Here is a 144,179-nt window from a genome sequence, read left to right on the forward strand (position 1 = left end):
TTTAAAATGTGCAGAAATGGTTTCTGTGCACATTGGTAAAATCGGTTTATCAATCGGAGTCACGATGAATTTTATATTAATTTCTGAACATGCGGGCTTTGCTTGTCGGGCCTCAACTTATGACTAATGGGCCCTAAGGTGTTAGTGGCCTGCATTATAAATAAGTTATTGCAGTACAGAAATCACACACAGTTGGTCATAATTTTGAGAGACAGTTTTCGAAAAAAAAACCCTAGCTCTCTCTAGAAATTCGGCCGCCCCTCCCTATCTCTGTCAGAGATTTTTCGGTCTGTGATTTTGAATTGCAGACAGGATTAGCGAATCAAATTCGTTATTCTCTTCGCAGAAAACTTCTGATAGATTTTCTAGTGCAATCTATCAGAGGGATTAAACCTCCATTCGTGGACCTGATTGAAGGAAAGCTTGTTCATCAGTTCCAGGGAGATACAAGAAGCGCAGAGAAATCTGTGTGGTGTCCAATAATCTCGCTTCGAGATTGACGGTAAAATTTAATAATAGTTATTTAATTTTACACACACAAATAATTTAATCGTATGGTTGATACCCACACTATGGAATTGTTCCATACTAAAAATTTTAAACTTCCGCTGCACCGGGTATCAATCGTGATTGATCTGAACGCCAGTTAACCAACATGGTTTTGGCAGGAGGAAAATATTTTGCAAAAAATTTTTTTCTGACATCCCCTCCTAAGTAGTGATGCTTCCAAGCGGCAGTGATTGCAACCAACTTCTGGCTTGATCCCTGAGAGAAAACGGAAACAAGCGTAAGCGTATAATATCCTCAGACACACCATTAGTTTTTATAGTATCGGTTATCTCCAAAAAGGTGCGTAGGTGTAGATAAGGATCGGCAGTGGCGCTCCCATTAAATTGGTTTTGTTGAACCATTTTGATCAATGCAGGCTTCAGCTCAAAATTGTTTGCATTGATAGTTCCTCGAGCGATTCCAGAGTAGTGAGCCTGGATCGTCGGTCTGAAGTGATCTCTAATAGGCACTAGGGGAGCTTGATTTGCTTCTTGTTCAGCCATTCTTTCAATTTCTTCTCTTCTAGCTCGTCTTAAAGCACGTGCAGTGCGCTCGATCTCCGGATCAAACAGTAGAGAATTAGCACTTTGAGATCGTCGCATAGACTGCAATTAAAAATAAGAAACAATTAATTAGTAACAAAAAAAAAACAAAATAAAAAACTCTAAATTAAAATCTAGACTAATTGGTAACAAGACTAAAAAAAATAATCAAAATTTACTCCCCGGCAACGGCGCCAAAAACTTGTTATGAAATTTCCTCGCAAGTGTACGAGTATCAAGTTTTAATATAGTGATTAATTCAGATATCGATCCCACAGGGAGTAAAATGAAAATATTTAGTACTTGTAATTAGAATAGTCCAAACTTTATCTAGAAAATCAAACTTTGAGAACTTTGCAATAAAATAAATAATCAGATGATTTAAAAGCACGCACACAACTTTCAGATTAAAAATCAATCAGAGAAAAATGGTCTAGAGGTATAGACTTCACCTGGTTTCAACAACAATCAATCCTAATTAATTAATCTACATGAATTCCAATCGATTAATAGCCAAGAACACTTACGTATATTATTTCCCTCTCCCGAGCAACAAATAATGTTTATCAACTACAATTAAATTCCAATATTCCTATTAAGAATTTATCGCAGTGATCTATCACAAAACAATGTTCTTTTTAAAAGCTCTGTTAAAATCATACACTCTCCCGAGCTGTATAAATAATTAGCAGTGTAGTTTCTAATATCCTATTCAAAATCCCCTCTCCCGAGCAATGATTTCAAATAAATATAACAAATCAATTATTGATCAGATAATTGAAAAGACAATCAATTCTAGAAAAAATAATTAATCTAGAAGAAACTCAATTCAATAAAATCAAAAATTCATGAAAGCGTCTACACCAGGTTCCATCCGACCTCTAGACTATAAAAATTAGTTCATAATAAAATTCTGAAAACAATAAATAATAAATCCAAACATGTTCAGAATTAAATAAAAGATAAGAAACAAATCCGTCGTCGACGCCGTGTCCGGTCGATCAAACTCCGTCTTCGTTCTTCAAGTTAAGCTTCAGAAATCTTCTCAGCAAATCACGATCAATTCTCTGATGTGCGTGTAAAATATTGTGGCGGCTCCCCCCAAGTTGTCTGACAAAGAATCTTTTTTATATCGCTCAGCAAAAGCCCACAAAAACAAGCCCATAAAAATTACCCGAAATAATAAAACTTTCCAAACAGCTACAGGGCGGGCGCTCTAAGAACGGCGCGGGCGCGCCTTCAACTCGAATTTTCAAATCTTCAATTATGCGCGTTAGCTCTTCTTCCTCTCCTCATTAGCACTAAATTAAGTGCTGACTTTTAAAGCCCAATAAGAAACCCAACACTGTTCATTCTTTCTCTTCTTCTCTTCTGTACGTTTCTTCTATTTTCTTCTCAACTTTCTCAATTCTTTTCTCTTTAATTTATTTCTCCAAATAAATTCAATAATTATTCTTTTCTCCACAAAATTCCATAATTCACTGTAAACACAAAAACAACAAAATACCCACATAAATCTGCTCGAAACAAATATTTAACAATTAAATCATATATAAATTAAGTATATAAAATACACTTATCAACTATAATGCAAGCTCATATATCATTTACAACATCAATAAAGTCAGTATATGTAGGAACCCAACCCAGATCACATATTAACTAATCTCTGAAGCATGCAATTAAGATAACTTAAGTAACATGATAAAGCAATGGGAATTGGAAATGAGTTTACAAATTACAACCCAAACCAGTATAATACATCCGGTGACTAAAATCTAAAGCGATAAAATGTTATACAACCATATCGAATATCAGTAACATAAAACAATGAAATAAAACTCTGAAACCAGAACAACTCATTGCAACCACTGATCCTGATCTCAGCCTATCTTGATCCACTGGCCTCCTCCAACCAGAGATCTGTCCCATCGAATTGGGTGTCTAAGAAAAACAACAACAAGGACGTGAATGACTAATGCTCAGAACGCAAGTACGTGAGACATCCCGTATTTTTGGATATTTTCAATAATTATGATGCGGAAAAATGCGGAATATTTTTTTTCCCTTTATGGTAAAATATGCGTCTTGTTCGTAGGTATAAAATACCAAACCATAAAATTAAGTTCAATCAACGAATAAAAAATTTCATGACTCAAAACTTGTATAAAAATCTCATTGAACAAAATGATACTAACTCATACGGGAACACCAAAAATTCCTCAAACATGCAAAACTGAAACTTTTAAATATGAGATCACAAAATAACGTATTTAAAACATGATTTGATCTTTAAAAATAACATACTAACACGATTTCAAATAAGCATCAACCTTAACAAAATTCCCAGCTTTCGTGGACATGCTTGACTTAATGTTCTCCGACGCGTGCCATGCAAATCTTCTCGCCTTCTCGACTACTCGGCCCCATGATCAACCTTTAATAATTAAATTTTTCTTTTACATCAGTTATACAAGTATAGTGAGTCTACATTACATAGCTAATACATAATAAAAATCATCAGGCTTTGGATGTGCAATACTTAAACATAAACATCATGTATAGAAACATATATCATAAAATTCTTGATTTGGGATGATGAAATATATGTAATTGTGACAACCATTAGAGCTCTTGGGTCCCGTGATCACGGTCATTATACAACAAGCATATAATTTGGTACAACACATACAAACCTTGTATCAATATGTGTACCGTCCCATATCGACCGTCGGCGATATGCACATTAAACTTTCATTTTTTTGGAAAGGTTCTTGTAGCGACCCATACCGGATCCGCTACCTAATCAGAGAAAAAAGAATAATTAAGCATGCATTAAATAAAATCGCTGCGGAAGACAGAAATACAAGAAGACCGATAGAATACAACCGGCTAAACAAACTCGATTATACAACCCAATCGAATTACTTAAAATAAACCTACAGCTAATCTTGCTGTCTCAAGGGCTACTGGCCTCTCCAAGCTCCTGGTGCTCAATCCCGCACCTAAACCTGCCCCGTCGAATGGGGTGTCCAGATACACAGAAAAGACTGGACGTGAGCGCTAAGCTCAATACGAAATCACGGATAAACATACAAATATGATGCATGCAAATGACAGGGTATCCATATCTGGGATAACTGTATACAAACTGCTCAGACTGGCGCCTGGAATATGAGCTCATCACATCGGGGTAGCTAACCACTGTGTGCGACCACTCACTCCCGAATCTTGGACGCGGACCACGGAGTCCTCTAGGTATCAGTACCTAAGGGTACTCGATATCAAATGTCTAAACAGGGCTGAGTAACCCTAACTGGCTCATCTCAAAAGATGTACAGACGTACATGCACAAGATGATATGTATATGCCATATATCAATAACAATAACATGCAAACACATAAATGCAACATATGAGCATGCATATCTGCTGGCAATCTCAGTCAGTACTTACGTATCTTTCTACAGGCAATCCTAGCAGTCCAACTCTAGGTTCCAAGCCTATCATCAACTCTACAATGCAAATACCCATGCATCATTCATTCAGCTCTAAAAGCCTTAACTAAGCTATTGCATACTCCTAAATAATTTAAGGAGACTATAGCTATAACTGCGTCCGTCGTCAGCCCACTGATGGTGACTATCCCGCAACTAGGGGCACACCTGTCGTGAAAATTCCTCGCAAGCGTACGAGTGTCAAGTTTTAATATAGTGATTAAATCAAATATCGATCCCTCAGAGAGTAAAATGAAAATATTTAGTACTTGTAATTAGAATAGTTTAAACTTTATCTAGAAAATCAATAATCAAGAATTTTGCAATAAAAATAAAATAATTAAGAGATTTAAAATCACGCACACAACTTTCAGATTAAAAATCAATCAGAGAAAAATGGTCTAGAGGTATAGATTTCACCTGGTTTCAACAACAATCAATCCTAATTAATTTAGTTTCATGAATTCCAGTCAATTAATAGCCAAGAACACTTAAGTTTATTATTTCCCTCTCCCGAGCAACAAATAATGTTTATCAACTACAATTAAATTCCAATATTCCTATTAAGAATTTATCGCAGTGATCTATCACAAAACAATGTTCTTTTTAAAAGCTCTGTTAAAATCATACACTCTTCCGAGCTGTATAAATAATTAACAGTGTAGTTTCTAATGTCCTATTCAAAATCCCCTCTCCCGAGAAATGATTTCAAATAAATATAACAAATCAATTATTGATCAGATAATTGAAAAGACAATCAATTCTAGAAAAAACAATTAATCTAGAAGAAACTCAATTCAATAAAATCAAAAATTCATGAAAGCGTCTACACCAGGTTCCATCCGACCTCTAGACTCTAAAAATTTAGTTCATAATAAAATTCTGAATAAAACAAAACATGTTCAAAAATCCAAACATATTCAGAATAAAATAAAAGTAAGAAATCAAATCCGTCGTCGATGCCGTGTCCGGACTATCGAACTCCGTCTTCGTTCTTCAGTTAAGCTCCAGAAAAATCACCAAAGTTCACGATCAATCTCTGATATCCTCTGTTAATGTGGCGGCTCTCCTCTCCTTCTCAAGTCTGACAAAAATCCTTTTATAACGTGCACAAAAGCCCACAAAATCAAGCCCATAAAAATTTCCCGATTTAATAAAATTCCCAAAACACAGCGACGGGGCGGGCGCTCAAGTGAAGGCGCGGGCGCGCCTTGATCTTGAAATCTCAATTCTCTCAGAAACATAGCAGTAGCGTGTTAGCACATCTTGGAGCGCTAACAACAAGCGCTGAACCTTGGCCCAAATAAGAAAGACCCAACACTATTCCTTCTCTTCTTTTGTCTGATCGTTCTTTTCTTTTCATTTTTCTTCTTCCCTTTTATTCTTTTAATTCTTTTCTCTCAAATCTCATTTTTCTCATTTTTTCTCCTTTTCCACATAAATTCCATAATTTCCTACAAACACAAAAACAACAAAATACCCACATAAATCTGTTCGAAACAAGCAATTAACCATTAAAAGCATATATAAATTAAGTGTATAAAATACACTTATCAAATACCCCCAAACTTAGACTTTTGTTAGTCCCGAGCAAAACTATTAAATTCCAAAAACTCATTCTCTCAAAAACCAACAAGAATAGTCAAGAAATATTATGGAGCAATGGCCTCAGCAATGATTTCAAAAATATAAAATCCAATCTCATCCAACCTACTAACACTTGAAAGTTTCAGCCAATCACAAAATAATAACCGCATAAACTCACAATCTCCGCAACTCAAGTTCAAAACACCCTTCTCCAAATTCAATTCAAACATTCATAGATCATGAAGACTTTTCAAGGATAGCATAGGATCAAATATAAGATATTGAATCAAAAACACTCACAATTAGGTAAATTCAAAGAATAATAGTGTGTGCGTGTTTCGATCAAAATTCATAATCATTAAAAGCATCAATCAACAGTCCATAGGCTAAATTCTTGCAACCCTACTCCACTAGTATATTGGGCAACTGAGACTCGGTCAATAGGACTTATTCAGCTTATAATGTAAGGTCTGGCTCATGGCTACAAATAAAGGATAAGGATTCAAAATAAGAAGTAATTTATAAATTTATCAAACTCTAATTATGACTCCTTTTTCATTCACAATTTCACACTCTTTCTCTTCAATTCACTTCATTAATTTTTTTCTCAACTTCATCTTCTTTCACAACTCTTTTCAACTTTCATCATTTTTTTTTTCTCTACTACCTTTTTTATTTTTTTTTCAATTCATCCACCACACCATTCCATTTTTCACAAATAAAGCTAGGAGCATATAATAATTTAGCATTCAAATTACTCCCTTAAAGGTTGGAAATAGTGTATAGGCTATTTAGGTAGTCAATGTAGGATCTTGAAATAATGACGAATGGGGGGTTTAATCACACGTTTACACGCATGCCATTTGATTTTCAATAAAGCTCAAATAAGGTACTAGGGATACATATAAAATAGATAGCTTGAAAGGCTCAAACGAATTCAGAAAAATTGCCTAAATCATTCCTAATCTCAATTTTGCCCGTATTTTGCCTCGAAGAGTGTTCGAACTAGTTCTAGACAAGTCTCAATCCAAAATTAAATCATAAAAATCTCAATCAGTGCAGAAAGAATAATCATCAGCAGTTAACGATGATTTTCACAAAAATTTCAGATTTTCTCGTACCTCAATGTACTAATAAACGTGTAGCTCAAATAGGCAACTAAGGATAAATTCAATGAAAATTAGGCCCAAAAAATTTCAAAAAATGCCTCAATCATATCTATGTTTGTATGTCTCAAAAATCAGATTAAAGTATTAATCACAGAGTTTATAGGAAATTGTTCATCCAATTGGTTTCATTTTTTTTTTTTTCAAAAAATATTTGTCAGATAGGCAGACAATCATGGATTTCAGTTATAGCAGAAATTTTTTTTATCAGCCATGCATCCATTTCTTTCTTGACTTCTTTAAACTCAACTCAACTAACACAACAACTAAACTCAACAAAAAATTATATCAATGAAATTCAAAACTCAACTTTCAACCAAACAACTAAATCAAACATTCCAAACAATTAAATCAAACATTGATTCACCCCCCCCCCCCCAAACTTAATGTAATCATTGTCCCTAATGATTAAAAACAATAAAAAGAACAAGGGAATCATACCTTCGACACCGAGCATCAGGACTCGGCGTCATCATCATCATCTCCATGGAAAGAAGATGCAGCAGCAGCAGTATCATCAGAAGACCACTGCGGAGGAGGTGGATAAGGCACAACAGTGGGCGGATAATTTTGGGCGAGAGCGGCAGTGAAGTCATGCATATATGTCATATGTGCTCGCATCATCTTCCACTGCTTCTTCATCTGAGTAAGCACGGCCGTAGAATCATCACGAGTAGAATACTCAGTGGCTGGATGCGTCGGTAGTGACATAGGTCCTTCCAAATGGGAAGGTGCTGGCTCAAAGTGTGGTAGTGGCTCAGAGGGCTGCGGTGGTTCAGCTGCCTGTTCAGATGTACTGGATGCTTTCTTCTTCTTGTCCCGTCTCAGTGCACCAGTAATTCTTATAGGACCTCGAATTGGAAGAATCTGTTCCGTATCATCCCACACAATACCAGCTAACCGGCAAAGTTGAGTAATCAAAGACGAGTGGGGTAAACTGATAGTCGAGGAACCCCTAACTGCAGCAATAATAGACTCGTGAATCACCCTCCCAACATCAACAGATTTTCCAGTGACAATGCAGTACACAAGACCAGCTCTAACCTTAGTCACATCGGATGTATGTCCAGATGGCAAAATTCTGGCGGCCACAAACTCATGCCAATTATTCACTTCTCTTCTAAGAAAGATGGATGGAAATGTAACAGCTTCATCCTTTGCATTCCTCTTCCATTCCGCCCCATCATGACACAAAGTTTGAATTACAATATTCTCTAGATATGACTCATTCTTAAATACCTCATACTCATTATCTGAAATGTCCAAATTCGGCATTTCATAGAGACTTGTTAATTGTACTCTTATCAAAAGGCACCAATTTTCCTCGAACTCGAACTTTCAGATTCTCGTCTTTGACCATCAAATTTGCATAAAACTCATGAATCAAAGACATAACAGCATCTGGTGGACTCCTAAAAAATGTCTCCCAACCTCTTCTCTTAGCTTCAATTAACGCCGGCCCACTATGCTCTCTCAAACTTATTCCTCTTTCTTTGTGCATCCCTCTCTCCATTACATCAAAACAATACTCCTCTGCTGTGGCATTCCAAAATCTGTGTCTATCATATGAACCAGCAGAGGACGAAGAAATTGCACCCTTTCCTTTGGTTTTCGGTGGCATTGTAACTCAATAATTCAACTCAAATCAAATGCCTCAAACAATGCTCTAAACTTTAAACAATTCCAGCAACGTTCAAATACAACCCAAGCAATTCAACAAACACTTGGTAGGCACGAATAAAATGATATAGAAATTCACTGCGTCAAACGTACTCTACACCACAGCTCAGACAACCCAATAGCCTCAAATCACAACATTTATCACGGATCAAATGTAATAGATAAAATTTCAGCTTTTGTACCGTTCAAGAAGAAAATTTTCCAAATCCTCCAAATTCCCCTTTCTCGACAAGCGTAGATGGAGCAAGACGAATTCTGAGAATCTCTGCCTTGTAATCAAGATCAAAATCCTTGAGATGGTGATATTTTGTTGAGTGGAAGATTTACGATGATCGTGACAGTATGTGAGATTTACAGATGGACTCGAACGAGGGATCGTGATTTCTAAAGTCTGGAAGGAGCAGACTCTGGAGTGGGCTTTTAAATTTCTGAAGCATAAATTGCGCGATAGCGCCTAAGCATGCGCTATTCACTCGCGCGATAGCGCTTAGATTGGCGCTGTAAAGGATTGCGATAGCGCTTGATGGAGCGCTGTTGAGGATGCGCGATAGCGCTTGATGGAGCGCTGTTCTTGACTTAGTGAAACGAAGGGGAGGCGCGTGCGCTCGAGAGCAATGGCGCGGCCGCGCCTTTAATTCGCAAACAACTCCAATTTCGTCCAGGTAAGGCGCGGGCGCTCCGATAAATGGGGCGGGTGCGCCGTCTGCTCGACTTTGAGATTTCTAGAGCCTGAAAAATTTTGAAAATTAAGAAAAATTAAGCTCAAAAATTGAAAATAAAAAAAAACTTAAAACAATTAAATAAAATAAATAAATAAATAAATAAACTGAAAATAAAAGCAAATAAAATAAAATAAAAAAATGCTTGGGTTGCCTCCCAAGTAGCGCTTGGTTTAAAGTCGTCAGCCCGACTTTCACGGGATTAATTCTTCCCCTTCTCTTTCACTCGCCAAATAAATTCCACGAACCGCCTTTTAAATTTTGCTTTTTTTGTGGCCTTCTTTGGTGGTTTTGGCGCTCTCTCATTCGATGAATCAACCGCAATGTCGGCTTTTGAACGACCCTCCAACTTCATCACCGGCTCTATCAAGCATAATTTTTCAATAGGGGTGTTAGATGACTTCATGAATATATTAAAAATTACACTCTCACCGTCCACACCCATCGACAATGCACCTCTCTTCACCTCTATCTTGGCATCGGCAGTGGCCAAGAAAGGTCTCCCCAATATCAGGGGCATGTTTGCATCCTCCTCCATATCTAACACAACAAAATCCGCTGGAAAAATAAATTTATCTACTTTTACCAAAACATCTTCAATTATTCCAAGCGGATATGTGATAGATCGATCAGCCAACTGCAGCGCGATCATGGTGGGCTTCACCTCACCAAGTCCTAAGCTCCTGAAAACAGACAAAGGCATGAGATTAATGCTAGCTCCTAAATCGCAAAGTGCATTATTAAAATAAGAAGAGCCAATAGTGCAAGGAATAGTAAAACTCCCTGGATCCTTAAGCTTTTGTGGCGTCTTCTTTTGGAGCACCGCACTGCACTCTTCCGTTAAATTCACTATCTCTTTCTCTAGCAGCCTCCTCTTCTTGAACATCACCTCCTTGATGAACTTCGCATAATTCGGCATTTGCTCCAAAGCTTCAGCAAAGGGAATGTTGATGTGAATCTTCTTAAAAATCTCCAAGAACTTGGAAAATTGCTCGTCCAATGCTTTCTTTTTGAACCTTTGCGGGTATGGAAGTGAAGGCTTGTACATCGGTTTTGGCTCAGATTCAAGCTCCTTCTCTTTCTCCTCAACTTTTTTCTCAAGTTTCTTATCCGCAACAGTAGGAATTTGGACTCCAACATCTTTGGCACTCCGCACTTCGATGGCATTGCACTGCTCCTTGGGATTCACTTCAGTATTGCTAGGGAACTGGCCACGATTGTTGTCCTTCAGTGCGTTCGCCAACTGCCCAATACTAGTCTCCATGGATTGCAACACTGCGCCCATGTTGGCCATGTGCGTCTACAAACTGTCAAGTCGAGACTCAGTTCTCGTCATCCTCTTACCTGATTCCTGCACAAAAGTACTAACCACATCCTCCAACGACTGCTTACCCTCATCCTTGTTTGTATTGAATCCCGAAGGATTCAGCACATTTTTATTGTTACCATACGAAAAATTTTCATGATTACGCAAGCTAGGATGATAAGTATCTGGGACAGGGTTACCTCTATAGCCTCCATATCCTCGGTAGCCATTTGGATTTATATAATTGACTTGCTCTATGGCCGGTGATCCTTCAACTCCAGTTGAATCTGCAACATTAATTTTATTCAAAGAAGCTACCTGTGTAGTCAGTGCAGATAATTGAGCAGTGATGGACGTGAGAGGATCCACTGCATACACTCCAGCTGGCTTCTTGACTCCCACATGCTCAGATGGCCATTGAAAACTGTTTATCGTCATTTGTTCAAGCATATCATAGGCTTGAGCGGGGTCCTGTGCAAAAATAGTTCCTCCAGAAGCAGAATCGACATTCATCCTTGTAGGCGCATTTAGTCCGTTGTAAAACCACTCGATATGTTTCCAATCTGCAAAATTGTGGTTAGGACAATGTCTAAGTAATTCTTTGTACCTTTCCCATGCCTCGTAGAGCTGTTCAGTGTCTATCTGTCGGAACGTGCTGATCTCTATATTCAACTGGGTGGACTTGGCAGGTGGAAAATATTTCGCAAGAAACTTTTCTGCCATCCCCTCCCAAGTAGTGATGCTTCCAAGCGGCAGTGATTGCAACCAACTTATGGCTTGATCCCTGAGAGAAACGGAAACAAGCGTAAACGAATAATATCCTCAGGAACACCATTAAATTTTACCGTATCAGTAATTTCTAAAAAAGTCCTGAGATGCAAGTGAGGATCAGCTGTGGCACTCCCATTAAATTGGTTCGATTGAACCATGTTGATCAAGGCCGGCTTTAGCTCAAAATTGTTTGCATTGATAGTTCCACGAGCGATTCCAGAATAGTGAGCCTGGATCGTCGGTCTGAAGTGATCTCTAATTGACACTAGGGGAACTTGATTTGCTTCTTGTTCAGCCATTCTTTCAATTTCTTCTCTTCTAGCTTGTCTTAAAGCACATGCAGTGCGCTCAATCTCCGGATCAAACAGTAGAGAATTAGCACTTTGAGATCGTCGCATAAACTGCAATTAAAAGATAAGAAGAAATTAATTAGTAACTTAAAAAAAAATAAAAAACTCTAAATTAAAATCTAGACTAATTGGTAACAAGACTAAAAAATAATCAAAATTTACTCCCCGGCAACAGCGCCAAAAACTTGTCGTGAAAATTCCTCGCAAGCGTACGAGTGTCAAGTTTTAATATAGTGATTAAATCAGATATCGATCCCTCAGAGAGTAAAATGAAAATATTTAGTACTTGTAATTAGAATAGTCTAAACTTTATCTAGAAAATCAATAATCAAGAATTTTGCAATAAAAATAAAATAATTAAGAGATTTAAAATCACGCACACAAATTTCAGATTAAAAATCAATCAGAGAAAAATGGTCTAGAGGTATAGATTTCACCTGGTTTCAACAACAATCAATCCTAATTAATTTAGTTTCATGAATTCCAGTCAATTAATAGCCAAGAACACTTAAGTTTATTATTTCCCTCTCCCGAGCAACAAATAATGTTTATCAACTACAATTAAATTCCAATATTCCTATTAAGAATTTATCGCAGTGATCTATCACAAAACAATGTTTTTTTTAAAAGCTCTGTTAAAATCATACACTCTCCCGAGCTGTATAAATAATTAACAATGTAGTTTCTAATGTCCTATTCAAAATCCCCTCTCCCGAGCAATGATTTCAAATAAATATAACAAATCAATTATTGATCAGATAATTGAAAAGACAATCAATTCTAGAAAAAACAATTAATCTAGAAGAAACTCAATTCAATAAAATCAAAAATTCATGAAAGCGTCTACACCAGGTTCCATCCGACCTCTAGACTCTAAAAATTTAGTTCATAATAAAATTCTGAATAAAACAAAACATGTTCAAAAATCCAAACATATTCAGAATAAAATAAAAGTAAGAAATCAAATCCGTCGTCGATGCCGTGTCCGGACTATCGAACTCCGTCTTCGTTCTTCAGTTAAGCTCCAGAAAAATCACCAAAGTTCACGATCAATCTCTGATATCCTCTGTTAATGTGGCGGCTCTCCTCTCCTTCTCAAGTCTGACAAAAATCCTTTTATAACGTGCACAAAAGCCCACAAAATCAAGCCCATAAAAATTTCCCGATTTAATAAAATTCCCAAAACACAGCGACGGGGCGGGCGCTCAAGTGAAGGCGCGGGCGCGCCTTGATCTCGAAATCTCAATTCTCTCAGAAACATAGCAGTAGCGCGTTAGCACATCTTGGAGCGCTAACAACAAGCGTTGAACCTTGGCCCAAATAAGAAAGGCCCAACACTATTCCTTCTCTTCTTTTGTCTGATCATTCTTTTCTTTTCCTTTTTCTTCTTCCCTTTTATTCTTTTAATTCTTTTCTCTCAAATCTCATTTTTCTCATTTTTCCTCCTTTTCCACATAAATTCCATAATTTCCTACAAACACAAAAACAACAAAATACCCACATAAATCTGCTCGAAACAAGCAATTAACAATTAAAAGCATATATAAATTAAGTGTATAAAATACACTTATCAACACCCCTACTGCAGCTCCACAGCCTCGAGCACTGCTCTGCTACACGAGCACTGCTCCGCTACTATGTCAGACACTGTCTGACTATACTATAATATTTCTCCCTACTCCAACTCTAAAATAAGAGTACCCAAAGCCCTAAAATAGAGCCACGTGGGCGAAGGAGAGGAATTCGGAATTCGCACCAAATGAGGAGCTCGGACATCATATTTATAGAGCACGTTCGGATCGTCCAATCCTGACTTCGGATCGTCCGAACTGCTTCGGGCCGTCCGATCGCCTCATGGGATCGTCCGATCTCCGCCACGAGTCCAACCAATCGCATGCAATCATACACCTGTCCAATACACTGCTCGGGTCGTCCGAACTGGCTCTTCGGATCGTCTGAACATCTTCCCGATGACGTCACCAATGACGTATTATTTTGGGACAGCTGGCCGCATGAGTTCGGATCGTCCGAACCCACGTCGGACCGTCCGAAGTCTTCAGAGCCTCCGAAGTATGGCTCCGTCCATGTTCGGATCCTCCGAACTCAAGTTCGGAGCGCCAGAACTTGCCGAACCATACCCACCATTTTTTAGTGTCCTGGATCCATTTCTGGACTCCGTTAATCCATTTAAAATTTTCTTAATCATGTTTTACTTAATCTTAACATGATCCTACAATTAATTACTCATTAATTGTTAGTTTTGGATACGGGCTACTACATTCCCCCATCTTGAAAGATTTCGTCCTCGAAATCTAGGGTAAACCCCGAGAACGTAACATAGACCACTTGCCCAATCCACCAATAGTTCCAGTTCGAAACATCTGGTAGAATAACCTTGACAACCCCAAACTTCGCTAACCTGCAGGGTCTGTTCAATCACATCAAAACATATACTCGGTTTAGAATCCGCACTGATTCCAAATCTTAGCGATGAAACTCCTGCTAAGATCGTAACTAGTTCTCAGCTATCTCTAGACACGCACGAATTTCATCGCTGCACAACGAGAAAAACAAGATACAACACATTGTATCTTACTGGTCTAACGATAACGTCGTATCCCTTGATGTTATCGCTATTCGCTAAACAATCGATCTAGATTCAACTCTATCCATCTGAAATCCTAAGACTAATTGCTCGGGTCTATAAATAGCCTAGGATGTTAGGGAAATGTCGTTTTAAGAGGAAACCAATTCGGTTAAGTTTTGGTCGAGTTCTAGGCTATTTGTTGTTGAGGCACAAAAAAAAATTAGTGGCTTAAGTGTTGCTGCCCGAAAACTTTATTGCCAAAAATTATTGGATAAGATTTGTACCTCGAGGATGACTTCCTAGTTAAGTAAAGAGTGCATGGAAAACGTGTTTTCTAGCGGAATTCATTTTGATTAAGAATTTAGTAAGTTATAAGCTTTGCAAGTCGCTTGCTCGGGATACGTCCTTAGTGCCAAAAGTAAAGTCTAGACTCTTAGCTATGATTCGCCACCTAAATCACCATCCTTGTAAACCTTCTTTCATCATTTATTTGTGAATCCATTAATCGAGTAAATATTTTCAAAGAAAGTCATTTCCATAATATGCATGCTAAGTTCTTATATCAAGACAAGAAAGAATGAAAGAAAAAATTTTATGAACGAAGTGAGATGGTTGTGACTATTAAAAAGTATGGGTTTGGACGAGTTGGGAGACGTTCTGACTTCCCTTACCAAATTTATGGGTTTGGACGAGTTGGAAGAAATCCTGGCTTCCCTTACCAAGTATGGGCAAGACGAGTTGGGGGTTATCCTGACTTTCTTGCGGCATAGTGCACTGCAGCCATGATCATGATCGAAAGTACAGAGTCACAATTCAAGGATCTAAGTTCACAGTTACAGTTCAAAAATTATATGAATATGTTTCAGTACAGTTTATTCAGTTACATTCACTATGTTGGACTTAGTCATGCATATGTTATATTTAAGTTCTCCCTTTTGGGAAGTCTATTTTGTTTAAAGAAAGGGCACAAAGTATTATTCAGTTCAGTCTATTCAGTTCAGTTCAGTTTATTCAGTTTTAGTTATACATGAAGTTCAGATTAAGTTTAAGAAAGTTCAAAGTTTAAAAGTATGAATTATGTGTGAGTTCATTGCATGCAGTAAGTCTCATTCTCTTTTATCATTCAACTTGTCTGAGGGAGTTCCAAAGTATGATAAGTACAATATTTTAAGTATTTCCGCATGTATTTTAAACCATTGTTACTTCACCATATTCTTGTTGGGCCCCTAAGCTCACTACATCTACTTGGTGCAGGTTTAGGTTATCATTGAGATTGCGGGGTAGGACTATCGAGTGGATTGTGATGTGGGCACGGCACATCCCTCTGACCATGCCAGTCTTCCGCAAAAGTTTATTTTAACATTTTATAATCTATTATTCTGTTACTTGGATTAATGTAAACGTAAAGATTTATTGATCGTCATTGGGCATGTAAGTATCAAAGTATATGATTTATGGACGTTTGGAAGGCCGAATCTTTTACTCTGGTTCTCGTTCAGTTCTCGGTCTGGTTTATTTTGTATTGTTGGTTGCATTTTAAATTTGCTATCTGTGACAGGTGGGTCGTTATATAAATAGATAGGTCATGCCGAATTTTTTTTTAAAATCAGCATTTTTCTTTATTAATTAATTTAAAATAGTGGTAAGGGTCGTTTCAGCTAGTGTCTTATAAGTTAAGACTTTTAAACAAGTAATAGTAATATGATGTTCAGTTGATATGTAGGCTTCGAATGTCTACTCGATCTTTCTAGTAGAGATACGTAATTACCGAATGAGATATTCATCTGATTATGAATGCTTATATGTTGTATTTTATGTGTTATCCATGTTTTACTGTTTTATTCATATGTTTCAAATGCATATATCATTTTGAGTATGTATCTCCTTCGAGATAGTTATTCTAGTAGGATCGATCAACTCTAATTTTTTGATACACGATTGGACACCAGGAGCTAACGCGATGGCTGGGACCGAGGCTACGTGACCTGGATACTTGATATCCGAGATCGAGACGAGTGTGTGAGCTACCCAGCATATTTGACCCTAGATAGTACTACTCACTCATGACTCTTATTATGAGTAGGATTTGATCTAGTTGACCTAGTTTCCGGTCACATCATTTGCATACGCATGATGGTTTTTGTAGTAACCCGTATCCAGAATTAACGATTTACAAGTAATTAATAATCCGATCATGTTTATATGTAATAAAACATGATTAAGGGAGTCCCAGATGGATTAACAGAGTTCGAAAATGGATTCAGAATGCTCGATAATGGTTAGAGGGTCGTCGGGTTCGGAGGCTCCATTGGTGAGTTCGGACGGTCCAAAGTCAGGGTTCGAACGATCCGAAGAGTGGTTCGGACGCTACAAACGTGCTTCCGACAGTCATCATGGATGATGCCACTATGCTGACATAAGTAGTGACGTAATATTGGATTCGGACGATCCGAAGTCCAGTTCGGATGATCCGAACTCCGTCTATAAATAGGGGGTGCCGATTTCACATTTGAGTGCACCAATTCCTCTCTTCTCTCTCGATTCCTTAGCCTTCCAGCTCAGATCTAGGGAATTCTAGGTGTCCCTTTGGGAATCCGGAAGTGGCATAGCAGTCCAGGCGTTGTAGCGAAGCTATGGCCTAGTTTTGAGGCATTCGACAGCAAAGGGCTAACGACGGACGAAGGTATAGCTTTTGCTTTCTAAAAATATTTAGGTGTATGCTTTAGCTTATTTAAGGCTTTTAGAGCGCTATAATGATAGTAGTATCATTTGGCAGTGTAGCGCGGATTATAGGCGTGGACCTAGGGCTGATAGCACTTGCCTAGTATTTGAGGTACGAAAGTACTGTTCGAGATATCCTGACTGAGTATGCATGTATTATGTGACTGCATGATTTATATGCCATTGATTTATGATGCATTCATTTGCATATTGAGCTATCTCGTTCGAGATGTCTGTTAGTAGGGTTCTACCATATCCTGTTAGTGGTTGGACTTCCATCGATTTGGGTCCGGCATATCCACTGGTATTTTGATATGGGAGCCACCTCCTGCAGCGATAGCACAGCGTGCTACATACCAGGGCCCGGTCTGTCTCTGTTATCTGATCCTTAACCTCGAGTCTATAAGGAGTTCACTTTGCATGCATGTAAACTCATACTCTCGTGCTGAGCGTTTTGTGCTCACGTCTCGTACTCTGTGTTTCTGGACACCCTATTCCATAGGGTAGGTTTGCGATTGGACGAGGCGGGTGGATCCAAGAGGGGCTAGGCAGTGGTCGATCAGCTGGAGCTTCGTTTAGGTTTTTATTCTGTTGTTTTTGGTTTATACAGCTATTCGATTTGGTTGTATATTTTTGGATATTTACAGATTCTTTTTCTTGGGATTGTATAAATGTTATGGTTTCCGCAGTTGTATTCTGATTTCTATTTAATTAAGTTAATTGAATGTCTAAGTTCTGTTTAGTAGGTGATCCGGGTAAGGGTCACTACATTTATGGTATCAAAGCATGCATAGTATTCATGGGAATTTAGATTCTGCATAAGATAAAAGTGAGGTACTTTTGTAGATGGCGAACTACGATGACCAGAGTAGCCATGGTAGTGGAGGTGGACGCTGGGGAGATGACGATCGTGAGCATCGTCGGGACCGTCATCATCGTCGTCGTGATGAGGAACGTTTTAGCGTGCGCCGATTCTTACAGATGGCACCGAAGCCCTTGGTTGGAGGTGAGTCTCAGGAGGATGCGGAGAACTGGTTATACCGCATGGAGATGGCTTTTCAGACTTTCCATTGCACCGAGGAGCAGAAGATGGAGACCCTTGGCTATCTTCTGGATGGGCGATCTCGTAGGTGGTGGAGGTTTACTTTTGCACCCTTTGTTGCGGCGAGAGGAGTGGCCACCTGGGCCGAGTTCCGCACAGCTTTTTAGAAGCTGTATTTTCCTCCTGCACTTCGTCAGTCGATGGCGGGCGAGCTACTGAGTCTGCAACAGGGAGTCATGTCTATTGACGAGTATCAGCAGAAGTTCATTGATCTGCTATACTATTGCCCCGAGATTGCTGACAGCTCTGGGATGAAGTATAATCTGTTCCTTCAGGGTCTTAACCCTGAGATCCACGAGCGTGTGGCGGTCGGCGATGACATGTCCTACGAGGGTTTGGTGAGCCGTTGTCACCAGACAGAGGACAACATTCGGCGGAACAAGTCTTTTTCTCAGTAGAGGCCTGCTAGTTCTTTGGGTTCCCGTGCCCAATCATTCAAGAAGTCTGGATCTACTTCTTCTTCTGGTTCTGGAGGTGTTGTTCGGTTTGGGAAGAAGGACAAGAGCGACCATTGCGGGAAGAACCATCAATCAGACAAGTGTCGTAGAGCTTCTGGAGCTTGTTTTCGATGTGGAGAGGTTGGTCATATCCGGAGGGATTGTCCACTATCTGGGGGAGGCGGTTCTGGATCAGGATCAGGATCAGGTTCTCAGACCACCGTTTAGCAGAGGTCGCAGGGACAGCCTGCTGGGAGTTCTCATTTGAGGCCGCAGGCTTCTGGTCAGGTGTTTGCCTTAAGGCATGATCAGGCTGTGGAGGAGAATGAGAAAGTCATCGCAGGTACATTTCTACTTTATGGTATACATGCTATCGTACTTATTGACACTGGTGCATCTCATTCGTTCATTTTTGCACGTTTTGTTAAGAGGCATAAGTTACCATGCATTGCACTAGACGTAGTAGTTTCTGTTTCTACTCCAACGGGTCAATCTGCTTTGGCCAAGCGTCTAGTGATGGGTTGCCCTTTAGAGTTCGAAGGGAACATTTTGTTGGCGAATCTCATGGTCCATGCGATGGACGATTTTGATTGTATTCTAGGGATAGACATGCTGACTACCTATCGAGCTTCAGTGGACTGCTACCAGAGATTAGTACGCTTTCATTCGGATGGGAGTGATAGCTGGTTTTTCTATGGTGAGGGAGCGCAACCCCCGATGCCTTTGGTATCAGCTTTGAGAGCCTGTCGAGCTCTAGAGTCTGGCGGGGAAGGCTACCTTATCTATGCAGTTGATTTGTCCGCTGAGAGTATTGGGATATAGAGTATTCCTGTTGTGGATGAATTCCTAGATCTATTTCCAGATGAGATTCCAGGTTTTCCTCCTGGTAGGGAAGTCGAGTTTGGCATAGAGTTGATGCCGGGTACTTCGCCTATTTCTCGAGCACCGTATCGTCTGGCTCCATCAGAGATATGTGAGTTGAAAAATCAGTTACAAGATCTTTTGGACAAGGGGTACATTCGTCCTAGTATATCTCCTTGGGGAGCTCCTGTTCTTTTTGTAAAAAAGAAGGATGGGTCTATGCGGTTTGTGCATTGACTATCGGCAGTTGAATCGAGTTACTGTGAAGAACAAGTATCCTTTGCCTCGCATTGATGACTTGTTTGATCAGCTGCAGGGTACTTCAGTTTACTCCAAGATTGACTTGAGATCTGGGTATCATCAGTTGAGAGTCCGAGATCAGGACGTAGCCAAGACTGCATTCCGTACTCGCTATGGGCATTACGAGTTTCTAGTGATTCCATTTGGATTGACTAATGTGCCGGCTATATTTATGGATCTGATGAACCGTGTATTTAGGGAGTATTTAGACAAGTTTTTCGTGGTCTTCATTGACGACATCTTGGTGTATTCGCGTAATGCGGAAGAGCATGTTTCTCACTTACGAGTGGTACTGCAGACTCTTCGGGACGAGCAGTTGTACGCCAAACTGAGCAAGTATGAGTTCTGGATGGATCGAGTGGTCTTTCTTGGCCATATCATATCCAGGGAGGGGATTTCTGTTGATCCGAGCAAGATTAAGGCTGTGATGAATTGGTCGCACCCAACGACGGTTGCTGAGATCCGTAGTTTTTTGGGTCTAACAGGTTATTATCAACGCTTCATTCTGAACTTCTCTCAACTAGCTCGACCGTTGACGCAGCTTACCCGCAAGGGTGTTGATTTCGAGTGGTCCTCCGAGTGTGAGGAGAATTTCTGTGAGCTTCGATGGCGGTTGACTTTTGCGCCGGTGTTGGCATTACCATCAGGATCTGGAGGGTATGTGGTATACACTGATGCTTCTCTTCAGGGGTTAGGTTGTGTCCTGACTCAGAATGGGCATGTGATTGCATACGCTTCTAGACAGCTGAAGCTTCACGAGGACAACTATCCAGTCCATGATTTAGAATTGGCAGCCATTGTGTTTGCTTTAAAGATCTGACGTCATTACCTGTATGACGAGAAATTTGAGATCTTCACCGACCACAAGAGTCTCAAGTATTTGTTCACTCAGGCGGAGTTGAACATGAGGCAGAGACGTTCGATGGAATTGCTTAAGGACTATGATTGCGAGATTAAGTACCATCCGGGAGCTGCTAATCTCACCACTGATGCTTTGAGTCGCAAGGTGCGACTATCCGCACTGCAGACTTGTTCGATGTCTAGTGCGATCAGTGACTGTTGTATTTCGGGGTATACCTTCAAGCACATAAGAAAGGTATGCAGAGTATCTAGATGTTTGCAATATTATCTGAGCCAGCTTTGTATTCGAGGTTTCGGGATGCTCAAATGTCTGATTCGAAGACCCAGCGTTTAGCTCTCCTAGCTAACGAGGGTAGCTCGTCTGGATTTCACTATCAGTCAGATGTTTTTCTGTGTTTGTCTGGTAGACTTGTGATTCTGCAGGATGAAGAGTTGCGAGAGGAGATCTTGTTTCAGGCACATCGCACCAAGTTGAGTATTCACCCGGGAAGTAACAAGATGTACAAAGATCTACGTACTCGGTTTTTGGTGGAAAGGGATGAAACGCAGTGTGTATCAGTATGTCTCGAGATGTTTGGTGTGTCAGCAGGTCAAGGCAGAACACCGACGACCTGTAGGTTTGCTTCACGGTCTGCCTATTCCTGAGTGGAAATGGGAGTTTATCACGATGGATTTTGTGACCCATTTGCCGATGTCCTCGAGGAATTGTGATGCTATCTGGGTTGTGGTGGACCGACTCACCAAGTCAGCGCATTTCATCGCCTATAGTCGAGAGTACTCTGTGGATCGCATGACATGTCTGTATGTTCAGGAGATCGTTCGACTTCATGGAGTACCTGTGAGCATTGCTAGCAATCGAGACCCCAGGTTCACTTCTAGATTCTGGGGGAGTGTTCAGCGTGCGATGGATACTACTCTCAGTTTGAGTACTGCCTATCATCCAGAGACAGATGGTCAGTCAGATCGCACTATCCGTACTTTGGAGGATATGCTTCGAGCTTGCACTATGGATTTTGGTTCAGCCTGGCAGGATCATTTGCCATTGATCGAGTTTGCGTACAACAACAGCTATCATACTAGCATTGGGATGGCACCTTTTAAGGTATTGTACGGGCGACGTTGTCGTACTCCACTCTTCAGGGAAGAAGTGGGGGAGAGTCAGGCTGAGGGATCGGAGTTTATCCAGCAGGCAGTAGATATTGTTGATCAGATCAAGAAACGGATTAAGACTGCACAGGATCGTCAGGCCAGCTATGCTAACACTAAGCATAGGCCTTTGCAGTTTGATGTCGGGGAGAAAGTGTTTTTGAGAGTGTCACCTTTCCGCAGGATTCTCAGATTTGGCCTTAAGGGCAAGTTGTCTCCCAGATTTATCGGTCCGTTTGAGATCTTGGAGAGCATTGGCGATTTGGCTTATCGTTTGGCTTTGCCACCGTATCTGTCCAGTATTCACAACGTGTTCCACGTATCTCTGTTGCGACGGTATGTGGCAGATCCGTCTCATATTCTGCAGCGGTCTGAAGTTCAAGTGGATAAGAATTTGACCTATGTTGAAAGACCTATTCGTATCCTGGATCATAAGGATAAGGTCTTGCGGAACAAGGTCATTCATTTGGTTTTAGTACAGTGGCAACGCCGAGGCACTGAGGAAACTACTTGGGAGCTCGAAAGCAGGATGCGTAAGGAACATCCTGAGTTGTTTTGATTTCATTTTGAGTTGTAATCAGTTGTGAACTCTGTAATCGTTTAGTTGAATAAACAATGTTTTGGATTGTTGTTTTACATTCGGTACTTAAGATCGGATTTCGAGGACGAAATATCTTAAGTGGGGGAGAATATAGTAACCCGTATCCAGAATTAACGATTTACAAGTAATTAATAATCCAATCATGTTTAGATGTAATAAAACATGATTAAGGGAGTCCCAGATGGATTAACAGAGTTCGGAAATAGATTCAGAACGCTCGATAATGGTTAGAGGGTCGTCGGGTTCGGAGGCTCCATTGGTGAGTTCGGACGGTCTGAAGTCAGGGTTCGGACGATCCGAAGAGTGGTTCGGACGCTCCGAACGTGCTGCCAACAGTCGTCATGGATGACATCATTATGCTGACATAAGCAGTGACGTAATATTGGGTTCGGACGATCCGAAGTCCAGTTCGGACGATCCGAACGTGTTCGGAGGCTCCGAAGTCCAGTTCGGACGATCCGAACTCCGTCTATAAATAGGGGGTGCCGAGCTCACATTTGAGTGCACCAATTCCTCTCTTCTCTCTTGATTTCTTAGCCTTCCAGCTCAGATCTAGAGAATTCTAGGCGTCCCGTTGGGAATCCGGAAGTGGCATAGCAGTCCAGGCATTATAGCGAAGCTGTGGACTAGTTTTGAGGCATTCGACAGCAAAGGGCTAACGATGGACGAAGGTATAGCTTTTGCTTCCTAAAAATATTTAGGAGTATGCTTTAGCTTAGTTAAGGCTTTTAGAGCACTATAATGATAGTAGTATCATTTGGCAGTGTAGCGCGGATTATAAGCGTGGACCTAGGGCTGATAGCACTTGCCAAGTATTTGAGGTACGAAAGTACTGTTCGAGATATCCTGACTGAGTATGCATGTATTATGTGACTGCATGATTTATATGCCATTGATTTATGCTGCATTCATTTGCATATTGAGCTATCTCGTTCAAGATGTCTGTTAGTAGGGTTCTACCCTATCCTGTTAGTGGTTGGACTTCCATCGATTTGGGTCCGGCATATCAATTGGTATTTTGGTATGGGAGCCACCTCCTGCAGCGACGGCACAGCGTGCTACATACCAGGTCCCGGTCTGTCTCTGTTATCTGATCCTTGACCTCGAGTCTATAGGGAGTTCACTTTGCATGCATGTATACTTATACTCTCGTGCTGAGCGTTTTATGCTCACGTATCATACTCTGTGTTTCTGGACACCCTATTCCATGAGGCAGGTTTGCGATTGGACGAGGCAGGTGGATCCAAGAGGGGCAAGGCAGTGGTCGATCAGCTGGAGCTTCGTTTAGGTTTTTATTCTGTTGTTTTGGGTTTATACAGCTATTCGATTTGGTTGTATATTTTTGGATATTTACAGATTTCTTTTCTTGGGATTGTATAAATGTTATGGTTTCCGCAGTTGTATTCTGATTTCTGTTTAATTAAGTTAATTGCATGCCTAAGTTCTGTTTTGTAGGTGATCCGGGTAAGGGTCACTACAGTTTTTATACTCATACATTATGTACTGACCAATAGTCGCTCACGTTCTTGGTGTTATCTTGAAAACCCAATTTGACATGGTATGCATCAAGTTTGACAAGGCAGAAAACTCGAGGCAAGATTAGAGAAAGAGCCAGTGACCGCTTTTGGAGGTTATTAGTTTTTGTTTTGTTGTTTCAGGTGGGTTTCAAATACAATGATTCGATATGGTTGTGCTTAAACTGGTATTGGTTTTTTGTTGGTACGGTTGTATACTGCCAGCGGTTTGGTATTTGATTACCTTTCCTCAAGTTACTTTCTGATTAATCTTTAAGTTTTTAAGTTAAATGAATGCTAGTAGGTGATGATCCAAGTCGGGTCGCTGCAGATACATTTTCTCATTATTCTTTGCGGAATTTATATTGATGATAAAAATCGATTAAAATTAATAAGGCGATTGATAATGGCACTTCAGTCTGCACAAACAAGAAAAAAAAATTTACAAAAAAAATCTAAAATTGTTTTAACTTCAAATAATTGGGACAAACGTAATTTTCCCAAGGAAATATTAAAAAGGGAAGAATAACCACCCTATCAACCTCTTGTTATTTATTTATTTATTTAATTTTTTTTATTTTTATTTATTTATTTGATAACATGAAGACTTGATCTTTTGTCTCTTTTTTTTCGACATATTTTCTTATTGTATGTTTGCTTGTAGCCTTTTGCATACAATCATATTATGCATCTCAATATATAATTAAATAGTAAGTCTATTATGAGACGGTGTCACGTATTTTTATTCATGAGATGAGTAAACCTTATCTATATTTACAATAAAAATAATACTTTTGATATTAAAAGTAATACATTTTCATAGTTGACCCCGATAGAAGATTCGTGATATAAAAGTGAGTCATGAAAACGTCTCAAAAGAGTTTGTGTAATAATTAAAATAATGTTCTAATGCTAGCTACTTTCTAGCTGATTTGGTGAAACATTATTTAAAATTACAATTATGTTGTAATTGTATAATAACTTTATTTATAAATTACTTTTAAAAAAATATTTTTCTAAAATATTTTCTCTTTTAAAATCTTGAATCCAATCTTTATCTATATTTTTAGATTACTAATTAAATCACTCCCAAAAAAAAAAAAAGCGTTATCATTTCAATGGTATAAGACACTATAGTAATTACACGTTGAGATAATTTTAAAGAAAAGCTGGTGGATTAGCTGATGTAACACCGTGTCTAACCACCTCGTTTCAAACTATTAAAATATATGCTAAACAATTTTGTATTCCTCAATCATCAAAGTTTCCTCCCCTCTCCAATTGTTTAGTTGACTTTCTCAACTCAAAAGATTCCACTTTCATTTTCTTGTAATGAAATCCAATTCCCTCGAGCAATAATCCAATTAGGAATTAATTGAAGTTTATGGAACAAGAAAAAAGAAAATCACTATGTGATGAGTATGAAATCACAGAGATTTTGGGGAGGGGAGGATTCTCGATTGTGAAAAAAGGGATAGATAAGTCTAAAAGTGGTGAAAACAAGCATGTAGCCATCAAAACTCTGAGGAGATTTGGCCCATTCATGCCTTCAGAAACTGAGCCAAGAAACTCGAAAACCGCCATGAAACAGTCCCTAATATCGGATGCACTGCTGACAAATGAACTTGTAGTGATGAGAAGAATAGTGGAAGACGTTTCACCCCACCCGAATGTCATCCACCTATACGATGTTTGTGAAGACAATAGCGGTGTTCATCTCATTCTGGAGCTCTGCTCTGGAGGTGAGCTTTTCGATCGGATTGTGGCTAAGGCAAGCTTTTCGGAGTCAGACGCAGCAGTGGTCATTAGACAGCTTGCGCAAGGGCTAGCAGCGCTGCACCGTGCCAACGTCGTGCACAGGGATTTGAAGCCTGAGAACTGCCTATTCTTGACTAGAGATGAGCATTCTCCATTGAAGATCATGGATTTCGGACTGAGTTCCGTGGAGGATTTCACTGATCCTGTCGTGGGATTGTTCGGCTCGATCGACTATGTCTCTCCAGAGGCCTTGTCTCGCAACAAGGTTACTTCAAAAAGCGATATCTGGTCACTTGGTGTCATCCTCTATATACTCCTCTCCGGGTCAGTAAACATGATCAGAACTGAATTTTTTTTTTATATATTATCATAATCAGATCGATCATGCTTAACATATATATGATAAAATGAGTAATATATATAGTAAAGATAGTAAAGATAAAGATATATATACATAAACATCTCTGTAATTTAATTTTCAGGTACCCTCCTTTTATTGCCCAGTCAAACAGGCAGAAGCAGCAAATGATATTAAATGTAAACTTTCCAGTTCTTCCATTAAGTTGTAAATCTGAGTTCAGATTTCCAGCAATTATTAATCTCTAATGCTAATTCAACATTAATTTATGGGAACAGGGACAGTTCAGTTTCTATGAGAAAACATGGAAGAAAATCTCATCATCAGTAAAACAATTAATCAGCAGCCTTTTGAAAGTCGATCCCGACATGAGACCAAGCGCCGAAGAGGTGTCATAATCAAACAAAAGTTCGGTCATTTTACATGTCTAGTGTTATGTGATCATCTAATGCTAGAGTCCCATACAAGTACACGGAAACTTTTGTTGATGAGCGAGTGCATATATAACGATTTCTCGAATTTTGTAGATTCTTCAGCATCCATGGGTGACGGGTGACCAAGCGAAGGAAGAAGAGATGGATGCGGAAATAGTTTCACGGTTGCAGAGCTTCAACGCTAGGCGCAAGTTTCGTGCGGCTGCTATGGCTAGTGTGCTCAGCAGCAGCTTCTCCTTGAAAACTAAGAAACTCAAGAGTTTGGTGGGATCATACGATCTCAAGCCCGAGGAACTTGAAAATCTCAGGACCAACTTCAAGAACATGTAGCAATTATGCCCTGTGCCCTCTAATCTAACAGTACAGAGTACGACTACATTGTAGATGGTCTGATGATGGCTAATTAATATTAATTGCAGATGTAAGAATGATCAGGCTACGTTGCCCGAATTCGAGGAGGTGTTGAAAGCCATGGAGATGTTGTCCCTAGTCCCTCTTGCACCGCGAATCTTTGATCTGTTCGATGACAACAGGGATGGGAGCGTTGATATGAGAGAAATCGTTGGGGGATTTTCGAGTCTCAAGTATTCAAAAGGAGATGATGCGCTTCGCCTTTGCTTTCAGGTCATGAACTCCGACCCCTCTCTATTTGTTATAACTTTGGATGGATTACTCTTAAATTACAACTACATCTAAATATATATATGCATGGTCATTCAGATATTGGTATTACGAGTGTGCTTGTCTCAGCTTATATTAATTAATTAAATTATTTAAAAAGTCTTATATGATGCTTGTGGTTTTATAAAATGGTTGCTGACACTATGCTAAATGTTTAATAAAACCATCTTATAATCTGCCGTACATATAAATAAACCAATTTGAATTGCGAATTTCTTTTCCTATTCTTATTTACTACTTTATTACTCTACCATTAATTAATCATAGTGTGTGTTAATTAATATTGTTAATCAAATACCTCTTTTCTATTATGTATAAGATATAAAAAAAACATATATCTAATTATAAATTTTTCATCTGGTCTTTCCAAGTGTTTAAAAATATGGTGCTATAATACTTATTTAAAAAATAGATCATGCTAACTTTTTATTTTTTTAAAGCACGAAACAAGTTTTTAATAATTAGATCTCACAGCCAACATTTTATAATTTCAACTCATCTTTTGTCTATATTAAACTTTTATTCAAAATAATATCCAACTTGTATTAATATCACAAATTATCCCTTAAAAACATAACACCCCACTGTTTTTCTTATCTCCTTACTAGAACTCCTTTGAAGTAGCTATGTATCAAGTGTTGAATTCAAACTCATTTTTTGACTTTGCATTCAACAAACCTCAACCATGATGTCTATAAACTTAAAGTCATTCACATTACCATGGTTTCATACTTTACCTACCCTCCAAAATTTTGCCTATAAATAGACCCCAATACAATTGCTCTAAACCATCCCAAGAAAGCAAAGAAAATACATACAATATTGAGTGTTGTATAGCCTAGTCATTTAGATAAATTTTAATATGCTCCGTGGTTGCGGCACTGTCCGATCTTCCACATTAGAAAGCATTTTCTACAGGATTAGAGTTGTGTGAGTTCAACATGAAAAATGAGATTTAGTTGTCATCCAAAAATTATTATTCTTGAAGGTCTTGGTATCCAACGCTTCCGCTATACGAAAAGTAAATTAAATTTGGGATCTTTCCCAACAAGTGGTATCAGAGCCACGTCCAATGGAGGAATCCCTTGTAGGAATGTTCAAACTGAATGGGTCAAACTATTCCATATGGAAGGCAAGCATGTTGGATCTGTTATATTGCAAGGATCTGTATTTTCCATTGAGTGGTGATGAAGCCAAGCCAGAAAATCAATCAAATGAAGAATGGACTATACTGCATCGGATAACTGTCGGTTACATACGACATTTTATCGAACATAGTATCTTCCATCACTTTGCAAACGAGGATAAAGCTGATGCTTTATGGAGAAAAATTGAAGCTATGTTTGAGAGGAAGAATGCCTTGAACAAAGCTTCAATTATTAGAAGTATCGCACGACTAAGATACAAAGAAAGTGCAAATATGACGGAGCACCAAAATGCTAACCAGGGTTTAATCAACAAATCCACCACCATGAAGATTGCCCTAGATGATGAATTTATAGCCTTGTTATTATTGAGGTCTTTGCCAGATAGTTGGGATACTCTTGTTATCACTCAATAATCTTGCTCTTGATGAAAAAATGACATTACAAACAGTCAAAGATTGTCTTCTCACTGAAGAGTCTATAAGAAAAGAGCAGGAATATAACTCTGAAACAAAGGCATTGGTTACAGAAACAATTGATAATCGAGGACGAAATTACACCAGAGGGCCTCAGACAGGAAGAGACAAATCCAAGAGGAAGTCTAAGACCAGAAAAGAATTCAAGTGCCATTATTGTGGAGGTCCAAACCATTATGAAAGAGAGTGCAGGAAAAAGAAAAGAGATCAAAGGAATGATACAAAGTTAGAAGAAAAAAACACAACTGCATTTACATTTGATGGAGATATTATCATTCTTGGCGATGACGCGTGTTTCAGCCTAACATACCAACAAACTAATTGGATTATTGATTCTAGAGCTTCATATCATATCACTCCACACAGAGATATGTTTGCGTCCTACTCACATGGAAACTTTGGAAAAGTTAGAATGATAAATCAAGGTTTGACAGAAATCATTGGTATGGGGAGTGTTGTCTTGGAGACAGATATAGGATCTCATCTCACTCTCAAAGAAGTTCGCCATGTTCCAGATATTCAACTTATTATCATTTCTACTATAATGCTTGATGATGAAGGCTGCGCGAGTAACTTTGGTGAAGGAAAATGGAAACTCACCAAAGGTTCTCTCATTATTGCTAGAGGTGTAAAGCAGAACTCTCTCTATCTGATGCAGGCTAAGGTATCCAGTAGAGAGGTTAATGTATCTATGTAAAATTCCTCCATTGAATTATGACACAAGAGACTTGGACATATAAGCCAAAAGGGAATGGAAACATTGTCTAGAAAGAAACTCCTACCTGAAGTATCTGGTATGCACTTGGAAACCTGTGTTGATTTTTTAGCTGGAAAACAATACAGAGTTGCATTTCAAAAATTTTCTCCATCTATAAAATCTCAATGCTTGGATTTAGTTCACACAGACTTGTGTTACATGAAAGACAGAAATCTCGATGGTGCTCTATATTTTGTAACCTTTATCGTTGATTTCTCCCAAAAGGTCTGGTGTTTTGCGCTAAAATCTAAAGATCATGTTCTTGAGATCTTTAAGAATTTTCACACAAAATTTGAAAGAGAAACTGGAATGAAATTGAAATGTGTTTGCGCAGACAATGGTGGTGAATACAGGGGTTCATTTTAACAATATTGATCAACTCATGGTATCAGGCTTGAGAAAAGTTTTCTAAAAACACCTCAGCACAATGGTGTAGCTGAAAGAATGAACATAACAATTTGTGAGAGGATAAAATGTATGTTATCTCAGTCCAAATTGCCCAATTCCTTTTGGGGTGAAGCTATGAGAACTGTGATTGATTTGATCAACCTTTCTCCACCAGCTCCGTTAGATGGTGATGTTCCTGACAGAGTTTGGATTAGGAATGATGTCTCTTACAAACACTTGTTTGGATGCAAATCCTTTGCTCATATTCCAAAAGATGAAAGATCCAAGCTTTATGATAAATCCAAAAAGTGCATATTTTTGGGTTATGGCCATGTAGAGTTCAGATGCCGACTATGGGATCCAGTAAATCAAAAGATTTTTAGAAGTCGAAATGATGTATTTCTTGAAGTGTGATGTTGAACACAATAAAGAATCACAATAATCCAGTTCAGAAATCCCCTTCAATCTAGATCCAGTTCATTCACCCATATTTCATGATCATGGGGGAGATATGCAGACTGAACATGAAGAGTTAGTTGAGCCAGATGATACTCAAGACAACTCTTCAGATTCACCTTCCGAGACAGGGATTAGAAGGTCAACCAGACAAAGAATACCTTTTACAAGATACAGTCCACATGAATATGTGACGCTCACTAATGGCGGAGAAACAGAAAGTTTTAAATAAGTTGTATCAAGTGCCCAAAAAGATAAGTGGATCGAAGCGATGAAGGATTTAGAAGCAATCGCTTCATGACAATCTCACCTATGATTGGTAAAGCTACCAAAAGGTAAGAGAGCACTTAAAATAAATGGGTTTACAGGTTGAAGATTGAAAAACAATGGATCACGAATAAGGCACAAATCAAGGCTAGTTGTAAAAGGTTTCAAACAAAAGAAAGGTGTTTATTTTGATGAAATTTTATCACCAGTGGTGAAGATGTCTTCTATCAGAGTTGTTCTTGGACTTGACACTAGTATGGATTTGAAGATAGAACAACTCAATGTCAAGACCGCATTTCTTCATGGTGATCTAGATGAAGAAATATATATGGACCATCCAGAAGGATTCAAAGTCAAAGGCAAAGAGAACATGGTGTGTCGGTTGAACAAAAGCTTGTATGGATTGAAGCAAGCCCCAAGGCAGTGGTACAAAAAGTTTGATTCATTCACGATGAATCACAGGTATAGGAGAGAACCAGTTCCGATCACTGCGTATTTCTTAAGAAATATGATGACAATGATATCATCATACTATTGTTGTATGTTTACGACATGTTGATCATTGACCATGATTTATTCATGATAAATAAGCTTAAGGGGGAGCTTGATAAGTCTTTTGCAATGAAAAAATTAGGACCAGCAAAACAAATTCTTGGAATAAAGATCTCCAGGGATAGGTCAAATAAGAAATTATGGTTATCTCAAGAACAATACATTGAAAAAGTTCTTGAAAGATTCAAAATGGATAAGGCAAATACTGTTGGTACTCCACTTGTGGGGCATTTCAAACTAAGTTCAGTCCAATGTCCCACAAGTGATAAAGAAAAGAAAGGAATGGAAAATGTTCCTTATGCTTCATCAGTCGGCAGCTTGATGTATGCAATGGTGTGTACGAGACCTGATCTCGCTCACACAGTTGGCGTGGTAAGTCGATTTCTCTCAAATCCTGGCAAAGATAACTGATTAGCAGTAAAGTGGATATTTCGATATCTGAGAGGTACTTCTAGATTTTTCTTGAGATTTGGAACTAACCAACCTGTGTTAGAAGGCTATACTGATGCAGATATGGCTGGTGATGTTGATTCTAGAAAGTTCACATGAAATGACTCTAACCTCTAAACTTAATTAAATAATAAATAAAATGCGGATTTTAAAAAAATTTGCCATTACTTGTTTGAAAGTAAACAAACCACTCTGTCAGATGCAGCAATTCTAACATAAAGAAGTAAAAGTGATAAAAGAAATCCAAACTGCGATAATCATAAAATTCGAATATAAAAGTAACCCCACACGGTTGCAATAATAGCGATAACAAACTTCAAATCATAAAAATTCAAGCACAGGGAAAACACATCCTGGCTAATACTGAAAGCACTCATAGTAAAATTCTTTATTTCAAAACAAGTCTTATGCGGAACTTAAAATAAAAACAGCAACAGTCATAGGGCCTTGCACCGCCAGTGACCTTAACCTCAAGGATCCTACCCCTCGGTCCCTAGGTACTCCTCCTCACCTGGCAAACAAACAAGCATAGTGAGTCTAATGACCCAGCAAGTATAAACAGTGTAATAACAAGAGTTTAAAATAACTGCAGTAATACTCAAAATACTGTACATAATATACTTGAAACTTAAGCCGTAAGAATGCGCATGCTGCAAGGGAATGAGACCACATGTAAACAATGAACACACGCCAACTCACGCTATGAAACTCTAGAACTTTCCTAACTTAACTGAAACTCATGCATGACTGAAAACTGAATGCATTAAGACGAGTCAAACTGATACTGAAACTGAAACTGTAAACTTAGATTCTTGAATTGTGACCCTCTGTTTTGATCGATCAATGGCTGCAGTGCACTATGCCGGCAAGATGCCGAGATTTCTCCCGACGCGACTTACCCCTTTATCTGTCATTTGGTAGGGATCCCGAGATTTCTCCCGATCTCACACTACCCGACTATTTTGGTAGGGATCCCGAGATGTCTCCCGATCTCGATCTACCCATCTATTTGGCAAGTGAGTGAGACATCCCCCACCCATCAATATCCTATCTCGTCACAATCAAATCACTTCGTTCAAAAAAATATTTTCTTTTTTCTTCTTTGACTCGGCTCAAAATACTTAGCATGCATGAATAAAAGCGACTTCCTTTGTAACATTTCGCTCGGCTCAAAGACGAGACTCAAGCACACATGTATGCAACTATGGGAATGAAACTCAACACAAAATTGTGGGTGTTAAGTGTGAGAGTGGCTGTCCCTAGGTGCTAATACCCAACTTTAACTCTATTTTTTGCAACCAAGGCATAACCCAAGTAAGCACACTAAAAAGCCCTTAACTCGATCTTACCTTAACCGAATTCGACCCCGCTCGAACCGACACTCTCCAAACACTACAAACTAACCATAGGTCTAGTTTGTAACCTCATTTTACAGCCCATGAAATACAAGCACAAACCAACTCCGGACAGCCCCTTTTTTCTCCTAAAATTCTGCACCGATACCTCAACTTCAAAGACCCTTAACCCATTGAAAACTTAACCGAAACGAGCCCATTTTATACCGACACGGTCATCATATCATAACCTTGGCCTAGGACCAGACCTAGACACGCCCAGACCTCGCTTGATGCCTACCCCGCTCCAAAATCAGTAGCCCCTGCCCCAAGCACACATCACTTTACAACACTTCTACGTTGAGGAAACACCTCCAAGCCCCTTATCCTTACTTATACCTCCTTCCAAACCACCAAACACACTTATTGATGCCTCTTAGGACTTACCCCAACCACTTAGGAAGCCCTCACCACCTTTCAACACCACATTTCAAGAAAAACAACTTGAACATACACCAACATGCATCAAACTCATGGGAATTCAATCAAGCCCAAAGCAAAGTATCAGAATGCTTCAAACACCCTTCAATATCAGCCCTAACCCATGAAAAGTTTCGAATTATAGGGCATGTAACTTCTGAAATTTTCGAAAATGTCAATATGCATTCAAAACACCTCATGCCTCCTATCACAAATCACCATACAACACTTTAGACTCCATGCTCAATCAAATTTCAAAAATCACCAAACACCCTACTGAAATTCCAGTAAAAAACGAACCCTACATGTTGAAAATCATGTGCATTTCGAAATTTAAGAAAAGATGTAGAGCAAGTGCATAATAGCTTGCTTGAATGCCCAAGGAATTGCATATACTTGCCTTCACTCTTAACTACAAAGAAATCAAACCAAGGAAGGGGAAAGGGGCTGGAACACTTGACCAAACACGAGCTACACCTCCCTTGGTGGTCCTCCGGCGACGGCAGCGGTGGTGGAAGGCGGTGGCGGCGGCTGGAACTTTCAAGAAAGGGAACGGCCAAAGGGGAGGGGAGAAATGAGAGAGTGGGGCGGCTACTAAGGGTTTGAGTGGCTAGGGTTTGCAAATAAATTGATTTAAGTGTGTTTTAAAAGTTTGAGTGTGTAGTGTGTACATGTGTGTAAGCATAAGTGTAAGTATTTAAAAGTAGGTGTGAGTGTTGCTTTAAAAGTACAACTTTAAAGTATTACAACTTTTGTCTACTAACTTACACTAATAAAATTTATAAGTTTAAAACCCCAAATTAAAAATATTATATTGGTTTTTACTAATCCGGGTTTATGAAAATTTAAACTTTTGAAAAAGTTAAATAATAAGCTCAATATTGCAATAATAAATAAAAAAAGATTTCTGATACCCGGAAACTTCTAACTTTCAAACTCTCAGCTAATTTCCTCCTACCTCCCTATTAACTTTTAAAATAACAATCTTGGAATTTACCGCCGAAATCCACCATCGCCAAACACCGAAACCGGAAGTCACTGTCTCAAAAATTTCAATAATAAATAACTTAAAATATTTGAGCACTTCAACTTTAAAGGAAACTTAAGCAATTAATTCCAAGTAATTAAAAATCATAATTATATATTAAAAAAAAGAATTTAGGCATGGAATTTAAATTATGAAATCCTAGGTGCTACACCACATCCAGATACTTGATGACATTTGCAGAAGGAGCAGTTTTATGGCAATCAAAACTTCAAAAGTGTGTGGCATTATCTACAACAGAAGCAGAGTACATAGCCACAACCGAAGCATGCAAAAAATTTCTATGGTTGAAGAAGTTTCTAATAGAGTTAGGTCTAAGGACATACAAGTTTATGCTCCACTATGATAGTCAGAGTGCAATCCATCTGAGTAAAAACTCTAGTTTTCACTCAAGATCGAAGCATATTGATATGAGGTATCATTAGATCCGAGACACGTTAAACGTCAAGTTGTTACATCTTGAGAAGATACATACCGATGAAAATGGTTCCGATACGTTTACAAAGTCACTGCCAAAAAAAATTTGGAAAGCTGTAAAAGTGCAGCGAGTCTGATTGAAACTACAAATTGAGCTTGAGGGGGAGAATTGTTGGAATTCAAACTCATTTTTTGACTTTGCATTCAACAAACCTCAACCATGATGGCTATAAACTTAAAGCCATTCACATTGCCATGGTTTCACACTTTACCTACCACCCAAAATTTTTCATATAAATAGACCTCAATACAATTGCTCCAAACAATCCCAAGAAAGCAAAGAAAATGCATACAATATTGAGTGTTGTATAGCCTAGTCATTTAGATAAATTTTAATATGCTCTGTGGTTGCGACACTGTTCGATCTTCCACATCAGAAAGAATTTTCTACGTGATTAGAGTTGTGTGAGTTCCACTTGAAAAGTAAGATTGAGTTTTCATCCAAGAATTATTATTCTTGAAGTTCTTGGTATCCCTTAAGTTGTTCTAGGGAGAGTTGTTGTTATCTTCTATTGTTGTAGGAATGCTTTGTACCCATTATTGATATAGTGGATATTTTTCTTTTTGAACTTTGGTTTTGCGGTTTTTCGTGTAAAAGTTCTTGTGTTGTTTTTTTTCGTGCTTATTATCATGGTAGATATTGATATCATGTAAATAATTTGATCGGATATTATCATTGAAGAGCAAAAGAATCAAATGCTTCCGCTATACGAAAAATCAATTAAATTTTGGCTATCTTTCCCAATATCAAAAAGGGCTCTACAATAAGTTCCCCAACACATTCTCATAATAAATGGAAAGCGAAATTGAACTCTAATAGCAAAATGCTTTTCTTCTCCCGTATTTTGGAAAAGGGAGAAATTTCCAGTTGAAATATAGGCACAAGATGCATTGTAATTTTAAAAATATTGCAAAAACAACTAATCTTTAATGGTTGTATAGATAATACTGAATTTTCGTCCCTTTTGTTTAGAGATTTTGGGATTTAGTATATTATTCACGCGGTCACATGAAATCCTAAACTTATGAAATTCGAAATTAATATGAACTTAAATGAAATTTTCCACCGAAAATGGTCGATTTCATGACCCCCCAAATTTACAAAAACTAGAGGGAAAAATGCATTTGATCACCATATACTAAATCTTTGTTACTTAATCAGATGTACGATACGGATCGCTCCGGATGCATCAGCAAGGAAGAAGTAGCATCTATGCTAAGGGTATGTGTGTGTGTGTGTATATATATATATATATATATATATATATATATATATAATCACAATTGGTCAATATTCATTGATTGAGTACAAGTTAACTTATATATTATATAATAATAAATTTTGTGGAAATAAACTGCAGGCATTACCTGATGAGTGCCTTCCAATAGACATAACAGAAGCAGGAAAACTAGACGAGATATTTGATGTAATGGACGCCAACAATGATGGAAAAGTCACCTTCGAAGAGTTCAAGGCTGCCATGCAAAGAGACAGCTCTCTTCAAGACGCTGTCCTCTCCTCGCTCCGCCCAATTTAGTATGCATGTCTTTTTTTAATCGGTCTACAACTATAAACTTTTAAGAATATTATATTACAAAAAATCCCAAATAGTATTTATTATTATTCTTTTTTACCTACTTAATCCCTATATCAGATGTTTTTGTTTTGGAAAAATGTAATTTTGGCTCTTATATATATAGTGTTGGGCTCTTCACGATTTTGGTTTTTCTTTTGTTGTGTGTCTTAGTTATGTATCTTTTACTTTTTTGTAATTTTAGTTATGTTAGATTTCGATGATAGTGTAGAAATAATACAACACACATCGATATATATTCATGTCGAAAAAAAACCACTTACATTTTAAAATAATTAAAGATGGTTGATCGAAACATATATTTTAACAAAATATATTATCAAAATAATGCAAAGGCAAATATAAAGTGCCAAAATTTCAATTTTTACTCCTTGTGTCTAAATCATGAACTAATATAAAAAGGGGATCATCTCATCCAAAGATGACTCAACAACCTCAAATTAAAATGTTCATTGCATCCTCAACCATAAACAACTATTTTATTATATACTTATTAAGTCTAGTCTCACTGAGTTGAAATGAAATCACACATTTCACGGAGTATTATTATATACTAATTATTTTCACTACAAGAAAAAAAGATAAAGACAATAGTTAAAAAACTTTTTTCGTAAGTAGTTTAAAATTGTTGTTGAAGGCCCTGCTGTTAAAAAAGGAACGTCCAAAGACAACGTTAAAAACACTAGAAAACCATTGTCTTTTTCGTCAACCATTTTATTTGAGCGTGCCTTCAACAACATGTCCTTCAACAACAGTTTTAAAATACAAACGAAAACGGTGAAAAACCGTTGTATTTTTTCGGATAAAAAATCAAATTTTAATATATAATATATAATTTTTCAATATTATGAATTATTCAAAATACAAAATTTGAAAATAAAATTTAATATATAATTTTCCAATATTTGAAAATAATATTTATAACATTCTGAAGAAATTTCATAAACAACCAACAAAATAACAAGTATCGGCACTAACAAAAATGAAAGCTAGAATAATACAACAAATGAGATTTTCTACTTAGATGCTGGTGAAGAAAGTGCTCCTTAACCTGCCAAGTCTCTCCACTTTTTCGGCTTTTCGATTTTTTTTCTTGTACCCTTGAGTTCCATATAGCAGCCCATAAAAGTTAAATCTAAAACGCCCAAAAACTTTAAGTCAGTAGATAGAATTCAATCGAGTTACAGTTGCTGCTCCAGATTCATAACTTACGCATTAACTCAAATTCATGGCAAATAATGACATTAAATGATAGGCTTAACAATCAAAATTCTCCCTATAAATAGTACTCGGATTTCTGAACAAGGGTTATACAATATTCTGAGAAAATACACACAAAAATTCGAGTGATAGAATTCAGTTGAACTAGTATAACTGAAGCGTAATAGATTTCATATAGAATTTTCCTTTAAGCATTTTAGAACCAGTAGAAATGTAGTGACCCGCACCATGATCACCTACTAATAAGAGACTTAAGCATGCAATTAAACAGTAAATAACCTTAATCAGTGTAGTAGCCCGAACCCAGTTTTAGTGATTAACTGTTATTTAATCCAATAAACATGATTGAGGGGACTTCTAATGGATTAGCGGAGCCAGGGATTAAACCCAGAATGATCAGAAATGGTCCGGAGGGTCAGGCAGAACGGAAGCAACGTTCTAGGAACGGATGCAACGTTCGTGCCATCAGAAATGTGTCACTGCTTACGTACTTGATATGACATTGGCACCATCAAAAGCAACGATGGTGAACGGACGCAACGTTCTTCAGGCAGAACGGATGCAACGATGGAGGAACGGACGCAACGTTCATTGTCTATAAATAGGGGTGCCGAGGTTCACATTTGAGCACACCTTTCACATCTTCTCTCTCGATTCCTTAGCCTTCTAACTTAGATCTAGGGAGTTCTAGGCATCCCGTTGGGAATCCAAAAGTTGCATAGCGATCCAAGCGTCATAGCGGAGCTGTGGCCTAGTTTTGAGCCAATCGACAGCAAAGTACTAACGACGGACGAAGGTATAGCTTTTGTTTCCTAAAAATATTTAGGAGTATGCAATAGCGTAGTTAAGGCTTTTAGAGCACTATAATGATATTAGTATCATTTGGCAGTGAAGTGCGGATTATAGGCGTAGACCTAGAGCTGGTAGAGCTCGCCTAGTATTTGAGGTACGAAAGTACTGTTCGAGATATCCTGACTGAGTATGCATATATTATGTGACTGCATGATTTATATGCCATGATTTTATGCTGCATACATTTACATCTTGAGCTATCTCTATTGAGATGTCTGTTAGTAGGGTTTACCGTATCCTGTTAGTGGATGGACTTCCATCGATTTGGGTCCCGCATATCCACTGGTATTTTCGGTATGTGAGCCACCTCCTGAAGCGACGGCACAGCGTGCTACATACCAGGGCCCGGTCTGTCTTTGTTATCTGATCCTTGACCTCAAGTTTTAGGGAGTTCACTTGCATGCATGTATACTCATACTCTCGTGCTGAGCGTTTTATGCTCACGTCTCGTACTATGTGTTTCTGGATACCCTATTCCTTGGGGCAGGTTTGCGATTGGACGAGGCGGGTGGATCCAAGAGGGGCTAGGCAGTAGTCAGCCAGCTGGAGCTTCGTTTAGGTTTTATATTGTTGTTATTGGGTTGATACAGCTTTCGATTTGGTTGTATAAACTATTCAGATATTTACAGATTCCTTTTCTTGGGATTGTATAATTGTTTATGGTTTCCGCAGTTAAATTCTGATTACTGTTTTGATTAAGTTAATTGCATGCCTAAGTTCTTGTTAGTAGGTGATCTCGGTAAGGGTCACTACATTTATGGTATCAGAGCATGCATAGTATTCTTGGGAATTTAGATTCTGCATAAGATAACCGTGAGGTACTTTTGTAGATGGCGAACTACGATGATCAGAGTAGCTATGGTAGTGGAGGTGGACGCTGGGGAGACGATGACCGTGAGCGTCGTCGGGAGCGTCATCATCGTCAACGTGATGAGGATCGTTTCAGTGTGCGTCGGTTCTTGCAGATGGGTCCTAAGCCCTTGATTAGAGGCGAGTCTCCAGAGGATGCGGAAAACTGGTTAGACCGCATGGAGACGACTTTCCAGACTTTCCACTGCACTAAGGATTAGAAGATGGAGACACTGGGTTACCTTCTGGATGGGCAAGCCCATAGGTGGTGGAAGTTTACTTCTGCGCCCTTTGTTACGGTGAGAGGAGTGGCCACCTGGGCCGAGTTCCGCACAGCTTTTCAGAAGCTGTATTTTTTTCCTGCACTCCGATAGGCGAAGGCGGGAGTGCTACTGAGTCTGCGACATGGAGCCATGTCTATTGACGAGTATCAGCAGAATTTCTTTGATCTGTTGTCTTATTGCCCTGAGATTGCCGACAGCTCTGAGATGAAGTATAATCTGTTACTTCAGGGCCTTAACCCTGAGATTCATGATCGTATGGCAGTTGGTGATGACATGACCTACGAGGGTTTGGTGAGCCGTTGTCACCAGACGGAGGATAGCATTCGGCGGAATAGGTCTTTTTCTCAGTCTAGGCCTGCAAGTTATTTGGGTCCCCGTGCCCAACCTTTCAAGAAGTCCGGATCTACTTCTTCTTTCTCTGGTTCTGCTGGTGTTGTCCGTTTCGAGAAGAAGGACAAGTGTGATCATTGTGGGAAGAACCATTCGACCGACCGATGCCGCAAAGCTTTTGGAGCTTGTTTTTTATGTGGAGAGGTTGGTCATCTCCGGAGGGATTGTCCACAGTCTGGGGGAGGCGGTTCTGGTTCAGGATCTGGTTCTCAAGCTACCGTTCAGCAGAGGTCGCAGGGACAGCCTGCTGGGAGTTCTCATTTGAGACCGCAGGCTTCTGGCCAGATGTTCGCCTTGAGGCATGATCAGGCTGTGGAGGAGAATGAGAAGGTCATCGCAGGTACATTTCTACTTTATGGTATACCTGCTATCGTACTTATTGACACTGGTGCATCTCATTCCTTCATTTCTGCATGTTTTGTTAAGAGGCATAAGTTACCATGCATTGCACTAGACGTATTAGTTTCTGTTTCTACTCCAACGGGTCAGTCTGCTTTGGCTATGCGTCTAGTGATGGGTTGCCCTTTAGAGTTCGAAGGGAATATTCTGTTATCGAATCTCATGGTTCTTGCGATGGATGACTTCGATTGTATTCTGGGGATAGACATGCTGACTACCTATCGAGCTTCAGTGGACTTCTATCAGAGATTAGTACGCTTTCATCCGGATGGGAGTGATAGCTGGTTTTTCTATGGTGAGGGAGCGCGACCCCCGATTCTTTTGGTATCAGCTTTGAGAGCCTGTCGAGCTCTAGAGTCTGGCGGGAAAGGCTACCTTATCTATGCAGTTGATTTGTCCGCTGAGAGCGTTGGGATAGAGAGCATTCCTGTTGTGGATGAATTCCCAGATGTATTTCCAGATGAGATTTTGGGTTTTCCTCCTGTTAGGGAAGTTGAGTTTGGCATAGAGTTGATGTCTGGTACTTCTCCTATTTCTCGAGCATCGTATCGTCTGGCTCCATCAGAGATGTGCGAGTTGAAGAATTAGTTACAGGATCTGTTGGACAAGGGGTAAATTCGTCCTAGTGTATCTCCTTGGGGAGCTCCTTTCTTTTTGTGAAGAAGAAGGATGGGTCTATGCGGTTGTGCATTGACTATCGGCAGCTGAACCGAGTTACTGTGAAGAACAAATATCCTTTGCCTCGTATTGATGACTTGTTTGATCAGCTTCTGGGCACTTCGGTTTACTCCAAGATTGACTTGAGATCTGGGTATCATCAGTTGAGAGTCCGAGATCAGGATATAGCCAAGACTGCATTCCGTACTCGCTATGGGCATTACGAGTTTCTAGTGATGCCATTTGGATTGACTAATGCGCCGGCTATATTTATGGATCTGATGAACCGTGTCTTCAGGGAGTATTTAGACAAGTTTGTCGTGGTTTTCATTGATGACATCTTGGTGTATTTGTGTAATGCGGAAGAGCATGTTTCTCACTTGCGAGTGGTACTACAGACTCTTCGGGATGAGCAGTTGTACGCCAAACTGACAAAGTGTAAGTTCTGGATGGATCGAGTGGTGTTTCTTGGCCATATCATATCCAGGGATGGGATTTCTGTTGATCCGAGCAAGATTTAAGTTGTGCTTAATTGGTCGCGTCCAACGACGGTCACTGAGATCCGTAGCTTTCTGGGTCTAGCAGGATATTATCATCGTTTCATTCAAAACTTCTCTCAGCTAGCTCGACCATTGACGCAGCTTACCCGCAAGGGTGTAGATTTCGAGTGGTCCTCTGAGTGTGAGGAAAATTTCTGTGAGCTTCGACGACGGTTGACTTCTGCGCCGGTGTTGGCATTACCATCAGGATCTGGAGGGTATGTGGTTTACACAGATGCTTCTCTTCAGGGGTTAGGTTGTGTCCTGACTCAGAATGGGCATGTGATAGCATACGCTTCTAGACAATTGAAGTTGTACGAGGACAACTATCCAGTTCACGATTTGGAGTTGGCAGCTATTGTGTTTGCTCTGAAGATCTGGCGTCATTATCTATATGATGAGAAATTTGAGATCTTCACCGACCACAAGAGTCTCAAGTATTTGTTCACTGAGGCAGAGGAGTTGGATGGATTTGCTTAAGGACTATGATTGCGTGATTAAGTACCATCCGGGAGCTGCTAATCTCACTGCTGATGCCTTGAGTCGCAAGGTGCGACTGTCCGCACTTCAGACTTGTTCTATGTCTAGTGCGATCGGGGAGTGTTGTTCTTCAGGGTATACCTTCAAGCACAAGAAAGGTATGCAGAGTATCTAGATGTTTGCAATTTTATCTGAGTCACCTTTGTATTCGCGGATTCGAGATGCTCAGATGTCTGATTCAAAGACCCAGCGTTTGGCTCATCTAGCCAACGAGGGCAGTACATCTGGATTTCACTATCAGTCAGATGGTTTCCTATGTTTTTCTGGTAGACTTGTGATTCCGCAGGATGAAGAGTTGTGAGAGGAGATCTTGTCTCAGGAACATCGCACCAAGTTGAGTATTCATCCGGGGATCAACAAGATGTACAAAGATCTACGTACTCGGTTTTGGTGGAAGGGGATGAAACGTAGCGTGTATCAGTATGTTTCGAGATGTTTGGTGTGTCAGCAGGTCAAGGCAGAGCACCAACGACCTGGAGGTTTGCTTCATAGTCTGCCTATTCCGGAGTGGAAATGGGAGTTTATCACGATGGATTTTGTGACCCATTTGTCGATGTCCTCGAGGAATTGTGATGCTATCTGGGTTGTGGTGGACCGACTCACCAAGTCAGCGCATTTCATTGCCTATAGCCGAGAGTACACTGTGGATCGTATGGCCCGTTTGTATGTTCAGGAGATCGTTCAACTTCATGGAGTGCTTGTGAGCATTGTCAGCGATCGAGACCCCAGGTTCACTTCTAGGTTCTGGGGGAGTGTTCAGCGTGCGATGGGCACTACTCTCAGCTTGAGTACTGCCTATCATCCGAAGACAGATGGTCAGTTAGAACGCACTATCCTTACTTTGGAGGATTTGCTTCGAGCTTGCACAATGGACTTTGGTAGAGCCTGGCAGGATCATTTGCCATTAATTGAGTTCGCGTACAACAACAGCTATCATACTAGCATTGAGATGACACCTTTTGAGGCGTTGTATGCCGACGTTGTCGTACTCCACTCTTTTGGGAAGAATTGGGGGAGAGGCGGGCTGAGGGATGGGAGTTTATCCAGCAGGCAGTAGATGTTGTTGATCAGATCAAGAAACGGATTAAGACTGCACAGGATCTTCAGGCCAGCTATGCTAACACTAAGAGTAGGCCTCTGCAGTTGATGTTGGGGAGAAATTGTTTCTGAGGGTGTCACCTTTCCGCAGGATTCTCAGATTTGGCCTTAAGGCCAAGTTGTCTCCAAGATTTATCGGTCCGTTTGAGATCTTAGAGAGCATTGGCGATTTGGCTTATCCTCTGCTTTGCCACCGTATCTATCCAGTATTCACAACGTGTTCCACGTATCTCTGTTGCGATGGTGTCTGGCAGATCCGTCTCATATTCTACAGCGGTCTGAGGTTCAGGTAGATAAGGATTTGACCTATGTTGAGAGACCTATTCATATCCTAGATCATAAGGATAAGGTCTTACGGAATAAAGTCATTTCTCTGGTTTTAGTTCAGTGGCAGCGCCGAAGCACTGAAGAAACCACTTGGGAGCTCGAAAGCAGGATGCGCACAGAACATCCTGAGTTATTTTGATTTCATTTTTGAATTGTATTCAGTTGTAAACTCTGTAAATTTTGCAATTTGAATAAGAGAATGTTTCTGCACCTTGTTTTACATTTGGTACTTAAGATCTGATTTCGAGGACGAAATATCTTAAGTGGGGGAGAATGTAGTAGCCCGAACCCAGTTTTAGTAATTAACTGTTATTTAATCCAATCACTACAAGAAAATTGGCAATACACATCACTCAAAAGACAACGGTTTTATAGAAAACCGTTGTCTTTTGGCCTTTAACAACGGTTTTTAGAAAAACCGTTGTTAATGGGCTTTTTTTAAAATTTACGACAACGGTTTAATAAAAACCAACGTTGTTTTGGGTCTACGACAACGGTTTTTAAAAACCGTTGTCTATGAGCATTTTTTTAAAAAAAATTAGACAACAGTTATTCTAAACCGTTGTCTTTGTGTGTTGTTGATCAAGCTTTGGATTATTTTTATTAAAAAAAAAGTTAAAAGATTAAAAAAAATCATAAAAGATGTCGTGAACTTTTCCCCCACAAATGTTTACAAGTACTAATTGGGGATCGGGAAAACTCTCGCTCCCATGGCGCCTAGACCTAAATCCATCGCGCATCATCTTCAGCTCCCCCGGTCGATTCTAAGTTTCTGCCCTTTTTCTTGAATTGATTCTCAGCCAGCTTCCTCTTTTCCTAAATCGATCAATTATCTCTTGTTGAGATTGATTATAAGTTTCTGCCCTTTTTCTTGATACGATTCTCATCCAGATTTCTCTTTACCTAAATCGATCGATTATCTCTTAGCTTTTCCCCTTTCGCTGCTCGTACGTTTATAAACATTGATCGATTATCTATTAGCTTATTCTCTCCGATCCGACGGCGGCAGAAGGAAGCGGTGTGGATGCTCGGGAGCTTCGCGATGTGGTGGCTTTTCCCCCTTTATGTGTATACTTATGTATCTTTTATGCTTTTCACTTCATTATTTTGAATTCATCACAGTTTTACGGCTATTGTTTCTTTTGTCAGTGTTGTCCTTGCAATTTTTTCTTTTTGCAGCTTTTATAACTTTGTTGTTTCTTATTTCTTTGTTCACACATGAATATCCGTTGTGGGCACTGGTTTTATTAATCTCATATTCTTTGTGTTTGTTGTCTTTATTGGTATATCCATATCATATTACATGCTTTACTTGCATTTGATACGTTGAATTGACAAGTTAAATGGTATCACATATATTACTTGTTTATGAATTTTAATCTGGAATTCTGAACCAGATCAATCATGGTAATGTGAATACTGAGTTGTCTTTGATTAAATTATATTTCTTGAGTTGATTCACATGTTAAAATAGATTAAGAATGACAAATTGGGAGTGTACTTTGATGTAATTATATTTTTGGAAAATATATTGTGTGTTCATACCACCCACCATGTCTTCATGGATACGGTGTACTACTGCATATCTTTTTTAATATGGTTGATTTGTTTGCTTTTTTAATACCCCGTCACATTTTCCATGTCTTCATGGATATGGAAAACCTGTAATTAGTTGAATGATCCTCCGCCAAAGACGAAGCGGGAAAGGGGACGGAGATAACATGGCCTCAACATAGATAATAATTGGTGGGTTTCTTCTTGCTAGTTTAGTTCTTCTACTACGCTGAGTCTTTGGGGGAAATGAGAAAAATTTATGGTTAAATTTGTTGAATAATTTAAGACCCATTTTTCTTTGCATGTATCTGTTTTTTTGTCTCTATCGGCACTGATAGATAAGAATAATAATCAACTGGGAATGAGTCACGACACTCGTGTGGATAGAATTCTATTTTGAATTAGATATTACCATTTTTCGAGAAACGGATTTAATAAACAAATAGAAAGAGAAATTAACAAAATAATATGGATGTATATTCCATTTTTGGTGAGTAAATGTGCTTACTGTGTATCAATTATGGATTCATTTTCTTGTAATAGCATCTTTTTATAAAGTTTGACTTCTTGTTCCTTTATATATTACAGAAACAGAGAGTGCGTTGAAGTTTGGGTTGTTTTTCTTGTTTTACTTGGTGAGTTTCTTATATGAGTTGTCATGGATTTTTGTATCTGCAAACTGATCACAATCCTTCATTGCATATCCTTACAGCTTAACATTGGCTTTTGTATATTTGTGGCACTTGCGCCTCCAATTGTTTTCAAAGGTAAATCCCTGGTGTAATTCTTCCTTGAAATTTTTTCATTTCATGATTTTCGCCTGCGAATCCTTGTTCACTTAATTTTGCATTATTTCATTTGAATTCGTGTTGTATTATCCTCGAAGCTTTTCGAATGATGTTTAGTCTGATCACGGATGATGGTTTTTACAAAGTATCATGCCAGCTATAGATATCATAGGCGATCATGTTATAGACGGGGTGAGTTTTTAATCCCCACTGAGCTGTGATGATGAGCAAGTAGTTTAACATATATGTAGCAGATTAAGTTTATGACTTTATTGATGCAAAAGAGATTTCTCCACTTTCTTCTGTAGCAGTAATTTGATAACAAAATAATCAATTTCACAGGTTTTCTACTTCATTGGGTTCGGTCTAAGCCTTTGGGTTATCCAGGTCTGACATGTTTTATCTGTTGCTTTTCTAGATATTCATTCCATTTTGTGCAGTTCGTGAAGTTCTTGTAATAATGTTTCCATTGTTTATAGACATGGTTTTTCTTTTGATAGATATCCAACCATGATATTAAGGAAGGGGATCATTGTATTGAAAATTCATAGGCGCATTCTCGAATCTCTACATGGGATACTCCCCACAAGGTGAACTTCAAAGAACTAGATACGTGTTTCTCGATGGAGAGTGATACCAACATCAGACAGCTGAAGGTTATAGCAAGGAACTTGATAATGTAAGAATTATGATATACAGATGTTCTTAAACAAACCTGCAAATGTTCCTCCGAGAGAGCTATTATATTTAGTTTATGATTGATCACAACTAAAAATACATGTGGTTTCTGAAAAATCATGTCTTGAGTTGAAATGGTTAATAAAAATAGCTATTGCTTGTTGTTACCCTGACTTAGGAGGAATTTATGTATTTAACGACACATATTTGGAATCCCCTTTTCTCTGCTTCAGAACATTTTTTTAGTTACCACTAATGTTCCTTTACTCTATAAAAAATCTGAAATAAAAAAATAAAAGAACACATGTACAAGACTACTGAAAATTAAAGACATGTGGAGGCAAATTGATATCTTTTCTCTCAAATAAGTAGATACATGTTTCTTTCGGAACAATAATTCTCTAAATGTCTTTTGGCCATTCAGTTTGCTATTCTCTTGGTCGTAATTTATTGTTCCTGAACATATGATTCTTCATTTGTATGGATTTATATTTAATTAATATATATTATATCATGAAGGTCAATAATTTCCCACCTCTGCGGCTCCACCATGATCAACTCAGTGTCGTTTCCATGTCTCTGAAAAAATTAGGAAGGTGGTAAGTTCTATATATTCCATAATACTTTGTTTAGTTATTCTCGCTGCCCCCGTATGTTTGAAGTAACACTATGCCATCTATTTGATGATTTGACTGGAATTTTGCATATTAAATCTGTTTCTATTTTCCTTGATAATGATTTTGCATATTAAATCTGTTTCTGTTTTCCTTCATAATGATATTGCAATTGCATATTAAATCTGGAATTTCTCACCTCTGCGGCTCCATGCATTTGGCCTACTTCGTTCTGACGATTCTTTCATATTCCCATTTTATAAAATCATTTCTAAAGTTTATCTCATTTGCGTCTACATCACTATCTCTATGGTATTTTCATTGCTTATAAACGGTATTTTCATCAGCTTATTCTTAATGATTTTGATTTTATTCTACTTGTTTTTATTTCGTTAGCAGTAAATTGAGTTAAATGAGAAGTCGTTCGTGGTTGATTTGAAGAAGAGGATTAAAGAAGGCTTTCTTGTTCTCTATCTGATTCCATGTTTATTATATATAGCTCTATATTCTAGTGTGCATAGAATATGATTCAAATTTTAATTTTTTAATTTTGAGTCATTTGTTATACTAAATTATTTTATAATAAATTTTATTTTCAATTTCATGTAATTTATAATATTGGAGAACCGTATATTAATTTTTTTTTATTTTATAGTTGAAAAAAGACAAGGGTGGAAAAACGTTGTCTATTACATGTTTAAAACCGATGTTAAAGATCTTGTTGTTAAAAGTGTGGTAAAAGAGAACGGTTTTTCACCGTTGTGTTTTTAGCAAATGACAACGGTTTTTCACTCGAACAACAACGGTGAAAAACCGTTGTCGTAAAATCAAAATAACAACAGTGAAAAACCGTTGTCTTTGACCAGGCTTTTAACAACATAGCTTTTAACATCGGTTTTAGACCCCCTTTTAACAACGTTTTTTCACCCTTGTCTATTACCTTTTTTGTTGTAGTGAATAAACATGATTGAGGGGACTTCTAATGGATTAGCGGAGCCCGGGATTAGACCCAGAATGATCAGAAATGGTCCGGAGGGTCATGCAGAACAGAAGCAACGTTCTAGGAACGGATGCAACGTTCGTGCCATCAGAAATGCGTCACTGCTTACGTACTTGATGTGACATTGGCACCATCGGAAGCAACGATGGTGAACGGACGCAACATTCGTCAGGAAGAACGGACGCAACGATGGAGGAACGGATGCAACGTTCGTTGTCTATAAATAGGGGTGTCGAGGCTCACATTTGAGCACACCTTTCACCTTTTCTCTCTCGATTCCTTAGCCTTCTAACTCAGATCTAAGGAGTTCTAGGCGTCCCGTTGGAAATCCGAAAGTGGCATAGCGATCCAGGCGTCGTAGGGGAGCTGTGGCCTAGTTTTGAGGCAATCGACAGCAAAGGACTAACGACGGACGAAGGTATAGTTTTTGTTTCCTAAAAATATTTAGGAGTATGCAATAGCTTAGTTAAGGCTTTTAGATAACTATAATGATATTAGTATCATTTGGCAGTGAAGTGCGGATTATAGGCGTAGACCTAGAGCTGGTAGAGCGCGCCTAGTATTTGAGGTACGAAAGTGCTGTTCGAGATATCCTGACTGAGTATGCATGTATTATGTGACTGCATGATTTATATGCCATGATTTTATGCTGCATACATTTACATCTTGAGCTATCTCTATTGAGATGTCTGTTAGTAGGGTTTACCGTATCCTGTTAGTGGATGGACTTCCATCGATTTGGGTCCCGCATATCCACTGGTATTTTCGGTATGTGAGCCACCTCCTGAAGTGACGGCACAGCGTGCTACATACCAGGGCCCGGTCTGTCTTTGTTATCTGATCCTTGACCTCAAGTTTTAGGGAGTTCACTTGCATGCATGTATACTCATACTCTCGTGCTGAGCGTTTTATGCTCACGTCTCGTACTATGTGTTTCTGGATACCCTATTCCTTGGGGCAGGTTTGCGATTGGACGAGGCGGGTGGATCCAAGAGGGGCTAGGCAGTAGTCAGCCAGCTGGAGCTTCGTTTAGGTTTTATATTGTTGTTATTGGGTTGATACAGCTTTCGATTTGGTTGTATAAACTATTCAGATATTTACAGATTCCTTTTCTTGGGATTGTATAATTGTTTATGGTTTCCGCAGTTAAATTCTGATTACTGTTTTGATTAAGTTAATTGCATGCCTAAGTTCTTGTTAGTAGGTGATCTCGATAAGGGTCACTACATTTATGGTATCAGAGCATGCATAGTATTCTTGAGAATTTATATTCTGCATAAGATAACTGTGAGGTACTTTTGTAGATGGCGAACTACGATGATCAAAGTAGTTATGGTAGTGGAGGTGGACGCTGGGGAGACGATGAACGTGAGCGTCGTCGGGAGCGTCATCATCGTCGACGTGATGAGAATCATTTCACTGTGCATCGGTTCTTGCAGATGGGTCCTAAGCCCTTGATTGGAGGCGAGTCTCCAGAGGATGTGGAAAACTGGTTAGACCGCATGGAGACGACTTTTCAGACTTTCCACTGCACTGAGGAGTAGAAGATGGAGACACTGAGTTACCTTCTGGATGGGCGAGCCCGTAGGTGGTGGAGGTTTACTTCTGCACCCTTTGTTACGGTGAGATGAGTGGCCACCTGGGCCGAGTTCCCCACAGCTTTTCAGAAGATGTATTTTCCTCCTGCACTCCGATAGGCGAAGGCGGGAGAGCAACTGAGTCTGCGACAGGGAGCCATGTCTATTGACGAGTATCAGCAGAAGTTCTTAGATTTATTGTCTTATTGCCCTGAGATTGCCGACAGCTCTGAGATGAAGTATAATCTGTTCCTTCAGGGCCTTAACCCTGAGATTCATGACCATGTGGCGGTTGGTGATGACATGACCTACGAGGGTTTGGTGAGCCGTTGTCACCAGACGGAGGATAGCATTCGGCGGAACAGGTCTTTCTCTCAGTCTAGGCCTGCGAGTTATTTGGGTCCCCGTGCCCAATCTTTCAAGAAGTCCGGATCTACTTCTTCTTCCTCTGGTTCTGCTGGTGTTGTCCGTTTCAAGAAGAAGGACAAGTGTGATCATTGTGGGAAGAACCATCCGACCGACCGATGCCGCAAAGCTTCTGGAGCTTGTTTTCGATGTGGAGAGGTTGGTCATCTCCGGAGGGATTGTCCACAGTCTGGGGGAGGCGGTTCTGGTTCAGGATCTGGTTCTCAGGCTACCGTTCAGCAGAGGTCGCAGGGACAGCCTGCTGGAAGTTCTCATTTGAGACCGCGGGCTTCTGGCCAGATGTTCGCCTTGAGGCATGATCAGGTTGTGGAGGAGAATGAGAAGGTCATCGCAGGTACATTTCTACTTTATGGTATACCTGCTATCGTACTTAATGACAATGGTGCATATCATTCCTTCATTTCTGCACGTTTTTCTAAGAGGCATAAGTTACCATGCATTGCACTAGACGTATTAGTTTCTGTTTCTACTCCAACGGGTCAGTCTGCTTTGGCTATGCGTCTAGTGATGGGTTGCCCTTTAGAGTTCGAAGGGAATATTCTGTTAGCGAATCTCATGGTTCTTGCCATGGATGACTTCGATTGTATTCTGGGGATAGACATGCTGACTACCTATCGAGCTTCAGTGGACTTCTATCAGAGATTAGTACGCTTTCATCCGGATGGGAGTGATAGCTGGTTTTTCTATGGTAAGGGAGCGCGACCCCCGATTCCTTTGGTATCAGCTTTGAGAGCCTGTCGAGCTCTAGAGTCTGGCGGGAAAGGCTACCTTATCTATGCAGTTGATTTTTCCATTGAGAGCGTTGGGATAGAGAGCATTCCTGTTGTGGATGAATTCCCAGATGTATTTCCAGATGAGATTTTGGGTTTTCCTCCTGTTAGGAAAGTTGAGTTTGGCATAGAGTTGATGTCTGGTACTTCTCCTATTTCTCGAGCACCGTATCGTCTGGCTCCATCAGAGATGCGCGAGTTGAAGAATCAGTTACAGGATCTGTTGGACAAGGGGTACATTCGTCCTAGTGTATCTCCTTGGGGAGCTCCTGTTCTTTTTGTGAAGAAGAAGGATGGGTCTATGCGGTTGTGCATTGACTATCGGCAGCTGAACCGAGTTACTATGAAGAACAAGTATCCTTTGCCTCGTATTGATGACTTGTTTGATCAGCTGCAGGGCACTTAGGTTTACTCCAAGATTGACTTGAGATCTGGGTATCATCAGTTGAGAGTCCGAGATCAGGATATAGCCAAGACTGCATTCCGTACTCGCTATGGGCATTACGAGTTTCTAGTGATGCCATTTGGATTGACTAATGCGCCGGCTATATTTATGGATCTGATGAACCGTGTCTTCAGGGAGTATTTAGACAAGTTTGTCGTGGTTTTCATTGATGACATTTTGGTGTATTCGCGTAATGCAGAAGAGCATATTTCTCACTTGCGAGTGGTACTGCAGACTCTTCGGGATGAGCAGTTGTACGCCAAACTGAGAAAGTGTGAGTTTTGGATGGATCGAGTGGTGTTTCTTGGCCATATCATATCCAGGGATGGGATTTCTGTTGATCCGAGCAAGATTGAAGTTGTGCTTAATTGGTCGCGTCCAACGACGGTCGCTGAGATCCGTAGCTTTCTGGGTCTAGCAGGATATTATCATCGTTTCATTCTAAACTTCTCTTAGCTAGCTCGACCATTGACGCAGCTTACCCGCAAGGGTGTAGACTTCGAGTGGTCCTCCGAGTGTGAGTAGAATTTCTGTGAGCTTCGACGGCGGTTGACTTCTGCGCCGGTGTTGGCATTACCATCAGGATCTGGAGGGTATGTGGTTAACACAGATGCTTCTCTTCAGGGGTTAGGTTGTATCCTGACTCAGAATGGGCATGTGATAGCATACACTTCTAGACAATTGAAGTTGCACGAGAACAACTATCCAGTTCACGATTTGGAGTTGGCAGCTATTGTGTTAGCTCTGAAGATCTGTCATCATTATCTGTATGGCGAGAAATTTGAGATCTTCACCGACCACAAGAGTCTCAAGTATTTGTTCACTCAGGCAGAGTTGAACATGAGGCAGAGGCGTTGGATGGATTTGCTTAAGGACTATGATTACGAGATTAAGTATCATCCGGGAGCTGCTAATCTCACTGCTGATGCCTTGAGTCGCAAGGTGCGACTGTCCGCACTTCAGACTTGTTCTATGTCTAGTGCGATCGGGGAGTGTTATTCTTCAGGGTATACCTTCAAGCACAAGAAAGGTATGCAGAGTATCCAGATGTTTGCAATTTTATCTGAGCCAACTTTGTATTCGCGGATTCGAGATGCTCAGATGTCTTATTCGAAGACCCAGCGTTTGGCTCGTCTAGCCAACGAGGGTAGTACGTCTGGATTTCAATATCAGTCAGATGGTTTCCTGTGTTTGTCTGGTAGACTTGTGATTCCGCAGGATGAAGAGTTGTGAGAGGAGATCTTGTCTCAGACACATCGCACCAAGTTGAGTATTCATCCGGGGAGCAACAAGATGTACAAGGATCTACGTACTCGGTTTTGGTGGAAAGGGATGAAATGCAGCGTGTATCAGTATGTTTCGAGATGTTTGGTGAGTCAGCAGGTCAAGGCAAAGCACCAACGACCTGGAGGTTTGCTTCACATTCTGCCTATTCCGGAGTGGAAATGGGAGTTTATCACGATGGATTTTGTGACCCATTTGTCGATGTCCTCGAGGAATTGTGATGCTATCTGGGTTGTGGTGGACCGACTCACCAAGTCAGCATATTTCATTGCCTATAGCAGAGAGTACACTGTGGATGGTATGGCCCGTTTGTATGTTCAGGAGATCGTTCGAATTCATGGAGTGTCTGTGAGCATTGTCAGCGATCGAGACCCCAGGTTCACTTCTAGGTTCTGGGGGAGTGTTCAGCGTGCGATGGGCACTACTCTTAGCTTGAGTACTACCTATCATCCGGAGACAGATGGTCAATTAGAACGCACTATCCGTACTTTGGAGGATATGCTTCGAGCTTGCACAATGGACTTTAGTACAGCCTGGCAGGATCATTTGTCATTGATTGAGTTCGCGTACAACAACAGCTATCATACTAGCATTGGGATGGCACCTTTTGAGGCGTTGTACGGCGACGTTGTCGTACTCCACTCTTCTGGGAAGAAGTGGGGGAGAGGCAGGCTGAGGGACCGGAGTTTATCCAGCAGGCAGTAGATGTTGTTGATCAGATCAAGAAACGGATTAAGACTACACAGGATCTTCAGGCCAGCTATGCTAACACTAAGCGTAGGCCTCTGCAGTTGATGTTGGGGAGAAATTGTTTCTGAGGGTGTCACCTTTCCGCAGGATTCTCAGATTTGGCCTTAAGGCCAAGTTGTCTCCAAGATTTATCGGTCCGTTTGAGATCTTAGAGAGCATTGGCGATTTGGCTTATCGTCTGGCTTTGCCACCGTATCTGTCCAGTATTCACAACGTGTTCCATGTATCTCTGTTGCTATGGTGTCTGGCAGATCCGTCTCATATTCTACTGCGGTCTGAGGTTCAGGTAGATAAGGATTTGACCTATTTTGAGAGACCTATTCGTATCTTGGATCATAAGGATAAGGTCTTACGGAATAAAGTCATTCCTCTGGTTTTAGTTCAGTGGCAGCACCGAGGCACTGAAGAAGCCACTTGGGAGCTCGAAAGCAGGATGCGCACAGAACATCCTGAGTTATTTTGATTTCATTTTTGAATTGTATTCAGTTGTAAACTCTGTAAATTTTGCAATTTGAATAAGAGAATGTTTCTGCACCTTGTTTTACATTCGGTACATAAGATCTGATTTCGAGGACGAAATATCTTAAGTGGGGGAGAATGTAGTAGCCCGAACCCAGTTTTAGTGATTAACTGTTATTTAATCCAATAAACATGATTGAGGGGACTTCTAATGGATTCGCGGAGCCCGGGATTAGACCCAGAATGATCAGAAATGGTCCGGAGGGTCAGGCAGAATAGAAGCAACGATGGTGAACGGACGCAACGTTTGTCAGGAAGAACGGACGCAACGATGGAGGAACGGACGCAACGTTCGTTGTCTATAAATAGGGGTGCCGAGGCTCACATTTGAGCACACCTTTCACCTTTTCTCTCTCGATTCCTTAGCCTTCTAACTCAGATCTAGGGAGTTCTAGGCGTCCCGTTGGAAATCCAGAAGTGGCATAGCGATCCAGGCGTCGTAAGGGAGTTGTGTCCTAGTTTTGAGGCAATCAACAGCAAAGGACTAACGACGGACGAAGGTATAGCTTTTGTTTCCTAAAAATATTTAGGAGTATGCAATAGCTTAGTTAAGGCTTTTAGAGCACTATAATGATATTAGTATCATTTGGCAGTAAAGTGCGGATTATAGGAGTAGACCTAGAGCTGGTAGAGCGCGCCTAGTATTTGAGGTACGAAAGTGTTGTTCGAGATATCCTGACTGAGTATGCATGTATTATGTGACTGCATGATTTATATGCCATGATTTTATGCTGCATGCATTTACATCTTGAGCTATCTCTATTGAGATGTCTGTTAGTAGGGTTTATCGTATCCTGTTAGTGGATGTACTTCCATCGATTTGGGTCCCGCATATCCACTGTTATTTTCGATATGTGAGCCACCTCCTGAAGCGACGGCACAGCGTGCTACATACCAGGGCCCGGTCTGTCTTTGTTATCTGATCCTTGACCTCGAGTTTTAGGGAGTTCACTTGCATGCATGTATACTCATACTCTCGTGCTGAGCGTTTTATGCTCACGTCTCGTACTCTATGTTTCTGGATACCCTATTCCTTGGGGCAGGTTTGCGATTGGACGAGGCGGGTGGATCCAAGAGGGGCTAGGCAGTAGTCAGCCAGCTGGAGCTTCGTCTAGGTTTTATACTATTGTTATTGGGTTGATACAGCTTTCGATTTGGCTGTATAAACTATTTAGATATTTACAGATTCCTTTTCTTGGGATTGTATAATTGTTTATGGTTTCCGCAGTTAAATTCTGATTATTGTTTTGATTAAGTTAATTGCATGCCTAAGTTTTGTTTAGTAGGTGATCTCGGTAAGGGTCACTACAATCAGAGTAAATGCAGAACTTAAAATAATCCAATACCAGAAAGTAAAACATAGTGGTCAACCCTGCCATCCAGCCTTGATCACCACCTAATCTTCCTGACCTCATGAGTAACAACCTGCATCTGCCCCCATTGAATGGGGTATCCAGATAACAGAAAACAACGGGAAGTGAGGCTAACATGCTCAGTACGAGAGTATGAGTATACGATATTATATGTGCATGTATGCAAGTGAACTGGGTACCAAGACACTCAGGTGAAGAAACTAGCTCATAGACCGGGCTCAGGGTATATAGCACGCTGCGTCGTCGCATTAGGAGGTCGCTCCTATATCCGGTGGATAATGGTGACCTGATACTAGTACAAGTATCCAACCATCACGGTGACCTGACACAAGATTTATGTATCCAACCATCCACAGACTCGTAGGGTGAGCGCCCTACTACAAGATACCTCTAAGGTAAATGCTCAATATGCTCATGTATGCAACATACAGTCGTGACATGCTGTATATATATAAAGGCATATAAAACATGCAATCACATAATCTATGCAAACACATAATACATGCATACTCAATCTGGATATCTCGAAATAATACTTCCGTAGCTAATAAGTGTATTTTATATTCATATTTTAGTGATGTTTCATGTTTGTTTTTCTTGCATTCATGTGTTATTGGTGTTGTTTTTATTTGGTTTAAGCATATTTCATGCATTTGTCTGCATAATACCTCTCTTGGTTTATTTTACAAGGAAATTAAAGAAAATCGAAGATTTGGACAGATTTGTTCTCGCTCGAACGCATGTTATGCTCGCTCGAGCGAGGCTGAGTGCAGAGGAAAAAGTTTAGATTTTTGCTCGCTCGAGCGGCCTCATAGTGCGCAGCGAGAAAAGTGAGATCGAAGAGGCAGAGTTATGCTCGCTCGAGCGCGAGTTTACTCCGCTTAAGCGAGAAAGACGTGCAGACTTTTTAAATATGAAAACTCTTTGTTGGAGATCAAACTCTAAAGTTTTGGTGATAACGAGTCAAAAAAAAACCAAATAATAAAGTAAACAAGAATTTAAGGACAGATCAAATCGGACTCATCCAGATCAAAGATTTACAAAGCTGCCAGATCAAATGTCCGATGAAATTTAAGTTCCGGATAAATCGAGTATTTGATCCATATGTCTTCACGACAAATTACTTCAACAGATCAAATACACTAGAACAATCCAGATCCTTCAAACCAGATAAAGTAAACCATCAACCAGATCAAAGTTTAATTTTGAAGTATCCGTTGCTAAGGTTGCTGAACTAAAAGACAAAAGCATTTAATGGGATTTTGAACGTTAGTTGGCTTCTCTCTAAAGTCAAGATTTGTGAGCCAATTTATGAGATATGTTGGCGGCTCAATTTCAGAAATTGTTGGCGGCTCATTGGCTAGTTTTTGAAGACTATAAATACTCAATGATTCGAAAGATTCAAAACCAAGAGTGAATAACACAAGCTACTGAAATCTAAGATTATCACGTTCATCTGAAAAGCCAAAATTCTTTCACTCAATATCCTAACTCAGAAACTCATACTATCAGATCAAAGTTTCGAAGCACTGAGTTAGAGAGTATTTCAAAGATTGAACGAGCTCAAGAAATACATACAAGAAAGATCCAGATCAAAGTCATTTGTAGCCTTCCAGATCAAAATACCGAAGCATATTTTGTGGCTTCACTTTGTAACTCAAAGCAGAGTGTTTGTTCTGCTTCGAGAGACAGAGTATTGCTAGGAGTTCCTCTCAAAGGATTGATTGGATTGGATTTGTACAAAGATTTGTATAAATCAAAGTCTTCTAGTGGAATCCTTCTGTAAACAGAAGAAGGGGTGACGTAGAAGAATTCATCTCCGAACGTCCATAAAAATTTTGTCCCTCTTTACATACTGCATTTACATCATTTTATCTGTCTTAGTTTTCTTTCTGACAATTCAAATTTGCGAGGAAGATTTCTTCCGCCTGATCACTTCAGATCTTTCGAGCAAATCCATGTTTTTAAGCAACAAAACTTCTGTCTCATTTTCACAAATCAGATCGAAGAATCCTTAAAAATTTTATTGTGTATTCACCCCCCCCCCCTCCACACGTATTTTTGATCCTAACAATTGGTATCAGAGCAGGTTGTTCTTGAAAGAACATTTGAAACTGATTTTTATCCTCAAAATTTCGTTTTTGAGATTTTCCAACGCATATATGCATAGTTGAGAATTTTTGGCAGCTTGCAGCGACTTTGGAAAAAATGACATAACTCCTTGCTCGACTGTCCAAACGACAAACCGCTTTTTGCGTTGCAAACTAGACTTGTAGAGGATAGCAGCGGTATAAAATTTGCAGCCTGTTCATGCGTGGAAAAATGCAGTTTATTCGTTGAAGTCAGACCATGTGTACTGCGGCAGAAACTAGGCATGGACAAAGAGTTGGTGTTTTTGTTAAGAAGCTCAAGGATGTTGCACTCATCAATAGAAGGGAAAAAGAAACTAAAATTTCAGTCACACTTCATCAAGAAAACTCGGTACACTCGTTCTAAATTAGCTTTAAGAGAGCTTTTGAGTTTGATTGTCAAAATGATATTCTACTTGTGCTAGCATGTCTTGGATTAAGAATGTCTAGTCATTTTCCTTACAAATGTGATTGTGCTTAGTGACTAAAGGGACGATTAAATGCTTCATGAATATTTCAGTTGGCATGTCAATCTTGATTTTGTGATGCATGCTAGTTTGAGATAATTTGGTTCAATCTTGATGAAGCTTGCTAATTGTCAACTTGTTTATTTACGTTGGAAATTTATATGCATTGCATATTTTAAAAAAATGTCGTTTAGTTATCCCTCTACTTTTATCGATTTCAAAGTTTCAAAAATATAGGGGGAGAGCTAATTATAATTTTAAGGAGTAGAAAATTTTGTGTTCAAAATATACCTTTTTGATTCACACAAAAAGGGGGAAAAATATGTTAGAAAAAAATAATGTTCATATTTTTATCCAACTTATGTGATCATCAAAAATGGGGAGATTGTTGGGTTGTGAAACACAATCAATCTTGATTTTGATGATAACAAAATTGTTATTGTTTCTAACATATTTAATCAAGTGTTTTAGATAGTAGATCAAAGTTGGAAGGTTTGAGCTGAAAATCAAGTTATTCAAGCTGACGCAGTTCATTAAATCGATCATATCTCATAGCTAGTTGATCCAAATGACCTGAGGCCAAAACGGTTGGAAATATTACTCAAATATATACAAGTCATATTTCAGGCCAGATCAGTTAATTCGGACGTTATCTAGGCGAAACGTGGGTCGCAACATTGAGCTGGATGCAAATCAGATCAAACAGATCAGCTCTGGTATTTTGGCTATAACTTACAGCTCGCTTATCCAAACGGGATGATTCAGTATGATTTACGAAGCTAAGAGAATTATCTACAAATCATCTTTAACCAGATCAATTTGAATCGGAGTGTAAGAAGCTGATAAATCGAGATGAAGTTTTGAGTTCTGCACAGAAATTCTGCAGAACAGAATTTCTGGAGCAGCTGAGTATTTCGAGTATATCTTTCACATACGAACTCGAAATCGAGCGATTCTTGATTCCATGGAAAGCCAAGAGAAAGGGCTACAACTTTCATGTTTATCACTTTTCCCAGAAATCAGTGAATCAAGAACAAACCAGATCAATTGGAATGATGCAGATCAACTAAGAGCTAGATCAACTATGAACCAGAACAGATCAATCGAACCAAACCAGATCAAAGTCAGACTGGACCAGATCAAAGCTTGACCAGACCAGATGAGTTTGACCAGATCAAATCGGTCAAACCAGCTCGATGAACAATAAATTCAGCTCAAACTCAGAAAAGTGTCAGCTACTCAAATATGACTGTTGCAACTTCAAAAAGTATTCAAAAACATCCCAAACGGTCATATTCTTGAATCTAACGTTCATATAATTCTTGGAGATATAAATACAACACTTTGAAGACAAAACAAGAGAAGTGAATGAGGATTAAAAGCATGGGCAGATTATAGAAGCAAATGAAGCTAGAAAGAGAGCAAGCCCAAGGTGTGAGAAACAAGAAGAAGAGATTAGCTTTCAACGTTAAATCCTCTACACCAAACCCACTTTATAGAACACTCTTCCATGTTCAATATATTTGTATATGAGTTGAAGAGAGCTCACTCATACACATATGAGAGACGTGCTTTGAAAAGATTAGTTGAGTGAAAGTCTTAACACAAATACATTAAAGATTGTGTTTGTAGTCTTGGCATAAGGGACGTTAAACATTATGCGGATTGTGAGGTTGAGGCCTACAATCGAGAGTGACTAGGATTTCTTGTTTAGGCATTGGATAAGTTCTAAATTGGATTGGATTTGTACAAATGGGTTGTATAAATCAAAGTCTTCTATTGGATCCTTTCGATGTGGAAAAAGGAAGCCCATGTTATTGACTTTGCTCCTGAAGAACCTTTGGAGGTAGGATCATTTATTGAGGAACTCCTGATTACCCCTCAAAATGAAGATCCATCAAATGATCCAACCATGGAACAACATATTGAAACACCTGTTTCTCAATAAACTTTGATTGCAGAAGTTACAATTGAGGAACCACTGATTGAGCATCAAGTTCCATCTGCAAATCAAGCTATGGATGAACCACAGTTGGACATTCCTGTTCTTGAAGACTCCTTAGCTAAAGAAGTTTTGACTGAACCACCAGAACAGATGCTGGCCTCTAACACTGTTGGAAACAATGTTGATCTGAATACAGAAATTGTTCCATTTTTTCCAGTTGCAGAACAAACTCAAGTATCATCTACAGAATCAGTGGAAACAGTCTCGCCAGAACATGTGGTAATGGATCTGCCTCCTATTTTCAAAATAGTTAGGACTGACCTAATCCACAGTTTATTCAAGCCTTATATGGTCATGTTCAAAGACAAGTTGTCTCTCCCTTCTGCGACTTTATCAGAGATATCCATTTCAGATCAACTTGATTCATCTGAAGATATGGAAGATGATGTTTTTGAGCCTCCTGCCGTTACTGCTCCACTTCTTCAAATCTGTGACTCTACTCATTCTGAAGATGCTGCTCCTTCTACCTCTTATTCGGTCGATGTCAGTCCAGATAAATTTTTATCTGAATCTCTTACTCAGCTGTTCAATCTAGTATCTGAGTTGCAAATCAATCAAATTTAGACCTCTACAGAGCTTCGCGATTTCAAGTCACACATGCTGACAATGGTCAGTAATATCAGTGAATCCGTATTTCATGTTCGAAGGAATCATACAACGGAATATATGAACATTCTTCGGAAAATTAAAAGCCTACAAGCCTCCACAGAATCTCACAACAAGCAGATTAATGATACCTTTGGTACCCAACTCACGGTTATTCTGGACCTTTTATCAGAGAATGATGATGCCAAAAAGGGGGAAAAAGCTACCTCATCAAAGGCTAAAAGCAAAGGGAAGAAAATGAGAAGAATCAAATCATAGAGAAGCATGAGATCAAAGTCATATTTTCCAAGGAAATTAATTTTTGACATTATTTTGTCTAAAAATTATTATTCGACTATGCAAGAATATTTTTGGAAAATATTTGATCTACTATCCTTATCTTAAATTGATCCGGATATTGACTTGGTTTTGACATCACCAAAAAGGGAAAAATTGTTGGAAATCAAACTCTAAAGTTTTGGTGATAACGAGTCAAAACAAAACCAAGTAATAAAGTAAACAAGAATTTAAGGACATATCAAATCGGACTCATCCAGATCAAAGATTTACAAAGCTGCCAGATCAAATGTCCGATGAAATTTAAGTTTCGGATAAATCGAGTATTTGATCCATATGTCCTCACGACAACTTACTTCAATAGATCAAATACACTAGAACAATCCAGATCGTTCAAACCAGATAAAGTAAACCATGAACCAAATCAAAGTTTCATTTTGAAGTATACGTTGCTAAGGTTGCTGAACTAAAAGACAAAAGCATTTAATGAGATTTTGAACATTAGTTGGCTTCTCTCTAAAGTCAAGATTTGTGAGCCAATTTATGAGATATATTGGCGGCTCAATTTCAGAAATTGTTGGCGGCTCACTGGCTAGTTTTTGAAGACTATAAATACTCAGTGATTCGAAAGATTCAAAACCAAGAGTGAATAACACAAGCTACTGAAATCTAAGATTCTCGCGTTCATCTGAAAAGCCAAAAAGCCTTCACTCAATATCCTAACTCAGAAACTCTTACTATCAGATCAAAGTTTCGAAGCACTGAGTTAGAGAGTATTTCAAAGATTGATCGAGATCAAGAAATACATACAAGAACGATCCAAATCAAAGTCATTTGTAGCCTTCCAGATAAAAATACCGAAGCATATTTTGTGGCTTCACTTTGTAACTCAAAGTAGAGTGTTTATTCTGCTTCGAGAGAGAGTATTGCTAGGAGTTCCTCTAAAAGGATTGATTGGATTAAATTTGTACAAAGCGTTGTATAAATCAAAGTCTTCTAATGGAATCCTTCTGAAAACAGAAGAAGGGGTGACGTAGGAGAATTCATCTCCGAACATCCATAAAAATTTTGTCCCTCTTTACATACTGCTACATCATTTTATCTGTCTTAGTTTTCTTTCTGACAATTCAAATCTGCGAAGAAGATTTCTTCCGCCTGATCACTTCAGATCTTTTGAGCAGATCAAAGTTTTTAAGCAAAAAAACTTCTGTCTGGTTTTCACAAATCAGATCGAAGAATCCTTAAAATTTTAAATAGTATATTCACCCCCCCCCCCCCACACACCTATTTTCGATCCTAACACTCTTGCTCGTGATGGACATTATCTTTTAGAGATCCTTGGGCACATATATATCGCTTTTTCCATCAGATTGAGGGTTACAAGGAGTTTGAAGAGGCAAGAGGCGGCTACTACTTCTTCTACCAATCTGTTCTTCTTCTTTTCTTTATTTTTGATTTTTAGTTGATTTTTGGATTGAAATTGTTGATTTTGAATTATGTTAGATTTTGAGTAGTTTTTTTTTTCGATCAAGGCCACGTGATTGGGTCGAACAAATTCATGTAGAAAACTTGGATGTTTATTTGGGATTTTTCAGATTTGATTTTGTTTTATTGATTGTTAGATTTATTTTTGTCTAATGAATAGCTTGATAAACTATTTATTTGCATGTTAATCGATTCTAAGTCAACAGAGGAGGAATTGATTTTGATCACTTTAACAATCAACACGAGATAAAATTGACTAGAAATAGTATTCGATTTCATCGTGCGGTTTTAGGTGAAAACTGAAGAATGCATTTGTATACTTCACCTCGTCCAAGACTAGGGATGCAAAATAAGGTGAGTTTAAGTTGTAGATTGGGTCGAGCCTAGGGTGTTAGGTGAGTGGAGCCAGCTTAAGAATTCTGTTTTTGTGTTGTTTTTAATCGTATATGAACTCATGAGCTAACTCACAAGCTTGAAAATTATGTTAAACATATTTCTTATATTTTGATAATTAGAAATAATGTTTAGGCAAAAAAAAATGAAATCTTCTAAATGGAGATCAGCACCTTGATTTCTCTAACACTCATTTGCGGTTCAAATGTAGGTTATTGTGACTCGGACATTTGTTTAGGCAAAACGATTTTTTCTCCCTATGAGGCACATCATGGTATATGTCTATAAACGTTATTGCTCTAGGGGTGAAAGTTTAGTTACATTAGCAATCTAGTAGATCATTAGATGATGGAATGCATAATAAATTTCTTAAGTTATGTTATTTATTGTGCAACACATGGTCTAGCAAGAGCTGGTAGATTATGACATGTTAATCATTGTTGCACAACATGGGTGTATGAATTATTGAATTTCTTGTGAATGAGCCAACCCCTTCATGGGAGGATTTCTGTGGCCTATCCTCTAAAAGGAAGAGGCGACTAGATTGAATAATACAACCCCCCTGGATTAATGGGGAAAAAAGAAAGAAAAATTAGTTGTGGCTGACACTAACTTGGCGTTTTAAGTAGTTATGGCATCATTGGCAACATATTGATTTTTTATTCAAGTGGCTAGGTATATGGCTTACCAATCTATAATACACTCAGTTGTCTGACAAATATTTAGACCACTTTCTTGTATTTTATGGTTCTTTCTTTTTAGTGTAATGGTACTTGCAATTATTGATATCAGGATCCTTTGGTCTATGGTTTTTTATTATTGATGTGCGACAAACTATTTTGATTTGCAAATATACCCTAAGTTTCAAACACAACTCACAGATTGAATGAGCACAAGTAGAACAGGGTGCCCAATATTTAACCAAGGAGGCACTATGGCTGCGAATACATGCGCCTGGAATGTTCGAACATAATCTAAGCAAAATTTGAGCAAGCACGAGAATAATCGATTTGAAAATTGTTACAGAACCAATTACAGTGGGCTTAGACCAAAGAGGGAAACAAAGTCCAAGTCTTATAAATTCAAATTAAATGGAATAATCTTAGATTGGGGAGAGGGAATAAGTATAGACGAACAGTTAGGGGATGAGACATTGAGGTCTTCTTCTCTGTTTTAGGTTTAGCACAGTAACTCAGAAAATGTAATTGTTGGTTCTTATTTTTATCTTTACATATCTAAAAGCGTGAATAAAAGGATAAAGTTTTACAATTGTGAAATAATTATTTTGCCCTTTTATTCTACACTTTATGTAAGACCATATAAAATATATAGGAATATAAAAGTAAAATAGAAATTTTTAGGGTATAAAAGTAAATATATATTTCTATTATATATAATATATATATATAGTATATATTATTTCCACATTTTCTACACTCATTTAATTTAAAAACAAAAATCTGACTTTTAAGAACCTAAAAAACCATAACAATTTTATCTTTTAAATAGTTTATAAAATTAAAAAAGATTTGTTACCTATGTATTTGCACTCAAATTTTATTTATAGTACTACTATAATATTTCAAGAAAAATAGTGACGTAAAGCCAAAAGACCGAATTTTTAAAATTTAGAACTTTTCAAAAATAAAAAAATTATTTCATTTACCTATGGGGACTATTAAATAAATTATAAAAATTTATTTTAATAGTGCAATATGATTTTATTTTGAATTAAATAATTTGAATTTGAATTTTATTTGGTTATTTTTTTAGGATTTAAAATAGTGACGGGAAGCCAAGAGACACAATTTTAAAGTTTAAACATTTTCAAAAATAAAAAATATTATTGCATATACTTATGAGAACTTTTAAATAAATGATAAAAAATTTTATTTTAATAGTGCTATATTTTGAATTAAATAGAATTAGAATTTTATTTGGTTATTTCTTTAGGATTTATTTTTTGAGAAATTTATTTTTATACTTTAACAATTTATTAACAAAAAAAATATTGAAAGATAGGTAAAACACGGATGAAATAATAAATATTAGAAGTTAAATAATTTAGTTATTTCATGATTATATTTTTATATACCATCAATTTTTCTTTTAATTGTGAATGAAAGGGAAAAAAAAATTCTAAATTGTGAATGAAGGGGGGAAATGTTCAAATTGTGAAATAACAAGTTTGTCATTTTTATTCTATAGTTTTTTTACTGCATTGAAAATAGTTTGGGATATAATTAAATATAAAATGAGATATTAGCTGGAGCATAAAAGGAAAAAAAAAATATGGTTTATTTCTTTATGAATGGCTAATAACTACATCAATTTTTGTTTGAATTGTGAAATAAAAAAACTGTGTTTTTATTCTATATAATTTTTGACTAGATTGAAAATATTTTGGGATATAAATGTAAAAATGAGATATTAGTTGGGCCGGGCACAAAAGAAAGAAAAAAATGTGATTTATGCCTTTATGTCTTGCTAATATACTGCATTGATTTGATTAACAATTAAAAAATTAAATTGCCAATTTATTAACTGAAAATTAAATGAAAGCCAACGTATGTAACCAACAAGTTGCAATTGGGTGAAAATTTAAACCAATAAAAACATTTTTGATCGTATGCATGCAATGTTAGATCAATTATATAGAAAGATAACTGATGCATCATAAACTAAATTGAATTAATTTAAGTTTTGAGATGTACTTCAATGGATTTTTTTATGACGTGAGAATCCGCAATCGTTATCTTTCGATGCACAATAGATAAACTTCTGAATTAATGTAATAGTATGCGAACTATGTAATTTAATTTAAGTTTATTTATTTATAAAAAAAATTTAAATGATTAGTTAATGTTGCAGTATATTTTCATTTGAGATTATGCATGATTCCAATACAACAAAAATAAAATTAATCATGGTACAAACATTTATATATTATGATGATTTATGAGAACTATTGATCAAATTATCAAAAAAATTTATGAAATCATGTTTAAGTTATATTTCATTATTTTTATCACAATAAAATTAATCATGGTACGTAAATTATGAAAAATTCTTAATGATTATTGTATTATTTCAATTGATTTTCGTAATTAATAATTCAAATTTATGATTTGATTATGAGGCCGTGAAAATCCCACTAAATATAATTATAAAAAATAATGAATAGATATATTAAATAAACAAAATGTCACCGCGTGCATCGCACGTGCTGTTTACTAGTTTAATTATAAATACATTCATTTCATAGATTTTCTGAATTCTTATTGCAGTCGTATAAAAAATAAACATCACAAATGTTAACATGTCAATCTGATATTCAGGATAGTATGGATTAAGAAAATTTTGGGGGTAATTTATCAAGATAAGATGAACCCACCCTTGTGCAACGTGAATTGGTATTCAAACCCTTTCTGTCTGGTCAGAAATAGTCCGCAATCACCTTTTGTTATGAACATACTCCGGAAGATGCTTTATTTTCACTCCTGAAAGCCATTACTAGAAAGTATATCATCGAAGCTGAGAATACATATCGATATCGAAGCTACAAAGAAAGATGTAAGGATGATAAACTTAATCCAAGTGTTGGGAATTTACCAGTGTTTGCACTTGATCAATACTTGGAATCCAGTTCTCGTATTGAACAAAATGAGTATTCACCCAGCAAAAGAAAGTGTTGTGTTCCACAAAAATTAAGGGAAGTGCAACAATGATGTATACCTTCTACTCCAATGCGAGATATGAGAAATTTAGTGAGGTATAACACCCGATGTTCAGATGTCAAGGACCCCATGAAACGCAAAATAAATCCATGGACCATTGGAAGTTGCTGCAGATCAAAGACATTGATAAGTTTCACTTCAAATATGTTGGGGGCATGTTTACCTCTATAGCTCTTGAATCCAACTCCCACCATGCACCATCACTTTCTTTTGGCAAAAGATTGTCACATTTGTCAGAACCAAGGCATTCAATATCCAAGCATTCACTTTCAACTTCAGAATAGATTTGGTTCTTCTCTGTCTTGGGGTCATAAGTCCATTCCAACCTTTTCAAAACATTTTGATCCTTCCACTTTCCAACAACTGATCCAGCCTCTTTCTTTGCCTTCCCTCTCATAATCTCCTGCCATGAAAATGCAGCATTTGCAGTTCTTCTTAGAGCACAATCATAGATATCACCAATCACAACTGTCCTCAAACATCTCATTCTTGCTTCCCTCAAAATCTCCACAAAATCTGAATCATCTGACACAAGAATCACACATTCAACTTCTCTTTTATCCATCATATCCATCATATGATATCTCAACTCAACATCAGCTGCCTGTGGCTTGTCTGAAACTGTCCTAACCCAAAACCCAGCTCTTTTTAACTCCTCTCCCAAACCATACCCAACTTTTGGAGTCAGAACATCTCTAGCAGCATTTCTATACTTATCCATCTTCATAGAATACTTTGCTACCAAGTTTACCCTCCTTTTCCCTCGTGCAGACTCAATTTGATTCAATCGTTTCATCTGTTCACGCTCATGAATTTGCTTAAAATGATTTGTAAGTCTTTCATTGGTATAAAATCTCCTCCCACAAACTCGACATGAGTATGGTTCATGCGGCTTAACAACACCTTTAGTTTCTAGCCCATTCAATGCCTTCCTCTCTCTTCTCTGTGGCCCAATTATAGGGGGAACATAATTAAATGCATGGCGACTGGCATAAGCAAACATGTATTTAACAAACCCAAACTCTTGTGCAGCCTTCTTTAACCTGATGGCTACTTCATATGGGGGAAATGACTTAGGTGGCTTGTTATCTAGATTCCAAAATATGCCAACGTTATTCTGTGTAACCCTTTGCTCTGAACTAAATGGCAAAATTGAAAAAATAGGATTCTGGTTTGACAACGAACAAAAATGTCGACATTTGCATACTGCAAGAGTTGGAGCTAGATTTTGAACCTTTTTTAAGAACTCGACTGCATTGACAACATGAAGAAATTTGCGTAAACTGAACATATTCGGGTGTTCTAAAGCAGGGACCTATTCACGATATGGATTACAGGAATCATTGCATGCTTCCACCTTCCCTGCAAAAGTAAATCTCTTGAATTACAGCAAACAAATGCAGAATCTGATTTGGGTTCTTTTTTGCCCAAAAAAAAGAAATCAAAATTTGGCTGATCTATGCTAATCGTAAGCATTTAGAGTTTAGAGAGCCCTTCTCACCTCTCATAAACTCCGTACGGCAAAGAAAAAAAACACCCACTATCATATATACACTCCATAATTTCACACAAAAACATGGGTGTAACCAGGATTTTGCATGTGGATGGGCTGAACGAGATGCAAATCATCAAGTGAAGAAAATAAAGATAAAAATTAATGTGTCAAGATACAAAACTAATTTAATATATCATAATGACAGGTATTTCAATTTCAACCAAATAAATAAACGAGTAGATCAACAAGATATAAAATATATAAGGCATATTATAATATAATTGAATGATTTTGAAGGAATGTTTTGTTATATGAAACTTCTAATCAAATTACTCAAAACAAAATTTGCTAGGCAAGTAGAATGAAGCCAACCAAAAGTGATTGAGTGAGCTCATATGATGCATTCAAAAAAAAAAAGGTATATTTCTACCTTTGAATAATGGCCTCTCATTCATATAAAACAAACAGATTTAATTGATGATGTTCTAAGAAAATCACGTGTTATTGGGTCAATTGTTCAAACATGTTATTTGCAATAATTCTGTGTTACTATGCTTATTTAAACCGCATCACCCATCAATGTCGAAATAGATGAATATTTTTCTACGGTATTGAACAAACCTAGAGCATACAGACAAAAGTAGCGAGAATCGGGAAAAGTTAATAAACAGAGACTTTCACACCAATCTTAGAAAACAACTCAAAATCCAAAGCAACGAAACCAAGAACCAGCATTCCACGAAAACTCCAAGCTTAATTGGTAAAGAGAAACATACACAATAAGATTTCTTGAAACCCGACAACTTCATAGAATCCCCCCAATCAACATTAGGAAGGAAAGAAGACTAGATTGAGCAGTGGACTGAAGTCTATAGTATGATAACTGAGAATTGGATATTGGGATCATGGGCTCGCCCAACGACTAAGCTAGGATTTCAAATCCACTCGGCTATAATTTTTTTTAACGAGAAACAACAGCATACATGACAATTAAAATCATGAGTAAGATACCTATTCATCGTAATCTCAAAAGGCTCCTCGTAAACAAGATCTGCAATAATTTTTGTATGGGACTCGTAATATTCGAAAATCTTTGACAATGTAATATTTTGTATCTCCATCATCCTGCAAGAAACTAATGAAGTTTAAATAAAATGAATGTCTAAAACCAATCATGCAATGTTGATGAATAAATTAAAAAAATCATAACTAAAAGATATAAAAATGATCCGAATAGATATACACCCGTGCTATTAAAGTTGTAATCTATGATTCTTTAACGTATAATAGCCATCAATTATAGAATCTGAGTCTATGGTTAAAGCAAACTCTCTTTCAATATAAATGATCAAATAATCCGTTAGAACGTCTTCTCCCATTCTATTACGAAGAATTGTTTTAACATGCTTCATAGCCGAAAATGCACGTTCTGTAGTTGCCGTGGAAACAGGCAAAATTAAAACTAGGCTAATCAACTTGTCAATCAGATAATAGTGTTGCAACTTTTTTGTTTCAAATAACACTCGGCACAATTCTGAGATAGTGGACATTTTCTGAAAATTTTCATGACAAACTACATCGAGCTCATAATGTTGTAGTTGACACTTCAAATGATGCATTTCCTGTTCAGCGAAGTCCTCAGGATAATACTTCCCAGCGAGAGTAAGAATCTTGTCAATGTCGAAACATTTAAAATTATCATTTGGATCCAAAGCAGAGCTAAGCATAAGAAGTTCTACTGTCTCATCACTAAATCTAGAGTTTAATTCTTCCAATTGAAAATCTATTGCAGCATTAAATATATCATAATGAAAGTGATGTTTAAATGTGATGGTACCCTTTTGCTCGCATGAACGACTAGAACGCTTATAATGAGCACTCATATCCGGTATATCAACATCCAAACTTGTGCAAAATGATTTGACATACGAAAAGAAAATATCAAAACCATCATTTCTCAATGTCAGAAGAAGTGCTTTAGTCGTCAAGACCAGATCCATTGCACTTAAGATATCAAAAGATTTTTGTTGCAAGGCACGGTAAAGCAAATCCGTGATCGCCGTAATTTTATGCATCAAATGTAAAAGAAAAATGAAATCAAAAGATTTCATCACGATTAAAGAACCACCAGCTTCCCCACGCATCGAATTAGAGAAACCATCAGTGATAATGCATTCAAGCACCACAATAGTTGCTTCATACATATCTATTAAGCTGCAAATAGAATCAAAATGAGAGCTCCAACGAGTAGTTCCTGCTCGATGCAAAGTACCAATCTGATTAGCTCCTCGCTCAGTCTCATGTTCACCAATAGCAATAGAACGTGAAATTTCATTAACTTAAGCAGATTGTAACTCAGTATTGAGTTTAGAAGAAGATGTAACAAGATTGACAATAGTCGTCAAATTCGAAAAAACAAGCCATATAGATATTTCCTTTTCAGCAGATGCAACTAACGCTAGCTGGAGACGATGTGCAAAACAATGCACATAATATGCACAAGGACAATCTCTAAGAAATAAAGCTTGCAATCCATTAAACACACGTTACACACCAGACATGTTGCTAGCACCATCATACCCTGGACCTCGCATATTATGAATTTCTAGATTGTATCTAGCGAGTACATCACATATTTCTTTCTTTGGTGTTGCAGCTGCGGTGTCATGAATATGTACAATTTGGGAAAAAAAACACTCCCGCAAAAAACCATGAGCAACAACAAATCTCAAAATTATAGTCATCTGTTCTTTGTTAGATACATCCTTCGCTTTATCCACCAAAATACAAAACTTAAAATCTCTAATTTCATCACGAATTTTATTTCTGACCATGTTCCCAATAATATGTAAGATTTCTTTTTGAACTTTTGGTGAGGTATACTTTGCATTTCCCGAAGCTTTCTCTAATATGACTGCACCAATACTAGCATTCTATTTTCCCATAAATTTTAACATCTCAATGAAACTACCACAATTTTGGGAATCTAAAGATTCATCATGACCTCTCAATCCACATGCTTGCAAACTAAGCCAACGAACGCTCTCAATTGTTGTTGTAAGCCTTAATCGGTTCTTTTGAATCTGTTCAGAAGATTATCGATTCATAACTTTATCTATATGTCGAGTTACATTCATCAAATCAATAATATATTTTGCAGATTTATTGTGCACTGAGTTAGAACTTCCCCTGTGAGACAAAAAGGCACACTTAACTCCATCATTAACACGTTTCCAACTTCTAAATCCTTGAACTGTGAAGGTGGATTGTTGTGCTTCACTTAATTCAAAAAGATAGCACGGAAAACAAAACATCGAATCTTTCGAAGGAGAGTACTATAAACATGAAAACTTTTTAAAGCACGCATATTGAAATCGCCGATGTTGCTTTCCTGATTCAGACCATGGGTACTCCGGCAATTTAGGTTGATATGGCACCATTTTGATATAACATCGTCTAATTTCATCACAATGATTAACAGGATGTCGCCACATCGAAATACGCAATCCAGGATCCCATTCAAGAGAAGTTTCATCAAACTCAACTCTTTGAGATTTAGATGGAAGTTCCGACTCCTCATTATGAATGGATGTATTAGTGTCGGCCCTCTCGCATGATGAAGGATTGTCAATTCTTGGCTTAAAAAAAGATAAAATATTGCTTCCTCTTTTTCTCTCTTGATTTGATATTAATTACCTAATAAAAACTTGACCAAATGTCAAAAACTTAAACTTTTTTATGAAATCGTAAACTTAATAGTAATAACAAATGCATGTACCATTGTACCTACACCTAAACAAGCCTATGAAAAGATAATAAAACTTAAACAATAACTCAAAAAAAAAAAAGAAATTTAACGATCATAAAAGCATCTAATTTAGTACCAAAGTTTAAATTTTGAAAAAACATTATTAGTTTGTTACGGCTATTTATGTGCAAAACAATTAAACTAACTTGTTTTTGTTAGCATACAAAAAACTAATTTGATCCTAAGAAATACCAACAAAAAATAACAAAACAAACCAAAGTTGAGCAGTACACATTGAATCAAACGAAAAGATGAAACAAAAGTTCAACGCAAATCACAATTCACGAATCACCACCATTCAAAGATTCAAAGAGAAACAAAATTCGACGGGAAAAAAAAAAAAGAAAACACTATTCACTAACGCAAATCAACAAATAAACACAAAAATCAATCATATACCATCGATGTGAAAGCAAAATTTCAAAGAAAAAACTGAGCGCGGGGACTCCAAACACACGAGAGAGATCTTCGCCGCAGAGACCGAGAGACGATGGAAAATCCAAAACTTTCTTCGACTGGTGAGTTTATTTTCTCCTGGTGCAAAAAGGCGGATACAAGAGTCAGCCCACTTGTGGACTATGAAATTTGGGCTCTTTGATTTTTTTTCGTAGGCCACCCGGGCTGGAAGAAATTGAGCCCAAAAGTAATATATATTATATATCTATACTTCTATACTATCTTATAATATTTGAGAGTATTTATTTTATAATATTTAAGAGTATTAGAAAAATTGTTTTTGGTTTGGCATGAACACACCAAAAATTCTTTCCCATTTTGCCCTTCTCTTAAGTAAAATTTTTTTTTTAGAAAAGTCTCTTAAGTAAATTTATACAAAATTTTTTCACTAAAAAAAACTCAACAACCGTAAAAAAAATTATATAATTATTTTATAAAATTGGATTTTCGATCCACAAGATCCAAAGTTGGAAAATTTTAACGTGGTGTGACAGAACATCAAAACGGGCGAGCCGTGGATGTGCTTTTGAGGAGGATTGAAAATCCTAACTCACATATTTATGAGTGTTTCTAAAACGACAGCTTAAAGTTTTGATACGCTTATAAGCTCTATTAAACGAACGCAGAAGATTTGATTTGTTTTTAAAAATGAAAATAGTTTTATAAAAATGTATATTTAAAGTTTAAAATTTGAGATATCTATTAAATCTTATATTTATGGTTAATCTGTAATTGTATTTAATGTTTGTTTTAAAATAATTAAAATTATAGTGAAATTTAAAAACATTTTTTCACGCTTAAACTTGAAAAACTTGAACCTTGACCTCCAAATTTCGATGTGTTTCACAATTTTTAAAACATTGATTTTAGGTGGCATAGCAGGTCAATATGGTAGCTTAGCTATAATTTAGTGGATTAGGAAGGTTGACTTGCAATCCGCAATAATTCACCATTAGGCAAGGTGAAGTGAAACCGGACATACATGTTATTTGATGGATTGGAAAATTTTTAATCTACCTATTTTACATGGAACCACGGACCCCGATAAACATAACCATTTTGACATTTCTAGTTTACTCGAATTGAGTTTGAATTAAAGCTCAAATTTAGTTGAAATATTAGAATTTTTTGTCGTAGACTATTGAGTAAAATAATTTGTATTGGAGTTCGGATGGAAAAAATTACTTAAATTCAATAATTTCAAATACAAATTTTTATAGCAAGTTTCATTCTCGCACGCATAGTCAAGGTGACAGATGAAAGAAGCCAAACAAAGAAAAAATGTTTGGAAATTGGAAAATAATAATAATAATAATAATAATAATAATAATAATAATAATAATAATAATAATAATAATAATTGTTGAAAAATATTATTATTATTAATATTATGTTGAATATTGAATGTTGAATGTTGAATATTGAGTTGTAAAATGTGGAAAATTAGTGTGTGATGATGTAGATGATGATGTATTTATTTTTGAACTAATCTCAAATGTGAATCTATAAATAGGTCTTCATTTGTGATGAAAAATAAAATTGAATTTGAGAGAAAAATATTTTTGAAGTGTAGAGTTTGATATATTTTGAGTTTTGGAGTTTTTACTTTTTACCATAAATTTTTACTTTTTCACAACACGTTATCAGCACGATCGCTCGAATATTTCCGACGCTCCAAAACACAAAGAGAAGATAAAAATATTCAACATGTAAGAATTTTTATTTTATTGTTTATTTATTTATTGTATATATATTTAATATATATTATCATGTTATAAAAAAAAATTAGTTTTTTTTTAAAAACTTGTTATAAATCCTGGGAGGATGTTAAGACGACATCCCACACTCCCGGTAAGGGATACGACAAGTATAAAAGCCTCTAAGGTTTTTAAATAATAACGTGATATGATATATGTATATATACTAACTATATCAATATATAATTTCATGTTATTATATAAGAGGTTGTCTAGGACACTGACCTTATAATAACGTGATATGATATATGTATATATACTAACTATATCAATATATAATTTCATGTTATTATATAAAAGGTTGTCTACGACACCGACCTTATAATAATGTGATATGATATATATAATTATTTAATTATGATTATCATTATATGCATTGCATCATTATCACAAAATTTTTATTCAACACATACTCGATTTTTCTTACCCCCAACGGTCACAAACGGTCATAAACGGCTAGTTTTTTGCCTATATATATGATCACTCAAACTCATTTTCAATCACACCAAAATTCATTCTTTCTCTCAAAATATTTTATCCTCGGTTTTTTCGAAGATGGAGATGATGGCATTTATAAGGATATTTTTTATAACGACTATGATCATCATGCTCACGAGTTTTGTATTCACCGGCGATTTTCCACCACATATTTTTTATCTATTTATATACGCACTTGTAATCTACGTTCTTCCATTATTTTGTATTGTCATACTAATAAAAATTAACTAATAAAATGCATTGTTATTTTTCTAGTACCACCATGTCAAACTTGACAAAGATTGAATTCGTTGCGCTCGATATCACCGGAAAGAATTACATGCCATGGACTCTCGATGTAGAAATGCATCTTGAGTCATTGGGTCTAAGTGATACCATAAAAGAAAATAATATATCATCCTCACAAGAAAAGGCAAAGTCTATGATTTTCTTACGTAGACATCTTGATGAAGGATTGAAATGTGAGTATCTCACAGAAAAAGACCCAATGATTTTATGGAAAGGGCTGAAAGAAAGATTTGAGCATATAAGGGAAGTTATACTCCCGACCGCCCGTGATGAATGGAATATGTTAAGATTCCAAGACTTTAAAAAAGTCAGTGATTATAATTCAGCGATGTATCGAATAGTCTCACAATTGAAATTCTGTGGACTTGAAGTCACAGAGATGGAAATGCTTGAGAAAACATTTTTCACTTTTCACGCATCGAATATAACTCTACAACAACAGTATAGAGTGCGTGGATTTTCGAGATATTCCGAACTAATCGCATGTCTTCTTGTGGCGGAAAAGAACAACGAATTGTTAGTAAGAAATCATCAATCCCGACCCACTGGATCAACGGCATTTCCTGAAGAAAATGTCGTAATGAAAAATGAAAACCAAAATCAAAGGCATAGACCAGATTTTGGTCGTGGACGAGGTCGAGGAAATGGGCGTGGACGTGGACGTGGACGTAAAAATTATCGCGGTCGTGGTCGTGGCCGTGGATATGAAAATAATCGAGGTAGTTATTTCAATAACTCATCTCAAAAGAACGTCACGAATCACCCACCAAAAAGGCAGCATGAAAATACGAGTGAAAATGAAAATCACTCAAAAAGATCTGAGAGTGTTTGTTATAGATGTGGCACTCCAGGACATTGGTCACATATTTGTCGAACCCCTGAGCACCTATGTAAGCTCTATAAAGAATCGACAAATATGTGACCAATGTCCTGGAGTGCCACATCTATAACAAACAACCCCTGAGCACCTATGTAAGCTCTATAAAGAATCGACAAAGGGAAAAGGAAAAGAGACAAATTTTGTTGAAGATAGTGACCGTTTAATTGGTTCAACTAGTTTCAATGCTGCAGATTTTTTAAATGATTTCGAAGACATTGATTAAAATATTGGTGGGACTACATTGTAACAAATTTGTATTTTTCATGCATTCTTGTATTATAAAGCATGTTATATTTTGCATTTGTATTGTAATTAATTTTTCTTTATTGCATTTTTTGTGAAGTTTGATATGGAAAATGCTATGAGCAAACATGGAAATAATATCATGGAAATTTTCATACCAGATAGTGGTACAACACACACTATTCTGCGAGATGAAAGATATTTCTTGGAAATAAAACCAACAAAAACAATGGTGAATACCATATCAGGTCCTGTAGACTTGATTGAAGGTTGTGGAAAAACACATTTTTTGTTACCTAATGGTACAAAATTTCTGATAAATGATGCTTTATATTCACCACAATCGAAAAAAAATTTGTTGAGTTTTAATGACATATACTCTCATGGGTATGATACTGAGACGATAATTGATGGAAATCAGAAATATATGTGTCTTACCACATATAAATCAGGAAAGAAATATGTGGTTGAAAAATTATCAGTGCTCCCTACTGGATTGCATTATACACATATAAGGCCAATCGAATCAAATATGGTGGTTAATAGTTCTTCAATATTAACAAATTGGCATGATCGATTGGGACATCCTGGTTCAATAATGATGCGAAGAATTATTGAAAATACGCATGGTCATCCATTGAAAGACCAGAAGATCTTTCAGAATAATAAGTTTCAATGTAAAGCATGTTCTCTTGGAAAACTTATTATAAGACCATCGCCAGCTAAAATCCAAACTGAATCACCCATATTTCTTGAACGTATTCAGGGTGATATTTGTGTGCCAATTCATCCACCATGTGGACCATTTCGATACTTTATGGTATTGATCGATGCCTCTAGCAGATGGTCACATGTATGCTTATTGTCAACTCGGAATGTGGCATTTGCAAGATTGATGGCTCAAATAATAAAATTGCGAAATCAATTTCCCGATTATACAATCAAGAAAATAAGACTTGATAATGCTGGAGAATTTACATCCCAGACTTTCAATGATTATTGTATGTCAATGGGAATCACTGTTGAACATCATGTAGCTCATGTTCATACGCAAAATGGATTAGCTGAATCATTGATTAAACGTCTACAACTGATTGCTAGACCAATGATTATGAAAACAAAACTCCCTATTTCTATATGGAGACATGCAATTTTACATGCTGCGGCATTAATTCGCATCAGACCAAGTGCATATCATAAATTCTCCCCATTGCAACTTGCATTTGGTAAAGAACCAAATATCTCTCATCTGAGAATTTTTGGATGTATGGTGTATGTTCCTATTGCACCACCTCAATGATCAAAAATGGGTCCACAAAGAAAAATCGGTATTTATATCGGTTATGATAGTCCATCAATCATTCGATATCTTGAGCCTCAGACAGGCGATGTGTTTACAGCACGCTTTGCTGATTGTAATTTTAATGAAGAAATCTTCCCAGTGTTAGGGGGAGAAAAGAAACACATCGAAAAAGAAATCACATGGTATGTACCATCATTGTTACATTTGGATCCAAGGAACCAACAATGTGAGAAAGATGTACAGCAAATTGTGCACATGCAAAGAATTGCAAATCAAATGCCAGATGCATTTGCAGACACAAAAGGGGTAACAAAATCATATATACATGCTGTAAATGCCCCTGCTCGAATTGAAATTCCAAAAAAACAAATTGAAGACACTCATGATGTCATAAAACGCTTGAAGCGTGGAAGACCAGTCGGTTCCAAGGATAAAAATCCTCGGAAAAGAAAAGGCATAGAGAAACACGACGATCATAAAATAAAAAATGGTGTTCCAGAAGAATCACCTGATGATGAAAATATTCTGTCAGAACCACAAACTGACGAGAATCGTGAAATCTCTATCAATTATATTAATACTGGAAAAATATGGAACCGAAAAGACATAGAAGATATTGATGAGATATTTTCTTATAATGTGGCTTGTGACATCGTAAATGAAAATGAGGATCATGAACCAAAATCTTTTGGTGAATGTAAAACTCGTCATGATTGGGTCAAATGGAAAGATGCCATCCAGGTTGAATTGGATTCGCTGAATAAACGCAATGTTTTTGGACCTATAGTCCTCACACCTGAAGGTGTAAAACCTGTTGGATACAAATGGGTTTTTATTCGAAAGCGAAATGAGAAAAATGAAATAGTCAGATATAAAGCTAGACTTGTTGCACAAGGTTTTTCTCAAAGACCTGGAATTGATTATGAAGAAACGTATTCTCCTGTTATGGATGCAATTACGTTTCGATATTTGATTAGTTTGGCAGTGTCTGAAAATTTGGAAATGTGTCTTATGGATATTGTTACAGCTTACTTATACGGATCACTTGATAGTGATATATACATGAAAATCCCTGAAGGATTTAAGATGCCTGAAGCACAAAGTTCAAAACCCAGAGAATTTTATTTTATAAAATTGCAAAGATCATTATATGGGTTTGTTGGGATCGGTTCAGAGGGTAGAGGGGGGGTGAATACACTCTGAAACTTTTCTTCTTCTTCTTTAAAATGATCAAGTGAGGTTTAATTCACTTAATCAGTTTTCTCAACTTCTAAAACGTTTTGAACAACTTAAATAGTGCGGAAATAGTTCAGAGGTTTTAGTGATGCAAAGTTTATAATGCAGTGTATGAGCAGGATGTAAGATAAATGGCAGTAAATGCTAAAGCACGATTTTATGGAAGTTCGAAGGCTTAATCCTTCTACGTCTCCCCTTCTTCCACTTAGGAAGGAATTCACTAGAAGACTTTGGTTATTACAACGTCTTGTAATACACCCACTTCAGACTTAGGACTTATCCAATGCCTAATCCGAAACTCCTAGATTTACACAGATAAGATTCTCAGTTCTTATCAGACTGGTGGAAGCTTTCAGAGCAGCTTCAAGTCTCTTCAACACTGAGTATAGTTGAGTTGAGCTTCTCAGACTGCAGAGCGGTCGAGAGGCTTGAAAACCCTAGGATGATCCTTGACGATCAGATATGTGAACTGTAGGCGAGGGTTTATTTGAGCAGCAGATGAATAATCTTGTAAGTGTGCTCAAGTATATCAGATGAGGACTTTTGATATTAGTCAAGTGATTGAAATTTTTCTGAGTTGCTTGTCTCTCTTCGTTGTCTCGTATCACTTGTTGTTGTTCTTGTTGTTATTCTCTTTTTGAGCAATCTTCCCTTTATATAGGTCAATCATCAACGTCTTTATTTTGAACGTTCTGATGCTGCATTGAATGCACATTTAATGCTCATAAATGCATTGATGATTCTGCATGAGGATCGTACACTGCAGACAACTTCCAGGGTCCAAAACTGGAATAAACGGTCGAATGCTTTATCTGCAGTCATTCTGTGTTTTTGCCATTTTGGTACAACCTGTTGTCTTGATTTGCAGGAGTCAACAAATATTCTGAAACGCCGGTTCTGCTTTTAATAAAGGATCCTGCAAAGAACATCTTGTCACAGGTACTTGTCTCGAGATATCTAGATAGGCAGTTGGCATTCTACCGGTAGAGATATTTGTCCTCTGCTGGTTTGAATAACCAGTCGATAAGCTTGTGACTTCAACCGGTCGAGAGATAAAGGCGGTTGACAAGCTTTCGGTAGATAGATTTATCCTCTGCTGGTTTTGATAGCCAGTCGATAGGCTTGTGACTTCAGCCGGTCGAGGGCAAAGGCGGTTGACAAGATTCCGGTAGAAGTTGTAGTAGATTCCTGAAATACAATGGTTGGCAGCACATTCCTATACAATGAGTTGTTGTTTGTTATCACCAAAATATCGGATTCAACAATTTCCCCCTTTTTGGTGATGACAAAACTTAAGTGCTCCAAGAACAATATGAAAGCATTAAAATGAACTTCATTGAGAGAATGAATTTCATTAAGTACAATAAACATTTTTATTACACCTACAGAAAAAAAAAAAAATGCGGCTGTGATAAGTAAAGAAGAGATAAGTTGTTCATCTTTTGAACCAACTGGCTCCTCCTGACCTATCGCCTTCTCTTCTTCTTCTGTCGGCTTCTTCTTTTCTTCTGGACTCTTCTTCACGTCTTCTTGCCTCTGCTGCTCTACGTTGCTCTTCTTCCCCCTTTTTGGCATCACCTTGGTTGAGCCGAAGGATGACCTCAGTGAGTTGAGTGCCAAGGCAGGCTTGCATAGTGTCTATTTTTGCATCGATTTGAGCAAGTAGAGTGGCTTGCATAGTGTCCATCCGATCATTCAACTGCTTATGAAGGCGATTTTCGGATCGGATAACTTGTTCGGAGACGGTAGAGAGCGTGTTGATTTGAGTGCGATGATGATTAGTGATCTCTGTGGACAGACGAGCAAGGTCTCGAGACACGGTCTCGAAATGCCGAATCATCGTCTGGCGTGAATTATCGACCGATAAGGATGAGTTTGTTATGTCTTGAGAGAAGGACCTAACCGTTTGCATGAGCTCATGAAGCCGATTTATCAAGGTATGATCTAGAGCTGCGGCCATGGCTTCAATTAAAGAATCATCAGTCTGAATCATTTGCCCTTCTGAGTCATTTCTTGGTGAAACCGGGCTAGACTCACGATGATGTGGTGCGGGTGAACTTGCTGGAGAGCTACCCGATGGACCTTCCAATAATGGTACAGTTGGAGATGTAATAGTTTCGACTGCAGCCAATATGGTTGGTGGAGTACCAGGATCAGCACTTGGTTCATCCATAATGAGATCTTCCATAAACTTTTCAGTAGATGGAGACGGTTGAAGTGCTGGATCAGCATCAGTCACTTGCTGTTCTGGAGATGCAGGTGATACAATAGTGCTTGATATCTCCGTTGGGGGCACTGTTGCTTCACTACTGCAAGGAGCCTCTGTCACAGAGGTGACAGGTATCTCTTGTGCAACCACTTCTAAAACATCTTGTGAATGACCGGGAGAAGTGTGAGCGGTCGTCACGGGAGAGGAGTGAGCAATCACAACTGCTTCCGGTTGAGTAACTGCTTGGACTGCGGTTGAGGAGGGGTCGACCGATGAAGATGCTGCTACACTCGATCTTAGAGCATATGATTGAAAGAGGTCAGCAGTGATGAGATCGGTCAGAATCCCATCTGAAGAAGGGAGAGCATAGACGTCTTCTTCACCCTGATCTTGAGTGAGAAAGGTTTTCATCATCACTTGTGCTTCCAGCACATAAGCTTGCAAACAGGCTGCTGAAGCTGGTGTTTTGACATTGTTGAGAGCTTGGAAGTGCTGAAGTAGTTGAGTGATTTGACGTAGACTATCCTGTAGTCCAGTCAAAATCACAAAGTCATCGGCAGCGGTAGGACTCTTGGATTTGAAATTCTTGACACGCTCATTAATTAGCAGTGATAGCAGGCTTCCTCGAAGCTTCAAGTCTATGAGATGTCTTCTTCCCAGAGCCTCCACGATGTCTTCAGTATCAGCAAATAGAAGCATCTTCTGCTCAATGACGTTTAGAGATTTCCATTTAGGAAATATTTGAGCGAGTGTCAAGTGAGTGCGGGAGTGATGCCATCTGTCAAAACGTTGTAGATGACGCTTGACAGTACGGAGCACGTGAGAGATGATCATATTGAGTTCTATCGTAGCTGCTGGTTGAGCCTTGGGTGTGTAGATCATCACACCTTTCCCTTTGTCTTTGGGATCAGCTAGAGTGACCTCAGGAGCTGATGAGGCACCTTCCCGGATTATCACACCTTTTGTAGGACGAGGAGCAGTAGAAGCAACAACGGTAGTAGTCTCGACCGTTGGCAGGGTAGGAGCAAGTCCAGAAAGAGACTTTAGCTTCTTGTGCTGCCTCTTCTTCTCGCCTGCAGGCGTGGATGATACAGCTGCTTTGGAGACCGAAGGGGATGACCTGCTGAAAGCTTGAATCAGTGGAACATTCTCACGTGATTCATCTTCAGAGTCAGATTCGATGATCAGTTGACGCTTGGCAGACTTTTTGGTATGGACTGGTTTGGCCACGACCGAAACCGTTGAAAGCGGTTGAGGGATAGCAATAACCTTTGCGGTTGAGGGCAAGGTGTCGACCGCAGTCTCTTTCTTGTTCAGGAATTTGAGAATCGTAGACTTGTTGAGCCATTTGGTGGGATGCAGAGGCTCAGTCTTGGAAAAGTCCACTCCAAGGACGCCCAAGATGTGGCAGATTTGCAAAGCAAATCCCTCGGATTGCCCTTTGCCCCTGATCATTTCACATAGAATATTGAACAGAATGTCTGACCAGTTTATGTTGATCTTGGAGGCAATACAAGCCATGTATTGAAATTTTTTCAGCGTCACCTTGTCGTAAGATCCAGCCTTGGCCAGAAGATTCTTGGCCACGATATTAGTCAGTAGCCTGAATGGAGCTTTGAGAGATGTCTTCTGGGCCGGCAGTTTGATCGGAGCATCAGTAGTTGAGAACTCCTTCAACCAATAAGAGCAGTTACCATCTGGAAGATCCGTGCATTTTGTCAAACCCCTGGAGGGCAGATCAAATGTGCTGGCGAAGAACTTCTGATTGAAGGAGTAGACCTCTGTCTTGATCAAGCATTTGATAGTCCCATGCTCGATTTGAGCGGTTGCGAAGAACTCCTTCAGAACAGGCAAATCGCAGATGGCGCTGCATTCCAGAAATTTCTTCAGTCCAGAGGCTTCAAGCATGGTGAAGACCTCAGTTATTCCTGCGTTGTTTGCCTTAACAACGGAATCAAAGTTGATGGCGAGGCAAGTCTTCTGGATCGACATGATATCTGTAGATAAGAACTCGAGCAAAGAGTAAGCAAAAGCTTGAGAGTAATTCGATGGAGCGTTTAATACAATATGAAAGTTTTTAGCAAAGGTGAAAGATTGATATACGAGTGTAAAGAAGTATATATAGGAACCTATGGGCCATAGGGTGATGTCATGAAAAGTATTTTTGAAATTCAAAAAGTTTTGAAGAGCATAATCACGGCGCCCAATTAATGTCATTTGGTTCAAAGCACCAAGCTGCTAGTACGAAGCCTGTCAGAGACTAGTTAAAGGCGGATGATATGCCAATATTAATGGCAACGTAACAGCTAATCTATTAATGTCATATTGACAATCATTCCCCCTAAACACATGCATACTAACTTAAATCTACTAAGCCAAGAATATTTCGAAAATATGAAAACTTAGCGTCCGGTAGAGGCTTGGTGAATATGTCTGCTGCTTGCTGATCGGTAGAGATGTATTCCAGCCTGATTTCCTTCTTTAAGACATGATCTCGGATAAAGTGATGCCTGACATCAATGTGCTTTGTCCGAGAGTGCATCACTGGATTGTGAGTGATGGCTATGGCACTTGTATTGTCACAGTAGATTGGAGCTTCACTCGACCGAATCCCATAATCATTAAGCTGCTGTTGAATCCAGAGTATTTGAGCACAACAGCTGCCAGCAGCAAGGTATTCTGCTTCGGCGGTCGAGGTAGCAATTGATGTCTGCTTCTTACTTGACCACGAAATTAGTCTATCTCCAAGGAATTGACATGTGCCACTTGTACTTTTGCGATCAATTCTACAACCTGCATAATCTGCATCTGAATAGCCAATAAGATTAAGATTTGAATCTTTGGGATACCAAAGACCCACATTAGTAGTTCCTTTAATATATTTAAGTATTCGTTTGGTAGCAATGAAATGAGATTGCTTAGGTGCGGCTTGAAATCTAGCACATAAACAAACTGAATACATGATATCCGGTCGACTGGCAGTCAAATAGAGCAGTGAACCAATAAGGCCTCGATACATGGTTACCTCGACCGGAATTCCCCCTTCATCTTTATCAAGATTAATTGATGTACTCATGGGGGTAGATACAGTTGAGCATTGTTCCATTCCAAACTTCTTTACCAATTCCTTGGCATACTTGGACTGATTGATGAATATTCCAGTTTCAAGTTGCTTTACTTGAAGTCCAAGAAAGAAGTTTAGCTCGCCCATCATGCTCATTTCAAACTTCTCCTTCATCAGTTTAGAGAACTTTGAGCACAACTTGGGGTTAGTTGACCCAAATATAATGTCATCAACATAAATTTGTACTAGTAACACATGATCACCTTTTACAAATTTAAACAGGGTCTTATCGACCGTTCCAATTTGGAAATCATGTTCCAGTAAAAATTTTAGCAAAGTGTCATACCAAGCACGCGGTGCTTGTTTTAATCCATAGAGAGCTTTGTCAAGTTTATAGATATATTGAGGATGAGTAGGATTGACAAAACCTGGTGGTTGTTCAACGTACACCTCTTCTTGAAGTAGACCATTGAGGAATGCAGACTTCACATCCATTTGATAAACTTTAAAATTCTTGAAGGCTGCATGAGCAAGAAAGATGCGGATTGCTTCTAGTCTTGCAACTGGCGCGAAAGATTCCTCAAAGTCTATGCCTTCTTCTTGTCTGAATCCTTGAGCAACAAGTCGAGCTTTGTTACGCACAACAGTGCCATGTTCATCGAGCTTGTTACGAAACACCCATCTAGTTCCAATCACATTTTGATTTTTCGGTCGAGGAACTAGATGCCAAACATTGTTGCGGGTGAATTGATTCAACTCTTCTTGCATAGCTTCAATCCAGCTGGCATCTGATAGAGCTTCATCTATTTTCTTGGGTTCTACCTGAGATATGAAAGCGGCATGCAAGAATTCATTAATCATTTGACCACGCGTTTTTCGAGGAGCAGAAGGGTCACCTATGACCAACCCAGGTGGATGATCTTTGTTCCACCTAAAATAATTCCCTAAAGGGTTGTCATCAATTGGTTGATGAACGTCCTCGTTTACTGGATCATCATTGGCTGGAGGATTGTTATCAACCGGTGGATTCACTTCTGGCCTTGTTTGATCACACCCGGTAGAGGGAACTGGATCATCCTTCTTTGGAGGATATAGATCACTGTCACTCTCTTCCTGTAGATTTGTGTTTTCCAGTCTGTGACTCAGATCATTTATGCTCCCTTGAGTTTGTTCTGTACATAGAGTAGATTCATCAAAAACAACATGAATGGTTTCCTCGACCGTTAGTGATCTTTGATTGAACACTCGATAAGCTCTGCTAACGGCTGAGTAACCAATAAAAGTTCCTTCGTCTGCTTTGGCATCGAAGGCTGTCAAATGGTTTTTGCCATTGTTGTGGATAAAGCATTTGCACCCAAAAATTTTGAAATAAGAAATATCAGGTTTTGTGCCATTCCAGATCTCATATGGAGTTTTGTTAAATCGTTTATTAATCATAGATCTGTTTTGAGTATAGCAAGCTGTGTTATCTGCTTCTGCCCAAAGTCTTTGAGAAACATTTGAATCAGCAATCATAGTTCTGGCTGCTTCTTTTAAAGTACGGTTCCTTCTTTCAGCCACCCCATTTTGCTGTGGGGATCTAGCAGCTGACAACTCATGCTTGATTCCCTGATCATCTAGATAAGTCATAAGAGTGGTGTTTAAAAATTCAGTCCCTCTATCACTCCTGATTCTATCTATCACAGTAGATTGTTCATTTTGCAAGCGTTTAAAAAGCTTAATCAGGTGAGGTGCAGTTTGATCTTTTGAAGAGAGAAAGATGACCCAAGTAAATCGAGAAAAGTCATCTATAACAACAAGAGCATATCTCATTCCCCTATGCTTCTTACTGGTATAGGACCAAATAGGTCCATGTGAAGTAAGTCTAAACATTTGGAAGAAGACATACACCCTTTATTTTTAAAAGTTGCTCTCACCTGCTTTCCTAGTTGACAAGCAGGACAAACTTTGTCTTTTATAAAATCTCCTTCGGGCAGACCAGAAACCAAATCATGCTTCCTCAAGTTAAAAATGGACTTAAAATTTAGATGATTTAACCGCTTATGCCACAACCAATGTTTATCATGATGAGCAGTAAGACAAGTAGGTGAAGAAATATGTGAGCAAGACCAGTTTACCTTGTAGGTGTTTAGGTCTCGTACACCGGTCATAAGAGTCTCACCTTTGTCATTTTTTATGAGGCAAGTGTGTTTGTGAAACTCGACCGAATGATCATTGTCACATAGTTGACTAATACTTATCAAATTATAGCATAGTTTGTCAACAAGTAACACATCTTTAATAATGATGTTACCATGGATGATCTTATCCTTACCCACGGTTTTACCTTTGGAGTTGTCTCCAAAGCTGATCTTTGGTCCTTTGCACAACACCACTTCTGTTAGAAGTTCTGGATTCCCTGTCATGTGTCGTGAGCAACCGCTATCTAAATACCAGGTAGTGTCCTTGATAGAAGTGGTTTTCTCGCCCGTTTGGACTTTTAGTACCTGCAAAGAGTGAAGAACTTTTGGTACCCATATCTAGTAGGGTCCAGGTCGGATTAGCCCTTTCGGGACCCACACCTGGAACACCCTTACAGGTTTGCCCGTGTGTGTGTCCAGAAATCTGTGCGGTCGATAGGCAGTAAATGTGTGTGCTTGTGAGGTTGCTGTGTGCTGCTTGCCTTTTTTATTTTCATCAGTTAGCCTGTACCTCTTTTGAACTGGCCTGCAATTAAAGTACTGGTAAGGCTTCTCCTTTGACCATCTTTTCTTAGAGTAGTTAGACTCATTCCATGGCCTTTTGAAATTAGATTGGTTTCCCTTTCTTCTTTCATTAGGTTTTGGTTTGATCCAAGTTCCTCTTTGATTAGAGGTCTGGGGATCCACATATCCCAGCCCTCTATGCTTAGAGCTTCGTTCGTTCGATACTTTCTGATTTTTGTCAAAGCTGCACTTATCGTGTTCATATATCGTGCTGGACCTGACAAATCTTATTTTGTTAAGATTGCCTTTGTCCAGGCTTGACTGAATACAGGATTCCATAGACTGTTCATTTGTTCCAAACCCTAGACCGGTTTTATCATGTACCGGTCTTTGGATTTCTTGAATCTTGTCAATGGTTACCGAAGATTTATTCCAAGCCTTAATGGTTTCAAGTAGTTTTTTATTCTCAATCAAGGTAGCTTGGAATACTCTTTTCAAGGTGTCGTTCTCAGTAGCCAGCAGACTTAGCTTGACCTTAAGACCATCAAGCTCTTTTTGCTGCATGCAGCTTGATTTGCTTGACTTATCTTTTAGGTCAGCTCTTTCTGCCTTTACTTCCTCGAACTCCTTGGATAATGCTTTGTATTCATTAGCCATTTCGTGTAAAGCAGTAACTAAATCACTGTGAGTAAATTCAGGTGAGCCAAAGTCAAATACCTCCTCAGCTTCTTCTTCGATGTCGGCCATAAGGCATTCCACTTTTTCATCATCGCTGTCATCTGAAGAGCTTCCGGTATTGGAGTTGTCAGAGTCAGACTCAGCCCACTTGCTTTTGCTTTCGTCTGCTACTAGAACCCTTTGGTCTCTTCCTTTTCTAAACGTCCTTTTATCCTCCTTACCCCTTCTTCTTTCGGAGAATTGCTTCTGATCATTGTTCTTAGGCTTGGTGCAGTCTGCAATGAAGTGGTCTGGCTTTCCACAGTTAAAACAAGTAGGACCATCGTTTGTATGGTCCGATTTATGATAATTTTTAAATTTAGAATTGTTTTTACGCATAAATTTACCAAATTTCTTGACAAAGAGTGTCATGGCTTCATTGCTGATTTGCTCAGCTGATCTCTTTGGAGCTACCTCGACCGGTGGACATATCACGGTTGAGGTTAAGGCCTTGGTTGGTTGAGAAGTAGATGGTTCATCTTCTGTTCTCATGTTGAGCTCGAACTCATAGGCTTTGAGATCTGCAAAGAGATCATGCAGTTCAACCTTGCTCAAGTCTTTTGACTCTCTCATGGCCACTGTCTTGATCTCCCATTCTTTGGGCAGAGCTCTCATAACCTTCACAGCAATTTCACGGTTAGTATAAGTTTTACCTAAAGCAATAAGATCACAGATGATACTACTGAACCGTTCATCAAATTCAGCCATGGTTTCCCCTGGCTTCATTTTGGCGTTGTCATATTTTTGAATGGCCAGAGTGAGCTTGTTTTCCTTTGTCTGGTCATTCCCTTCACACAGCTGAGTGAGCTTCTCCCAAATCTCCTTTGCTGTGGAACATGACTTGATTTTGCTGAACATATTCTTGTCCAGTGTTTTGTATAGGATGTCCTGGGCCACATTGTCAAGATTGGCCTTCTTTTTGTCCTCAGTGGTCCACTCAGCTCTTGGTTTCTCAATCATTTGTCCTGCACCATCGGCTAGAGCTGGGTTGACCTTCATAATTTTGATAGGACCGTCTGTTATGACATATAGCATGTCATCATCCTGTGCTGCAAGATGTGCCTGCATGCGAATTTTCCAATCATCATACTCTTCTTTAGAAAACATAGGAATTCTGTTGAAAGAAGTCATGATTTGAAAACTTCAGATCAGCAGTTGAGAAAGGAACCCGCTCTGATACCACTTGTTGGGATCGGTTCAGAGGGTAGAGGGGGGGTGAATACACTCTGAAACTTTTCTTCTTCTTCTTTAAAATGATCAAGTGAGGTTTAGTTCACTTAATCAGTTTTCTCAACTTCTAAAACGTTTTGAACAACTTAAATAGTGCGGAAATAGTTCAGAGGTTTTAGTGATGCAAAGTTTATAATGCAGTGTATGAGCAGGATGTAAGATAAATGGCAGTAAATGCTAAAGCACGATTTTATGGAAGTTCGAAGGCTTAATCCTTCTACGTCTCCCCTTCTTCCACTTAGGAAGGAATTCACTAGAAGACTTTGGTTATTACAACGTCTTGTAATACACCCACTTCAGACTTAGGACTTATCCAATGCCTAATCCGAAACTCCTAGATTTACACAGATAAGATTCTCAGTTCTTATCAGACTGGTGGAAGCTTTCAGAAGCTTCAAGTCTCTTCAACACTGAGTATAGTTGAGTTGAGCTTCTCAGACTGCAGAGCGGTCGAGAGGCTTGAAAACCCTAGGATGATCCTTGACGATCAGATATGTGAACTGTAGGCGAGGGTTTATTTGAGCAGCAGATGAATAATCTTGTAAGTGTGCTCAAGTATATCAGATGAGGACTTTTGATATTAGTCAAGTGATTGAAATTTTTCTGAGTTGCTTGTCTCTCTTCGTTGTCTCGTATCACTTGTTGTTGTTCTTGTTGTTATTCTCTTTTTGAGCAATCTTCCCTTTATATAGGTCAATCATCAACGTCTTTATTTTGAACGTTCTGATGCTGCATTGAATGCACATTTAATGCTCATAAATGCATTGATGATTCTGCATGAGGATCGTACACTGCAGACAACTTCCAGGGTCCAAAACTGGAATAAACGGTCGAATGCTTTATCTGCAGTCATTCTGTGTTTTTGCCATTTTGGTACAACCTGTTGTCTTGATTTGCAGGAGTCAACAAATCTTCTGAAACGCCGGTTCTGCTTTTAATAAAGGATCCTGCAAAGAACATCTTGTCACAGGTACTTGTCTCGAGATATCTAGATAGGCAGTTGGCATTCTACCGGTAGAGATATTTGTCCTCTGCTGGTTTGAATAACCAGTCGATAAGCTTGTGACTTCAACCGGTCGAGAGATAAAGGCGGTTGACAAGCTTCCGGTAGATAGATTTATCCTCTGCTGGTTTTGATAGCCAGTCGATAGGCTTGTGACTTCAGCCGGTCGAGGGCAAAGACGGTTGACAAGCTTCCGGTAGAAGTTGTAGTAGATTCCTGAAATACAATGGTTGGCAGCACATTCCTATACAATGAGTTGTTGTTTGTTATCACCAAAATATCGGATTCAACAGGGTTAAAGCAATCCGGCCGAATGTGGTATAATCGGCTAAGTGAGCACTTGATGAAAAAAGGATATGTAAATGATCCAATATGCCCTTGTGTTTTCATCAAGAAAACAACATCCGGATGTGTAATTATTGCTGTATATGTTGATGATTTAAACATCATTGGAACGAATAAAGAAATTCAAGAAGTTATGATGTACTTGAAGGAAGAATTCGAAATGAAGGATCTTGGAAAAACCAAGTATTGTCTGGGTTTACAAATCGAACAAAAAGAATGTGAAATTTTTGTTCACCAGGCAAATTATACAGAAAAGATCCTTAAACGTTTTAATATGGATAAATCAAATCCATTAAGTACTCCAATGGTTGTAAGATCATTAAACATAGAAAAGGATCCATTCCGTCCATGTGGAGATGATGAAGTTATTCTTGGTCCAGAAGTACCATATCTAAGTGTCATTGGTGCCCTTATGTATCTTGCAAATTGCACTAGACCTGATATATCTTTTGCTGTAAATTTATTGGCAAGATTCAGTTCATATCCAACAAAGAGGCACTGGAACGGAATTAAACATATATTTCGTTATCTACGAGGAACAACAGATTTGGGACTTTTGTACTCAAAAGACACCAATCAAAGTATCATTGGTTATGCTGATGCTGGATATTTATCTGATCCACATAAGGCACGTTCTCAAACCGGATATGTATTTACTCGTGGAGGCACCGCAATTTCTTGGCGTTCACAGAAACAAACACTCGTAACAACTTCATCAAATCACGCTGAGATTATTGCGCTACATGAAGCAAGCCGTGAATGTGTTTGGCTAAAATCAATGACACAACATATCCAAACTTCTTGTGGATTATCAGTAGACAAGAAGCCTGTGATGTTGTATGAAGACAATGCTGCATGTATTGCTCAAATGAAAGAAGGATACATCAAAAGTGACAGAACAAAACATATACCCCCAAAGTTCTTTGCTTACACTCAAGAGCTTGAAAAGAATAAAGATATTGATATCTGTTATATTCAATCAAGTGAGAACTCATCAGATCTCTTCACAAAGGCACTTCCCACGACGATATTCAAAAAGCATATATACAACATTGGGATGCGCAATCTGCGGAATATGTGAAGAATCACTCATGTTAACATGAGGGGGAGTTTACGTGGCTGCACTCTTTTTTTCTTACTATGGTTTTTATCCCACTGGGTTTTTCCTAGTAAGGTTTTTAACGAGGCAGTATAAAACACGTAATGAAGACAGTCATCATATCACTATCATCATCACAAGGGGGAGTGTTGAAAAATATTATTATTATTAATATTATGTTGAATATTGAATGTTGAATGTTGAATATTGAGTTGTAAAATGTGGAAAATTAGTGTGTGATGATGTAGATGATGATGTATTTATTTTTGGACTAATCTCAAATGTGAATCTATAAATAGGTCTTCATTTGTGATGAAAAATAAAATTGAATTTGAGAGAAAAATAAATATTTGTGAAATGTAGAGTTTGATATATTTTGAGTTTTGGAGTTTTACTTTTTACCATAAATTTTTACTTTTTCACAATAATAATAATAATAATAATAATAATAATAATAATTGATCGAGTTGTATACATTGTGGTTAATTGTGTCAAGTTAATTGTTGATGCTTGTGTCAATTTAAGCTGAATGTTTTCTTTTTGTTTTAAACTTTAGCGCACCCTCAAAAGATCGAAGATGTTCGCATTCGACTGGGTTTTGAATCTTGTTTTGCTGTTGACAGATTAGGGAGGAGTGGAGGTATTGGAGTTTTGTGGCGAAAAGCTGGGGATTGCACTGTTTCTAATTTCTATAGAAATCATGTAGATCTTGTCATTTCAGATGATAGGAATGGAGAGTCGAGATGTACTGGTTATTACGGTTTTCCAGAGAGAAACCGTCGTAGGGAGTCTTAGAATCTTTTGCGATCTCTTGCTGCTCAATCTGAATTGTCGTAGGTGTGTATTGGGGACTTTAATGATATGCTTTCATCTGCAGATAAGAGAGGTAGAGTAGAACACCCATCGTGGCTTCTTAGTGGTTTTAGAGAAGCTATTGGGGATTGCAATCTATCGGATATTCCGCTATCGGGTCATCAATTCACTTGGGAAAGAAATAGGGGGAATCAAAACTTTGTGGAGGAAAGGATTGATCGAGCTATGATTACTCCGGAGTGGGGTGTTAAGTTCCCTTCTTCCAGACTTCGTAATTTGAGTGCTACGATCTCGGATCATTCACCGCTATTGCTGGAAACCAAGGCGGAGGAGATAGTTTCTCACAAACACATTTTTAGATTTGAAAATCGTTGGCTTTGTGAACCAGAGCTGAAGTTGATTATGGAAGATAGTTGGGAAAAAACTAGAGGACAAGATGTTATGAATAAACTCTCTTTTTGTTCAAAAATCTTGGATCCGTGGGGTAAACGTATGGATGTTAAATTTCGCAATGAGATCAATAGGTGTAAGCAGCAAGCGGATTTTCTAAGAGATAAATATGATGAAGTCTCTCTCTATAGAGTCTTTCAAAGAAGTTAATGAGCAGTTGGCCTCCTTATTCTTACAGGAGGAAGATTACTGGCGCCAAAGGGCTAAACAGTTTTGGTTAAAGGATGGGGACAAAAACACTCATTTTTTCCATGCAACGGCATCGGCGAGAAAACACACTAATCAGATCACTCGACTTAAAGATGCATGTGGTAACTGGCAAGAGGAGCAGAATAATATTTGTGAAGTGGTGATGGAGTACTTCAAAAATCTCTTTTCAACAGAAGGTCACATCTTTGATGAGGTGCTGGATGTAGTTCAACCTTGTGTGACGGCAAGACGGAATGAAGAATTGATCTTGCCTTTCTCTGCCAAAGAATTTAAAGATGCTATTTTTGACATGAAACCAGATAAGTCTCCAGGCCCGGACGGTTTTAATCCAGCATTCTTTCAGAGGTTTTGGAACCTTATAGGATCAGATGTTGTTGATTGGTGCACTAGATGGCTGTCTGAAATGGCGTTTCCCCCTTCTCTAAATGATACCAATGTGGTGTTAATCCCGAAATGTAAGAAACCTCAGTCTATGAAGGATTTCCGTCCCATTTCTCTTTGTAATGTGTTGTACAAAATTATTTCCAAGGTCCTGGCAAACCGTTTAAAAAAGGTGTTGCCTCATATCATCTCTCCCTTTCAATCCGCATTCGTTTCTGGAAGATCAATTACAGATAACGTCCTAGTAGCTTTTGAAGTTGTCCATCGCATGAAGAGATTAACTAGAGGGAAAAGGGGAATCGCTGCTCTTAAAATCGATATTTCCAAAGCTTATGACCGCATTGATTGGGGTTTTCTTTTTAACATTCTAGAGAAACTTGGTTTTGCCCCGAAATGGATTCAGTTCATGAAGTTTTGTGTTACATCAGTTAATTACTCCTTCTTAGTGAATGGCCAACGTGTTGGTCCCTTGATCCCTGAACGTGGGCTCCGACAAGGAGACCCTTTATCACCTTACCTTTTTATTTTAGGTACAGAAGGTCTGGCTGCTTTGTTAAGGAAAGCAGAGCTCTCTGGACAGTTGCACGGTTCTAGAGTGTGCAGGGGGGCTCCAGCTATTAGCCACCTTTTTTTTTGCTGATGATAGCATGTTTTTCTTCCGTGCTGATGAGTCTGAGGGGCAGATTTTAAAGTCTATCTTAGCAAGATACGCTCAAGCTTCGGGTCAGACTATTAACCTCCAGAAATCAGGTATTATGTTTAGCAACAATGTTTTGCTTGAGGACAGGTTGGCTATTTCTTCTCTTTTGGGTGTTTCAAATGCTTTGGACACTGGTAGATATCTCGGCCTTCCTTCGCTTATTGGGCGAAACAAAAAACAAATTTTCTCATATTTGAAGGATCGAATTTGGGTTAGACTTCAAGCTTGGAGAAAAAAACCTTTGTCTAAGGCTGGATGTGAGATTTTGATCAAATCAGTGGCTCAATCGATCCCTACTTTCGGTATGTCAACTTTTCTACTTCCCTCATCCTTGGCAGATGAATTACAGAGAATGATAAACTCGTTTTGGTGGGGGCGTAAATCGAACTCTAGCAGGGGTTTGAATTGGTTTAGTTGGGAGAGATTGTGTATCCAAAAGGAGTTTGGTGGGCTGGGTTTCAGAGATTTCTATGGATTCAATTTGGCAATGCTTGGGAAACAAGGGTGTAAACTTCTCAATGATCCTAATGCTACTATTTGTCGTATCTACAAAGCTAAATACTATCCGAGAGGGGATTTTCTAAATGCCAATCTAGGGCATAATCCGAGCTTTGCTTGGCGTAGCATTTTGGCTTTTCAAGTGTTAATAAAGAAAGGGCTATAGATGGCGTATTGGGGATGGAAGTAGTATCAATATCTGGTCGGAACCTTGGCTTAGGGACCCTCTGAATTTTCATGTGGGCCTTCCCATGATACATGACTTACAAAACTGGATTGTGAAAGATCTGATGATTCCGGGGTCTCGAGAATGGGATCACGATCTCATAGGTGCAATCTTTGGTGATAGGGATGTCAAGAGTATATCTGAAATTCCTCTCGGACACCTTAAGAGTAAGGACACTCGGATTTGGCATTTTAAAAAAAACGGTACATACTCAGTGAAATCAGGTTACCACTTGGTGATGTCCCTCGATGAAAATTCGGAATCTCGTAAGGTCCACGGGAATTGGAAGGTTGTTTGGAAACTGAAAGTACCACCTAAGATTAGACATTTTGTTTGGAGGGCTGGTAGAAACTGTATTCCTAACCGTGTTAATCTCCAAAAAAAGGGGATCGAAGTTTCTTGTGTCTGTGTGTTTTGCAATGTTGATATGGAGACATCCTGGCACACTTTTATAACCTGTCGTTTCGCTCGAGATTGTTGGGAGCAAGCAAACTTACTTCAGGCAGTAGACAAAAATGCTTGTAGAAGTGAAAGTTTTTTGGAATGGCTGTTCAACTCCATTGAAGATCTGAGTGGGTTGGAGCTTAGTAAATTCGCGGTCATCCTTTGGGCTATTTGGAAGCAAAGGAATTCTAAGTTATGGGATAATTGCATAGAGACTCCTCATAGAGTGGTGTTTGAAGCAATGGATTTGTTGTTTGATTGGTTATCTGCTTCAAGTAAGATCGAATTACCACAAGACCCGGATGTCGTGAACCATTCCTGCATCTGGGCTCCCCCACCTCCCGGTGGACTAAAATGCAATGTCGATGCTGCATTTTTTGAGGATATCAACTCTGCTGGTTTTGGGATGGTGGTGCACGATGAAGAAGGAAGATTCGTAATGGCCAGATCAACATTGAAGAAAGGGATTAGTTGTGTAAAGGAAGGAGAAGCATTCGGACTCTTGGAAGCATTGTCATGGATTCGTAGTTTAGATCTCCAAAATGTCATGTTTGAGGTGGATGCGCAACAGGTTTATCATGGGATGAAAGCAAAAGATCTTGATCTCTCGGAGTTTGGAAGCATCATCGGCCATTGTAAGAATTTATTAGCTAGTAACCCGACCCTTTCGGTTCACTTTGTTCGTAGACAAGCTAATGAGATTGCCCATGTGTTAGCTAGGCACTCTCGTTTTTATGCTAGTCCTTGCGTTTGGATAGAGACACCATTGTTTATTGGTGATCTTTTAGGTTTGTACTCTTCTTCCGGTTGAATTAATTGTTGTTTGGATGTCAAAAAAAAAAAAAAAGCAACTGGCAAGTGGCTGGTAGGGGGGATCAACATTTGTAACAAAATTCGAGACGGAAAAATATAGTTTAATTTAGCTAAAATTAGTGACAGAGAGTATATGTTTCTGTCACACAATAATAGTGATGGAAAAAGTATATCGTCACTAAAGTAGTAACGAATTTAATTTTTTTTGTCACGAATAATAGACACGAAATTGTGTTTCCGTGTCAAGTATAGTGACGAAAATATTATAGCGATGAGGGTATTAGTTATTGCGTTTACTCCATTACAAGCTGTTGCTAAGGAGAATTAGAAACGAATTTGTAACGGATTTTGTTGTTACTACTCAACAAATTTTTTTGTTGTGGTTGCTTCAAGTTGCTGCTGATGGATTGATGACTGCCTCCCTCGACACTATTAAAATATATCCCTTGCATTTTAATTTAAATATGTCTATTATTTTATTGGAAAAATTGTATATATCAGTCCTGTAAAATACTGGGTTTGTTGATAACTTCTTGTGAAAATTTTTAAGCTAATAGTCTCTTGAGATTCCACATCTATGTAGTACACACAACCTAACTTAGAATTTACTCAAATAAAAAATGAAAATGCATGCAAAATTTCCCCTACTTAAATAAATGATTAAATTATATGATATATTTAATTAAATAAAATAATCAACTTTTAATCAAATAACCATGAAAATTATATATAAATATTATTTATACGAGAAATATATTTTAATTGTAAATTGATTTATTACATTAAATTAATTAATCAGTTTAATTATTTTAAATAAAATTTAATATTTACATTAAATAAATTAATTGAATATATAAATAAACTTAATTAGAAATATAAGTTAATATTTTAATTAAATTCAATAAAGAGTGATAGAAGAGTTCATAATTGTTATTTAAAGGTATTTTAGACATTTTTATCCAAAAAAAAATTGGATATTCACAACTACTAGCGTGTGTGGTACAAAACTTAGCGCGACATATCTGGAATCACGGGGATTATTAACTCAAAAAACTTTCATAAAGAGTTATAGCAAACCTCATATTTCACAGGGGTAATATATGCAATTTCTCGTATTTTATTTTATATATCTTGTAAATCCAAATTATATTAGAATTAACATTTGATAAATTTTTTAAAAATAGTGCTACTAGAAATAATTTTAGTTCCTTATTATATCATTTTATTAATTTTTTTATTTACTTAGAGTATCAATTTCACTTGTGAAGTGGTAAATACTATATGGCTGCGTTTACTTAGTGAAATGAGATTACACGTGGATAAATCATATTAGGATTATTAAAATAATTTTGAAGGATTTAGAATAATGATGGATAAACAGTAACATGTTTACTTCGAGTTATTAATTTTGAAATTGAAATAATGATTGAAAGATGAATGACAGTTTTACCCTCCACTTATGATATACAATCTTATGCTTAATTTTGTATTCATATAATTTGGATTGAGTTATTTTCGAACTAAATTATTATTGATAGGGGTGGGTTTTCGGTATACCGTATAAAAAATATTGGTATGAAAAAATTTATATCAAAATCAATATCGAAATTACGAAATTTTGGTACGGAAAAAATTCATAATGACACCGTAGAGATACCGAAAAAAATTTTGATATACCAAAAAAATATCTTTATATCGAAAAAATTTCGGTACGGTATCCCGAAATATCGGTATTTTGGTTTGGTATCCCAACCCTAATTATTGATTCACACTGAGGCATTTTCATTTATCAAAATTATAAGGTATAAAAATATGTATTTTTTCAAAAATAATGAAATTGATAAATCGAGTTATAAAAAAGAGAGAGACGAAAAGAAATTGGGAGCTAAACAAAAGAATTGAAGGAGGATAGATTAGGATTTATGTGTTTTTTTTTCCACAAATATTGGTTAGCATGTGTTATCCCGTGTGTAATTAAGGATGTCTAATCTAATGAATTATGGTTAAATGACGGGCCTTGAGATTTGAGAGATTTGATTTTTTTAAAAGTAAATAATGGATTAAGTTGGATTAATAAGTTTATCCTATTGTTATCAAACTAAGTAAACACACCCTATAAATATATGCACTCTATCTCAATTTTACGATATGCTTGTATTTGTAACGTGCCATCCAATCGATCATCAGCATCTTTCAAACTGGAATAAAACTACTAAATATTTGTGCAAATTCACTTAAATTGAGATTATGTTAATTAATCCATAAAATGAAGTAAATGGTTTTTTTTAGGAAAAAAAGTAGATCTATTTTTCTATTTTTGTCGAACTTATTTCATATTCAACCATCAACATTAGTACCTTGTGTTGATGAATATTTCATACCCGTTTGAATTAAGTTAATATATCCGGAAAGTGTTTTCACTGAATAAATCATGATACATAAATAATTGTAACAAAGTACGAATAGGAATTAAAGGCTCAAAATTGAAAAAAAAATAAAATTGAGCACTATAAACACAGCTTAATGAGTGTGTTCAAAGCATGTAATAACAAAATATATAGTAGATTTGTTGCCTCACAAATCACATGACTCAAAAACAGTGAAATATCAATGATATAATAGCTGGTTATTTTTAGCATATGTGCTAGTTGGTTTCAACGAATCAAAATTGGTATTTCTCCAAATGAATCAAAATTGGTATTGGAGAAACGTAATTAATTAAGATATGAATGATGATTTTTGGGTGTCTCACCAATCATGACTCTAAAGGGTTATTACAATCGCTTAGAGCGGTAAATTCAAACGAGTTTCAAAAAAGGGATTTGGAGCAAGTTTTGGGGCCCAATCTCCTACAAAATCGTATATAGAATTGAAGTTCAATTACGATCCAATCTTTTATATATCTATATATATATAATGAGCTGAAGTTTTGGGGCCCAATTTCCACAAAATCCACCACATGTATCTCAAAAAGTGTTATATAGAATTGATAAGAATTATACTTTTAAGTGTAGATCACACCTAGCTAGCCAACTGTATGAAACCACTCATTAGATCAAGGTACACGAATAGTTATAATAAAGTACGGATAAAAACATAACGGTAGCAGATCTATGAATCGCTGTTGGCATTCGTCGATAGTTATCGACCCTTGCTTCAGTATCAGCAACTCCATAGATCGTGCCTAACGAACAGCTGGAGGAAAACAGATTTTCCGAAATTGCTTGCGAAAGTCATCCCATGTTACTTGGCCTTTTTCTATACGTGCCTGGGCAGACTTTGTGTCCCACCATTTCCATGCTTGCCCTTCCAACACAAATTCAAGCACTTCCATCTTTTGCTCTTCAGTGCAAGCAAAAGCTCGAAAAGTACTTTCGATCCTAGCCAACCAATCCTCAGCAACCTCAAGATTCTCACCTTCCACCAAGGGTTTCAGACCAACCTGGAAGAATTTGTTTATGGTGTAGCAGTGTCGACCCTCATGGTGATGATAATGTCCGTGGTGATGTCTCCCGCAGGACCTATCAGTCATTAAATCTCAATTCAGATGACTAAATCCCAAAAGACCCAATTTGCATATTGCATACTCTGATACCATAAATATAGTGACCTTCCCGGATCACCTAATAACTAGCAGTCTTAAGCATACAATTACCTTAATATAAAAATCATCAATATTATCCAAACTTAACATAGTTTATAGCGGAAACATCAAACCAAGTATTTACAACATAAACCGACATAATACAACCGGAATAACAAAACCCAATTGTTTTTACCCAAAAATATTTACAAATGAAACTGACCATGGCGGATAACTCCTGGCATCGTCCGAACCAGCAACTAACCCTGTCTCGCTCCACCCGCTCCATCCAGCTTCAGGCCTATCCCGTGGAATGGGGTGTCCAAGATAATACCAAGGACGTGAGCGAATAACGCTTAATATGTAAATATAAGTATACAATACTTAATAGGATGCATGTAATGTGATGTGACTATAGGGTGACATGGTCAATTACCAAGTCCTGCTCAGACTAGACGCCAATAAGTATGTATGAAACGACCCTCTAACCTCTAATATAAAAAAATATAGTAAAATAATGCGGGTTTTTTCACAAAATTTTGGCATGACCATTTTAAAATATTTACAAAGCACCTTTCTCAACCAACACACAAAAGACTGAACTAAACGAGGCAAAAGACTAGACAAAGAAACGAGCGAGAATTTAAAATGGAAACAGTTCAAGGTTTGCGATTACCAAATTTCACAAACAAATGTTTAACATGCCAATAAAACTGATCTAGAAGTTCTTAAATTTAGATCCAATAAATATACAAAATAAAATACATCAAACATTTACGTTTAAATAACATCTACGGAAGACTAGAATAGGTCGGAGGGATGTGTCAAGCCCGCATCGCATTCAACTCAAGAGTCATGCCTCTCAATCTCAACAAAAGTCTAACCTACACCAAGAAAATTAGTGAGCTTAAAGGCTCAACAAGTATAAAACATGGAGTAACGAAGGATACATAATACATGCACAATATTTAAAATATTTGTACTCAAAATACCTTGAAACTTTTCTCGGAGAAATGTTTGAAATTAAAAGAAGGTAAAACTTAGAACTTAAAGAAAACGCATGCATGTGACTCACTCTACTTTAACTCAACTCATGCACTTTGACTCAACTCACGCATTTTAACTCAAACTCATGCTTGAAACCTTAACTTTACTAATGCCTTTAAACATAAACTTTAAATTTAACTTTGAACTTTCCTCTGTGAATTTAGATCTTCGATTGTGACCCTCTGTTTTGATAAATCAATGTCTATAGAACTATGTTGGCATGGACACCGATATTTCTTCCGACCCCACAATGTCCCTCTATTTGGTAGGGGAGTGTTGTGAAAAATGCTCGCAAGCGTACGAGTGTCAAGTTTTAATATAGTGATAAAATCAAGTATCGATCCCACAGAGAGTAAAATAAAAATATTCAGTGCTTGTAATTAAAATAGTCTAAACTTTATCTAGAAAATCAAAATCTCAGAATTTTGCAGAAAAATAAAATAATCAATGAATTTTAATAGCACACACACAACTTTCAGATATAATCAATCAGAGAAAACTAGTCTAGAGGTTTAGTGATAAGTGCAATTTTTGCACTTATATTTTATATGAATTAGCTTGGATTTTGTTTTGTTTTGAGCGATGTTATGCGTATTTTCTTGTCATTTGTGTAGTTGCAGGAATTTAGGTGACAATCAAATTTTGTTGAGAAAATGAAGTAAAAAATGATGAAATAAGAAATTAAAGAAGAAAAGATGAACCAAGCCCGGCGCACCCGCGCTCTGTAAGGAATTTCCGAAGAATTTTGGTACCGTATGGCGTCCCCACGCCCATTCAGCAGCGCACCCGCGCTGTCATATTTTAATCGCGGCACACCCACGCTGCTAAGTCTCCTAAAATTTGGAAAGTCTCTAATCAAGTTAAAAAAGGATTTTATAGGTTGTTTTGGGAGTTACGAGGGTTTAGGGTATTCAGAGCATAAGGACGGCTATTGGGAGATTGGGATTGCAAAAGAGCTCGAGAATTTGGTACGAAGGCTGAAGACGGCGGCATCCGGCGACGGAGAAGCTTCATTCTAATTCGTTCTAGTTTCTCTTTGAACTCTACTTTTCTTAATTTATGGATTGTTGGAAAAACATGTCTTATTTGATTTTGAATTGCGTTATGAACTAATTTCTTAGTCTAGAGGTAGACGGATCTTGACTGAAAACCATGATTGAGATATTTTGATTTATATATTTGAATTATTCGCATAGTTTATTTGTGTTTTCCTGATTTTAATGCTTTCAATTTACAGGCCATAGATTGAATGATATTTTATTTAGAATCTATCACTCGAGAGAGGAGATTTTGAATACGACATAGAAAAATACATCTTTGGTGTTTATACTGTTCGTGTAAGAGTGGGTGCCCAGTGAGCCAACTGTGTGGCTATGGGCTTTGATGACTCTTTGTATAAACAATCTTTTGTTTAATATTATTTACACTTTTATGGCAATGACTTTATATTACTTCATATTGTTATATTGTGATATACTATTGTTGTTTTGATAAAGACCTTGAATATACTATAGTGTATGTAAGATGTGGTAGAACATGGAGATGTCTATCATGAAATACATCTTATAGTCACTGTATGTTCTAAAACCGTTCCTAGTCGATTGAGCCGTCCGATAATAAGGATAAGGATCGCTCGAGTTTGAGACTAGCATTTGCGATGCGGAGTACCACGTTTCATTGGTAGGGAACATGGAGATGTTCGAAGCATGCAAATGGATATTCATAGGATGAATAATCGAACTACCCTATCCGGACTTTCCAAGTGGTTATCATTTATCGAGTGGATTAAGTCCGCGGTTTTGGTTGTACACCATTAGTCCTTACGACTTGAAACATCATGGAGACTCTATATGCTAGTGATGTGCTTTGACTCGTTTACCGACTCTATGGGGGTCATCAGGTGTCGAGATTGGGTACAGTTACGACACATATAGGAGTCAATGCATTGTTGTCAAGGATTCACCACATACTTGCGAGTGTGGATATCCTATGCGATCTGAGGAGATATTAGTGTGATAAATCTCTGGCCAGAGTAATTGATGTGATTTAAGAAATGGTTTCTTAGTAGCACATGCGATGTCACTAATTTGATCTTCAAGATGTATTGCATAGTTATCGAATCTTGAGCGACTCTCGATATACCAATGGTTGTTGATTCGATCGGGATATATGGATGAAGGGACCGTACTGTACGCTAACCAAAATCTACTGGTTCTTGTAGGCACTATCAGTGATACCTAGGGAATCATGGGGCGATGTTGCTAGGCGCTTTACCATGATTCGTTGGGCAAGTCGGAAAGTGTTGTTCCGAGTCACAAGGAGTTGTGAGCCCACGGCTAGCTGTATCCCTGAACCATTGAGGGTCACACAGTGTAATGGAGTTTTAATCCCCGTTGAGATAGTTAAATTTAAAGAGTTAAATTTAATGAACTAAGGAGTTGGACTTCTTAAATAAGAGTAAGGGAGTAGGATTTCCTAAAATGACATAGGGATGGACATTTTTGGAAATCACTGAATTCGGATTCAGGAAAATTTATTTTGACTTTAAAATGTGCAGAAATGGTTTCTGTGCACATTGGTGAAATCAGTTCATCAATCGGAGTCACGATGAATTTTATATTAATTTCTGAACGAGCGGGCTTTGCTTGTCGGGCCCCAGCTTATGACTAATGGGCCCTAAGGAGTTAGTGGCCTGCATTATAAATAAGTTATTTCAGTACAGAAATTACACACAACAGGTCATAATTTTTGAGACAGAGCAAAAATCGAACCCTAGCCTCTCTCTCAACAAATCGGCCGAACCCTCCCCCTCTGCCCGAGAAAATTCCGGTCTGTGATTTTGAATCGCGGTCAGGAATAACGAATCAGATTCGTGTAATCTCTTCGCAGAAAACTTCTGATAGATTTTCTAGTGCAATCTATCAGAGGGATTAAACCTCTGTTCGTGGACCTGATTGAAGGAGTTCATCGGTTCCAGGGAGAGACAACAAGAGCAGATAAAATCTGTTGGTGTCCATTAATCTCGTTGCGAGATTTAAGGTAAAATTTAATAACTGTTATTTAAATTTTACACACACAATAATTTAATCGTTGAACGGTTGATACCCACACTATGGAATTGTTCCATAACAAAATTTTTAAACTTCCGCTGCACCGGGTATCAATCGTGATTGATCTGACCGCCAGTTTTTTCCAACAGTTCGAGAGGCATATAACTCCATAGAAGTCATTAGAAGAATTCTTGTGCTATTTACCGGATTTAATAGTTAAATTTAGATAGACATATTGAGTTTGCTATTGAATACGAATTTCTGCTTGACACTCGAGAGATGTAGTAGAAAATAATATGGATTCTTGGCTAATAAACTAGAAGAATTGATAATTAAACAATCATTAGAAATAACTTGTGGTGAACAGTCAAGTGAATTCGAACCTCTAGCATTCATCGCTTATTGAATTTTTCTCTCGTGAACTCGTGGTTATTTAGTTTTGTTTCTTGCAAATTTTAGTTTTTATAAAAATAAAACCATTTTCGTAGCTCTACATAGGATTAGGATTTTATTAGTTGCAAATATTTGATATAATATCATTTATTCATTCTCCGTGGGATCGACTTGGACTTAGTTCCTATACTATAACTTGACATCGTGCGCTTGCGAGCGAAAAACACGCAACAAGTTTTTGGCGCCGCAAGTGTACGGTGTCAAGTTTCAATATATGATGAGTAGAGTATCGTTCCCACGAGGATTGAAAATTTATATTTACACCAAGTCCTGTAATTAAAATAATCTCAACTTTGTTTAGAAAATCAAAGTTTAAAATTTAATAAACTAAAATAAAAAAATAAAAAATCCAGAATTTGAAGGATGACTTTGGGTACACGATCTGAGACGGGTTCTAGATACAAAATATCACTCGATTTTCATTCATGCAAATCATATCAATTGATTATATCATCTATTCTAATTTATAGGCCAAGAACCCTTAATTGTTATTTACTGCCTCTCTCAAGTGCCGAGTAAATGTTATTATTCTAATTTTAATTTCGATATCCCTATCAGAAATCAAACAAAAAAATAATTTAATCAAGTTATATGGTTCTCTTTCAATGACCTCAAAGGAACTTGTAAGCCTCTCGAACTCTACAAAAAACCTAGGTTGTGTTTTCCTATGATCCTATTCAAAATCGCCTCTCTCGAGTGCCAGATTTCAAATAAATATAACAATTCAATTATTAATCAAGTAATTGGAAGACAATCAAAGCAGGGATACACAAATAAATTGTTAAGAACAAATAATATTAGGCAAAATAATAGTCAAAACATGAAACTCCAATCAAGATCCGTCAATCTCTAGAAACAACTAATAAGTTTATAATGAAATAATTAAACACATAGACATATTCAAAAATCTCATAATAAATCAAGGCAGATAATAAAAATCACAGTCCGCCCCCAGATGAATTTCCTCTGTCGTGTGATTCAATTATCCCTTGTCGTTCGCTCCCACGCTCAAATACGAGTTCCAAGCCTACTTGAATGCGTAGTTGTGTTTGGTTCTGTTGTTTTTCACTTGTTGTGTCTGTGTTGTGCGGCTCCCTTGTGTGATGCGTGTGTTCTACCCCTCTTCTAGGTCCGATTATTCTCTTTTATATGTCCTTGAATCCCGTCGAATAAAGCCCATGAAATCGAGACTTTTAAGATTTCAAATTCTGTTGGTTTTTCGTACAGATGGCGCTGGAGCGCAAGTATCGGGCGCTGAAGCGCTGATCGGCATAAAAAATTCTCGAAAAAAAAATATGGCGCTGGAGCGCTTGTATCGGGCGCTGGGGCGCTGCAGCTTGTGTCCAGCGTGCAGCATTATTGAAAAACTCATATCCAGAGTTCTAGCCGTCGGATCGAGCTGAAATTTTAACAAAATTTTTAAAACATCCTAAAATTTATTATGAACAGTGAAGATCGGATTTGGATCTCTAAAAAATTCCCAATAAGTTTCTGAAGTTGCTGCTCCATAATTCATCATTCTCCTTCTTTTCGCTACTTTTCTTCTAATCATTGCATCTAACAAAAACAACAACAAATATGCATAAAATCCACTCGATACATGACAAAAGCCAAGTAAAATCATATATAAATTAAGTGCATAAATTGCACTTATCATTTAGATTTCACCTGGTTTCAACAACAATCAATCCTAATTAATTTAGTTTCATGAATTCCAGTCAATTAATAGCCAAGAACACTTAAGTGTATTATTCCCTCTCCCGAGTGCCGAATAAACTAAATCAACTACAATTCAATTCCAATATCCCTATTAATAATCTACTTGCAGTGATCAATTCAAAAAAATGTTCTTTTTAAAAGTTCTGTTAACATTATACACTCTCCCGAGCGATATAAATAATTAACAGTGTATTTTCTATTGGTCCTATTCAAAATATCCTCTTCCGAGTGCCAGATTTCAAATAAATATAACAAATCAATTATTGATCAGATAATTGAAAAGACAATCAATTCTAGAAAAATAATTAATCTAGAAGAAACTCAATTGTATAAAATCAAAAATTTATGAAAGCGTCTACACCAGGTTCCATCAACCTCTAGACTTAAAAAGTTTAGTTCATAATCAAAATATTGCAAAAAAATTCATATTCATGAAACTAAACATCAAATCAAAGTTTAATGACAAAAGATAAAGAAAACAAATCCAAAGATGCGATACCGTGTCCGGATAACGCGATCTTCTTCTTTGCTCCAGATTTTCTCTTCAAGTTTGCGCAGATTTTTCCTTCAAATTTCTCTCTCGATCATGCATGTGATTCTCCTCTGATGTGCGGCGGCTTTTTTTCTCTATTATGTGCAAAAGAATCCCTTTTATATGTACTTCAAATCCAATAAATAAAAGCCCAAGAAGATCCATAAGTTTCCTTCCCGAAAAACTAAAAAAATCGACTTTCGCGATGGCGTGCCCGCCTAAAGAGATGGGCGCCCGCACATGATTCTCTGTCTCCCGGATGCTCAAATTTGCCCTGACGCGCGCCCGCGCGTGAATTAGGCGCGCCCGCGCATGCCTCTCTGGTTATAAAAAAATCTGCATCGCGCGACAATTTTCAAAAAATCATATCTCAAAATATAACCGTCGGATTGAGCTGAAATTTTGACAGCAGCTTCAAAACATCCTAAAATATAATATGAACGGTGAAGATTGGATTTTCATGCTTCAATATTTCCCAGTAAGTTTTTGAAGTTGATACTCCATAATGAATCCTTCCGCTTCTTCTTGCTACTTTCGCGCCAATTCTTGCAACTCACAAAAACAACAACTAACATGCATAATATCCACTTGATACATCAAAAAAGTCAAGACAAATCATATATAAATCAAGTGCATAAATTGCACTTATAAAATTCCCCCAAACTTAGACTTTTGCGAGTACCGAGCAAAACAATAATGAGTAATATAGTCGGCCTTCGAATTTTTACATTCCAAGATTAAATACACATGTAAGCTAATTTTCTCAAGAGTTCTCGTGTGTGTGTGATTTTTCAATCTTGTCTATCATCCTCGCTTTCGATACAATAATGCAAAAAGTTTGTTTCAAAAAATCATCAATTTCGCTCTCTAGTTTCAAAACACTCTCCACCAAGTTCAACTTCTACTCGCTAAGTTCAAGACATATCATTTTTTTCATAAAATCACCAGATTTTGCATCCGGTTTTATTTTATTTAGCCCCAATAATTACCCGCATACTTAGCTATAACTAAAGATAGGATTCGAATTTCAATCCCCTCGTTTATAGCCCGGATGGAACATCAACCCCATTATTTTTTTCCGCAAACTTAGCATGGAACAGTGAATAGAATTTCAAACACTTTCCAAGCCTGGATGGAGTTGTTAATTTTTTTCAAAAATTAATTCTTTCACTTTTGCAACCCCATTTATTCCGCATACTTAGCCAAGGAAAAGGGAATTAGGATTTCAATTCCTTATCAATGACTCGGATGGAGTTATTATTAATCTTTTCATATTTTAATGCCTAATTCATTTCTAAGCTCGTAGAATTCTACCTTAGTTTCAAGCATAAATCACCAAAGTTAAGAATCAAATCATCCAATTCACTTACAAAATCACAAAGCTTCTCTAATCACTTAAGTCTAGACAATCAAGGCATAGTGCATATGGGTGAGAACTCAAGATTAAATATAACGAACATTAACATTTTTAACACCAAAAATTATTTTCATCATAGGCCAACACAAGTACACATAATTTATTCAACTCAAACTAACTCATGAAAAATTTTCAAAATTTTCAAAATTTTTTAAACACCCCCCAAACTTAAATTGTGCATTGTCCTCAATGTACAAAAAAATAAAATAAAACCAAGAACACATACCTTGGGAACCAAGCGCCAATACTCGAAATCATCTTAATCACTCAAAGATCTTCATGCAGGGGTAGCATCTAAACTTTCACCCCTTCAACTTTTTCACCTACACAACTCAAAATTATTATTGATGTCTAGTTTCTACATGAAAAAAAAAAACAAAAATAACTAAAATTAAACAAATAAAAATAAAGCAAATAAATAAAAATAACTTGGGTTGCCTCCCAAGAAGCGCTTAGTTTATAGTCCATAGCCTGACTTGATGCCGCTTTCAGCTTGGTTCCCTCGATTTGTTGAAGGTTTTTCCATTCTCCTTCACCCTCCAAACAAACTCAACATCCCTCTTGAACTTAGATCGCTTTTTATTTTTCTTCATCTTCACCAACTTCGGATTAATCTCTCTTGGCAATTTTACAGCACTAACAACTTTGCAGCAACATTCCATCTTCTTTGATTGTTCAACCAGGAACACCTTCTCCGTGGATGGTTTTTCAGCCTCCTTGAACACATTAAAAGTAACTTTCTCACCTTCTACACCCATCATCAACGCATCTTTCTTAACATCAATCTTGGCTTCAGGAGTAGCCAAGAACAGTCTCCCAAAAATTAAAGGCATATTTCCATCTTCCTCCATATCCAACACAACAAAATCCACCGGAAAAATAAACTTATCTACTTTTACCAGAACATCCTCAATGATTCCACGCGGATATTTGATAGATTTATCGGCGAGCTGCAATGCGATTGTCGTGGGCTTCACCTCCCCAAGTCCTAGACTTCTGAAAATAGACAAAGACATTAAATTAATGCTAGCTCCTAAATCACAAAGTGCTTTATTAAAATTAGAAGAACCAATACTACAAGTAATCGTAAAACTCCCTGGATCGTTTAATTTCTATGGTAGCTTCTTTTGTAAGATAGCACTGCACTCTTCAGTCATATTCACGGTCTCAAACTCCTCCAACTTCCGCTTCTTAGACATCACCTCCCTCAAGAATTTAGCATAATTCGGCATTTGCAGCAAAGAATCGACGAATGGAATATTGATTTGAAGTTTCTTGAAGATGTCAAGAAACTTAAGAAACTTGGCAAACTGTTCGTCCAACACCTTCTTCTTGAATCTCTGCGGGTATGGAAGTGGCGGCTTGTACATCGGTTTCAACTCAGGTTCACACTGTTGCTCCTCGACTTCTTCCTAAATTTTCTTCTCTTCAATAGCAGGTTCTTGGACTCCAACTGCTTTCCCACTACTCAATTCTATGGCCTTACAGTGTTCTATGGGATTCACCTCAGTATTACTTGGGAACTGGCCGCGGTTGTTATCTTTCAGTGTATTCGCCAACTGTCCAATTCTAGTCTTCATGGATTGCAACACCGCGCCCATGTTGGCCATGTGCGTCTCTAAGTTGTCCAGGCAAGTCTCAGTCCTCGCCATTCTCTTACTCGATTCTTGCACGAAAGTACTAACAACATCCTCCAAAAATGACTTACCCTCACCCTTATTTGTAATGAACCCCGGAGGATTCAACACATTTTTATTGTTAGCATAAGAAAAATTTTCATGATTTCTCAAACTAGGGTGATAAGTATTGGGAATAAGATTACCTCTGTAGCCCCCATAACCTCTTTGATTTATGTACTGCATCTGTTCAGAATGGTGAGATTCTTCCATAGCACCAGGCACACCTGCTGGTTCTGCAACACTCACTTTATTCAACGCGGCCACCTGTGTAGTCAGTGCAGATAATTGGACAGTAATAGATGTGAGAGGATCCACTACATACAATCCAAGAGGCTTCTTAACACCCATACGCTCAGATGGCCATTGAAAACTATTGATCGTCATCTGCTCCAACAAATCATAGGCATGTACATGGTCCTTAGCAAAAATAGTACCTCCAGCAGCAGAGTCCACAGACATTCTCGTGGGCGCATTCAGTCCATTGTAAAACCACTCGATCTGTTCCCAATCTGCAAAATTGTGGTTAGGACAACGTCTTAATAACTCTTTATACCTTTCCCACGCCTCGTATAGTTGTTCAGTGTCCATCTGCCGAAAAGTGCTGATTTCAATTTTCATTTGGGTGGACTTGGCAGGTGGAAAATATTTTGCAAGAAATTTGACTGCCATATCCTCCCATGTAGTAATGCTCCCTAGCGGCAACGACTGCAACCAACTTCTAACTTGATTCCTGAGAGAAAAAGGAAACAAGCGTAAACATATAATATCCTCAGACACACCATTAATTTTTACCGTATCGGTTATATTTAGCCTAGTCAATACTTGACCCTACGATTCAATAAATTCAACAGCAAAAAATATCAAACGTAGTTGCTTCGCAAATTAGTTAATTCAAATAATTACGGATTTGAATTCTAATTTAGCTATAGTTTGCAAAACAAAATTCTAAAATGGCCAATCCTAAAATCTCGCATGCAAACATGAAATAAACCAGATCAAATATTGATACTTAACAAGAATTAAACACTGCAAATCGAATCTCATGAATAAATTATATCAAGGTTTCTTCTTCCTCAACCAAGTAAAAAGGTTTAGCTACAACGATTCATCACCTAATCAATAAAAATTCAAAGAAGAGAAGAAAACTAGAGAGAAAATTGAAAGAACAAAACCTAGCCGCCTTAGAAGTTTTCCAAAATCTGATAATAATCCTCAAAAACGGAATTAAAAACCTAATAAAGCCTAGAGTCCAAAATAAAAGAGTTTCCAAAATTATAAAAATCTTCCCGAACAGCCTCGCGCGCTCGAGCGCATTGAGTACGTCCGCTCAAGCGCGTCAAAATATGCGGACTCTCTGTTTTGAAAACTTCTCGGCCGCGCTCGATGGCGCGAGTACATCCGCTCGAGCGCGGGAAAATTGAGTGCTCACTGCCTTCAAAATCCAGATGCTGCGCTCGATCCTATGAGTACGTGGGATCGAGCGCATGAGTTTTGACCAACATTCTGCCTTCCTTTCTTCAACTTGAAATTCCCTACACATTAAACCCGAGAGTATGTTATGAATGTAAATGCATGCAAAAGACAAAACTAAGATAAAACATGAACAAAAACAAATAAATGCATGCAAAATACTAACAAAATAAAGACAAAATATGCAAACAAAACACGACTATCAAATACCCCTACACTTAATCCTTGCTTGCCCTCGAGCAAGTTATGCAAAAACAAAATGAAACAACAAACAAACACATAAGTAAAGATGAGCATGCACAATATAGCCTCAGAGGAAACCACTTCATCAAAAAAAAGTTCATAGGGACTCTCAATCATCAATGATACACCTTCAGTCGAATGCGAACGTGTGTGTGTGTCATGTTATCCCAGTTACATGCAACTTCAAAAGACAAAGTTTCAAGACTGTTCGCCGACCTAAAACAATTCAGTGTAAGCCTCACAATCCAGAACCCTCATCTCAACAATCCTTCAACACAACACAACTTTCTTGAGAATAATTACGCACCGTCGGATTTTGCACCCGACAATTTTTTTAAAAGGTCCCAATAATTACCTGCATACTTAGCTATAACTAGATAGGAGTCGAATTTCAATCCCCTCGTCTATAGCCCGGATGGAACTACAATCCCATTAGGTCCGCAAACTTAGCTATGAAATAATGAATAGAATTTCATTCACATTTCAAGCCCGGAAGGAATTAAAAGTTATTATTTTTTTTTCAAAATATTAACCCCATGTAATCCGCATACTTAGCCACAAACAAGATGAATAGGATTTCAAACATCTCGCTCGCAACCCGGATGGAGTCAATTGGTTTCCAAAAATTGATTTTCCTTCTTAAAACAAAATAATTAGGTGCGCCCACAAAAGTAAATGCCCCATCAAAGAAATCATTAAAATTCAAGCACTATCAAGTTCCACAAACACTTATTGTCGTGCCATGGTCCAACAGACATTCACGATATCTAATACATCGCTACACTTCACTGGTTAAACATGCGTGCTTAAGAATATTCAACAAACAACCTACGGTTTCTCAAATCTGATCAAGAGTGAAATTTTTTTTTCAAAAAATTCATCATTTTTAACCATCTCATCATAGGCTAAAATCTCATCCCCAACTCATGCATTACAAGACACAAACAACACAAACGACAAAAACATATTACTATGCAATAACACAACACGATAATGCAATACAAACAAAGAAAACAATATTCATGCAATGCAAACCCCCCCCCCCCCCCCCACACACACACACACACACACTTAAACTAAGCATTTTCCCCAATGCATGCTAACACAAAACACAACCTAACAATGTTAACAAAATGCTATGCGAAAATGTAAAACGAAACTCCCCTGGTTCAATGGTCGGCGGCGTCTTCCTCTTCATGCTCGGAAGGAAGGACATGATTAGCGCCATGAAAGTCGGAGGGCTGTGGAAATGGGACAGCCGGTGGAAGCGTGGTAGGGTCGATCCCGAGTCGCTCTGAAATGCCTCGACAAATGAAGTCCAATTCCTGAAAATTTGAGGCTACATCGGCATTGAAGGCGTTTTTATACTGAGCCTGGTGGGCCAACTCCCTAACAATGACAGTAGTAGTTTGGCAGGGGAGTGGCGGAGGTCGTACTGGATCGGGGACCGGCATGAAGCGATCATCCACTACGAATTGGCTCATCCGATATGCACGCTTTGCATTGATGGTCGCATAGTCAATAGGGCGCATTGGTGGCAGCCATTCCTCTTCGGGTCGATGGGGCACACCGGCACGCAAGCATAGCTGCGTGATGATCATCGGAAAGAAAAGAGCCGATGTCCTTGTAGCGATGGAATGCCGCATCTGTGCGTGAATCACTCGGCCCGCATTGACCGGCAGATTGAGATCAAGAGCGTAGAGGAGCACAGCACGCTCAATATGAACTTCACTCGTGTGTGAAATGGGCATCAGACGTCGGGCGACAAATATGTACCAAGTGGCCGGATCCATCAGCAGGTATTTCTCTTTAAAGCACTTGAATGTAACCGGATCCTGCCAAGCAGCCCCTGCCATGCAAACTTGCTGAATGACCTCGTGCAAATCCAGGGCAAAAGCTATGCTCTGGTATAAACTATCATCGACGTCGGGCATCTCCAAAAGGCTATTCAGATCGTGAGGCGCATATGAAACCAGAATGCCTCGAACGAAGGCCTTACAATCCGCGCGCTCCGCAGCATTAGCGTAAAATTCCCTCACAATAGGGACAATAGCTGGAGACGGTTGTCGAGAAAATTTTGCCCACCCACGATTCATGACTTGGTTAGCCACATCGCTGTGGTAAGCCGCTATGTCAAAACCCCTCTCAGTAATAGGGGAGCGATTGGTTTTAGCATGATTGTATCGATCCCGAGCCGCTTGGTTGACGAATTGGCCGGCTGGGTGGATTGGGTCCTGGGTATCTCTTGTTCCTTGGCGAGAAGATTCGTCGTGCTCTCGAGTGCTTTTGGGGCCATAATGGTGTTAGAAGAGTAAGAAACTTGACCGGGGCAATATATCAAACACTTGGCGCGCACTAAGAATGCCGGTGTTTCTGAGCAAAATCAGGCGCTTGAGAAGTGGAGAGGAGAGGAAGGATGATGATTACGATCCTTGGAATGATGCCTGCAATGGATCAAGAGAAATTTGTGAAGATTGGCAAAATTCGAAAATTGGGGATTTAGGGTTCTAGGGAAATCGAGAAGGGGGTAAGGAAAAAGTGAGGGGAGAAAGAAAGAAAAGGGGAGAAATAAAACACCCAGGATAGCGCGCTCGATCGCGTGAGTACGTGCGATCGAGCGCGCTTCATAAAAAACGTGGGCAGAGAACTGGGTTCAAACCGCGCGCTCGATCGCGTGAGTACGTGCCATCGAGCGCGCTTAATAAAAAAAAAATCCAGGCAGAGAACTAGGGAATTAACGTGCACTCGATCAGGTGAGTACGTGCGATCGAGCGCGCCCTGCTAAATTTTTTTTTTTAATTTTCCAAAATTTTCCGAAAAAACAAAAGAATTCAAAAATAAACCAAAAACAATAAAATCAAATAAAAACAAAAGGGAAAGAAACACTGGGTTGCCTCCCATTCAGCGCTAAATTTACAGCCAGTCTATAGCTCGACTGCTTGCCACGATTTAGTCAACATTTGGCGGAGCATCTAGAGTAATATCATGCTCGTCACCTCCGATGTTCACTTGGACTCCTTCATAGTAGTGTTTAAGCTGGTGGCCATTCACCTTGAATGTTTTGGATGTGTCCAAGCTTTGAATTTCGACTGCACCATGAGGAAAGACATTAGTTATAACAAACGGTCCATTCCAACGTGAACGCAACTTACCCGGAAATAACCGAAGTCGGGAATGATAGAGCAACACTTTTTGACCAACTTCGAAGTTCCGTCTAGAGATCATCTTGTCGTGGAAGACCTTTGTTTTGTCCTTGTAAATCTTGGAGCTGGCATAAGCATCATTGCGGATCTCTTCCAATTTTTGCAACTGCAGCTTTCGGTGCTCGCCACTCTCATCCATCTGCATGTTAAAGTTTTTGATAGCCCAATAGGCTCTATGCTCCAATTCCACTGGAAGATGGAATGGTTTTCCAAAAATTAGCCGATATGGAGACATTCCAATCGGCATCTTGAATGCGGTTCGATATGCCCACAAAGCATCATCCAAACGCAACCTCCAATCCTTTCTTGTCAGATTCACTGTCTTTTTTAGGATGGATTTAATTTCTCTGTTCGATACCTCAACTTGACCGTTAGATTGTGGATGGTATGCAGTGGAGATCCTATGCGTCACATGGTACTTTTTAAGCAAACTAGCCACAGTTCGGTTGCAGAAGTGTGTGCCTCTATCGCTGATGATAGCTCGTGGAATCCCAAATCTAGAGAAAAAGCTGTGCTTGATGAATTCTGCAACAACTTTAGAATCGTCAGTACGAGTGGCCTTTGCTTCCACCCATTTCGAGACATAATCCACAGCAAGCAATATATATATATATATATACCCATATGAACTAGGAAAAGGTCCCATGAAGTCGATGCCCCAAACATCAAAGATTTCACAAACTAAAATAGGTTGCTGGGGCATCTCCTTACGTTGGGAGATATTACCTGTCTTTTGGCATTGAGCGCACAACTTACCAAACATGTACGCGTCTTGAAATAAAGATGGCCAGAAAAATCCACAATCTAACACTTTTTTTGCTGTACTTTTCGCTCCAAAATGGCCACCACATGCATATGAATGACAAAACGTGAGGATAGGGATTACCTCGCTCGCGGGTAAACATCAACGTATAACTTGATCAGCGCAGTATTTCCACAAGTATGGATCATCCCATACGTAACACCTTGCATCGATCCGCACTTTGTCCCTTTGCGCCTTATAAAATTCAGAAGGAAACCCTTTAGTCACTAAATAATTAACAATATTTGCATACCAGGGTAATTCGGCGCTTGCTGAAAATAATTGCTCATCAGAAAATTCTTCTCGCAAATTCAGCTCCTCATCGATATGAACTAGGCGACTCAAGTGGTCAGCAACTCGATTCTCGGTCCCTTTTTTGTCCTTGATTTCTACATCAAATTCGCTCAACAGTAGTATCCATCTTATCATTCTTGGTTTTGCCTATTTCTTCGCCATCAAAAAGCGAAGAGCTGCATGATCAGAACAGACAATAACTTTAGCACCAAGTAAATAAGAGCGAAATTTTTCTAATGCAAAAACAACAGCTAAAAGCTCCTTTTCAGTGGTGGAGTAGTACCGTTGGGCATCGTTCAGGACACGCGAAGATTAATAAATAGCATGCGATGCTTTCCCAACTTTTTGGCCTAACACTGCGCCAACTGCATAGTCACTGACATCACACATAATCTCGAATGGCTTGCTCCAATCCGATGGCTGGAGTATTGGTGCAGATGTCAAGGAGTCTTTGAGTTTACCAAAAGATGTTTTGCATGGTTCATCAAACTCAAATGGGACATCTTTTTGCAACAATTTGCACATGGGGGATGCGATCTTGGCGAAGTCCTGAATGTATCTCCTATAGAAACCTGCATGGCCAAGAAAAGAACGCACTTTCCGCACACATGTGGGATAAGGGAGAGATTGAATAACATCAATTTTAGCTTTGTCTACCTCTATGCCTTTAGATGAAACGACATGCCCCAATACAACACCTTGCCCAACCATAAAGTGACATTTTTCAGAATTTAAGACCAAATTGGTTTCGACACACCTCTTAAGGACAAGCGCAAGGTTAGAGAGACAGTTTTCGAATGAATCACCGTAGACAGTGAAATAATCCATAAAAACTTCTAATATATGCTCAATAAAATCTGAAAAAATACTAACCATACACCGTTGGAAAGTGGCCAGTGCATTGCAGAGTCCAAAAGGCATTCGTCGATATGCAAAGGTGCCAAACGGGCAAGTGAATGTCGTCTTTTCCTGATCCTCCAGTGCAATTGCAATCTGAAAATAGCCAGAGTATCCATCAAGAAAACAATAGTAAGGATGACACGCTAACCTTTCAATCATTTGATCAATAAAGGGTAAAGGAAAGTGGTCCTTTCGGGTTCCGGAATTCAACTTCCTATAATCAATACAAACCCTCCACCCATTTTGAATATAAGTGGGAATCATCTCGTCATCCTTATTCTTCACCACAGTAATTCCGGTTTTCTTGGGTATCACTTGGACTGGACTGACCCACTGACTGTTAGAGATTGGGTAGATGACCCCAACTTCAAGTAATTTCAGAATTTCAGCTTTTACCACCTCCATCATGGGTGGGTTCAACTTCCTTTGTTGTTGACGCGAGGGCTTCGCTCTTTCCTCCATTAAAATTCGGTGCATGCATGTAGAAGGGCTGATTCCCTTGATGTCTGCTATGGTCCATCCAATAGCAGTATTGTGCTCTTGCAATACTTTGACCAACTGTTCCTCTTGATCGGCTTCCAAACTATTGGAAATGATGACTGGTAATGTTTCTCCTTCTCCAAGGAAAACATACTTAAGATGGTTGGGAAGCGTCTTTAGTTCGACCACTGGTGCCTGCAAAACAGATGGAAGGCGCCTAGTATTAGGGATTGGTAAAGATATGTAAGAGACATTACCTGAATGAGGTAGCTCAGGAGCACTGTTCAGAATTCCATCCATCTCTACCACTTCTTTGCTGAATCCAATTCCATCATCCTACTGAATGGGTGCAACAATAGCCACCTCTAGATCATCTTTTCCTGCATACTCACAAAAATCTTGTGCCAAGTAATCCACAATATCAATAGAAAATACACATTCATCACTATCAGGAAATTTCATGGCATCATAGATATTGAATTTCACAACTTCTCCATCAAATTCCATCGTGAGTGTGCCACTGTGAACATCAATTTTAGTCATGGAAGTTTTCAAGAATGGCCTGCCTAACAGAATAGGACTATTATGATCACCGTTTTCCATGTCTAGCACATAAAAATCTGCAGGAAATACCAAGTCATTCACTTGCACTAATACATCTTCTACTACTCCCCTGGGGTATGCATTAGACCTATCAGCTAACTGAATAACAATTCCAGTTTTATTCAATGGACCAAGTTTCAAGGATGAATAGATAAAATATGGCATAACATTAATTGATGCTCCTAGATTTAACATGACTTTCTCAAGTCTAACATTCCATATAGTGCATGGGATAGAAAACATACCTGGATCCTTGTATTTTGCGGGCAATTTTCGTTGGATCACAGCAGATACGTTCTCACCAAGTTCCACTTTTTGACAACCCTTCAGTGTCTGTTTCCTCTTTGCTGTGCACAATTCCTTCAAGAACTTTGCGTATCGAGGTACTTGCTTAATAGCATATAACAACGGAATATTCACCTCACATCTACGAAAAGTCTCATAAAGATCCTTTATCCCTTCATCTTTTCTAGACTCCTTAAGTGCTAAGGGAAAAGGGGCAACATGCTTCTACTCAAAAAGTGGAGGAAACTTACCTCTTGGCATCTCTTCCTTGGATGCTTCGCCATCAGTCAATTTTGGCTCTTCTCGTAGCTCCTCTTTGGTTGGAGTGTCCACTTTTTTTCCTTGATCTTCAACTCCTTTCCATTCCTTAGAGTGATTGCACTTGCGTTTTCTCTTGGGTTTGGGATTGTTTGAGATGGTAAAGCATTAGAATGCTGTGCTTCTAACTTATTGATGGTGGTGGCGAGCTGTCCCATCTGGGTGTTCAAGTTTTGGATACTTGCTCTTGTTTTCTGCTGAAAAGCTACAGTATTAGTTGCAAGATCCTTAACGATATTTTCAAGAAACTCACCTGGTGTTGGTATTTGAGGTCTCTGCTGTTGTTGAGGGTACGGTGGCCTATAAGCTTGATTATGCGGTGGTACTTGAGGCCCCGATTAATTTGCTTAAGGATTCCCATATCTTAAATTTTGATGATCCTTCCAACAAGGATTGTATGTGTTGGAATAGGGGTCATATTTCCTCTGTGGTGGTCCAGGAAATCCTCCAGTAGAATTGACCTGTTCTACCGACTCTTCTTGAAGTGTGGGACACATATCAGTAGCATGTCCCACTGCAGCACAAATTTCACATGCCTTTACAGTTTGTCCATTCCCTACAGCCATCTGACGCACAAGAGACGTCAATTCAATTAATTGTTGTTCAAGGGAAGAGACATTTACCTCGTTGTTCTTCCTTGGTACATGCTCATTCCTGATGGTGCCAAATTGTTGAGAATTGGTAGCCACACTCTCTATCAAATTCCTCTCTTGTACCAGAGTTTTGTCCACAAAAACTCCTCCACTGGCTGCGTCTAGCATACTCCTGTCATGAGGTAAACAACCTTCATAGAAAAATTGTATTAATTGATTTTCACTTATCTGGTGCTGCGGACAGCTAGCACAAAGCTTCTTGAACTGCTCCCAGTATTCATGCAGTGATTCTCCCGAGTATTGCTTGATTCCATAGATTTCCTTCCGGATGTTTGCAGCTCTAGAGGCTGGGAAGTATTTCTCCAGAAAGGTTCTTTTTATCTCTATCCACGTTGTGATAGAACCAGAGGGCAAGTAGTATAACCAATCCTTAGCAGAACTCTTCAAAGAGAACGGAAAAGCTCTCAGCTGAATCTGCTCCTCTGTTATTACATGGGGTTTCATACTCGTGCAAACCACGTGGAATTCCATCAAGTGTTTATTCGGGTCATCACCTGCAAGACCATGAAAAGCAGGTAATAAGTGAATTAATCCAGACTTAAGCTCAAAAGTAGCATTATTTTCTAGTGTAGGAAAAGTAATGCACAAAGGTTGTTGATTGGGATCAGGAGTGCCCAATTGTCTAAGACTCAGGTTCGCATTAGCAGCCATCTCTTCTTCTCCTGGAAAAGTAGCTCGAGCAGCTGCCTCTTGTTGTTGTCTACGAAGTTCTCTCCTTCGCCTATGCAAAGTTCTTTCAATCTCCGGGTCGTAAAGAAAGTCCTCTTCAGCAAATTCACCTGAAAGCATGAACAAAAGGAAACTAGAAACAAAGAAAAGAGAAGAGAGTGAGATAAACATAACAAAATAAAAAATAGAAAATAATAAATTAAACAACGTTCCCATGCAACGGCGCCAAAATTTGGTAGCGCTTAATCGTGTCACGCCCAAATTATCCAACTCAATTAGATAATCACTAAAAATGTAGTAGTGTGAGTAAAGATCGTTCCCGCGAGAAAAGGTAAATTTAATTGTGTTCTTAAAATACTGGAAATAAATAAAAGGGGGTTTTGAGATTTGGATTAACTACTTAAAATTTTAAGCAATTAAAATAAATAATATCACTAACATGCAAGATTGAAAATTAAACTAGAAAAATCAATAAGAGACGAGACTTGTTATCGGTCGACTACACTCTTGATATTCATTATTCATTCATCGATTTCCTAAAAATAATTAATCCTATCAAATATTCATCATTGGAAACCAAATTCCTGTTTCACCTTAAGTTTAGCTAATTAGAAAACAGCATTCTAGATTAACCCTTACCAATAAATTAACTCGGATTCCAGCGATCTAGATTTAAATTTACGATAGCATTCAAACTAGTAAAACTGACGAACCTAGACAACACAAACACCAACTTTTGTATTTAGCCTAGTCAATACTAGAACCTACGATTCAATAAATTCAACAGCATAAAATATCAAACGTAGTTGCTTCACAAATTAGTTAATTCAAACAATTACGGATTTGAATTCTAATTTAGCTATAGTTTGCAAAACAAAATCCTAAAATGGCCAATCCTAAAATCTCGCATACAAACATGAAATAAACCAGATCAAATATTGATACTTAACAAGAATTAAACACTGCAAATCAAATCTCATGAATAAATTATATCAAGGTTTCGTCTTCCTCAACCAAGTAAAAAGGTTTAGCTACAACGATTCATTGCCAAATCAATAAAAATTCAAAGAAGAGAAGAAAACTAGAGAGAAAATTGAAAGAACAAAACCTAGCCGCCTTAGAGGTTGTCCAAAATCTGATAATAATCCTCAAAAACGGAATTAAAAACCTAATAAATCCTAGAGTCCAAAATAAAAGAGTTTCCAAAATTATAAAAATCTTCCCGAACAGCCTCACGCGCTCGAGCGCATTGAGTAAGTCCGCTCGAGCACGTCAAAATATGCGGACTCTCTGTTTTGAAAACTTCTCGGTAGCGCTTGATCGCCGAGTACATCCGCTCGAGCGCGCGGAAAATTGAGTGCTCGCTGCCTTCAAAATCCAGATGCTGCGCTTGATCCTATGAGTACGTGGGATCGAGCGCATGAGTTTTGGCCAACATTCTGCTTTCTTTTCTTCAACTTGAAATCCCCTACACATTAAACCCGGGAGTATGTTATGAATGTAAATGCATTCAAAAGACAAAACTAAGATAAAACATGAACAAAAATAAATAAATGCATGCAAACTACTAACAAAACACGACTATCAGGATCAGCAGTGGCGCTCCCATTAAATTGGTTCTGTTGAACCATGTTGATCAAGGCAGGCTTTAGCTCAAAATTGTTAGCATTGATAGTTCCACGAGCTATTCCAGAGTAGTGAGCCTGGATTACTGGCCTGAAGTGATCTCTGATTGGCATCAGGGGAGCTTGATTTACTTCTTCTTCAGCCATGTTCCTTAATTCTTCTCTTCTTGCTCTTCTCAAAGCACGTGCAGTTCGCTCGATCTCCAGATCAAACAGTAAAGAATTCGCACTTTGAGATCGTCGCATAAACTGCAATTAAAAATAAAAAGAAATCAATTAATAACTTAAAATAAAATAAAAAAAACTCTAAATTAAAATCTAGACTAATTGGTAACAAGACTAAAAAATATAATCAAAATTTACTCCCCGGCAACAGGGCCAAAAACTTGTTGTGAAAAATACTCGCAAGTGTACGAGTGTCAAGTTTTAATATAGTGATAAAATCATGTATCGATCCCACAGAGAGTAAAATAAAAATATTCAGTGCTTGTAATTAAAATAGTCTAAAATTTATCTAAAAAATCAAAATCTCAGAATTTTGCAGAAAAATAAAATAATCAATGAATTTTAATAGCACGCACACAACTTTCAGATATAATCAATCAGAAAAACCTGGTCTAGAGGTTTAGATTTCACCTGGTTTCAACAACAATCAATCCTAATTAATTTAGTTTCATGAATTCCAGTCAATTAATAGCCAAGAACACTTAAGTGTATTATTACCTCTCCCGAGTGCCGAATAAACTATATCAACTACAATTCAATTCCAATATCCCTATTAAGAATCTACTTGAAGTGATCAATTCAAAACAATGTTCTTTTTAAAAGCTCTGTTAACATTATACACTCTCCCGAGCGATATAAATAATTAACAGTGTATTTTCTATTGGTCCTATTCAAAATCTCCTCTCCCGAATGCCAGATTTCAAATAAATATAACAAATCAATTATTGATAAGATAATTGAAAAGACAATCAATTCTAGAAAAATAATTAATCTAAAAGAAACTCAATTCAATAAAATCAAAAATTCATGAAAGCGTCTACATCAGGTTCCATCAACCTCTAGACTTAAAAATTTTAGTTCATAATCAAAATATTGCAAAAACAATTCATGTTCATGAAACTAAACATCAAATCAAAGTTTAATGACAAAAGATAAAGAAAACAAATCCAAAGATGTGATGTCGTGTCCGGATAACGCGGTCTTCTTCCTTGCTTCAGATTTTCTCTTCAAGTTTGCGCAGATTTTTCCTTCAAATTTCTCTCTCGATCGTGCATATGATTCTCCTCTGATGTGCGGCGGCTTTTTTCTCTATTATGTGCAAAAGAATCCCTTTTATATGTGCTTCAAATCCAATAAATAAAAGCCCAAGAAGATCCACAAGTTTCCTTCCCGAAAAACTAAAAAAATCAACTTTCGCGATGGCGCGCCCGCGCCTGAAGAGATGGGCGCCCGCGCGTGACTCTCTGTCTCCCGAATGCTCAAATTTGCCCTGACGCGCGCCCGCACATGTCTCTCTGGTTAGAAAAAAAATCTACATCGCGCGACAATTTTCAAAAAATCATATCTAACAATCTAACCGTCGGATTGAGCTGAAATTTTTACAGCAGCTTCAAAACATCCTAAAATTTTCTATGGATGGTGAAGATTGGATTTTGGTTCTTGAATAATTCCCAGTAAGTTTCTGAAGTTGATACTCCATAATGCATCCTTCCGCTTCTTCTTGCTACTTTCGCGCCAATTCTTGCAACTCACAATAACAACAACTAACATGCATAATATCTACTCAATACATCACAAAAGTCAAGACAAATCATATATAAATCAAGTGCATAAATTGCACTTATCAGGGAGCCGAGATGTCTCCCGGCCGCACACTACACGCCCGCTTTGGCAAGTGAGCCGAGGCATCCCTCGACCGACATTGCACATCTATTCTCACAATCAACTCTCCTCATTCAAAACCTTTACCTTTTTATCAACTTACAATTTTTAATTTAATCAACGTCAACACAAACTTTCACTTTGTAGTGACGTACCCAACCCAAATCTACTACCTAATCAGAGTTATAGCATAATTAAGCATGCAATTTAATATACGCTGCGGAAAACATAAATAAACTCTGGTCGGCAGAATACAACTGACTAATAACATAATTCGATATACAACCCAATCGAATAAAGTAAATCCTACAGCTAATCATGTTGTCACTCTTACTGGTCACTGACTCCTCCGAGTCCTTGGGCGCACTGTCTGCACCTGCAACTGCCCCGTTGAATGGGGTGTTCAGAAAACAAAAAAACACTGGACGTGAGCACTAAATATCAATACAAAAGTATGAATATACATATATCATGCATGCACATGAAATATGAAGGGTACTGGAAACCTATCTAGGAAAGTGCTCAGTCAAGGCGCCATGGTATGTGTAAGGTCCCGAAAATATTGAGTTATTAATTACGAAATTTGAGATTTAAATTCCAAATTTGGGAAAATATTAATTGAGAAATTTATGGAATAAGAGATTTAATTTTCGAGTCGAAAATATTTAATTTGAGAATTTACGGATATTGAGATTTAAATTTTGGGATTCTTAAATTAAAAAAATAAAATATTTGAATTAATTATTTATGGGATTGAATATTTAAATGTTGAGTTTGGAAATTAAAAATGATTTAATTAGAAGATAAAGATTGGGGAAGGACCGAATCGGGAATAATGAGAAGTTGGGGGACCAAAGTGCAAATTGTGTGTGTAAGTGGGACACACGTGTACATCATATATTTGTAAGTGTAATTACATGTAATTCATTCAGAATTTCAGCAGAAGAACGTGGGAAAGGAAGAAGCAAGGAAGAAGAATCCAAATTCTTGATTTCTAAATTTGATAGAAATCAATTCGCCCAGTAGAATTCAAGATTGATCGTATATTTGCGATCACGATTTCGAGTGCTACGTTTTGACGTAAGTATTATGAAGTTCTAAGATGTTTGAATTTTTAAGATGATGTTAGAATTAAGATTTGATTGTATAAACGTGTTCTAGTATATACGATGACGGTAAATCTAAGATGGATCGAGAAAATATCGTCGTTTGGACATGTTCACAATTTTTGCAAGATTTTTGAGAATTTTGAAATATTTGAGATGTTATTTTCGAAATTGGGTTGATGGATTGAATATATTATGAGTTGTATATGATAGAGATATTGATGTCTAAGTTGTTGGAAATACCGGTTTCAAATCGTTACGCCGCCGATTTGAGTTTTGATTAATCGATCAAGTTGTTAGATTGTTTAACACTTGATGAGGTTGAAAGCTTATGTTTAGAATGTTATAATGAGTTTACAAGTTATATTGATTGAGATATTGATATAAATGACGTTTAACTTGCCAATTTGTAACCAGTGGCGGCGACGACTTAAGAATTGAATGAGTCTTGAGCAATATATTAAAAGAGATATTGAATTGATTTTGAAAGTTTGTATTGAGTTGTTGACATTTTATTTCAGAATCGAATGTAAAGATTATTAGGTTCGAATCGAATAATTCGAGTCGATTGAAATGGAAAGGAAGTTTGAACGAAGTTCGATTTCGACTAGCAATATTGAAGGAGAAAGAGTTAGACTGAGCATGTAGTAATCCAGAACCCATTTTAAGATAATAATATGTTAAACATGATTAAGGGTTAGTAATTAACCAATTCCGATGCTTAATCGGACTTCAAAATCAAGAATTGGACTTTCAATATTTGATCCAGTTCGGACGGTCCGAAGAGGACTTCGGACGTTCCGAACTCCGCAACGAAGGGCTTGTTGACTTCGGAGTTAAGACACATTCGTACGGTCCAAACTAGGATCGGACGGCCCGAACTCCCTTGTGCCAAGTAGGCAGGATTACTCAGCCATAAATTTTGACAAGTGTAGGAATTAGTACACTTCGAACGGCCCGAAGTGGGGATCGGACGGTCCGAACTTGACGTGTCTCGCATGCAGGCAGTGAGTTGGATAGGACGATCCGAACTCGAGTTTGGAGGCTCCGAACTTGACCGGAAATTTTCCTATAAATAGGGCTCATTCGGATTCATTTTGAATTACGAATTCCCGAGATTCCTTCTTCAGTTATATAGTGTGAGATATACACTTGAGGGCCGTATCGGTTATAATAGAGGTTCTGTAATAACCAAGGTGTGGTTATAGTCATCCGGGACTAGCAACTTCAAAGGGCTTACTACGGACGAAGGTATGGTCCAGGAATTTATTTAAGTTTTGGGAGTATTTATTAGCTTAGTTAAGGCTTATAGAACTTGTGTAGTGATACGATGAACTTTTGAATATAGGCTTGGAACCTAGGATCCTACTAAGACTTGAACTATCTTAGAGGTACGTACACATTGACTGAGATTTCCAGCGAGTATACATGTTTTTATGTTGCATTTATTTGGCATTATTATGTGGCATGATGTATGTTTTACCGCTTTCTATATTCATATATCATGTGCTCATACACGTTGAGCCTATACCTTGTTATACCTGATTATAGAGCCGCTCAACTCTATACTCGTTAGTCTGTCACTAAGAGTACCGCGACGGCGGGGACATGTATGTCCGACTACTCTGCTGTACTAGACGAGTGTGGTTGCACCCAAAGGTTGATCCGTGAGGTGACAACACTCATGTGGCGCCGGTACTGAGCATGACTTTTCAGATGACCCTTTACCAGTCATCATGTGCATGCATAATATATATACGTTTACTCATGTCTATGTACTGGGCGTCAGCGCTCACGTCCTAGTTGTTATCTTGGACACCCTATTCCATGGGGCAGGTCGCAGGATGGATGGAGCTGGTAGTTCAAGGAAGGACTAGGGATCAGGAGCCTTGAGAACTTATTTATACAGAAGGATTCAATATAGCTGTATAATGTTTACTTTTAAGCTTTTCGATATGGTTGTATCACTATAGTATTAAGCCTGGATATGTTTTACTAAGCTGTTATGTAATTTATGGATTATGTTTCCGTTCGTTTTACTCTCTTAAGCATTCTTGATTTATTAAGTTTAGTGCATGCTATTAGTTGCCAATTAGTAGGTGATTCAATGCAGGGTCACTACATTTTTGGTATCAGAGCATGCTTAGATTTTGGGATTAGTACTTGGGATTTAGTCTAGTCTTGAGTAATTATTGCACATTTGTGATTTTAAATGTGCAAATATTTTCAGGATATGGCCGGAAGAGGTGATGAGAGCCATGGTAGTGTTGGCCAGAAAGGTGGTCATCATCGCCATCATCATGAGGATCGACATCGTCCTTATGAGGGTAGACGTCGCTACACTATCAATAATTTTATGCAAGTAGGACCGAAGCCTTTATTGGGCGGAAAAAATCCTGAACAAAGGTTGGATGTCCAAATTCAAGAGTGCTTTTCGAGCTTTCGATTGCACTGAGGAGCAGAAACTGGAAGTTCTAGAATTTGTTCTAGAGGATCGAGCACGCTTATGGTGGGATGCCAAGGCTACTTAGGCAGGTATAGAGAGAGGACAGGTGACTTGGGGGGATTTCCATCAGCAGTTTCAGAAATTATATTTTCCTCCAGCAGTTCGTTAGGCACGATCGATGGAGTTGCTGACTCATAGGCAAGGATCAATGACTATTTATCAATATCAGCAACGATTTCTTGATCTGCTACCTTTCAGTCCTCATATCAGTGACAGTGATGCGTCAAAGTACGATATCTTTCTGCAAGGCTTGAATCAAGATCTCTACTCACAAGTTGTCATCTGTGATGATCCGACATCTTATGAGACTTTGGCGAACCATTTCCGTCAAGTGGAGAACAACAATAGGCGGGCACTGTTGATGATTTCAGGGCATCCTAGTGGATCTCTTGGGCCTAGGGATCAATCTGTTGTGCAATCTGGACCTATGTCTTGTTCTACTACTACTTCGTCTGGTTCTCGTGGTTCACGAGGTACATTCCATTTTGGGAAGAAGAAGAAGAAGAAGGAGGAGTTTTGCAGTCACTGTGGTGGGAAGCATCCTGCAGCTTCGTGTCGGAAGGCTACGAGTGCTTGTTATATTTGTGGTGAGCAGGGACATCTGTGGAGAGATTGTCCTCAGCGCATGGGTTCTGCTAGTGGATCGGGATCATAGGTTGGATCTCAAGCTTCTACTTTTCCACATCAGCAGCCAGCACCACAGAGTTCTTCTAGTTACCGCCCACAAACTCAAGGGCAGGTATTTGCTATGTCTCAGGATCAGGCTACTGAGGGAAGCGATCTTATGTTGGAAGGTACCTTTTTATTATGCGATATTCCTGCACTTGTTTTAATTGATACTGGAGCATCGCATTTCTTTATTTCTAGCCATTTTGTTAAGAGACATAGATTACCTTATGTATCATTAGACTTGGATTTAGTTGTATCTACTCCGTTAGAGCAGGAGGTAGTAACTAAGCGTCTAGTGATGAGTTGTCTTCTAGAGTTTGAGGGTAATGTGTTATCGGCTAATCTGGTGATATTAGCGATGACATATTTTGACTGTATTATGGGAATAGATATGCTGACTTTGTGTCATGCTACTGTGAATTGTTATCAGTGTTTGGTACAGTTTCATCCGGATATGAGTGATAGCTGGTACTTTTATGGTGAGGGTGCGCGACCTCCAATGCCACTTGTATCGGCTCTGAAGGCATGTCTTGTCTTAGTGTCAGGTAGGGAGGGCTACCTCATTTATGCAGTTGATATGTCCACGAGTAGTCCGGGTATCGATCAAGTACAAGTTGTCAGCAACTTTCTTGATGTATTCCCTGATGAGATTCCTGGTTTTACTCCAGTTCGAGAGGTTGAATTTGGTATTGATCTATTACCAGGAACTATGCCTATATCCCAAGCACCTTATCGTTAGGCGCCGTCAAAGATGAGGGAATTGAAATAGCAGTTGCAGGATCTGCTTGATAAGGGATATATTCGTCCGAGTGTTTCTCTGTGGGGAGAATCTGTGTTATTTGTCAAGAAAAAGGATGGGTCGATGCGATTATGTATTGATTACAGGCAGTTGAATCGTGTAACCATCAAGAATAAGTTTCCTTTGTCGTGGATTGATGATCTGTTCGATCAATTACAGGGTACTTCTGTCTACTCCAAGTTAGATATGAGATCTGGATACCATCAGATGTGGGTACAAGACTCAGATATTTCTACGACTACTTTTAGAACCAGATACGGGCATTATGAATTTTTGGTGATGCCATTCGGTTTGACGAAGGCACCGACAGTCTTTATGAATCTGATGAATCAGGTATTTCGAGAATATTTGGATAGATTTGTCATTGTCTTCATTGATGATATTCTTGTCTATTCTCATGACAAGGATGAGCATGCACAACATCTAAGAATTGTATTGCAGACGTTACGAGAGAACCAGCTGTATGCAAAATTGAGCAAGTGTGAATTTTGGCTTGATCGGGTAGTGTTTCTCGGTCATGTAATTTCTAGTGAAGGAATATCTGTTGATCCTAGTAAGATAGAGGCAGTGCTGAACTGGTTTCGTCCGACGATGATTTGTAGTGACCCTGCATGTAATCACCTACTAACTGGCAACTAATAGCATGCATTAAACTTAATACCGCAAAATACTTAACAGTGTAAAACGTGCGGAAACATAATCCATAATTTAAATATCAGCTTAGTACAACAGATCCAGGCTTAATACTGTAGTGATACAACCATATCGAAGAACTTAAAAGTAAACATTATACAGCTAAACAAATCCTGCGGTATAAAATCCCCTGACAGGCTCCGGCTCTCTAGTCCTGCCTCAAACTACCGGCTTCGTCCATCCTGTGACCTGCCCCATGGAATAGGGTGTCCAAGATAACAACTAGGACGTGAGCGCTAAGGCCCAGTACATAAACATGAGTAAATATATGTATATAATGCATGCAACATGATGACTGGTAAAAGGTCATCTAAAAAGTCATGCTCAGTACCGGTGCCACATGAGTGCTGCCACCGCACGGATCAACCTCTGGGTGCAATCACACTCGTCTAGTACACCAGAGTATTCAGACATACATTTCCCCGCCGTCACGGTACTCTCAGTGAAAAACTATCGAGTATAGAGCTAAGCGGCTCTATAATCATGTATATCAAGGTATAGGCTCAACGTGTATGTGCACATGATATATGAATATAGAAAGCGGTAAAAAATACATCATGCCACATAATAATGCCAAATAAATGCAACATATAAACGTGTATACTCGCTGGCAATCTCAGTCAATGTGTACGTACCTCTAGGCTAGTTCAAGTATAGTAGGATCCTAGGTTCCAAGCCTATATTAAAAAGTTCACCGTATCACTACACAAGTTTTATAAGCCTTAACTAAGCTAATAAGTACTCCCAAAACTTAAATAGATTCCCGGACCATACCTTCCTCCGTCGTAAGCCCTTTGAAGTCGCTAGTCCCGGATGACTATAACCATACCTTGGTTATTCAAGAACCTCTATTATAACCGATAGGGCCCTCAAGTGTATAACTCACACTATATATAACTGAAGAAGGAAACTCGGAAATCGATATGAAAATTCTAAATCAGAAATCCTCTATTTGTAGCCAAATTTCCGGATACGAACGTTGCGTCCGTTCCTACATGTTCGACACTTGTCAAAACTCGTAGCTTAGTCATCATGCCACCTCATGCCTGCCTGCCTCTACAGGAACGTTGCGTCCGTTCTGCCAACCCATCGTTGCGTCCGATCCCCAACGGAAGCTCCGTTCGTCAACTCATCTTTTTAGTTTGATTAATCATGTAATTACTTAAATCGAGATGCGGGTTACTACATTCTCCCCACCTTTAGATATTTTGTCCGCGAAATAAAATCTAAGCCAGTAATCATAATGAAACATCAAACTTATGTTTTATTACAATAACTGTAATTGCATCTCTAAATGATAATCAAAAGCACAAAGCAAACAACTCAGGATATTCTGCTCGCATACGACTCTCGATTTCCCAAGTTGCTTCTTCAACGCCACGACACTGCCACTGTACCATCACAAGTGGTATAGTCTTGTTCCGAAGAAATTTCTCCTTCCTGTCTAGGATACGGATTGGTCGTTCAACATACGACAGATCTGGCTCTAGCTGAACATCCGTAGTATGGATAATATGAGATTCATCAGCTATGTACTGTCGAAGTAACGACACATGGAAAACATCATGTATACTAGAAAGAGATGGCGGTAACGCCAAACGATAAGCAACATCTCCAATCTTCTCCAGTATCTGGAAAGGCCCAATGAACGAGGTGACAACCTTTCACACCGAATATCATCACCTTTCTGAAAGGTGATACTCGTAAGAACACATATTCACCAGGCTCAAACTGCAATGGCCTGCGATGAATATTAGCATAACTGACTTGTCTATCTTGAGCAGCTTTGATCCTCTGCTTGATCAAATCTACCTTGTCTACAATCTGCTGCACCAACTCAGGACCCTCGACTTGTCGTTCTACTATCTCATCCCAGAATAACGGAGTACGACATCGTCGTCCATACAATGCCTCAAAAGGTGCCAAATCAATACTACGATGATAACTGTTATTGTAGGCAAATTCGATCAAAGGTATCTGATCCTACCAAGATAAACCAAATTCCATGACAGAAGAACGTAGCATATCCTCCAGCGTACGAATATTCCGCTCTGACTGCCCATCAGTCTCCAGATGATATGCAGTGCTCAAACTCAGAGTGGTACCCAACGCCTGCTAAAAACTACCCCAGAAACTTGAGGTAAATCGTGGGTCTCTATCACTAACTATGCTCACTGGAATCCCATGCATTCACACTATCTTCTGGATGTATAAGCATGTCATGCAATCATAAGAATACTCCCGATTGTAAGAAATAAAGTGTGTTGATTTCGTCAAACGGTCAACAACGACCCAGATAGCATCACACTGACGTGAAGTCATAGGCAAGTGGGTGACAAAATCCATAGTCACGTGCTCCCACTTCCATTCGGGAATCTCAAGATTCTGCAGTAATCCACCTGGTCGTCGGTTTTCAGCCTTAACCTGTTGACAAATCAAACATCAAGAAACAAACTGATAAACACTCTGCTTCATTCCCTTCAACCAGAATCTAGTTCGCAAGTCCTTATACATTTTCATACTTCCAGGATGAACTGACAATCGACTCCTGTGAGCTTGAGAAAGAATGTCATTCCTGAGCTCCGCAACATCAGGTACAACCACTCGATTCGATAAGCATAATAAACCATGTGCTTGATAATGGAATCCAGATGTATTAACTCCATTGGCTAGACGTGTCAAACGCTGAGTCTTAACATCAGATATCTGAGCATCTCTAATCCGAGAATACAATGTCGGATCAGATAATATAGTATACAAATGAATTCCATTTATTCCTTTTTTGTGCTTGAGTGTAAAACTCAATGAACAGCACTCCTGAACCATATGAGATATTTCTCTAGTCTGAAGTGCAGAAAGTCTCACCTGCCGACTCAAGGCATCAGTAGTAAGATTAGCAGAACCTGGATGATATTTGATTTCACAATCATAATCCTTCAAGAGATCCATCCAGCGTCTCTGTCGCATATTAAACTCTGCTTGAGTGAATAAATATTTCAAACTCTTGTGATCCGTAAATATCTCAAATTTCACACCATAAAGATAATGTCTCCAAATCTTGAGCGCAAATACAGTGGCGGCTAACTCAAGATCATGTACTGGATAATTATTCTCATGCGTCTTCAACTATCGAGAAGCATAAGCAATAACATGTCCATGTTGTGTCAAAACACATCCTAACCCCTGACCCGAGGCATCAATATAGATAACATAACCTCCAAATCCAGAAGGTATAGTTAGCACAGGTGCAATAGTAAGACGTATATGCAGCTTGTGAAATGACTCCTCACAATCCGAGGACCAAGTAAAGGCAACATATTTCCGTGTAAGCTGTGTCAAAGGTCTGGCCAACTGTGCAAAATTCTCCATGAACTGACGGTAATAACCCGCTAGACCCAAGAAACTACGAATCTCATCAACCGTCATCGGATGAGACCAGTTCAGCACTGCCTCTATCTTACTAGGATCAACAAATATTCCTTCACTAGAAATCACATGACCGAGAAATACTACCCGATCAAGCCAGAATTCACACTTGCTCAATTTCGCATACAACTGCTTATCTCGTAACGTCTGCAAAACAATCCTCAGATGCTGTGCATGCTCATTCTTGTCATGATAATAGACAAGAATATCATCAATGAAGACGATGACGAATCTATCCAAATATTCTCGAAATAATTGATTCATCAGATTCATAAAGACTGCCGGTGCATTCGTCAAACCAAATGGCATCACCAGAAATTCATAATGCTCATATCTGGTCCTAAAAGTAGTCGTAGAAATATCTGAGTCTCGTACCCTCATCTGGTGGTATCCCGATCTCAGATATATCTTAGAGTAAACAGAAGTACCCTATAATTGATCGAACAGATCATCAATCCGCGGCAAAGGATACTTATTCTTGATGGTGACACGATTCAACTGCCTCTAATCAATACACAATCGCATCGATCCATCCTTCTTCTTGACAAACAACACAAGTGCTCCCCACGGAGAAACACTCGGACGAATATATCCCTTATCAAGAAGATCTTGCAACTGCTGTTTCAATTCCTCACCTCTAACGGTGCCAGAATATAAGGTGCTTGGGATATAGGCGTAGTTCCTGGTAATAGATCAATACCAAATTCAACCTCTCGAACCGGAGTAAAACCAGGAATCTCATCAGGGAATACATCAGGAAAGTTGCTGGCAACTTGTACTTGATCGATACCCGGACTACTCGTGGACATATCAACTGCATAAATGAGGTAGCCCTCCCCACCTGACTCTAAGACAAGACATGCCTTCAGAGCCGATACAAGTGGCATTGGAGGTCGCGCACCCTCACCATAAAAGTACCAGCTATCACTCATATCCGGATGAAACTGTACCAGATGCTGATAACAATCCACAGTAGCATGACACAAAGTCAGCATATCTATTCCCAAAATACAGTCAAAATATGTCATCGCTAAAATCATCAGATTAGCCGATAACACATTACCCTCAAACTCTAGAAGGCAACCCATCACTAGATGCTTAGTTATTACCCCCTGCTCCAACGAAGTAGATACAACTAAATCCATATCTAATGATACATAAGGTAATCTATGTCTCTTAACGAAGCGACTAGAAATAATGGAATGCGATGCTCCAGTATCAATTAAAACAAGTGCAGGAATACCACATAACAAAAAGGTACCTGGCAACATGCGATCACTTCCCTCAGTAGCCTGCTCCTATTACAGAGCAAACACATGCCCTTGAGTTTGTGAACGATAACCAGAAGAACTCTGTGGTGCTGTCTGCTAACGTGGAAAAGTAGAAGCTTGAGATCCAACATGTGATCCCGATCCACTGGCAGATCCCATACACTGAGGACAATCTCTCCGCAGATGTCCCTGCTCAACACAAATATAACAAGCACCAGTAGCCTTCCGACATGATGCTGCAGGATGCTTCCCACCACAGTGGCTGCAAAACTCCTCCTGCTTCTTCTTCTTCCCAAAACGGAATGTACCTCGTGAGCCACGAGAACCAGACGAAGTAGTAGCAGTAGAAGAAGACATAGGTCCAGATTGCACAACAGATTGAGCCCTAGGCCCAAGAGACTCACTAGGCTATCCTGACATCATCAACAGTGCCCGCCTGTTACTGTTCTCCACTTGACGGCAATGGTTCACCAAAGTATCACAAGATGTCGGATTATCACAAATGACAACTTGTGAATAGATATCTTTATTCAATCCTTGAAGAAATATATCATACTTGGACGCATCACTATCATTGATATGAGGACTAAAAGGTAGCAGATCAAGAAATCGTTGCTGATATTGATCAATAGTCATTGATCCTTGCCTCAGAGTCAGCAACTCCATAGATCGTGCCTGTCGGACTGCTGGAGGAAAATACAGTTTCTGAAACTACTGACAGAAATCCCCCCAAGTCACCTGTCCTCTCTCCGTACGTGCCTGAGTATTCTTGGCATCCCACCATAAGCGTGCTCGATCTTCTAGAACAAATTCTAGAACTTCCAATTTTTGCTCTTCAGTGCACTCGAAAGCTCGGAAAGCACTCTCGAGTTTGGACATCCATCCTCTTGCTTGTTCAGGATTCTCACCTCCCACCAAGGGTTTCGGTCCTACTTGCATGAATTTATTGATAGTGTAGCGACATCTACCCTCATGAGTACGATATCGATCATCATGATGGCGATGATGACGATGATGACCTCCTCCCTGGCCAACAGTACCGTGACTCTCGTCTGCCATATCCTAAAAAGAATTGCACATTAAAATCCCAAATGCGCAATAATTACTTAAGACTAAAGTAAATCCCAAGTACTAATCCCAAAATCTATGCATGCTCTGATACCAAAAATTTAGTGACCCTGCATGGAATCACCTACTAACTGGCAACTAATAACATGCATTAAAATTAATACAACAAAATACTTAACAGAGTAAAACGTGCGGAAACATAATCCATAATTTACATATCAGCTTAGTACAACAGATCCAGGCTTAATACTGGTGATACAACCATATCGAAGAACTTAAAAGTAAACATTATAGAGATAAGCAAATCCTGATGTATATAATCCCCTGACAGGCTCCGGCTCTCTAGTCCTGCCTCGAACTACCGGCTCCGTCCATCCTGCGACCTGCCCCATGGAATAGGTGTCCAAGATAACAACTAGGACGTGAGCGCTAAGACCCAGTACATAAACATGAGTAAACATATGTATATAATGCATGCAACATGATGACTGGTAAAGGGTCATCTGAAAAGACATGCTCAGTACCGGCGCCACATAAGTGTTGCCACCGCACGGATCAACCTCTGGGTGCAACCACACTCGTCTAGTCAGACATACATGTCCCTGCCGTCGCGTTACTCTCAATGACAAACTATCGAGTATAGAGCTGAGCGGATCTATAATCAGGTATATCAAGGTATAGGCTCAACGTGTATGTGCACATGATATATGAATATAAAAAGCGGTAAAACATATATCATGCCACATAATAATGCCAAATAAATGCAACATATAAACATGTATATACTCGCTGGCAATCTCAGTCAATGTGTACGTACCTCTTGGCTAGTTCAAGAATAGTAGGATCCTATGTTCCAAGCCTATATTCAAAAGTTCACCGTATCACTACACAAGTTCTATAAGCCTTAACTAAGCTAATAAGTACTCCCAAAACTTAAATAGATTCCCGGACCATACCTTCCTCCGTCGTAAGCCCTTTGAAGTCGGTAGTCCCGGATGACTATAACCATACCTTGGTTATTCCAGAACCTCTATTATAACCGATAGGGCCATCAAGTGTATAACTCACACTATATATAACTGAAGAAGGAAACTCGGAAATCGATATGAAAATTCTAAATCAGAAATCCTTTATTTATAGACAAATTTCCGGATACGAACGTTGCGTTCGTTCCTGGTTCGTTGCGTCCGTTCCTGCATGTTTGACACTTGTCAAAACTCGTAGCTTAGTCATCATGCCACCTCATGCCTGCCTGTCTCTACAGGAACGTTGCGTCCATTCTGCCAACCCATTGTTGCGTCCGATCGCCAACGGAAGCTCCGTTCGTCAACTCATATTTTTAGTTTTATTAATCATGTAATTACTTAAATCGAGATGCGGGTTACTACACGGTTGCTGAGATTCGAAGTTTCTTGTGTCTAGCGGGATATTACCGTCGGTTCATCGAGAATTTTGCACAGTTGGCCAGGCCTTTGACTCAGCTTACACGAAAAGATGTTGCCTTCATATGGTCCTCGAATTGTGAGGAGTCATTCCACGAGCTGTGTAGACGTCTTACTACTGCACCTGTGCTAGCTCTACCTTCTAGATCAGGAGGTTATGTTGTCTACACTGATGTCTCTGGTCAGGGATTAGGATGTGTTTTGACACAACATGGATATGTTATTGCCTATGCTTCTCGACTGTTGAAGACACATGAGAATAATTATCCAGTGCATGATCTCGAGTTAGCCGCCATTGTTTTTGCGCTCAAGATCTGGAGGCATTATCTTTATGGCTAGAAATTTGAGATATTCACGGATCACAAGAGTTTGAAGTATTTATTCACTCAGGCGGAGTTGAATATACAACAAAGATGCTGGATGGATTTACTGAAAGATAATGATTATGAAATTAAGTATCATCCAGGTTCTGCTAATCTTACTGCTGATGCTTTGAGTCGGCAGGTAAGACTTTCTGCACTTCAAACTAGTGAATTATCTCATATGATTCAGGAGTGCTGTTCACTGAGTTTTACAATCAAGCACAAGAAAGGGAGAAATGGGGTTCGTTTGTATACTATTCTATCTGAGCCAGCATTGTATTCTCGGATCAGAGATGCTCAGATATCTGATGTTAAGACTCAGCGTTTGGCACGTCTAGCCAATGGAGTTAATACATCTGGATTCCATTTTCAAGCAGATGGTTTATTGTACTTATCGAATCGGGTGGTTGTACCTGATGTTGCGGAGCTCAGAAATGATATTCTATCTCAAGCTCACAGGAGTCGATTGTCAGTTCATCCTGGAAGCATGAAAATATATAAGGATTTGCGAACTAGATTCTGGTGGAAAGGGATGAAGCAAAGTGTATATCAATTTGTTTCTCGATGTCTGGTTTGTCAACAGGTCAAGACTAAATACCGACGACCAGATGGATTACTGCAGAATCTTGAGATTCCCAAATGGAAGTGGGAGAACGTGACTATGGATTTTGTCACGCACTTGCCTATGACTTCACGTCAGTGTGATGCGATCTGGGTCGTTGTTGACCGTTTGACAAAATCAGCACACTTTATTCCTTACAACCGGGAATATTCTTATGATCGCATGACACACTTATACATTCAGGAGATAGTGCGATTACATGGGATTCCAGTGAGCATAGTCAGTGATAGAGACCCGCGATTTACCTCATGTTTCTGGGGTAGTTTTCAACAGGCGTTGGGTACCACTCTGAGTTTAAGTACTGCATATCATCCGGAGACTGACGGACAGTCAGAGCAGACGATTCGTACGTTGGAGGATATGCTACGATCTATTTTCATGGATTTTAGTTTGTCTTGGCAGGATCAGTTACCTTTGATCGAATTTGCCTACAATAACAGTTATCATCGCAGTATTGATATGGAACCTTTCGAGGCAGTGTATGGTCGACGATGTCGTACTCCGTTATTCTGGGATAAGATAGGAGAACGACAAGTCGAGGGTCCTGAGTTGGTGCAACAGATTGTAGACAAGGTAGATTTGATCAAGCGAATGATCAAAGCTGCTCAAGATCGGCAAGCCAGTTATGCTAATATTCACCGCAGGCCACTTCAGTTCGAGCCTGGTGAATATGTGTTCTTGCGAGTGTCACCTTTCAGGAAGGTGATGAGATTCGGTGTGAAAGGCAAGTTGTCACCTCGTTTCATTGGGCCTTTCCAAATACTGGAGAAGATCGGAGATGTTGCATATCGTTTGGTGTCACCGCCATATCTTTCCAGTATACATTATATTTTTCATGTGTCGTTACTTCGACAGTAAATAGCTGATGAATCTCATATTATTCAGCCTACTGATGTTCAGCTAGAGCCAGGCCTGTCTTATGTTGAACGAACACTCCATATCCTAGACAGGAAGGATAAAGTTCTTCGAAACAAGACTATACCACTTGTGATGGTACAGTGGCAGCGCCGAGGCATTGAAGAAGCAACTTGGGAAACCGAGAGCCGTATGCGAGCAGAATATCCTGAGTTGTTTGCTTTGTACTTTTGATTACCATGTAAAGATGTAATTACAGTTGTTGTAATAAAACATGGTTTGATGTTTCATATTGTTATCTTGATTTGTCTTTAGATTTTATTTTGCGGACGAAATATCTAAAGGTGGTGAGAATGTAGTAACACAGAACACATTTTAAGATAATAATATATTAAACATGATTAAGGGTTAGTAATTAACCAATTCCGAGGATTAATCGGACTTCAGAATCAAGAATTAGACTTTCAATATTTGAGCCAGTTCGGACGGTCCGAAGAGGACTTCAGACGATCCGAACTCAGCAATTGGGGGCTCTGAAGAAGGGCTTGTTGACTTCGAAGTTAAAGCACGTTTGGACGGTCCGAATCAAGATCGGACGGCCTGAACTCCCTTGTGCCAAGTAGGCAGGATTACTCAGCCATGGATTTTGACAAGTGTCGGAATTAGAACACTTCGGACGGCCCGAAGTGGCGATCGGACGGTCCGAACTCGACGTGTTTCGCATGCAGGCAGTGAGTTGGATCGGACGATCCGAACTCGAGTACGGAGGCTCCAAACTTGAATTACGAATTCTCGAGTTTCTTTCTTCAGTTATATAGTGTGAGATATATACTTGAGGGTCCTATCGGTTATAATAAAAGTTCTGGAATAACCAAGGTGTGGTTATAGTCATCCGGGACTAGCAACTTCAAAGGGCTTACTACGGACGAAGGTATGGTCCAGGAATATATTTAAGTTTTGGGAGTATTTATTAGCTTAGTTAAGGCTTATAGAACTTGTGTAGTGATACGGTTTTGAATATAGGCTTGGAACCTATGATCCTATAAGAATTGAACTAGCCTAGAGGTACGTACACATTGACAGAGATTGCCAGCGAGTATACATGTTTATATGTTGCATTTATTTGGCATTATTATGTGGCATGATGTATGTTTTACCTCTTTCTATATTCATATATCATGTGCACATACACGTTGAGCTTATACCTTGTTATACCTGATTATAGAGCCCCTCAGCTCTATACTCGATAGTTTGTCACTGAGAGTACCGCGACTGCGGGTACATGTATGTCTGACTACTCTGATGTACTAGACGAGTGTGGTTGCACCCAGAGGTTGATCCGTGCGGTGGCAGCACTCATGTGGCGCCAGTACTGAGCATGAATTTTCAGATGACCCTTACTAGTCATCATGTGCATGAATCATATATATATGTTTACTCATGTTTATGTACTGGGCGTTAGCGCTCACGTCCTAGTTGTTATCTTGGACACCTATTCCATGGGGCAGGTCGCAGGATAGACGGAGCTGGTAGTTCGAGGCAGGACTAGGGAGCAGGAGCCTTGAGAAGTTATTTATACAGCAGGATTCGATATAGATGTATAATGTTTACTTTTAAGATTTTCGATATGGTTGTATCACTACAGTATTAAGCCAGGATATGTTTTACTAAGCTGTTATGTAATTTATGGATTATTTTTCCGTACGTTTTACTCTGTTAAGCATTCTTTATTTTTTAAGTTTATTGCATGCTATTAGTTTCCAGTTAGTAGGTGATTCAATGCACACTACAGAGCAGATTGAATCAAGTTGAGTAAAGCTTTGCCAGATTTGAATACTTCATATTTGAGACTGAAAGGTATGATTCGGTATTATCCTCGACAGGTAGAACAACTCGAGAACGTGGTGGTTTTCGAGTTTCCCAAATAACATACTTGCATGCTTATTTGCTCGTAGATGATTTGATGTACTATGTAATGAATGTTAGTGTTTGGGCGTGCCTGATTGTTTTAGATTGATGTTTGGGTATTTGATATACACACTGCATTATGGATTAGTATATACCAAATATCCATTGGTCTTGGAAGAATACTGTGATGCTAATTGGATATCTGAAACAAAAGACTCCAAATCTACTAGCAGATATGTATACACAATAGGTGGAGGAGCAGTGTCATGAAAATCCTCAAAGCAAACATATATAGCTCTGTCCACTATGGAATTCGAGTTCATTTCTTTGGATAAATCTGGCGAAGAAGCTGAATGGCTTCGAAACTTTTTAGAAGATATTCCTTGTTGGAATAAACATGTGTCTTCCATTACTATTCACTGTGACAATCAGTCGGCAATTGAAAGAGCACAAAACAGTATGTACAATGGTAATTCTTGATATATTTGTCGAAGACATAATACCATAAGACAATTGATTTCAAATGAGGTTATTTCTGTTGAATATGTAAAATCAGAGGAAAACCTAGCGGATCCGTTTACGAAAATTATAAATAGAGACCAATTGTACAAACTCATAAGAGGAACGGGCTTAAAACCCACAATATAAATATTTATAGCTGTAACCCAACCTTGAGAATTGGAGATCCCAAAACCTTGGTTCAATGGGACAACTAAGTTATAAATATTAGTTTGCGTACTTGGATTTTACTCTCGCTCATTCCTAGAACATCCAAGTATAGTAGACCTGCAACATGTGGTGAGGTTAAGTTGTCTTTTAATGATTCTTATACTTATAAGGTGGAGTAGAGCAGGTTACTCTAGATAAGAGATCACCTATATAAGTGTAAAGTATTGACCGCTTTGATTGAAATGCTTTTGAATCTAAGATATGGTCCAGGGCCGAAATAGACACAACATGAGAACAAAATATGTTAGAGTTATTGTTGTGTAAATACTATTGACTTGATTTACATAAACGATTGACTAGTTCAAGACATCGCGTCACTATGCAACTAGTAAATCCGATAGTATATTACTATTGTAAGTTCAAGGTCACAAGTCACCTATCCTGATACAATAATAACTCACAAGAACTTTCAAGTGAGTCTGCTAAAGTGCGTAAATTTGATTCATGTGGAGGATTGTTGAAAAAGTTTAATGAAATAGATAAGATATTATTTGTCCCACATTGGAAAAAGTTCAATGTGTCACTTACTTAACTAGTCCAACTTTGGATTATGAGATTGGGCTCTTAGGACACCGGAAGTTTTGTAACGGGGCAAGACACTAGTCGATGAACTAACACACACACGCGTGCGATCGGCCGGCTCGATGCGGCGCAGTGAGGTGTTGTCTTCTGATCCTATTATTTTTTTTGGACAAAATTTAATTAAAATAATATTTATTTTAGTGACTATTTATTTATGATTAAACTATCTTTTTGTATTTTTTTAGTTTTACAATGTTTTTAGTTTTTTAAAAATAAGCACGCCACGAGTGCACAAGAGTACTATGATAAATTAACTCGTTATCCCGTGTACAAAGACTGTTGCGGGTAATTGATATCAGATATATAAAGGTGCATGCTAGCTGCCTGTGATTCAATTTTGAGGTTGAGGTTGCACCGAATATCAGTATCTTGCAAGGTAAGCATTGGATAAGGATGACAATTCTACTTCCATTTCATCTATTACCTATCTAAAAGTGTGAAAAAGGTAAAGTTTTATAATTGTGAATTTACAACTTTACTTTTTACTCTATACAATTTTATGTAAAAGTAAAAATATATAAACATATAAATGTAAAAGTTAAATATTGGCTATGACATAAAAGTAAATGTATAAGTTTTTATATAAATAAATGAAAAATATACGATTTACTAATTATTACACATTAAATGCATTCATTAGAGAGTATTAGTGGGTTGATTAAAATAAATAAATAAAAAATCTATTATTATTATTATTATTATTATTATTATTATTATTATTATTACCTACCTAAAAATGTGAATAAAAGGACAAAATTTTACAATTGTGAATTTACCACTTTGCTCTTTTACTCTACACTATTTTATGTAAAAGTAAATAAATACATATACGAATATAAATGTAAAAGTTAAATATTGGTTAGAACATAAAAATAAATGTATAAGTTTTTATATAAATAAATGCAAAATACATGACTTACTAATTATTACACATTAAATGCATTCATTGGTGAGTATTAGTGGGTTGATTATAATAAATAAAACAAAAAATTGTTACAATATAATGAGCCTAAAATAAATTTCCATCATTTCAGATTTTTTGGTGGGATCATGTTTCATTTAATTAACAAAATAAATAAAATAAAATAAAATATTTTTGTAAAGAAATCAATTTGGAAAAGAGAAAAACAAAAAGTTAAACTTCCCATAATAGTTTTTTTAAAAAAGGTTAGAAGTAAAATTTTCAAAGAAATCAATTTTGCAAAGAGGAAAACAAAAAGTTAAAACTTCCCATAGTAATTTTAAAAAATGGTTATAATTAAAAATTAAAAATGATATATATATATATATATATATATATATATTTATGAGTTTTTTTATATTTCTGTATAGATATGAAGAGATTATACAAACTTAATAATTATATAAGCCTAAAGATATATATTTTTATGAGCCTTTTATATTTTTATATAAATATGAAGAGGTTACACATACTTAATAATTATATCAGCCTAATATAACTCATTTTTAATTATCAAAAATAAATATTTTTTCGCATTTATGAACAATATAAAATGCTTTTTTCAACCAAAATTATTTAAAGGAAATATTTTTGTAAATCAAAAGAGAAAAACATAAAGTTAAAACTTCCAATAATAATTTAAAAAAACTTAGAATTAAAAAATATATTTTTGAAACCTTGATATTTTTGTATAGATAGATACGAAGAAGAACAAAATGTGAAATAATAATTATAAAAATTTAATAATTTTTTTTGAAACCTAATAATTATGACCTAATATTACTTACTTTTTATTGGCTAAAATAAATATTATCGAATCCATGAACGATGTAAAATGTAATTTTCCTACAGAAAGGGAAAAATTTTGCAAATTGTGAATGAAAGGGAAAAATTTTGCAAATTGTGAAACAACAACTTTTCTATTTTTATTCTACAGTATTTTGTAACGGATTGAAAAATAATTTGCAATATAAATGTAAAAGTGAGATATTAGTGTGAATGAAATACTATATCAATTATATTAGTAATTAATTAAAATATGGATTATATATACAATTATAATTTTAAATTATTAAATGATAAAAATAATAAACAATGATATTTTTAAATAATAATAACAATAACCATAAAACGGAGAAAAAAATGATATTTTAATAGTAAAATCAATTATCAAATAAAACCACATTTAGGATAACTATTTCTATTTTTTGATTTAAATTAAATTAATTGAATGATTAATGTTTTCTATTAAATTTTCATAACTACAACATTAATCGAATATATTTCACCCTTATATATAATTTACAATTTTTTCTTTTCTCATAATTATTCTTTCCTCGACATCTAATCCATATTTATTGTGGTTTTCATGGACTTTTTTTAGTTGAAAGAATTGATTTCTAATAATTTATTAAAGAAGGTCTAAGCCATATATATTTTAGTGCTATAATTAGGCTTCTAAGCTTAAAAAAATGGTATTTATTTATTTTTCCATCGACCACCACCGTTACTTGACATGACGATTTCATTTAATTTGTTTTCAAGAAAATATATTCATGTATGCAATTTATGAAAATGTATGTCATAATGAAATAGTAATTATCGGTCTTAAAATTGACGTGTTTAGTTTTTTTAATTGCTAAAATTATTCAGACAAAATTATGAGGAAATTTGAGATACACAATTAATAATAAATTTAAAATTTAAAATTTTTTAGTAGCTTAAAAAATGCACATGATTTTTGCATTCCAGAAAATAACTGCTTCAAAAGTCTAATCAAGATTTACAACTATAAAATATGTGTTTAAAAAATACACGGATTCTGCATCTTAGTGGCATTCCTTGAACTCCACAATTTCTTTTCAAATCTTTGCAGCTTTCATCATTTTTGTAATCCGACCTGAAGTTAAATCTTGCCCTTGAGGTTATTACTTGAGCAAATTTACTCCCAAGTTTAAGATAACATAAACAGTCCAGCATTAAATGTCCATTGTGAATTTGTGATGCTGTGAATCTATTCATCTCCAGACAACTCCACTTAATAAAGAACTTTCCCTTCTGAATCTGTCAACATGAATAAAAGAACGTTTAAAAAGGCAACATAGCCCCCCTAGTTCTTGTTATAAGGGGCGATAAAGAAAATTTGCTGGGTATCCCTAATGTCCTATCTTACCTACACAATATTTGATTGAAACGTGATGCTTGTGTGCTGCTAAAGTATTTGAGTTATATTGTAACCGGTCAAACAACATATATATGCAACTTTGGCATAGCAGCAGACACGCAATCCGATCTCCATGTTCCCTCAACTAGATCTATACCGAGCACTTGAACCGGATGGTATCTTAAGTCTTTCATGTGCAGGCCAAGCAAATCAATAGTTTCATAAACCAACTCTATATGGGAACCGAACTTATCTCCTGCAACAAAACTATAGA

General features: G+C 38.1%; 5 protein-coding genes across 11 annotated transcripts in view; 2 read left to right on the forward strand and 3 right to left on the reverse strand.

The window, feature by feature from the left end:
- Positions 1-25,555: 25,555 nt before the first annotated feature.
- LOC140882164 (calcium and calcium/calmodulin-dependent serine/threonine-protein kinase-like) lies at positions 25,556-37,078 on the forward strand. Its single transcript, XM_073287970.1, has 7 exons — positions 25,556-26,378; positions 26,537-26,591; positions 26,691-26,801; positions 26,940-27,172; positions 27,266-27,470; positions 36,516-36,575; positions 36,715-37,078. The coding sequence occupies exons 1-7, from the start codon at positions 25,681-25,683 to the stop codon at positions 36,889-36,891; spliced, it is 1,539 nt and encodes a 512-aa protein (XP_073144071.1). The 5' UTR covers positions 25,556-25,680; the 3' UTR covers positions 36,892-37,078.
- Positions 37,079-66,458: 29,380 nt separating this feature from the next.
- Positions 66,459-72,835, reverse strand: LOC140883467 (uncharacterized). 5 transcript variants are annotated; one of them, XR_012150411.1, is made up of 4 exons: positions 72,683-72,835; positions 69,487-69,600; positions 66,856-68,342; positions 66,459-66,743 (listed from the first exon to the last, which is right to left on the reverse strand). XR_012150411.1 is itself a non-coding variant. In XM_073289944.1 (4 exons), the coding sequence occupies exon 4, from the start codon at positions 67,981-67,983 to the stop codon at positions 67,114-67,116; it is 870 nt and encodes a 289-aa protein (XP_073146045.1). In that variant the 5' UTR covers positions 67,984-68,069; positions 68,215-68,342; positions 69,487-69,600; positions 72,683-72,835; the 3' UTR covers positions 66,459-67,113. The 5 variants fall into 5 exon arrangements, 3 of the variants coding, with proteins under 3 accessions (XP_073146045.1, XP_073146042.1, XP_073146044.1); XR_012150412.1 differs by having other exon boundaries at positions 66,459-66,756; XM_073289944.1 differs by having other exon boundaries at positions 66,459-68,069; positions 68,215-68,342.
- Positions 69,729-71,309, reverse strand: LOC140878785 (uncharacterized). The gene is made up of 2 exons (XM_073282404.1): positions 71,030-71,309; positions 69,729-70,813 (listed from the first exon to the last, which is right to left on the reverse strand). Exons 1-2 carry the CDS (start codon positions 71,307-71,309, stop codon positions 69,729-69,731), a joined length of 1,365 nt encoding a protein of 454 aa, XP_073138505.1.
- A 20,961-nt stretch (positions 72,836-93,796) lies between the features above and the next one.
- LOC140878786 (uncharacterized mitochondrial protein AtMg00310-like) lies at positions 93,797-94,513 on the forward strand. The gene has a single exon (XM_073282405.1). The coding sequence runs from the start codon at positions 93,797-93,799 to the stop codon at positions 94,511-94,513; it is 717 nt and encodes a 238-aa protein (XP_073138506.1).
- A 48,979-nt stretch (positions 94,514-143,492) lies between these two features.
- LOC140883170 (putative pentatricopeptide repeat-containing protein At1g56570) overlaps positions 143,493-144,179 on the reverse strand; it is a 2,764-nt gene continuing 2,077 nt past the window's right edge. Inside the window, exons 2-3 of one of the 3 annotated variants that reach the window (XR_012150346.1) lie at positions 143,915-144,179; positions 143,493-143,796 (exon numbers count right to left, since the gene is read on the reverse strand). The exon at positions 143,915-144,179 is cut by the window's right edge and continues 1,063 nt beyond it. Coding sequence is in view for 1 of the 3 variants with exons in the window: in XM_073289533.1 (XP_073145634.1) it covers positions 143,983-144,179 (197 nt within the window). In the remaining 2 variants the exon portion in view is untranslated. The other 2 variants (XR_012150345.1, XM_073289533.1) reach the window with 2 other exon arrangements.

The sequence above is a fragment of the Henckelia pumila genome, chromosome 2, assembly GCF_033568475.1.
Source record: "Henckelia pumila isolate YLH828 chromosome 2, ASM3356847v2, whole genome shotgun sequence".
NCBI classification, from domain to species: Eukaryota; Viridiplantae; Streptophyta; class Magnoliopsida; order Lamiales; family Gesneriaceae; genus Henckelia; species Henckelia pumila.

Bases quoted from the DNA above. Each gene is read 5' to 3' on its own strand.
- LOC140878785 (XM_073282404.1), bottom strand. From the start codon at position 71,309: ATGGTCAGAAATAAAATTCGTGATGAAATTAGAGATTTTAAGTTTTGT. The intron at 70,814-71,029 runs GTGTGTAACGTG...AATCTGCTTAAG, and splicing joins TGGTGCTAGCAACATGTCTG to TTAATGAAATTTCACGTTCT.
- LOC140878786 (XM_073282405.1), top strand. From the start codon at position 93,797: ATGTTTTTCTTCCGTGCTGATGAGTCTGAGGGGCAGATTTTAAAGTCT.
- LOC140883467 (XM_073289941.1), bottom strand. From the start codon at position 68,271: ATGTTCAGTTTACGCAAATTTCTTCATGTTGTCAATGCAGTCGAGTTC.
- LOC140882164 (XM_073287970.1), top strand. From the start codon at position 25,681: ATGGAACAAGAAAAAAGAAAATCACTATGTGATGAGTATGAAATCACA. The intron at 26,802-26,939 runs GTGTCATAATCA...CGAATTTTGTAG, and splicing joins TGAGACCAAGCGCCGAAGAG to ATTCTTCAGCATCCATGGGT. The intron at 36,576-36,714 runs GTATGTGTGTGT...AATAAACTGCAG, and splicing joins AAGTAGCATCTATGCTAAGG to GCATTACCTGATGAGTGCCT.